The 144,179-nt window shown below is 39.5% G+C and overlaps 1 long non-coding RNA gene across 4 annotated transcripts; it reads left to right on the plus strand.

Moving 5' to 3' along the window:
- The first annotated feature begins 23,805 nt into the window (after positions 1 to 23,805).
- Positions 23,806 to 98,490, plus strand: LOC126512901 (uncharacterized). 4 transcript variants are annotated; one of them, XR_007595181.1, is made up of 8 exons: positions 23,806 to 24,012; positions 26,131 to 26,229; positions 42,070 to 42,147; positions 44,028 to 44,117; positions 46,494 to 46,590; positions 65,238 to 65,309; positions 77,114 to 77,277; positions 97,881 to 98,490. It is a non-coding gene; the product is annotated as an uncharacterized lncRNA (long non-coding RNA). The 4 variants fall into 4 exon arrangements; XR_007595178.1 differs by lacking the exon at positions 42,070 to 42,147 and having other exon boundaries at positions 23,808 to 24,012; XR_007595180.1 differs by lacking the exon at positions 42,070 to 42,147 and having other exon boundaries at positions 23,808 to 24,012; positions 44,031 to 44,117.
- Positions 98,491 to 144,179: the final 45,689 nt, after the last annotated feature.

Here is a 144,179-nt window from a genome sequence, read left to right on the forward strand (position 1 = left end):
ACCCTCTCAAACATTTTGTAATGGTGAAAGGTGACATTTATTAAGACTTTAGGATGTATACTTTATGTGTGTCTCATTTAATCCCCATAAATTCCCACTAAGAAGGTAATATTGATGCTCTCATTTTACAGATGAGAAAACAGAGGCACAAAGGAGTTAAATAGTTTACTTAAAGGCATGTAACTAAAGAGAAGGAGTCTGAATCTAAATTTTGGGTGTTTCACTGTGCTTATGAATACAATGAATGCCATAGTACCTAAATCTAGGTCAGTTGCCCTTCTGAAAGGAAATTTGTCTTTGCCTTGTACTGTCTTGCTTGTGATATTAGCTGGTTGACATAGCTACATAGTCATTGACTCTTATGATGTGTTTTCATTTTGGGGAATATGGTCCATGGCAGATAATAGAATTCCAACCTCCTAAGTATAAAATTGGGAGAAACTTGCAGAACAAAGATTTGATTTAAAAATTTTTAAATGTGCAAAGTCTTACAAAGGTAGAATGAATAAATCACATTTGTTGGTTAGCATTCTAGTTATCTATTGCTGTGAAGTGTATTAGTCAAACCTAAAAAACGGATATTTTATTATGTTAATGATTGTGTGGATTGCTAACTCAGGCAGGAGACAACAGAAGTATCTTATCTTGTGGGAGCACAAAGTCTGCCATCTCAGTGGTACATTCTTATGGCTGGGCGTGGCTAAGAATTAGAAGTACATATATTTTAAAAGGTTCTAAAATTGCATGTTTGATATATAGTCTGAAAAAAACTTGGAAGTGGAAATGAACTGGAAATGATAATTGGAACATCTATCCATTGACCGTGTCATATGACTTGGGCCTTCTCAGAACAAGTTATCTCATAATACTTTCACATCTTACATGATGGCTCAGAACACTAAGAGGTAAAGTTCCAGCAAACAGAGTGGAAGCTTTATCATTCTTTTGGATATATCCTTGAAAGCCACACAGAATCACTCCTGATGGATTCTAACAGTTCAGTTACAAGCTTGCAAGATCACAATATATGAAGGAAAGTGACATAGACATCTGCAATGGAGTGTCAAAAAGTATTTATTCTTAAAACTACCAGAGTTAGGGTTTAGAGAGATGGCTCAGAAGTTCCAAGGGACTCAAGTTTCATTGCCAGGACACAAATTGGGCATTTTTCAATTTCTTGTGACTCCAGCTCCAGAAGATATGACACCATTTTCTAGCTTCTGTGGGTACTGCACTCATGTACAGACCCCCACCACAACACACACACACACACACACACACACACACACACACACAATTTTTAAAAATTACCAGAGTTACTTTCATTGAGTTGCCGAACTATTTTCTTTCATATTAATTGAACATTGTGGGTACCCAGAAAATTCACTCAGATTAAGCACCTCCATTAATACAGCTATGTTGCCTTTTCTTTATTCTTTATCAAAGTGAGAGACTGCTTAGTTGCCAACTCCCTTGACCCTGTTTCCTCACCTCTTCCTAGGCAGCACCATAACTTGGAGAGTTTTACATGCTTTTTCCTTGTCAAAGCTGAAGGGGAGAATTTTCTGTGCCAGAAGTAAATAGATAAATAAGTAAGTAAATAAATGAATAAATTTTTATTGGCCAGGAAGCAATGATCTAACTGAGGGGATAAATGAGGAAACATTTCTTTTCTTTTCTTTTCTTTTTAATTTATTTTTTAAAAACAATTTTTTCTTATTTTACCTACCTATCTTAATTCCCACTTCCTCCTGATCCCCCCACTTTTCTCCCACCCTCAGAGAGGGTAAAGCTTCCCATGGTGAGTCAACAAAGCCTGACACATCCTTTTGAGGCAGGAACAAAGGCCCTTCCTGCTATATCTAGGCTGAACAAGGTATCCCTCCAAAAAGAAAGGGCTCCAAAAATCCAATTCAAGCACTAGGGATAAATCATGGTCCAACTGCTAGTGGCCCCATAGACTGCCCCAGGCATGCAATTGTCAAACATATTCAGAGTGTCTAGTTTGGTCTTATACAGGTTCCCTGCTGTCACTCTGGAGTCAGCGAGCTCTCACTAGCTCAGGTCAACTGTTTCTGCGGGTATCCTCATCATGATCTTAACCACTTTACTCTTATTATTGCCCCTCCCATCTTCTACTGGTCTCTGGAAGCTCAGTCCAGTGCTTAGCTGTGGATCTCTGCATCTGCTTCCATCATTACTGTAGCTTTATAGTAGAGCTTGAAGTCAGGGATGGTGATGTTGAGGAGACAGTTCTTAGAGAAGAGTAAATCAGTATGAAATATCACAACCTAGGTTGATAAGCTTGTGGTCAGTGTGACTTTGGTACCCAGTAGAAAGTTGCACAGAGTATTTGCATTTGCTATGTAGCAGATTCATCATTTTGTAAACATCTCACTTTTCTTTTCTTTTCTTTTTCTTTTTCTTTCTTTTTTTTTTTTTTTTTTTTTTTTTTTTTTTTTTTTTTTGAGACAGGCTCTGACTAAGTAGCTCATGCTGGCCTCAAAGTCAGGATTCTACTGCCTCCTTTTCTCAAATACTCAGATTATGGTTCTGTGCCACCAAAGAGCCCTTTATCAATATTTCTGTATGTGTAGTTTTACTAATTGCTAATAGTAGTACTCAAAAGGTCAAAAAGTCCTTGACATTCATATCTTGGTGGTATTCACATGTTTTACATATGAAGACACTGAAGTCAGAGAGATCACTAGAAAGGTTTCTTTCATGTCAAGTGGCTAAGGGATGGGGTGCAGAACAAAATCAAGATCTCCAGCATCTTTATTATACCACCAGCATGATACCCACACATTTTCAGACCAACACTGTGTCCACAAAAGCCCTGTATACAGTGGCACCTTAGAACAGAATAGCTGAGAAATTCTTTTCCTTTTGTTTCCTTTATTTTCCTTTTCTTCATTAGATTGAGGTACAACTTGTTAGGTAAGAAGAAAGAATGACTTATAAGAACTGGAAGGACCTTTGGTCTTAGGTGGTACTTGTCTGGGTTTTTAGCAGAGTGCATTAAGACATTTTGTGTGGAAATATATTTAAAATAATGGATACCTTCTGCTTAGAAAGTATCTCATTCGAAGGAACTAAGAAGTACCACAGCAATGTTCAGAAGGCAGGAAGAAGGGTGCCCACTGCTTTGGGTTTACTTAAGACTCTTAGATAAAAATATGGTAGCCTTCTATATTCCCAATTTTCCCAAAGCTATTTGAATTTTATTATTTGAAGTACTTCATGAGTTATACATCCTCTGATGGGTCATCTAAGAAAACTATGAATATCAGAATCCTTTGAAAACCAACCAAGAACATGTCTGAAAAGTCTATGCCCAAGATCATACATAACTGTGAAATGCTGAATCTCAAGAACAGAACAACTGAAAGATAGTTGCTTTCATCATCTGTATTCAGAATTGAAATACTCTTAAGTTGACCATGGTAGTACACACACAGAATTGATCCAAAGCAACTTGGTTGTAGATAGAGGAGGATTTCTGCAAGTTCAAGAGCAGCCTGGGCTATATAGTGAAATGTAAGAATATACACACACACCCTACTCCGTGCTTCAGATTGTACTTTTTTTTTTGGTCATTAGAATTTTTATTTATTTATTTATTAAAATTTTCCACCTCCTCCCATCCTCCCATTTCCCTTCCCCTCCTCCTAATCCCCCTCCCCTTCTCTCTGCAGTCCTAAGAGCAGTCAGGGTTCCCTGCCCTGTGGGAAGTCCAAGGTCCTCCCCCCTCCATCCAGGTCTAGGAAGGTGAGCATCCAAACTGGCTAGGCTCCCACAAAGCCAGTACATGCAGTAGGATCGAAACCCAGTGCCATTGTTCTTGAGTTCTCAGTCAGCCCTCATTGTCTGCCACGTTCAGAGAGTCCAGTTTGATCACCTGCTCATTCAGTCCCAGTCCAGCTGGCCTTGGTGAGCTCCCATTAGATCATTCCCACCGTCTCTGTGGGTGGACGCAGCCCTCGCGGTCCTGACTTCCTGTACTTTTGCTATTTAACAAATGTCTTCACTTAGCCACCCAATTCATATATTTTTATACAAAGAAAAATGAAAGATTTCACTTTATTAAGTGTTAAACAGCTACATCTTACTATTTAAATGATTATCTTAAAGTTCTGTATTTTTGCTTCTGGGGAGATAGAATTTATTAAGTTCCCAAACAGCAAAATCATGGGGCATTATAAATAGTGATGTCTAATGATTCTGGGGAATAAGAAACTCAAGTAAAACTAAAGAGCAGATAAAATTGTATTAAAAATTAAGTTCTATATCCAAATAAGTATGGAAATAACTGAAATACTGTATCAGAGAGTCAAGCTCTAAGTGGGAGAGCTGTAGAAAACTAAAACTGTCACTGTTTTCCTGGAGGATGATAGTACAAATCAGGGAAGGAAAGAGAGTACTTATCTAGGTCCAGAGAATGTAACTCTTATGTGCCTAAAGTGCACATTGCAGCACTTAAAAAGAAAGGAATTGTCTTCTAAGTTTTGTGTAGACACACCAAAGAGCTAAACCCAGTTTAGGTCCATTTGAGATCATTCTTTAAAAAACCTGATCATACCAGAATGTAGTGACACAGGCACAAATTGAATTCATCAATCAAACCATTTTGAGTTCACATATCCTTGATTCACTAAAAATGTATTTTTTCCTGTTTGCTTAGTTTCCTCTTTCTGTTTCTCTCTCTCTCAGTATGTGTGTGTGCGTGTGTGTGTGTGTGTTTATGGTATGTATGTTTGTGTGTGCATCTACATTCGCTTGTTGTTTTCATTGCTATTGTTTTCTGAAACATTTTAGATGATATCATCTGAATGATGAGAACACTCGGAAATAATAATTTATCAACTCATCATTGCTAGAGCTAACCCTGAATGCTAAATTCAGAATTACTGAGTGGAAAGTATTCCTCTCTTTTTGGAATAACAAATGAAGGACATCATGCTCAAAATCTTGTCACAGCAAAACATGGGGTAAAAGGAAGGAGTGTATCCAAAGCCAGTGAGAATATGGGTCCAAATAATGGTACAATGTCTTAAAAGATGGAAATGTCTCATAATGTGTGTGTGTGTGTGTGTGTGTGTGTGTGCATGAGCATGCACCTTGGAGGTCAGATCCCCTGGACTGGAGTTATAAGTGGTTATGAGATTGCAAGACACCTGAAACAGGTATGAAAACCAAACTCTGGTTCTCTGCAAGAGCACCAGGCAGTCTAAATCACTGAGTCATGTCTCCAGCTCCTATGACTCTTATTAAAAGTTGCATGCTATTACCATCCCATGATTATCAGTTTAATTTTGGTTTTAGTATAGCATAGTTTAAATTCAAATTACCAGGCTTGTGAGAGATCCCTGATCTGAATTCTTAATTCTTCATAACAATTTTCTAGGACAATTATATTTTATAGCTCAGCTCCTGTCACAGAGCAAAATTTCAAATAATGTGTGTTAAATGAGTGAAATCTCTGTATGACTACTGAAAACATTGGGTATGAATCTACTTTTGATCGGGTGATGCCTTTATGCTGAAAATAGCAATCCAAGCCATGTTTTCTTAAGAGAGTGTTTCCTTTCTGTGCACATTCATTCAACTAGTGTAATTATTGCATGGTGTTTGTTAATGCTGAAAAATAAAGAAAAGTGATTTCTGGACAACTGGGGGTGACCAGCCACTGACCTTCCATTGAAGTAACATCATTTACACTTGTGTGTCACAAATGGTAAAACTTGATGCATATAAAAGGACTTTCTCAAATAGTGTGTTTATTGTTTGACAAAATGAAATATAATAAGATGAAGCAAGAACTATTTTACTATGTTGGGACATAGCAACCCAGCAGGAGGAAAAGAGTACCAAGAGCATGAGCAAGAGTCAGAGACCCACTTGTTCTCAGTCAGGAGTTCCATAAAGACACTAAGCTAATAGCTATAATATATATGTAGAGGACCTGATATAGACTCATGTATGCCCTGCTTTAGTCTCTGTGAGCTCAGATACACCTTGCTTAGTTGATTCAGAGGATCTTGTTCTCCTGGTGTTTTCTGTAAGTCCCCATCTCTGGCCTCCATCTTTGGAGGCCCGCTCCTGTGCCCGCCAAACCTTGACCCCTCCTCCTCCGAGGGACAAGGCAGTCTGCCAAACCTTGACACCACCCTCCCCCAGTCTATTTAAACTGCTCCCCGAAGAGTCCATCCGTGGTCTCCCCCCCAACCCCCACCCCGTGATCCTGCTGGCAGTTTCCTGGTTCCCCTCGGGGCCACCAGACCATTAAAACCTGGATATCCTATAAATTTGGCTTGTGATTTGGCTTGATTGGAATTTTTGCATCGGCAGAGAGCTCGCGTTAGGAAATATTCCTAACATTCTCCATCTCCCCCGGCTCTTAAACTCTTTCTGCCTTCTCTTCCTCTGTATTCCCTGAGCTCTAAGGGGAGAGATTTGATGGAGACCTCTCTTGAGATATGGCAGAGGAGAGGGAATGATGCAATTGGTCTCCTATTGCAGTGCTAGGGATGAGACTGGAAGACTGGGTTTCGGGAAACAGGGAGAAGAGAAGGTCTTTGGGCAGCCTACCTGGTTTTCTGACAGGCATGATCTGTGGTTTAGTGGACGGTGCCTGCTGGAGTTGGAGGATGAAATACAGACAAGAGTTGGGGGAGGGAGTTTAGGAGTGGATAATCTGTGGGATCCACAGGAGATGTGTGCAGAGGGGAGGGAAGGCCGTACCTGGTGTTCTGTTGCCGTGCTGGGGACTAGACTGGGGAATCGGGTTTGGGGGAACACAGAAAATGGAGAGGGTCTGCAGGCAGTCAACCTGCTTCTCTGCCAGACGTGAGTTCATTTTTTTTTAAGGACTGTAAATATCTCAGTTTGTCATGGAATGGTCCTGACATGACTTTCACTAGTACCTCACTGAAATCCTTGACCAGGACTGGCTAGAGTCATTGCCTCTATTCTGATGTTTGTCTGTCTTTACCTTTTTCCCAGTGACTGATCATAGTAGCCAGTTCCTGTGTCAACCTATGCTGAGCCAAGTTTCATGATTCCATTCCCTTTTTCATATGACATCTGTTAAGTGTCCTGCAGAGAATTTCTGTTTTCTATTTGCCAGTATACAAAGTTAACAATCCACTTCTCAATGCCACACAATGGAAGGTTCTTAGGTATTCTACATCCTAAGGGATACTTGCAAAAATATGGAAATTTGAGCGTTCACATTATTTTGCCCATTCCTTCCCGTGGGTCTTCTAGTTATGTTTGGCTAAGGCAAGTCATCAGGAAGTGATCTGAGAGCAGGAAAAGAGAGAAACATCTTAGTATTTATTTGTCTGAACTTCCACTGTATTGGTAGTGATTTTATTCTATAGGAGTCTTATGCTCTTGTCTAGTGGAACTTTCTAGGTTCTGAGTTCCCATGGGTTCTCTTTTCTTCTTTTCCACTCAGATCTAAGAATAATGTCAGCTTCTCACAAGTAAGAGTTCCAAACTGCTTATCTTCATTGTTGGTCCTCATTTCACCACCTCCATCTTGATAACTAGTCACTTGTTAAATAAACTTTCTTCAGAATTCCCTTCACCTGTGTCATCTTCTTCCTCTTCTTAAAACCCCAAATAATAGTCAGTGAGCAGAATATTTTCTAGAGTTGTGAAAATTCTAAACATTTCTCAGGTGTTATTGCATAGTATGTAAACTGTGTTCTGTGCTATAAGTCATCTTATTGTGTAAGGCTTGTGATTCAGAAAAAAATATTTTGTACCTGCCTTTAGTGGCTTATAATCTGCCAAGATGGCAATAGCTACTGAGCACACAACACTCTATTAAGACCACTGTTTTAGCCAATGTTCTATTGCTGTGAAGAGACACCATGACCACAGTAAGTCTCATAAAAGAATACATTTAACTGGAGTTGGCTTACAGTTTCAGAGGCTTAGTCCGTTATTGTTGTGGTGGCAAGCATGGTGGCAAGCAGGCAGACATGGTGCTGGAGAGGTAGCTGAGAGTTCTACATCTGGATTGACAGGTAGCAGGAGAGACCTGGGCCTGACTTGAGCATTTGATACCCTAAAGCCCATCCCTAATGACATATTTCTTCAACCCCTGTCAAGTAGCACCACTCCCTAATGACCAAACATTCAAATTTATGAGCCTATGGGGGCCATTCTTTTTCAAAGCACTACAACCATGAAGGAATTGCCCTAGTGCTGGTTTGCTTGGGTACATCAATCTTCAGTACTAGCAACATGAAGAGGGAATCACTGCTGGATCTATTATCATTCTCTAACTTTGGAAAACTGGGCATATTGTTTTTCTAAGACTCACTTTACTTATCAGTGTTGGTTGTACCATCATCATATAAGTCTTTCCTGAATCCAGCCTGCTTAGGTCAGGTTCTTCAGAGCATAGGCTAAGAAGAAGACTAAGTTGGGTACAAGCTAAGTGGGAAGGCGTGCTTGCAGAAGAATCCAGTAAGGTATTGCAGGGAGCAGAGCAAAGAAAGGGGAAGAATCCAAAGGTGGTGAGTTCAGGTGATTTCCCAATCCTTAGTTCATTCCCTGGGTGCACTGGCTTCCTAGTTTGTCCTGGCCAGCAGGACATGAATGGGACCCCAGTAAACCTGGAGGAGGAAGAGGAATGGAGAAGCAAGAGACAGGAGAAACGACAGCAAGTCTGGCTTTCTGATCAAACTGCCACTTTATTATTCCTCAGGAGCTATTATATAGCAAACAGGCAGGGGGGAAGGGAGGGTGTCAGGTCTGCTGGAATTCAGGTCTGGGGACCTCTCTGGCTGAGAGAAAGAGATAATAACTAACAAATGAAATGCTAATTGCTTCTGAATCCTGGGGCCTGCAGGTCTTGCAGGGAGACAAGATACTAAGTTAATTTCCTAGGTCTGGAACTTGCCCTGCAAAGGTGAATATCCTACTTAACTTGTGAACTTAAGATGGCTATAAAAAAATACAGGTCTGAAAATATAGGTCTTTGCTTCGGGCACTAGTTGCTGTGATGAGATATCTGACAGGAATAATTCATGGAAGGAATGGTTTACTCTGACATATTTTCAAAAGGACTTTGGTCTGTCATAGTAAGAAATTTAGGCAGAACAGGGCATGACAGTGGGTGCCTGAGGCTCCTCACATTGTGCTTTACTAGAAAACAAAGACTTCAAGAACTGGTCATCCCCTAGTGGCTTACTACTTACATTTACCTCCTAAAGGTGCCAAAACTCCCCCAAATTGTCCCATCGTCTAGGGAAGAAGCATTCACACACAAGCATGTAGGCAACATTTCAAAGTGAAACCATAGCATACAATTAGATTAGAAGTGTTAATTGTACCTAAGTTTGTTTCTCTGGTTAAGGCTTGGGAGTCTTCATAATTCTGTACCAGCTAGTCATTTCTTAAGAGCTTCCCAGTGTGGGAAGGGGTATGGGTGTGAATATACACCCATCCAGCTTTTCCCAGGGCCAGTGAAGGGAAATAGTACAGTAGCCTAACAGCAGTTTTCCAAAGACAGCTGCAGGTATGAGGTGTTAGGAGCAAAGTACAGAACACATGAAAGAGAGCCTAGAGCAGTGGTTCTCAACCTGTGGGTCACAACCCCTTTCGGGGAGTCGAATGACCTTTTTATAGGGGACATAGATCAGATATCCTGCATATCAGTTATTTACATTATGATTCATAATAGTAACAAAATTATAGCTATGAAGTGGCAATGAAGATAATTTTATGGTTGGGGGTTCCACACATGAAGAACTGTATTAAAGGGTTGCAGCATTAAGAAGTTGAGAACCACTGAGCTAGGTGATCTGACAAGAGCACCAGCAGCATCCTCCACACAGCCCTTACTAGAAATACACTAAAATTCCAGGGAAAAAGAAACCTGTAATACTTTCTATAAGTACCTGACTTCAGGTTCTGGGTGTGACTGTAGTGATAGCCAGTATCAAAGATGAGGGATGATTCCAAGATAATGGATTTTCAGGACGGCTTGGTTACTTCACTTCTATCTGAAGGACTACTCCATAAACAACTGATCAGATCATCTCGTGGAAAATCAAGGTCAGGCAGAACCCACCAGTTGTGAATATAGATGTGTAGCAAACTAGAAGTAGCACCTACTGGTGTCCAGAACTAAACCTGGGAACATGAATCCTTCTTTGGGAAGAAAATGAGTCTCCACCAGGAGAAAAAGAAGAAGTGAAGGGAAGGGATCTTTAGTTATCCTTTAAGTAGAGCCATGGCCATTATAACTCAGGGTAGTAGGGATAGGGACTATCTCTTCAAGATCCATTCCGAGGAAGATCTTAGGATAGGAGAGGGTATACAGATTCTCTAGAGATACTCAGTAGTAAGACTGCTTTGGGGAGTTGGACCTATCTTGAGGTTGAAATTGTCAGAACAGTAGACTTGCTTCTTTTTCTATACTGCTGAAGGGAGGAAGAGGCTGATTGACAGTAGTTTAATTTTTTCAGGTATCATCATGAATTCTATTGATGTGATAATAAATCTCCACTTAGCAATAATCCTGTTTAGCTTTATTTAAAGTTTCATGTGAATGATGAGTGATTAACACTTCAAATTATATCAATTTTCTATATGAGAAAACATGCCATGTCATGACATTTAAAAAAAAGGAATAAAAAGGTGATTCATGACAATACTTTATAACTTATGTGTGGATCGAAAGATTTTCTAGAGAATGTTGTCATGATGATTTCACCCTGGGGAGGCTAGAAATGCTTCAGAGTGAGGGTTTTAAGTTATTGCATTAGTGGTAAGTTTGGATGCAGGTGTCAATTGCAATTTTAAAAATCTTTTGTATTTTATTTTTTATCTGTGCTAAAGTCAAAGTTTTTAAGCCTAACTTCATACAGAAAAGTATTTAGTGAATTAAACTTAATCATATACAAGCTCAATAAAAACTGAATTTTGGGAGCACACGGGGCTGGTTTCATGGGCCAGAGGTCTGTGCAGTTGCACAGGGATCCAATTAGAAGGGGCCACACACTTGATTTAATACTCTGGTGTTATGAAAGTCTTAGTGATTTTGTTTAAGCAAACAACCCTGCTTTTCCATTTTGCACTGGTCATTGGAAGTTATGTAGGAAACCCTGGGTCTGTGTATTAAGGATTTTATTGATTTGTTTTGCTATGTTTTATGTTTAATTTTGTTTTGTTTGAGTCGGGATTGTTTTCTTTACTTCCTTTCTCCCTCCTTTCATCCCCTTCTCCCCCCCCCCTTCATTCTTTCTCTCTGAAATAAGCTGGCCTTTTCGCCCAGGGATAACCTTGAACTCCAGGACCTCCTGTATCCACCTCCCAAGTGCTGGGTTTGCAAATGTGAACTCCCAGGACTTTTTGTAGGTCTAGCCCTTCATTCTAGGCTTGCCTAAAACTATGTAGCCTCAAACCTTCAGCGGTCCTCTTTTTTTGACCCTCCTAAGTGTGTTTGCTCCTTAAAGCATCTCAGGTGATTTTTGAATAAGAAGCACAATTGAAGTACTAATATTGAAGACTTGGATGATGCTACCAGTGAATAGTAGACGATGTCTGTGCATGAGGGAACCTGGACTTTCTGAAATCTAGCAGATTCTTATTTTCAGTGATGTTGGAGTCCACTTTCCTAGTGGATCCTCTTACCTGGCATACCTGCCATCTCAAAAGAGACTTGCCTAGGGCCCAAGTAGTGAGAGCCTTAATGAAGAAGGTGCCTACCATGACATCTGCAACATAGATCCCAGGTTAGAGATGGAAGTGTGCAGTGCTTTTTTCTTCCCTGGTGTTCTGCAGTAAGTAGGCCAAGGGGACAGGTCATGCTGGTCACTTATAGCGGTGAGGGAGTTTTCCTAGTTTATTGCCCAGTGTTTAGATCTTTTTCTTTGTTTTTCCTCTCTTCTAGGGCATGTCACCTGACTCCTCTGTTCTTCTAGTCAAAGACTCCCTTCCCCATCTCTGTCTTTGAATCACCTGAGTTACTGCACAGAAATGGGAGAAGAGCCCAGATTGTGCAAAAAGAAGGTCTTATCATTCAGGCATTATCAGGTAGATCCACATTAACATATTCACAAATAAGAGCTGGGTGTGCTTCCAAATTGCCTGTAATCCAGGTATGAAGAGATAGAAGCAGAAGGATCAGAAGTCTATCAGCAATATAGTGAGCTTCAAGCCAGTCTAGGCTACATGAGACTCTCTGTCTGTCCCTCCCTTTCTCTCTCGCCTCTCTATCTATATGCATATATAAGTGAAGAAGAAATGTACATGTGAAGAGAATGAGCACAAAGTATTCATCATGAACTTTTACTCTTGATTATTATCAAGTCTTTGCTTCAATAAGATAAAATTAGTCAGAACATTAATTGGCTTTCCTATTAATAAGTGAGTGAAATCTGAACATTCTTTGATCCTGTTCAGTGTAACATATGAACTTACTGTATTTTTATTGGGTTTGGTGAACTAGGTCAGTGAGTAAAAGTTGTTGCCACCAACCCTGACAGTCTAGATTTCATTGCTAAAACCCATACTGTAGATGGCGAGAACTGACTCCCACAAATTCCCACTTAACTGCACATGTATACACTCACATATATACATGCACAAAATAAATAAATGTAATAAAAATTAATTTTGTACCAACCAGTCTTTCAACAAATATTTATAAATCATCTAGAATATACAAGACACAATTCTAGGTGCCAGGTCATAATTGTAAACAAAATAAACAAAAATTTCTCTTCTCAGCAAATGATTAGTTTGCTGGGGAAAGATGGATGCTAGAAAACATAAGATAAAGGGTATTTGATGGAGACCTATGCTACTAAGAAATGCTTCCCTGCTATGATAGAATCTTATCCCTCTTGAATAGTAAACCTAAATAAATTCTTCTTTAAGTTGCCTTGGCCATGGTGTTTTATCACAACAATAGAAAAGTAACTGATAGGGTAGGCTTTGCGGATCCAGATCAACAATATATAAATAATTGCTGTGCTTGAGTGATGGAGAATTTTTGTCTGATATTGGCTATCACTACCCTAAGGTTAAGGAAGACTGGGACCCAATTGCTGGACAACATTTTCACAGATGGAGTCAGCTTCCCTACTAATATTCTGATTGGTTGGTTTAATGGTTGGTGGAATTCATATGCATGGTAAAGAAGGACTCTTAAGATACCACATCAAAACACTCAGCACATCTAGACCTGTGCTTGTAACTTAGCCCTTGGGAGATGGAAGCAGGAAAATTAGAGATTCAAGGTCATCCTTAGCTACAAAGTTTGAGGCCAGCTGCACTACAAACAACCCCAAGCAAAACAACCTATAACACCATGACCAGACAACCAAGTTTTGAATTTTTAACATTTTTCCCCCACAGGGATGATTCTGAGAAAAACAAGCTAATATCAAATTCATTTTCATTTTACTGTAACACTTTGATTTAGTTTGTGGGCGATAGCTGAAATACTTTTATACATTTTTGTGAGAGTAAATTTGATCAAGTTCCAAATGGCTTATGACTGAAAGATTTCGAAAGTTTTTAAGGGTTTTAGGTATTAAGACTGAACAATAGGCATATAGAGAATTATTTCCAGCTTCTCTTTCTTCAGAGAATTGACACTCTCTAATTCTCTTGGCACTTCTGTCTGAAAAGTCACACTATTCATCTTCAAGTAGTGCAGACTCCTTGTAAAAGCATTCAGTTCTCTTTTCTGGGTAATATACAAAGGGTTGGGTTTCAGCTATTGCTTTATGGGTTATATTAGGGTCTATCCCAGGCATACATTTCAAAATGAGTTCTCGCTAGCAATGGCATTTTTCTATTAAAGAAGGGCATAGGACATAGGCGCTGTATGTGATTGGAGTTAAGAGGTGAGAGCCAGCACTAAAAAGTGTGCTTCAAGTAGTTCTAGCATACCCACACTATTATCTAACTTAGATATTTTAGGAGGATGGCTGAAGAGGGGTCCAGAGTTGGTGGAGATTCTAAGAGGGAGTGAAAGACCCTTTGCTGACCTATCATGTCCACAAAGACTAACTAGGCTGGGAGGAGTGAAAAGAATGAGGCTCCTAAGAGAGAGATCTCTTGCTCCCATGTTACAGTCCCAAGTTTCCACCAAAATTGGGTAGAACGTCACCTTTCTGGGGCTTCTTTTAAATTAGCTCGAGGACAAGTCTGTCTTAGATTTTTCTTTTCTTTCATTGCTTTGTCTGCCTTCCATGCATCCTCCATGGTGAAAATGATGCTGTTGTCTCCAAAATTCCCATTGATCCCTAACCCCCAAAGCAATAGTATTAAGAGAGAAGGACGTTAAGGGATGATTAAGCCAGAAGAGCTCTGCTCTCATGGATTGGAACAGTGTGCTGTAAAAGGGTTGGTTTTGTTGCTCAGTTGATAGAGTAACTAGTAAGTGTGATGCCTGATTTCCAGCACCACAGAAAAGCAGAAGTGGCATGCACATTTGCAATCCCAGCACTTGGGAGGTGTAGCCATCGGGATCAGAAGTTCAAAGTTATCCTCTGCTTGTAGGGAGTTTAAGGCCAGCCTGAGCTAGAGGCCCTGTCTCAAAGGGAAATAAAAAAGGAAAGGGGGTTGGGAGAGCTTGTTAGGTTTTTTCCCCCTTCTTCCTTCCATCATAGAAAGCCACACAAGGTTTTGTATGAGGAATAGGCCCTCGTTAGAAACCTAATTTCTCAGTACTTTGATTTTGAGCTTCTTAGTTTCTTGAACTAAGAATAATAAATTCAGTTTCTTATAACTGACCCAGTCTCAGTTATTTTGTTGTTGCAGCATAAACAGACTAAGGAATTGCTTACCGCATCCTTCAGTCTACTTCTTGTTAGTTTTGTCTTCTCAGCTAATCTGGTACATATTAATGGAGGAAACACTATGTGCTGAGTGTCTTTTCTTAAGTATTGAGAAGCTTTTGGTCTTCGCTATTTCCAAATTAAAATATAAATGGATCTGGAAGGCTTCCCAGACTGAACTAACATCAATTCCCAACTTGAACAGTTCTCAGTTCATCATTATATCTTTCGTTTCCTAGGAAAGACTCTGTCACAACCCAGTAGCTAGAGATGGAGTCAAATCAGTGGGGTGTCTTAGGGTTTCTGTTGCTGTTTTTGAAGAGACATCATGACCATGAAACCTCTAATAAAGGAAAAATATTTAATTGGGGTGGCTTACATTTTCAGAGGTTTAGTCCATTATCATCATGGTGCAACATGGTGGCCTGCAGGCAGATGTGGTACTGGAAAAGGAGCTGAGAGTCCTGCATCTTGACCTGAAGGCCAAAGGAAATGGCTTGAGAAGTCAAAGCCCACTCCACAGTGACATACTTCCTCCAATACCTACTCAAGCAAAGCCACACCCTATGAGCTTATGGAGGCCAATTACAATCAAACTATCAAAGTGAGACATACTTTTGGTGTTGTACAATCTGGGGAGATAACCCCATCCTATGTTTTTTTAGAGTCATAACTCCTGCCATGTGTTTCTAAAAAAAAAGAAAAATCTCTAAAATCCTTTAAACCTGCTAAGAGTCTGTGATTCTAAATTTCTAACAGAGTTCTATTTTGGAGGAGTCATTAGATTAGATAAATCCTTAAGATTTTTTTCAAGTTCTAGATGATTTTACCTGCTGTTGTTTTTTGTGAACTAAATTGACTCTGCCTCTCATTGTTTATGTATGTATGTGGTGTATACATATGCTCAGTGTGTGTACATGTATGTGTTTGCACGTGAAGGCCAAGGTCACTATCAACTATCTTCCTCTAATGCTCTCTACTTTTGTTTTAAAATATCCATCCATTCATTCATTTGTTCAATCATTTATAGGTTTATTTGTCTATCTAGGTATATGTGTACACATGCATGCAAATCTGTGTGTTTATGATCAGGTAGGTGTCCTCCTCTGTCACTCTTTGTTGATTATTATTTATGCAGGGTTTTCCCCTGAACCTGGGGCTCTCATTTTGACTAGGCTAGAAGCCAGCAAGCCTCCTTGGAGCTAAAGTCAGAGGATTTGCAGGGATTTCAGGCTTATTACATGAGTGTTGGGATGCTCATAACCACTGAACCATCTCTTTAACTCCTTTTTTGGGGAAAGGGTTTTTCAGTGAACCTAGAGCTTACCAACTCAGAGAGACTGGCTAGCCAATAAGTCCCAAGAATCCTTGTAACTGCTTCTCCAGTCCTGAAATTCTAGGTGCAGATATGCCACATCATTTCTTATGTTGGTGCTGTGGGTTCACAGTCATGTCCAGAAGTAGGTAACTAACTGAGCTGTTCTCCCAGGAGTTTGCCAGTCATTCTTAAGCATGCTACCCTTGAACATTTACTGAAAGCTGGATATAGAAGATGATGGACAGGTATCACCAAAAGTTGGCGATGAGTCCCTGATGTTCTGGTTCCTAAGTGCTACAAAGAATCTCAAGTTGAGTGGCTAAAACTAGCAGAAATCTATTGTTTTATAGTTCTAGAGACTGGAAGTCCCAAATCAAGGTGTTATCTGAGTTGTGTCACCGTAAAGGCCCTAGGAGAGGAGAGTCAATTCTTATTTCTGATTTCTAATTATCTTGACTTGTGGCAATGTAACCCCAATCTCTAGCGTCCTTCTGATTGGACATGGAAAACTTCACTCTGTCATCTCTTCTTGTGAGAAACACCAGTAAAATTGAATAAAGGGCAATTTTATACCTTTGTGACCTCATTTTAACTTATGTCATAATTACATCTTCAAAGGCCCTCTTTCTGAATATGGCCACACTCTAAGGTACCATAGAACACAATTTCATCTTATCTTTGTAAGGGATACAATCCCATACACAACACCTATGGACCAACAATACATTTATCAATCATGAAAAAAAAAAGCAAAACTGTCCACAATGGAAAAAATTGTGATCTCACTAAACTGATAGGCTTCCCAGCTGTACTAAAGAGCCATACATATAACTAACCTTTTACAGTATTGCATGACTTTCCTGAGTATACATGAATAAACATGAATAAATGTGTATTTGCTTCAGAGAGGTCACTCTCTAGTCTCTCCCAACAGACCAAAAACATGGTTATACCCAAGTCTAGCTTGTTGAACTAATGAATTTATTGATGTTACCCATAGTAGAATGTTAGAGGGCATAATAGAGTGTGAGAGGACTTAATTATAGGAGCATGGATGACTCCAAGACTGCTGCTGTATCTCCTAAAAGGGCACCCCAGCACCAAAAGTACTCAAAAAAAGATGCATCCCTGGGTAGCAGAGTCTTGCAGGTGTCCCTCACCCTGAGTTGTTTCCCACTAATATAACTTTGGGGAGATGCATCTCATTCTTGTTACTTTCTGAGCTTCTAAATCATGTGTATTTCCATAACTCCTGAGCTTTTGGACCCTCCTATCTCCTTCCAGGAGGTGATGTTTTAAATTGTAGCAAATTGCTATACAATGTACACTAGTTCTTATTGGCCTCTTTATTTTTCATTTGTTCCCTTTTTCTTTCTTTCTTTCTTTCTTTCTTTCTTTCTTTCTTTCTTTCTTTCCATATTTATATTATTTTATTTTTTATTCATTTTATATACCAACTACAGTCCCCCTTTCCGTCCCTCTTCTTACTCCCTTCCCCCAACTCCCATCTACCTCCCATCCACTCCTCTGAGAAGGTAAGGCCTCCCATGGGGAGTCCTGGCATATCATCAAGATGGGGGCAGGACCAAACCCTCTGCATCAAGGCTGAGCAAGGTATCCCACCATAGGGAGTGAGCTCCAAAAAGTCAGTTCATGCACCAGTGATAAATCCTGATCCCACTGCCAGGGGTCCCACAAATAGCCCAAGCCTCAGAACTGTCACCCACTTTCAGAGGGCCTAGCTCAGTCCCATACAGGTTTCCCAGCTGTCAGTCCAGAGTCCATGAGCTCCCACTAGCTGGGGTCAGCTGTCTCTGAGGGTTTCCCTATCATGATCTTGAACTCCTTTGTTCATATAATTTAAATTATTTTCACCATCATATCCTCTCTGCCTCTACAACTCCTCTTATACCTCCACCTGCCTTTCAAGTTTATTACCTCAAATAATAATTACTATTATTATTAAAGATAGCATACATCTTTAATTTCGGCACAAGGGAGGCAGAGGCAGGAGGATCACTCTGAGTTTGAGGCCTCTCTGTTCTACAAATTGAGTTCCAGGTGGGCCAATACTGTGTGTAATAACGAGACCCTTCAAAAATAAACCTACAAAAATGAAAGCAAAATTCATGACCTCTTCTTCTTTAAATCACACACACAGGGAGAGAGAGGAAGAGAGAGAGAGAGAGAGAGAGAGAGAGAGAGAGAGAGAGAGAGAGAGAGAGAGAGAGAGAGAGAGGAGAAAAGGAGGGGGCAATTTTCTGTAGCTGTTGATCTAGGTCTGGGATCTTGGGAGATGTACTTCATCCATCCATTTTTGGATGTCAACTGGATACCATTGTTCTGCAGGTTTTGCTCAGGAGACTATGCTGTTGAGATTGCACGGGTGCAGCTTCCGTGTAACATATAGAAAATACTATCTGGCAGCAGAGTTCCCAGTCCTTTGGTTACAGTCTTTCTGCCCTTCACCTTCCAAGAGCCTTAGATTTAGGGATTGTGGGGTAGATATATCAGTTGAAGATGGGAACCTCCATGGTCAGTATTCTCCACATTTTGACCTGTTGTAGATCTCTGTATAGTAGTCTCCTGCTAAAAGAAGCTTCTTTGCTGAGGAGCTAGGGCCATGTGGATATATATTTAGAATTCACTTAGAAATTGTACTGATTTAGGAAATGGCAATAGTTGGTTCTCTTCTAGGGTCCATGACCTCGCCAGCCATTAGTAATTGGTCTGTTTTACAGTGACAGGCATAAATTCCTTCCCACTTAATCAGGAGCAGAAGGAGAGAGAGCACAAGCAAGGAACTCAGGACCACGAGGGGTGCACCCACACACTGAGACAATGGGGATGTTCTATCGGGAACTCACCAAGGCCAGTTGGACTGGGTCTGAAAAAGCATGGGATAAAACTGGTCTCGCTGAACATAGTGGACAATGAGGACTACTGAGACCTCAAGAACAATGGCAATGGGTTTTTGATCCTACTGTGCCTATTGGTTTCATGGGAGACTAGGCAGTTTCGTGGATGCTCACCTTACTAGACCTGGAAGGAAGTGGGAGGTCTTGGACTCCCCACAGGGCAGGGAACCCTGACTGCTCTTTGGGCTGATGAGAGAGGGGGAGTCAATTGGGGGAGGGGGAGGGAAATGGGAGGCGATGGTGGGGGAGGAGACAGAAATCTTTAATAAATAAATAATAAAAAAAAGCTTTAAATCCAACTGTTGGCTTTTGGCTATTTTGTAGTTCCTTGAAAGCAGTAACATTTCAATTTGAGAGATAGATGGGTGATACTGTCTCTAACCTCATTGTCTTGTGTGGTAACTGCTGACTTATTTCCCTAACACGAGGAGACCAATTAAAGTAACTGACATTCTGCAAATTTAAATCAATGATGTTGCCCACTTATCCTAATCATCCAAAGTAAAGAAATTTAGTGCTTTTCTCAGAGCCAGAGTGGCAAATGTCAAAAAGCTTTTCCATCACGGTCTTGTAAATCAATTCTCAATGACAAGGAAAAAGGAGAGAATACTTTATTATGTTCAGGTTTACGGCTTAAGTGGTAAATGGACAAAATTTACTAAAACAATTATCAAGTGACATCTTCTCAAGTGGGAACGCTAACACACTTAGTAGCTTTCTGCTGGTGTGAGAACTGGGACGAGAAGACATCAATGGGATTAAACTGTCAGAACAACAGTTTATGCCCCATTTTCATCCATTGTTTTGAACATGAACTGCAAGTTAGAACTCTCTTTCCAGGGCTCTGAGGATGCTCATGTCTGTTCTCACCTATGTTGCAGGCATGCCAAGAAAACTTCTAAAACCAAATAGAGGGTCCATTGGATTTTTTGAGGACAGTGAAAGCATCTAGTACACATTCTTATTTAAAAGTCAACGAAATTTTTTCAACTGCACAGGAACTAAATAAGAAATTTAATGGTCCTTGGTTGGTGGGACAAAGGGTTGGTCCCAGTGAAAGAAAACACAGGGAAAATTATTTGAAGTGTACCCTTTACGTATCATGAGATCTTGCCTTAATTTTGGCCAGAACAAAATTGATCTGTTGGTTTATTATCATTTTTATTTGCTTCCTTTTATTCAGATGTGTCACACCCTCCTGATTTTGAGAAAGTCAACTATTATCTCTTAGAACAAAGCCTGAACCCCTGATGCTATGTGGCTCAGGTGAGCTAAAGACACCCATGGAGGCAGCCTAGGTCCTCACGATTCAGCTTGCCTGAGGCATTTACATGCCTGGGGTCAGGTGCCAATATAATGAGCAAGTATTTTATAGATGGTGGTGAAAAGAGAGGCAGAATGGTTTGTGTACTGTGGTAAGAGGCAGTTCTGAAGAAGCAGGAGCTGTGAGGAATGGGGGTGGCATCCAGGCTTGGGCTGCTCCCTACAGCCATATATGTGTCTTTGACAGCCAGGGTCAATGTTGACATCCATGACTCACGCTGCAACAAAGCCACAGGGAGGGTCAGGGATGTGGAGCACCACGTGTGGCCATTTTGGTGTCCAAGGGCTGTGCCCCCACTGGAACCATGATGATCTGAGTGGCTTGTGCTGCCACCAGGGGACATGTTCCCCTGGGAACAAGGCCATTTCTGGGTCAGTGCCCCAACAGCAGTCAGAGTCTGGGCTTATGTCTACGACTCCTGTTACCACAGGGCATCATAGGAACCATGTATTGAAATCTGAGGGCCATAGCTGGCTCTGTCCCTCGCTGGACACCGCAGCATGGGAGAGTTGACCCCAGCACTCACTCAGGAAAGATGGCCGCAACGGTATGGGCCTTGGACCGCTGGCTCTGCCCCTTGCTTGTGCGGGTAGTCCCAATGTCCAGGGCCAGCTATCACTCAGACCTACATCTTGGGCCTTGGGTGTGGCCCTCCCTAACAGTGGTCTCATCTATGACCTGATGGAGTGCGCGAAGGGACTGATCCTGCATAATGATAACCACGAGATCTTCGTGACTTAACAAGAGCAGGATATCTGAGAAGAGCTTTTGGTGAGGGTCTAGTGGCAATGATGCATCAGAAACTGGAGTCTTCGAACCGGACCTTGAACATTTTGCAGGTGGAGCTGATTGGACAAAAGGGATATATACTGCGCGACACACCACAGCTCCTGATGCCACTAGGATGGATAAAGAGGTGTTGGAAGGATGGAGGAACGAAGGTGGGTTTTTTGATTGTTTGTTCGTTTTGTTATTTTTTAAATTAATTTTGAGGGCATACTGCAGGGGCAAGAGGTAGATATGGAGGGACTGGGAGGTCAGTAGGATTGGGTTGCATGGTATGAAATTACCAAAGCATCAATAAAGAATTGTTTTGTTTTAAAAAGAGAACTTTGGGGGCTGGAGAGATGGCTCAGTGTTAAGAGCGCCGTCTGCTCTTCCAAAGGTCCCAAGTTCAATTCCCAGCAACCACATGGTGGCTCCAAACCATCTATAATGAGATCTGGCGCCCTCCTCTGGCGTTTGGGTATACATGGAGGCAGAAAGTTGTATACATAATAAATAAATATATCTTAAAAAAAAGAGAACTTTGCCTGAAGTACTCTTTCCAAATTTAGATGTTTAATCACACCGATTTTTTTTTAAACCAAGAACTCAAGGGAGATTCAACCTAAAGGACAGCTGCTAAGTGAGATGTATAGATCGGGGGTTGAGTCTTGAAAGTTCAATGGACATAGTTTAGACAAAGATAGATTCAATAAGGTAGACAGAAAGAAACGAAATGCATTTCCAGGGGATAGACAAGGCCACACCAGAACTCATTATAGATGTAGCCAATGAGCAGCTGAGAATGAATATCTGACGTATAACTTAATATGCAGAAGTCACTTAGTAATAACTTCAGCATCACACATCCAACCAAAGAATCTGGCTTGCAATTGCTACTAGTTTTTACCTTAACTGTTTTAAATTCTTCCAAGTGTTTCTTTGGAAGCAGAAATAAATGTTAGAATAAAATTGAATTTATTGGAGGCATTTACTTGGATTAATTAGGTAATAAAATCATTTTAAAATTGCTAATTTACTAGGCAATGTCACCAGAATGCTGAATTTCTTTATTTTTATTATTATGATCAAAATAGATAAATGCAGGCCTAACCACAACCCGAAGAGAGAAGAGGCAGCAGTCACTCTTTGCATAATTACTGATGTTTGTCATGCTTTCTACAGAATGGGTATCTTCAGTTTTGCTAAAGACTGTTTTCTTTACTTCAGAGTGTCTGCTTTAGGACTGTTTATCATCCATGTTGTCTTACTTTATGCAGAAACATATATAGTACTTTTATTAGTCAATTTAATAAATTTAATTTTGGTTCACAGTGTTAATTAAAAAGTGTGCACTTATAGAAACAAACCATTTCTTTGTTCTCTCAGGAGTAGGAGAACCCAGAGTTCAAAGCCAGACTGAGCTTTATAGCGAAATTCTGTCTCAGAACAATTATGACAGAAAAACCTTCATTCCCAAGTATCAGGTTAAATGAATGATTAAAAGCAGGGTTGAAAATTTAGTATTATGAGCTTCACATGAATTTTGATAATAAATGATCAGGAATTTTCCTATTCCTTTTAAGAAGATAAATGCTCAAAAAGGCTCAGTTATGTTTGAGGGGCATTTTGGAAGGACAATGCAAAAAAGAAAAGGAGTTTGCCTGAAGGAGAAAGAAAGAAAAAGCTATCATCAGATCATCCCTAATGAGTGGGAATCTTATTTTTTCCTGAATTTGTTCTTTGCCAGATCTAAACGTACCGTTAACCTAGAAGAAAAAGGATTTATTTTTTTGTTATTTAGTAATCTTCATGAAACTGACATCTTAGATAGAAACAAAGACAAAAATCAAATGAAATCACTGGGATTCCTGATCCCAAAATTATGAGCCTGTTTTAATGAAATACTTAAAATCTACCTTATAAAGAGCCAATTAATATAATTACAGTAGATTGAAATAATACATATGCACTGAATCTGTTTCTGCAGACCGTAACTATTGCTATTTTTTTGTTTTTAAATGAGAAAGGTGGCTTATACAACATATATAAGAAATGCAACTTTTTTAAAAACGAGGGAGCCTATGGTCTGCCATCATCTTCCACCCGCCCCCCCAAACGCCAACAGCCCAATACCAATTAGCATAAAAATCTTTAGACTGATGCCTCTGAACATTACTGCGGTTTTAACAAGGACAGCAGCATATCCAGGTAGTTAATGTAACAGAAACCACAGGCAGCAACTTGCATCCATCTCCTGCCAGTTGACATGGTTATTTCTTTGCCTCCTCTCACTGGTTCATTCTACTCCTCTTTACTTGATTCCCCACCTCAGCACTTCTACCCCGCTTCCCACAAAGCTTGAGGCAGTCACCCGCCGGGCGGTGGAAGTTGCCAGGCAGGGAGTGAAGAGACAGCGGAAGAACAGGGCAGAGCGTGCAGTGCCCACAGCCTTAGCGGCCAGTTGAGCGCGGGAAGGTTAGGAGGGTCGGGATCGGGGCGGATCCCAGGGCCGCCCCCAGTCCTCCAGGGTGCTTGGGACCCGGGAGCTGCAACACGAGGCTCAGCGAGGCAGCCCAGGGCTGCCCCCCTTCCTCCCGCCCCCCCGCAGCAAGGGGAGGGCGGTCAGGGGGCGGAGCACAGCACTGCGCGGGTGGCGGGAAAGGGGCGGAGATGAAGGCTCGGCTCGGGCTGGTCGCTGGACCCAGTAGCAGAACCTGCAAGCCAGGTGGACGAACAGAGCTCTTGGCTCTAAGGTAGCTCCGTCTGCTTCTCCGAGTGAGCGAGGCTGCCTGGGGGGTCCCGCGGTCTCCCGGCCGTCGCCTTCCCACTGCTGGAGACAGCGCAACGGCGGGCGCACCCTGCATTCAGGTGGGTCCCCCGAGTAACAGTGGCGCCTTGCCCGTTTCTGGGGTCGCCGTGGCCTGGGAAGCAGAGTTTCTGTGGCCATCGTGGGCAAGGGCCGGCCAGGTCCCAATTGCCAGAGGAGGGTGCTCGGCCCCGTAGGTTGCGCGCTTGAACGCGCGCTTGAGCTAGGTGGGGAGAGGTACGGGAGAATTATCGCCTGTGGGATTTCGCTCCTTCAGGTCTTCTGGGAGCGGTCCTCACCTCGACTCCTTGGAGGAGCTGAGCTTCCATGTTGCATCTGGCGACCACGACGCCCTTTACCCACTCGCGATCTGGGTGGTAGTAGCCTGTCGCTCCAACACTCCCGATCCCCACCCAATAGCCATCAGGACGCCCCCTGTTCCCAGCCCGCGGGGACTGAAGGGACTGGGTGAGGGGAGACTGGTGGCAGAACTGAGGGGGGTTGGGGGGGGGAGGCTGGAGTTACTAGAGTATTGTGTACCAGCGCATCGCCACACCCGGGGTCTCCCTCCTGCTGTCCTAGCTGGGGTGGGGGCTGGGGTGATAAGTGTGCGGGACTTCCCTCCCCGAGGGTTGGCCGCGCACACAATCCTCAGGAGCTCGAGCTCGTTTGCATTGCACGAGAAGGCACATGGGAGCGGTATTGGTCCTTAGAGGGTACTCAAAGACCTTCTTTGGGATGGCCCAGCGTACGATCGGGCTTGGAAAGGGAGAAGATTTTTGGTATCTTTTTTTCTTTTTCTTTTTTTTCTTTTTCTTTTTAATGAACATCCTCGGAAGGAGGAGGCGAGGGTCTCAGGGAGACTTGGTTTTCCGGGATTTGCGCAGTTCCGTAAAACAAAACAAGCTTTCGAGCTTTAAAGTAAACGATGGGTAAGTGGGATGCGTCTGTGGTGTGGGCAAAGAAGCCCGGGCTTGGCCGGGTAGCAAGCCAGGCAGATTTGGTGGGGGTCTAATGCTGTCTCAGCAGGGGGTGGGCGCGGGAAGTGCTTCTTGTGTCTTTGGTTTAACATATTGGAGCCCCGGAGGAGGCGGCCACTTGTCCTGGGAAGACGGGCACTCCGAAGGGCTGCTCCTCTGCGGCGCAGCTGCCCGGGCAAGGCGCTTCCTCATTTTCAATTAACTACAGAATTTAAAGGTTTGTCTTTATCTTTCCCTGCGATGCAAACCCTTCTTTTTATCTTATGGCTGCTTGGATTCTCTGGTAATTGCTTATGCATATTTTATTCCTCTGTTTTTTCCGTGACTTTTTTTTTTTAAGGAAAAAAGGATCCATCTGTATTTTAATCAATAGAAGGTAGGGAAAGATCTTTTAGGATTTATTTATGTTCAAATCAGGCCCAGGGTACTATGATGAAAACACCCCACCGAAAATCTGTTTAGATTGAACTAAGCTCTGTTCAGATTCAGACTGGAATTTTTATTTTTAAGTAGATACCTTATGACCTTGGAATAAAGTAACGTTAGCGTGCGTCCCTCATCTCTTTTTATCAGGTTAAGTTATGAAATTCTTTATTCTCAGATTATACAGGGCCAGTTGACTCCTAATTTTAAATGGTAGGTCTCGAAATGGCTGTAAATTATGCTGGCACGTGCTTTCTCTTCCCCCTCCCCCACCTCTCCCCTTCCTTGCTCCCTCCTTCCCTCCCTCCCTCTTTTTCTCTCCTCTCTTTCTCGCGCTCTCTCTCTCTTACACACACACACACACACACACACACACACACACACACACACACACGTCTCCCCCCCACCCCACCTTTCCTCCCTAGCCTAGCCTGTAACCCTGTAGGTATCCCGGATGGTCTCAAATGCGAATTCATTTTCCTTCTCTATATACCCAAGCGTTGGTGAGCAGAACTCCCATATCTTTTAATGAACTATTCAGCAGGTGATTTGGTCGATGACCTGGGACTTAGTATGTTTCAGTTTCTTATCAACTACTTTATTGAACCATTGTGGAAGGAGATGCCTTAGGTAAGTTACATTGGGAGAGAAAACACTTTGTTGGTCTTTCGGAGCAAATATTTTGCCACTTTTCCTCCCGTTTTTCTCTGTTAGATGCCTAGGAAAGATGTAATGCTGATGAATAAAACATGCTTTATTTCTCTTTTATGTCTACAGGTGGCAGTATCGAAGCCAAAAGCTTCCAGAAGTGGTTTCTGAACAATAAGACTTGAATGTACATGAGTAAGCAAACACAGGAATCCGGAAAATCCACAGGTATGTACGACAATTAATCCACCTATCCAGCTTTATGATTATTGCATTCCAGTAGTACAAACCCAGTTGTTCTTATGTTAAATATTTTTACATTTCTTTCTATTGACTTTTATGAAGTGAAATACATTTTGATGTTCTCTCAGAAAAAGCAAAACTAATCTATTTTAGTTAGTACATTTAAATAAAAAAATGCAGTATACCAGATTACCCCAGTTTTTTTCACTGTATCCACATGGTGCATTTTAAGGAGTGGCCTGATCCTTGTTAACCTTTTTCCTGAAACTGAATCCGCCGGCTGCTCAAACGATTTTTTGTAAGTGCATTTCTGACTTGTCTTGTTGAGCCAATGTAAAAACTGTTGCCGTTAATTCCATATCACATTGATCAGGCTTCTTTGTGCTTCTGATCTACCTGCTTCTCTGTCTCCAATGGACGTGTGCAGCCACTACTAGTTTATCCTGGGGCTTTTGTGTATGATAGGCAAGCATTCTACCAGTTAAGACAGCCTGGTAAGTTTCTTTTACATTGGCCTTTCTGTATTTAATACCTTCTCATCACTTCACAGTTATTACCTTCCCACTAATTTGTTTATTTGACTAAGCTAAGGGCATGTTAGAGGCAATCAAGTTGTAAAATTGTGACAGCGAAAGGATTTGATTCTTATTACTACATTGTAAGATTTTGCATATTAAGGTCTTTAATATTCACATTATTACTAATGGCGGGAGCCAGGGGAGGTGGGAAAAGCCAATACCCTTTATTTTTCTTTTTTGAACAGCTCATGTTACCTGTGCTAATTGACTGTTTAGGGACAGTCAATAAAATGTCCCTTTATAAAAAGAATGAAGGTTTCTCTTCTTAGAGTGGGTAGATGGTATTTGGAGAGGATAGGTATTGGAGGGATGCCACACGTTTATCAAATACTGAAGTATGATAATATTGTAACCTGCCTGGCAGCAATGAAAATGTTCTAAAAAGACATATGTCTATCAGATTATCAGACTTTTGAAACAGTAGACACCGAAGAAATGGGAATTTCCCAGGGAATTTCATGCTTAGAGAAGGAAAAGCCATCAGTCAGTGTGGGTGAGGGTGGGGCAGCGGGACGCACAATGACTTATCTCTGGGAAAGAGATTTCATGGTTATAGCAACTCGTCAGAGCACCTTACAGCCATCTAATGATGCTTAAATATGCATATCCTTTGGCGTGGATTTAAACTTTGATCTCACTTCAGGACCCTGACTGACTTCAAGGATCTCTTTGTCTCTTTTCCTAATGTGTCCAGTTTGAATAAATTCCCCTTTTCTGCTTTCCATGTTTATCTTGGCTTTTTTTAATTGACTTCTTGAGGGTGAATGGCAGGACTGACTTGGCATAGGTGTGACCTCCCCCATGTTTGATAACACCTTATGATGTGTGTATGTATATACATATATATATCATATAAATATATGCACACAATTTTGGGTGGGAGGCGGGAGATGCTGCTGGGAATGCAAGTCAGGGCCTTGGGGGGCATGAGCTATATTTTAAATATATTATAGTTATATATAAATATATATTTCAAATATATATTAAAATAAAATGATATTTTGAAAATTTGAATGGACACAGCTATCATGGTGAGCCATGATTTTAATCCTTGCCCTTGGGAAGGAGTAGCAGGTGGAATCTGCTACATAGTGAACTCTGTCTTAAACAAAACAGAAGAAAAACACCCTGCAGGGCAGGTTGTAGTTACTCACACCTTTAGTTCCAGCACCTGGGAGGCAGGGCCAGGTAGATCTTTGAGTTCAAGGCCAGCCTGGTCTACAGAGTGAGTTCCGGAACAGCCAGGTCTACACAGAGTAACCCTGTCTCGAAAAATTAAAACCCAAAAAATGAATAATGTCAAGTTGGTCATTTGACCGATAGAAAGCAAGCAGGAGGTGTAGATTCCAAGTACAGACTAAATAAAAGCAGGTTAATATAAAACCCAGTGTATACAGGATGGTTTTAGGAAAAGGAACACTGAAAGACAGAAGAGCCGTAAATTTGCTCTGAGGGAGGCTTCAGATTCATCAGGTAACTTGGGAGACTGGTAAGTTTGGGTACAATAGGATCTAAACGTCTAAATCAGAAAAAGAAAAAGCAAGGTTGCAATTTGTTAACTTTTGAATCAGATTCCCAACTGAAAGACCTGACGTGCTTTACGAATAATTTACCTTTGAGATATAACAAACATACATCAAAAAGTATAAAGTGTATTAATAGAAGGTATGATTGACGCTCACTTAACATTTTCGGTGACTATGCAGCCCCTGACAGATCAAGCCTAATATATTTCCAGCACTAGAGTTCTTGCCCAATCTATTCAGTAGTTATCTCAACTACATCATGAAGGTAAACTAAATTGCCATTAAAACAACAAAATCTAATCAACTGCTTTAATCTGATTTTACAATCCATATAAATAATATCATACAATAGGAACTCTGGTGTATATGTTCGTTCACAGGTTGTGTAATAAGTAGTTTCTTTGAATAGATTGAATGATAATTTACTTGTTTTCTGTTACATCGTTGCATAGTGTCCAGGATTTGGCTAAAATGAATAAAGCATATTTGAACATTATTGCTTGTGTTCTTTGGTTCACATTTTCATTCCCCAGTTCTGCAAACATAAAGTAAAGAGAGTATGGTACTTATACTTAGATTGGAGCATTGAGATTCAGTAGATTAGTTTTCCAAAATGGTTGTACCAATATAAATTCTACCAGTGGGGCATAAGAGTTCTGATTCCTTTGTACATTTTAAGCAATGCCCTTTCTCTCTCTCTCTCTCTCTCTCTCTCTCTCTCTCTCTCTCTCTCTCTCCCCCTCCCCCAGGCATGCTCTCATTGTATTCGTTCTTGCTGAGGAACCTGGGGTATAATGCCTGAGCTGAAGTGATCCTCAGCTTCTGGAGCAGGAGACTATAGTCACACATCATTTTTTTATATTGAATTTTGCCTATTTTTGAGGAGGGAATTGAGGTATTTTTGAAGGCTTAAAAATACATACTTTAAAACTGTGATAAAATATATACATGCAATTAAGCTGTTTTTTTCTAGTATATAGGTAATGACATTAGGTACAACACATTATTAAATAACTATCCATACTATGCATTACAAGAATTATTGTAAAAGCAAAACTCTGATAAACTGTAATGACTTATTCCCTCATGCTGTCATGGCAACCAACATTCTAGTTTCTGCTAAGAATTTGACACTGTAGGTGCTTTATGAGTAGAATCTATTCAGAATCTATTCGCTTGTCCAGAGATTCTTGAGTGGTGCCACCTTCTGGCTGCTGAGAGTAGCGCTGCTGTACACGTGAGGATACAGATACTTCCTGAAGGCTCTGCACTCTGCACAAAGTAGAGTGACTGGAAGAATTGTATTTTTTATTTTTTAATGAACTGCTTTACTGTTCATAGTGTTTAGACCATTTTACATTCCTAACAATAATGTGAAGGTTCTGATTTCTCCACAGCTTTACCAAAGCTTGTTATTTTCTGTTTTTTTTTTTTCCTCCAGTAGTACTGATTCTAATTAGTATGAGGTGATCCTTGTGGGTTTAAAAACCATTTTTTTTTATTGAGTAGTGATGCTGAATGCTGTAGATGCCATTGATACTTTTATATCCTTTGTAAGTGCCTGTTAAAATCTTTCCTTTTTTTTTTTTTTTTTTTTAGGCGGTGGCTCAGGCTTGCTTTGTAGTTGGTATGTAGCTCATGCTGGCCTCTGACTTGTCATTCTCTTACCACAGGCTCCCAAGTGCTGGGATTTAAGGCATGAAGTACCATGCCCAACTTTTTACTCACTTTGAATCCCCCTTATTTTATTATAAGAAATAATCATATTCTGCTTTTGACTCCTTTGTCGGATGTATATATATGTGTGTGTGTGTGTGTGTGTGTGTGTGTATTTATGGATTTGGTGATACACACGCACAATCCTATCACTTAGGAGCTGGGGGTAAGAAGATTGTTAGAGGACAGCCTGGGCCACTAGTGAGACCTGCTTCAGAAAAAACAAACAAACAAGAACCCTTCTTTCTCCAAATCTGGTTTGTCTTTTTGCTTTTTTTTTTTTTTGAGATGCCTTTTTATTCTTAACATGTCTTTTGGTATTTTTAAGAAAGTGTCCTCACTTTTTCCATTTGTGACTGCTGCCTTTTGTTCAAGCTAGGAAATCTTTCCCTGCTTCAGAGGTTTTTTTTTTTTATTTTTAAATTTTATTTTTGAAACAGGGACTAACAGTCCTGCTTGGGCTGCTTCTAACTTGAGCAGATCCTTCTGCCCTAGCTTCCTGAATGCTAGCTTTACGGCCCTGCACTACCCTGATGGCCTTCTACTGCTTTTAAGGCAGCTCATTAGTCCAGCCACCTGTGGTAGGAGGAGCTGGTTGCCGGCTGCCTGGGTCAGCTGGCAGACCATCAGGAAGAAATCTCTGTTTAATGTTGAGGTCGCTCTACATAGATGGCATTGAGGAGAGAGCGTTCTTTGATGAAGAGTTGACAACCTTGTAAAGAGCCAAGCTTGTCCCAGCACAGTGTGTTCCCATTATCAGCCCCTGCCACACAGGCTGCACCCCCTACGCCTGTGTTTTTTACTGGTATAACCGGGATCTGCTTTTGGAAAGGCTCTTTTTTTTTTTTTTTTTAATTGCCGAGAGTACATGAAGATAATATATTTGGTAGCTGTCATCTTAAGCTAGCTACAAAATTGTTTAGACCTTTATCTAAAATACTTGAGTCCATAATTGCTTTAGGGGCTTGAGACTATTTGTCTACCTAATGAGATCTGAGCTTAAGCATGACTCATATTTATGTAACTTATTCATACTGCTTAATGGTAACCCTATCTCTCTCTCTTTCTCTCTCTCTCTCTCTCTATCTCTATCTATCTCTATCTATCTATATCTCACTGTGACTATGTCATGAGAGGTCAGGCATGACGGTTTTCAGATTTTGCAACTTTTCTGAGTACGGATTTACATTGATCAACTTATAAGCACATTTCAAATATGTGCCCCAAGAACCAAAGCTGGTGTCCATTGCTGTAGTAGGTGGGATAAAAGGGATTTAAAAAGTTGTAAGTGCCTCCCTCCTTTCTTGGTTCACTGACTATATTTTTAATCCCAGTACTCATGAGGCAGAAACAGGAGGATTAGCTCAATTTTTATACCAGCCTGGTAAATGTATGAGGCCCTATCAAAAATCAAAATAAAACAATTTAAAGTGATTAGTTCTTTGAAAAAGTGACAGATTCTGTCACTCATGTAGTCTTAATTACTGTCATTGATTCTTTGTTTAAGTACCAGTTACAGTTGGAGGAATCCACGGGGAAGACTGATAACTCCAGGAGAAAATGGGTAAAGTGTATGCCTCAAGGCTTCCCTCTGTCTTCAATCACTGTTACTGATACTTCCCTCAGGATTTTGTCATCCATTAGCTTTTTGTTTTCTGCACCTTTATCTTTTTCCTGAATGTTTTGCATTCACACCTTTGCTTTCATCTTTTGAACTTTCTCTTTTCCCAATATTTAAGATAGCTCTCAATCTCAACACTAAAGGGAGGCAGATCAGATACTGGAGGCCAGCCTAGTCTGTTATGAGACCCTATTTTTTTGTTTTTGTTATTGTTTTTTTTTCCAGATGGTTTCTTTTGTTTGTTTATTTTGTTTTGCCTATCCTGGAACTCATTCTGTAAGCCAGGCTGGCCTTGAACTCAGTTCTACCTGCCTCCCAAATGCTGGGAATAAAGGTATGAATCAACCAATGTCTGATTTTGACCCTATCTTTAAAACAAAACAAAATAATAAAATTTACTCAAACAACATAATAAGATACTGTAGGTCTTTATTTTCTACTATCTATTTCTCTACTCAGGGTCTGGATGTGGACCATTTATTAGTGGCCTCTTGTTTGTCTTTCTGAGAAAGTGCCACAAGTGCCTTTGTAGGGAACATGGGCATTCCTTTCTAGTCTACTCTTCTGTTCTTTTTCTTTTAAATCATTTATCTATCTATCTATCTATCTATCTATCTATCTATCTATCTATTTATTATGTACACAGTGTTCAGCCTCCATGTTTGCCTGCAGGCCAGAAGAGGGCACCAGATCTCATTACAGATGGTTGTTAGTCACCATGTGGTTGCTGGGAATTGAACTCAGGACCTCCGGCAGAGCAATCAGTGCTCTTAACCTCTGAGCCATCTCTCCAGCCCCTCTTCTGTTTTTTAATTAATCTATTTACCATGCTTCTGGGGTTCCAAAGGAATAGAGCCTTGGTATGATTCCCTGTTCATACCATCACAGTCTATATTTAGTTGATTGTCAATTCTCCTGAACAAGTAAGTCTCTTGTCTCTGAAAGTCTCTTCTCTCCCGCATACTCACTGCCCCTTGAGAATGTAGTAATTGCTTTCCAAATGATCTCCCTGAATTGGACTCTGGGTCTAATCTGTCTTGCACTTACAGCTTTCTTATAACAGATCTAATTATTCCATTTATTCCATATGGACAATTTGTAGCACCCAGTCTTACAAGAGGGATTCAAATTCCACAGCAAGATACAGACTATGAAACCCTTCTGTCCTAAATTATTTGCCATTCCTAGAACATTCCTTGTTCTTTCTTGTATCTCTGTTTTTGCTCTGTCCTCTCCTTTGTTTTCCTTTTCTTCTACTGGGGAAAGACCTCAGACTGTATGCTAGATAAGTGTTCTACCACTGAGCTACTTACTTCCAAGGTCCATTCTCCTTGTCAAAATGTGTTTGGCTTATTAAAATCAGCTCAAATGTACCCTTTTTTTAAAGTCAAGGTCTCACCTGGAACTAGCTAAGTAGTTCATCCTGGTCTTGAACACATCATCTTTCTGACATAATTATAGATGTGTAATACTATGACCATTCTAGTGTGGCCTTTTTGTACCATTTGGCCGTCCTAAGTAGATCTTGTTACTGCTGCCTCTGTGTGTATAGGGGAAATGACTTGCAGGCACTGTTCTTTGCTAATCTTTATATTCCAAGTAACTACCTTCTCTGACCTTGAAATATTGAAGATTTAATTAATGTTTATAAAGTGAAGTGATGAAGAATACATTATTATCTAAGCTAGGTTTTACTGCTTAACAAACTATCAAACTACCAAGTTTAATTGGTGATTTTTTAAATTAATTAATTTATTTATTTATTAAAGATTTCTGTCACTTCCCCACCGCCGCCTCCCATTTCCCTCCCCCTCTCCCAACCAAGTCCCCCTCCCTCATCAGCCCAAAGAGCAATCAGGGTTCCCTGCCCTGTGGGAAGTCCAAGGACCACCCACCTCCATCCAGGTCTAGTAAGGTGAGCATTCAAACTGCCTAGGCTCCCAAAAGCCAATATGTGCAGTAGGATCAAAGAACCCATTGCCATTGATCCTAGAGAAGCTAAATAAGGAGAACCCAAAGAAAAACATATAGGCATCCTCCGGAATATTAACCTTCATCAGGCGATGAAAGGAGACAGAGACCCACATTGGAGCACTGGACTGAAACCTCAAGGTCCAAATCAGGAGAAGAAGAAGAGAGAGCACGAGCAAGGAACTCAGGACCGCGAGGGGTGCACCCACACACTGAGACAATAGGGATGTTCTATCGGGAACTCACCAAGGCCAGCTGGCCTGGATCTGAAAAAGCATGGGATAAAACCGGACTCGCTGAACATAGCGAACAATGAGGTGATTTTTTTTTTTAAACCACCCTTAGATCCTGATTTTAGCAGTACAAAATTTGGGTAGGCCAGGATTATTTGGAACTAAGTATATTTTCTGATGTTCACTTGTGACTTGAGTGGTTTGGAGGATGGCTTTTCTTCTGGCCTTAACGACTTATAAGCTTTTTAGTTTGTGACCATGTAGCTCATGCTTGTTTACACTTTGTGGGGTGAGCAGGTTGTAATGCGGTTTAGCCTCTGCATTAGTCTTTGTAATCAATGGCTTTTTTTTCCTGAGGGGAAGGAATGTTCACCACAGCAAGGGCACCCATAGAACCTGTTTTGCGTGGCTGAAAGAAAGCAGCTAGATCATAGGTAACCACTCAGCAAACCTTGTTAGTGTCCTTTCACCTCAGTTAATCTTCTAGCCCGTGTGCATTCTTAAATCCCCCAAGGTCAGATCCAGCTGAGGGTGGGCAGGAGGGATTATTTAATGGAGTCTTACTTGAGGGTCAGGTTATTCCTTTTGTCGTTACCATAGATCTGACTATCACTGTAACCTGCCTGTTTCATTGCCTTGAGTTTGAGACAAAGCTCTTTTGTAGGTCACCACAACAGTCTCTTCCTACATGATGGCAGTTGTCATGTCATGCCTTGAAGATTGCTATACCACAGCAGTGGTCTCAACATTCTAGCTATAGCTGTAAGAAAATGCAGAGCTATTTGTTGATATACACATAGAGAACCAGGACTGAATTTTGTCAGGTTACCAGTTTAGTTGTATCATTCATGGTCTCTTATTTATCAAAGCCTTCCCTGAAGTTAAATGTAAGAGACAACTAGTGAGTTTACTGAATGTAGGTGGTAGTTTCAGAAGGCACCTTTCCTAATAATGTATAGTTAACAGTCCTACTGTTGATTGCTACATAGTTTTAAGAATGCACATTTAAGATGGATTCGATGCTAATGGCTCTTCTATAATTTGAACAGTACATTAGATGACACAGATGCCGATTTGCATGTTTGTTATCCCTATTCCGGATTAATGATCTACATTAACTTTCATCCCCACCATCAGTGCTGTGGCATTGTCAGTGTGGTGGGTTTCTAGGCACAGGTTTATCCGAGCCTGGCATCTGTGGCTCCTTATTGCTTGCCTACCCAGCAGCCCAGTTGTGTGTGCAGTAGCAGCAAACCCCAAAACTGGCAGGTATTTGACCAGGAAAGTGATAGTGAAGGAAAACAATGAAGTCTTTATAAATTTGCTTTAGAGGAAGGGTTTGCTGGTTTCAGCCAATGTCAAAGCTTCAGGTTTGTTTAGGATAGAAAGGATAGATAATATCCCTTGGAACAGCTGTATAAAGTCAACTGCTGTGTGCACTGAGGGGCCAGCTTGTGCCTTAGTGACATGATACATGTATAATGTGGTCATTGACTGTTCTTTCCTCTAGAATGGTAGAAATAATTTGACCAATGGAGCTCAAATGACAGTCCCAGACCCCACCTTTGTTTTTTGACATAGGTTTCTTTGCTGTGAAAACCAGGTGTAGCCTTATATTTATGTGTATTTTATAGCTATTTCTAATGAATGAAAACATCATACACACACCCCCAGGAGAAAGAAGGCTCACAGGTATTAAAAGTGACACTGGTGACTTAGCACATTGGGCCTTGGCATTGCCATTTCTCACACAGGCCTTAGATTCTAATCTCCAAAGTCTCTTCTAATTCTGACAAATGTCAGTTTTAGTGCCGTGTTTTTTGTTTCCTGCCAGTCCTTTCAGTAATATGTCAGCATAAAACTTACTGTGATTCAAAACATGGTTATAGGGTCTGGGGAGATAAACTTTGGGCAGTACAGCACTTTACTGACTAAATTGTTTCCCTAATTCCATCACCTTAGCCTCTGTGTATACCATAAGGCTTCACACATTCTCTTCCTTACTATGAGATCTCCCTTTTCTTAGCAGACAGCAGTGTGAGCCTGACGTTCCCATAAGCCCCAAAGGAAGGAAATGGGATTGTCTGGTCACCTCAAAAGGGCTTCATTTTTTTCTTTTGTCTTTTGTGTCTTTGAATCCCTCAATAGTTGCATGTCAGTCAACCTCATGAGATTTTCCTGCGTAAACTGTCAAATGGGACATGCAGTTTCCTAATATGTATCATTTACATGTTCTTATCTATCCTTGAAGTCTTCGGTTTAAACATTAAAAAGTTTGCAACTTTGTGATAAAATGTAAGTTTGGTGGTAAGCACCTGCTGGCTCATTACTATATTTCCAGAGGAGGAAAATGGGGATAGACAGTATGGTTTTCTTCAAAATATTTTCTTTAATATTTTTAGTTTTCTAGTTTTAATTTGTCTAGAATGGTGTTTGTAGGTAGAAGATTGGTAATGGAGGCACTTTCAGCTGATGGATTCTTTCTTTGTATACACTTATTTCTCTTTGTGCTAAAATGAGGCATGAATCATTACAAGCCTTCCCATTTGTCAGGGGAATTTGCTCCAGAAAATTTTAGTGCCATTAGCAGGCAGTGTACATGGTGTGCATGTGTGTAAAGCCAAGCACAAAACCCCCCACATTACTTACATTTGAACCACTTCATTGAGACAGGGTCCTGCTGTGCAGCACTGGATGGCCTCAAAATGGGTCTCCATTTTGAGACTGGGCATTTAGCCAGGTAAGTGTTCAGTGTTGGCGAGGGCTTTGTTTTCCAGTTTTTGGCTCTGCTTCCCATCAGCCTGTTTTCCCTGAAAGAGGATGCTGCTGCTTCAAGTATACACACTCATACATTTATTGCTTTCTGAAGTAAATTCTACAAAATGTTATTAGGTGACTTGAGTCAATTTGTTAAACATCCTAAGTTATCTTACATAAAGCAAGGTGATCTAGCCAAGATACTTTTAGACTGGCAGCCAGTGGTTTGTTTAGCACCACATTGCCACACATGGGAGTAATAATGCATTGTGTTAAACTGAGGACTGGAAGGACTTCTTGGCTTCCATTTTGACACACACTTCCTTGTAGGACAAGTGACTGGTAATTTCTAATCCTGTTCTCGGCCTTCAGATTTCATTGAACCATTTATAACTTGGAAATTAAGGTTCTTAGATTTCAATGAAATATATTGTCAGTATCAAGTCAGAATGTTAGTATGCAAATTTTTAAAATTCATTTCAATTTTCTGTGACACCAATGGGAAACATGGCAGGGTATGTTAGTGTCTTGAGAAACAGAATGAGCCTAAACCAAAAGAAATAGTAATTATGAATTCAAACATTTGGATTCCAGTCCTAGGCTTGTTTTACTATAGGATTTTGGGCAAATCCTCTCACTTTTTTACTTGATTGGGTGTTTTGCCAGCATATGTGTCTGTGCACCACATGTGTGTCTGGTGCCTGCAGAGGCTAGAAGAGGGAGTCAGATTCTTTGGAAGTGGAATTAAAGACTCTTGTGAGCTGCCATGTGGGTGTTTGGGAATCAGACCTGGAAGAGCAACAAGTGCTCTTAACTGCTTGCTGCCCTAACTCAGCCCCTATCCTCCACTTTTAAAAACCTTAGTTTGTTTCAGTTGAACAAAGGATAGACTAGTTATAGTAGTCTTTTCTTTCAGTCTGCTTTGGGGATCAAGTAGAACCTCTTCATGTGTGAAGTCTCTTTCTAAACAGAGCTGTAAAAATCATAATTATCATTAGGATTAATGACACAGCCCTTGTCAGCACAGCCATCTGCTTGTTGTGGCTGTCACTGTCAAAAGCAAGATGTGAAAATGGCCCAAGGGTATTTCAATTATATACACCTTCACTTTCATTCACACCTCAAGTTTTTTGTTTTTGTTTTGATGGTCTAGCTGACATGATTCAAATGACAAGCTGTCTTCTGGAAACCATTGAAGTAGAGGGCCAGAATGGATAGTGGGATCATATTAGCCAGTTTACTCTTCAAAGATGCAAGTTTAGGAAGTCTGACTTACAGAGGTAGTAGCAACGACTGCTTCAAGGCAAGGCAACCTCTAAGGCACTTGTAGTTGAAACCCTGATTTTTGTAGTTAATTGTTTTTGTTTTGTTTAAAACATCTCTATAGCTCAGGCTTGACTTAAACTCATGGTCCTCTCACCTCAGCATCTCAAGAGTTAGGATTTATCTGCATTCACAGGACTTGGTTTTGGTCATATCCCCCCCCCCCCAATTCTTTGAAATGTTAAGTTTCTCTTTTCTACTTCATAGCTCTTTCCCCATTCTGATAATAGTACATCTCTCTCCTCAGAGATTGTCCTCCTCTTTTAAAAGACAATATCTTAGATATCATAAGTGGGCCCAGTATAATCATGAGGGTCTTTAAAAGTGGTTTGTCCTTTCACAGTCCTCCTGTCTTGTATAAGAATTGCTGAGAATCTTGAATTACCTTGATTATTAGCTCTAGTTAATGCTTCATTGATGTCCTTTCTCTAAGAGATATGATTACTTCTCTTTTCTGTGATATTAGCTACAATGAAAGAAAGCTATGAGTCAAGTGCTCTCTATAGTGCCTTGTTTAATGTGCTAAATGGGTCAAGAAGCAGACAGTAAATCTTTTTATGGATGAGGAAACAATGCAGAGTAGTTAGCTTCCACAAGGTCATGCTGCTAGTAACCAATGACCCTGAGGCTTTATTGCACAATAAAGAGGAAACTTCTAAGGTATGTTTTTTGCACTTTTGCCAATTTATAAGGTCTAAAACTATTTTACCAAGTGTCCCACATTGCATTTTGAAAGTTGAAGACAACCGTGTATATAATTGAAACAGTGTGATTCTAACACACTTATAAGAAAGGACAAAATGAGATAATTCCAGCAAAATCTTAATTTGTAATCTCTTGTCTACATGTATATGTTATAGTTTCCCATTGCTGTAATCGCAGTGATCTGCTCTTTTAATTTTAATTGTGTTTTCTTGCTTTATGTGGTGTCTTTCTCATCATTATCATGTAGCTCATAGGTTGCTTCTGAGTTTTATATTGTCAAGATAATGCTAAATAAACAGCTTTTGTCTGGGATAAACAATTTAGCAAAGGAAAAAGGGTATCAGAAAGGTCCAACTCAATTCAGGAAACTCAGTAGTTAACCTAATAATCTGCTACCTGGAGGGGATAAAATAATCTGAGACATTACTGAGTGATAACCTAGAGCATGGTGGCATGTGTCTGTAATATCAGCACTTAGAATGATAAAGCAGGAGGATGGCAAATTTGACCCAGGCTGAACTATGTAGAAAACTCGTCTCAAAATAATGACGATTAGGGTCCAGTAAGATGACTTAGCATTAAAGGTGCTGACCATGCAAGCCTGGAGACTTCAGTTTGATACTCAGAACCCATGTAGAGGTAAAAGGAGAGAACCAATTCTACAAGGTTATCCCTCTGACCTGTACATACATGTACACAACATGTGCTCACACACATAAAATAATAAGATGGGGTCTGGCAAATGACTCATCAATAAGATGATTGCTATACAAACATGAAGACCTGATTGCAATCTCCAGTGTCCACATACAAGAGGGGTGTAGTGACACATACCTATGATCCTGGTACTGGAAAGGCAGACTAAAGATTGATCCCTGGAGTTTGCTAGCCAACCAGGCTAGCAGAATCTTCAAGCTTCTAAGTTCAGTGAAAGTCTCTGCCTGTAAAGATAAGATGGAAAGGGACTGAGGAAAGCACTGAACATTAACCTCTGGCCTCTATATGCATGCTTGGTTGTACAAACACACACACCTAATAATAGGTACATATACACAAAGTAACAAACACAAATCAGCTGTCCAGTTGGTTTGTGTTTTGAGGCAAGGTCTCTGTGTTACCCCAGGCTGGCTTCAAGTTCCTGGGCATAGGCATTGTTTCTACCTCAGTGGTTTGCTCAGTAACATGGAGTACAGCACACCTGGTTTGGGCTACCAGCCGGTTGGTTTTGAATCCAGATTCTGATCTTGAAATGGGACTCTGTCCACAGGTACTTGCTGCCTCTGAAATGGAGGAGACACTCTGTGGGAAGTGTGCACTTTGCCTGACACATTGTGATAGACAGACAGCTAGCAAATGTGAGTTCCCACCAGAGAAGTAACTTTGACCTGGAATTGAGTGTGCTATTTTGGTGCTGCTATTTGGATGAAACTTGACTTTTTTTTTTTTTAGGTTTTTACCTCAAATATACACAGTGCTGTGGATTTTCTACTCATGAAAGAAAAGACAGGTTGAATTTGATTATATTCATAAAACTCATTTTTTGCTGTGTTTTTGGAGATGATCTATCGTCATACTGCTAATCAAGCCCTCAGTCACTGAACTACACCTTCAGCATAAACCCTTCTACAAACTATGCATTTATTTGGGAACTGATCTAAAATCTCTGGCACCAAGTTCCAAGGACTGCTATCAAAATCCTAAATGCTGGGATGATGAAGACAGGCACATCCCTGCAACTGAATGGCCACACAGCCTAGCTGACTCCAGGTTCAGGGAGAGACCCTGTTTAAAAATATAGTGGAAAAGAACTGAGTAGGATACTTGGAGTTGAGCTTTGTTCCACATGCACACACACAGACATGTATACATACTTACACAAAAAAGAAAATATTGGGAATTTGTAAATAATAAGAAAATGACAAGTCTAAAATCAGGGTACTGATGGATTCTCTGCTGAGGCATGCTCTCTTTCTTGCTCCTTAGTTGGCGCCCTGTCTCTTCATCACCACACTGCTAAAGACCAAAAGTGTCAACAGATGTCAGGAATAATGACAGCATTCATGATGGTGGTCCTAAACATCAGAAGGGCCCGCTTTTCAATTATATTTTCATTTGAGTCAAAGTTTGGAGAGACACAGCTTTGAAATGATGTCAGGTGATTGTTACATAGTCTCTGTTATTTAAAGTGTTTTTAATCTGCTTTTTTGTTACATTATTTTTTTTTGTATGAGGCCCATTTCAGAATGCATTTTTCTGCATTTTAACATCCTTAAGAGCATCATGCATAGTAAGTCTGGATAGCATGCTTATAGGTGGTTCTTAGGAAACAATATTTTTTTTTTGGTTTAGAAATTCAAACCTAGGCCCTGGATACACTCCCACAACATTTTCGTTTTGGATTATTAAATAATTGCCTTTTTATAAACCTGTCTTGCTGTCAAGCCTTAGCTGGCTTGGAACTTGCTGTGTAGCCTAAGAAGATCTCAAAGTCATCCTCCTGCCTTAGCCACTCAGGTGTGGGAATTTCAGATGTGTCATTGCCAGTCTCTTTTAATGTGACCATAATAAATACTAGTAGTTAACATCATAAAAACTTGCTATGGGCAACCTTTAGAATTAGGCATAGTTGTAACAGTAAAAATTTAGAAGCAGTTTTTAAAAAAGCTTTTAAAAAGTGATACCTAGGAGGCTTAATTTGGAATTCATGCTGGTGTTTGGCATTGCTTATTTTACTGGAACACTTAAAAGAAAACAAAGTAGCTTAACACATGATACTTGAGTCTTTGAAACAGATCTGTTCAGTGTTGAACTGCAAAATAAGGTTTTTCTTGTATTTGTTCTTTGTCTTTGATAGTAATCTTGTTATTGTTTTCTCTGCGTTGATCATTGGTCAAGAGACTTGGCTCACTGACAGGACAGTGTGGACACTGAATAAGTAAAACTTAAATTCTTTACAAATTTCCAGATACGCAGCCATCCTAAGGTTTCCGCTTGGTTTTAAGACAAACTATGCTATACGGAGTCAAATGGGTATGTACTTGGAAGCAGCTATTCATGGTATTCTGTGCTGCAGGGTAGAGCTTCCCAGATACCAATAGTATAGATAGGAAGTGTTTGTAGGTTCATGTATGGTTGGGAAAAGAACTTTATACATTTTGATTTTTTTTCTTTAGAACAGAGGCCACTTAATATTTTGCCAAATTATGTGTTTGTATAAAAGCCCTGACCATTGGTTAAATGACCTTTGCTGCTTTGTGCATCTGTTTCTTCCAACTAATGGATCCTTCTTAAAGTCCTCAAGGTGATGTTCTTACCAGATACTGGCTTTATTGTACAAAGGTGTAATTTTATTAGTTAAATGTGTGTTGCTTTATTTTTTTTCTGAGTCTCACTAGGAATTGAAACTGAAGTTCATGTACATGTGAATACATAACTTCTTCCCGGTGTCATCCTAAAGACACTCTCAAAATCATGTAAGGATTATACTGTTTCTGTTTGTAACTGTTTTCGGGGAATTAATGGAGTTAGCTTCAATCTGGAGGACGGATGAGCTCATTTAGCAAGTTAACTGCTGGAGCCTTCTGTAGTTTTAGGATAGAGATGCCTTAAGAATTGACGTATCTGGGATACATATAGCCCAGATAGTACTTCAGAGACGTTCAGAACTGGCATTCAGCTAACCGTCCCATAGTTTGAAGATATATTCATCTCTAGATGTTGCCAAGGATCCTAATGTTGTGAGCAGCTTGGAACAGATTTGTGTGCTTGCTATGTGCAGAAACTCCTAGAACAAATGAGTGGGAAATGATACCAGGGTAGGAAAATATTGCTATAGTAACAACCTATTTTCTATATTGAAAAATAAAGCAAGAAGCAGTGACACTTAAAAAGAAATGATTTTTGCACAGAAAATGGAAAATAAGGGAAACAAAAGTCTTGTCTGACTCCTCCCTCCCTCCCTTTCTGAGACAGTGTCATAGCTCAGGCTAGCTTCAAAGTCACTAGCTGAGGATGCCTTTGAATTCTTTAAGTTTCCCTTTCTCCACTTCCAGAGTGATGGGATTATTTATGTATATGCACCACCATGACTGCTGTATGTGGTGCCATGGATGGAATCCAGGGTTCGTGGCACTCTACCTACCAACTAAGTTTCAAGCCTCAGGCCCCGAGACTGCTTTTTGTTAAGTGTGATTTAAAATGTTGTCTTGAGTGATTTTTGCATTATTGGGTTTGAATAAAATCACTAGAGAAGTTGAAAAAAGCAATGACATTCCATTTCTCTTCATAATATGTCAGTTCCACAGTATGTTCTTCAGATGAAATTCAGCATTAATTGTATTGCTTTCATTCTCTATATAGGTGATGAGATTTGAGCCTAGAGCTTCACACATGCAAGGCATGTACCACTAAGCTATAACCTCAGCCCTCAAGTAGCCCTTGGTCATGAGTTTGTTTAAAACAAACAAGAAGCAGGTTGTCTTTCACCTGAGTTTTATTTCTTTTTTTTTTTTTTGTTAGGTTGGGGAGCCACATAATCCCTTTTGATTTTGAACTACATAAAATTATGCTTTTTGTTCGTGTGTGTCACTAAGGATTGGACTCTGGTCTTCATACAGTGCAAGGGCATTACCACTGGAGCTATGTAACTACCCCCTTCCTTTTCAATGCCATCCACTCCTAATGTTCTAATCTCATGACTGCAATTAGGCCCATCTAAGATTTTGTAGCCTGCTAAAAATACACTGCTCCTTGAATTTCTGATGATTTTTACCACCAAGGTGGGTATGGGCCCTGTGTGCTTTTAAGTGCACTTTTAAATTGCCTGAGTCTTTATAGTGCACAGTCAGGATTAAAGTTCCTTCTGTACTCTTGCTGCTTAACGTCTACAGTCTTTGCACGTTCCTAAGAGGCATATTCCACATGTTGTGTTGAGGGTGTGTACACAGACATGTGGAGGCCGGAAGTTGATGTTGTGTCTTCCTCGATTGTGCTCCATCTTATCTTTTGAGACACTATTTCTCACTGAACCTGGACCTGGCTTATGGGAACCACCATGTCTGCCTCCCCAGTGCTGGGATTGCATTTTCCTGGTGCCATGTTCATCTTTTTATGTGGGTTATGACTTAGGTGAGAAGCTATTAACTGAATCATCTTCCTGCTCTGCTTGGTTTTCTTAGGGTCTATCATGAGCCTGCAGTCTTAGCATCTGGGGCTTATCTATAAGACTGGTGCCATTGGTATAGATTGCTGAAAGAAAGGCTGATCTCAGTGAAGGGAACAGGATATCCCAGTCTCAAAATCTCCCCCTTCCCCAAAAACCCACTAATTGTGCCTTCGTATGTGATCTTTTCAGCAGAGTTCTTCAAAGGCTTGCAGAAAAATGGAAGCTGCCGGCCTTTTTAAAATTGAATAAATAAAGCACAGTTGAAAATGTATTATTCATGTAAGTAAGTGTGTGTGTGTTTAAGAGTTATCAGGATAGAATGGCAAGCACTTCTACCTGCTGAGCCATTTTCACCCCTACCAACCTTTCTTAAGAGTAAACCTATGACTAGCAGGGTACTTTTGCTCTAATCATTTAAAGTTAGCAAAAGCATTTAATAGGGGATTACAGAAGGACACAAATACAAGGATCCCTGGACTATTGTGGCTGGCTTTGGAGCTAAGCTTCTTTCCCCTTTTCTCTGAACTTTTGCTTAATTTCTCTGTTTCCTTCTCATTCATTCTAAATACGTTTTTTTCTAGACTAATCCGCTACTTTCTTCATCCATTGGGTTCCTGAGGGTTTTTTTTTCCCCATTATTATTTTTGGTTAAGAAGTCTGTAGTGATGCACCTGGCTAAGGAAAGTTAGCTGCCAAGCTGAGAGCGAGAGGCATTGGAGCTGTGAGGAGAGAGAAGTTGGGCCAGTAAAACCTACTGTTGTCTGGTCAATATGTAGTAGCTCACTTGGGGATGGTGGTCATAGCTACAGTCATTGAGATGGCCATGCTGGTCTCTCACTGTCCAGAGTGCTTACTTGGTATTAAATAACTTTAAAAATGAGGTCAGTTTGACACTGAGAACTGTACGGGGAGGTCCTACTGTATCACATGGTGGGTGCTTTAAAGTTTCAAAGCACTTTTGTGTGCAGAAGAACCTGAGGAAAGATTTGATACAAGATAGATTAACTCTCGTTCAACATAAAAAGCAAGGTTTCTTGTATACATCCCTGTTCATTCCTGTCCTCATTCAGTCCATGTCATGGTGACCTCCTCTTCTTTTCCTTTTATTTCTTCCCCTCATGTACTTCCATTGAAGTTATTTGTTCCTGCCATCAGTGGGTGACTGTGAACTCTTGTTCATTCTTGGTAATTGCTTTTCTTCTTTTTTATTATGGTGAGGTGACCTCTTTCCAGCAGGCAAGAAGGGACGAGAAGAGGAGTTTGTTTAATTATCACATCCAGAAGTTACCTTGAGATTTAGAGCTGTAAATTCTAAATCACCCAGCATGAAAAATAGTCCTCACTGAAGTAGAATGTACCGGTGGCTGCCTGGGTGCTTAATGGGTTGTAGTGATGACCAGAGTCATGTGGCTAGATGGGAAGAGCAAGGCAATGGAGTCTATTGTAGATGGGGTGCTGTAATGCAAAACTCAAAGAGCATGGATGTTAATTAGTGTTCTCACCACAAAAGTGCTACTAGCTGTATAAAGAAAGGCATTTGGCAACTAACTATAGTTAACCATTACACAGGATGTGTACTTTAGAACATGATGCTGTGTAGGATAGATAACAGTTTTATCAGACAACTAAAAAATTAAGAAATAAGACATACACATCATCCCCCTGATGAAGCTGTGCATGCTCTAACCATTAAGTGAGGAAGCCTGAGATTTCTTTTGCTATTGATAGGAAGATGGAGAATTATTATTGTCGCCGACTCCTTACTCCTTAGTTTTGGCTTTTTTTGAGACATTTTTGGATGTAATTATGGCCCAGGCTGGCCTTGAATTCTATAGTGTTTCTACCTCTGCCTCCTCAGTGGAGATGACACCAGAGTGGACTTTGCTCTTTTACTCAAGGCTCTTACTCAAGCACTGGAGTGCTGTATATAAGCAGCAGAAATTGTCCCGAATTATTCTTGTCAGTAATTTAAACAGTATCTCTAGGGACACAACCTCCTTCCTCTTTGCAGCTTTGGGGTACACATGTTGCTCCTAATTTTTGAACTGTTTATCATGTACTACTGTACTTTGGTGCTGGAGAGAACCCCAGGGCCTTGTGCATGTCATCCAAGTGCCTGCCCAGTCACCCACATCCTCAGCCTGAATCTGGGGACTATAGGAGGCTTGCTCATTTCATCTTGCATCCTTAAGTCTTGTTCTCCATGTCTCTGTCTTTATTCATCAGACTCCTGGTAGTGTGATACACAATAGGCACCTCCTGCAGCTTTTTCTTGTGCTAGTATCTCCACTGAAGGCTTTCCAGGGTAATACCATTATAGGCTTTTGTTTTTTTCTCTTGTACCTCTGGGGCCGAGCTCCATATTGAGAGTGGCAGTGGGTATTTCTTCATTGAGACAGCTGAAGTAGGAAAAATCATGGCATGCCCATATATACATATCAGAAAGCAATTTTACTTCTGTGTTTTGTCTTACAACATAATAAGGGGTGTACATATCACAAACTAAGCAAATACCCTTCCTGTCTTGTTCATGGCTTCACATAGTTAAATAAGTAATCTGGGTAAATGTTCTGGGGAGTGTGTTTGTGAATCATAGAACCCCAATGCCAGGGATTCCCAGTCTACTGGGAAACTGACTTATTTTGTGATTTCCAGGCTATAGAAATGTGTACAACATTGCTGTGACAGGAGCAACAGCATTGAGCATGCCAAGATCTAGTAAGCAATTTGAAGTCTCAAGAGGAAGGCTTAGGTAAGTTTGCTCTGCTTTTTTGCTCCATTAGCCCTTGATTATTGTTCATAACAAGAGTGATTTGTGTAATTTAGAGAAATGCATGATGGATCAGTGTTCAGTGAAGAGGTGTGGTAGAGGGGGAACCCAGGCTTGAAGCAATGAAACAGTGGGATTGTGGCTAATAATGTTTGACTAGCCCTCCCTCTCTCTGTCCACAAATGAATGATTTACTTTGCTGCCTTTGCTATAATAGCCACAGTGTTTACTTTCCAAGACTGTCTTGTGATGTATCCTTTTTCTAAAAGCCACATTTGATTGAGAATCCAAATCAGCATACCATGTATACCATTTGAGAAAAATGTCAGGCTTCCTGCTGTAAAAATGTCATGTGTGCTTAAAATGACAAAGTTTGTCCCAAGCAGTAGTTTTATATGTTTTATAATGATTTGTTTTGAATCTTCAAAGCAACTTAATTTTCACTGTTTCATTTTCAAGAAGACATCAGCCAAATATCTTTGTCTTTTTATTTTTTAAATATCAAAATGTTGAACTGCAGGTTTAGCAAATATACAATGGAGAACAAAGGTGGTACTTTTTTTGTTTTTCTTTTACCATGACAGATAAATGTAAGGTCAATTTGTCATCTGAATTCACATTATAATGTTTCATGTTCACCTGGATGGGCCATGGATCTCAAAATGTTTTCACCCTGGCAAATCAAGCATGCACTTTAAACAAAGCCCTTTCCCCCAATCTCCTAGCAACCACATTCTACTTTATTTTTAAATGAGTGTCTACTTTAGATTTCTCATTATAAGTGGAATCATGCATATTTGTCTGCTTCTGTCTTGCTTGTTTTAATTGGCATGATGTCTTCCAGGTTCATCTGTTAATTAAAAATGATGAAATTTCTGCCTTTTTAAGACTGAGTGCAACCCCCCTTCCCACACTGTGTATGTGTATGTGATGTGTTCATGGGCGTGTACCCCCAACCGCATTTTCTTCATTCATTTGTGAAGTTACTGCTGCTTTTTCTCAAATGTTCTTTTGAAAACCTTTCTTGGAAAATTAACATATAGAGAACATAGAAAAATCAAATCGAGTCACACATGATAAATGGAATTTCCATGTGTGATTTTTAATATAGGATATTCCTGCTTGGATAATATGGAAGCCACTCATCTGAAATTCTAGTGTAAGTGGTTTAGATTCACATTCCTCCCATACCCATCTCCCCACATGCCTTTTGGGCTCTTCTTAGAATTACATTTTCCCAGACTGTACGCTAGAGGGGCAGATGAAAGCAGTTCAGTTGCTACCTGGCGAGCATGATAAATGGTGATATTTTCTCCTGCAGTTGTCTGGGCCTCACTAGAATGTATTGCAGGCAATAGGAGGCAAAGGGACAGGGCAAGAATAGGGGCTCTTGCAGCCAGGAAAGGATAGATGACTTATGAGTTCATTGGGGCTTGTACTGGGTTTTCCCACTGGGTGCTGTGGGGTTTTTTTCACAAGTCTTCTGTATGGATTTTATCTCCAACTCAGAGAAGAGATAGGCCTGCCTCCAAAGAAAACATGTTGATAATAGGCTCTGTGATCTGATTTTAAGTCTGAGAAGTGTTGTTACAGAATCAAAAACTTCAAGGAACATACCCACTGGGGAAGAATTGAAATGCTGTCCCTTTCTCTATTTCTTCACTTTTTTTTTTTGCATTTTATAAGCAAATGGACTAGGCATGCTCTTATAGCATCTGGGGTGGTCCCTGTTCTCCCAGGCACTTTAGTGCCTGGCAAATAGAATCTGTGAGAAAAATCTGCCTTTGTCCTCTCTGTCTCTTATTGGGGAAGCACATGCGGTTCTAGAGTGCTGGAGGGCCACTTTTTCCTTGTGCTGCTTAATGGGATGGCTCTAAATTAAAGTGAGGTTGTGCTAGTGCTAGAGAATGCTTTCTTACTGTTTGGACTGTGTGCCTTTCTTTGTCGATGTCCTCCTAGGATAATAGCAAGGCAGGGCCTCCCCCAAATCATTGAGGGAGTAGGAAAGTTGCAAAAGGTTCCCAGGGTCACAGTAGGAGCAAGTCTGTGGCAGTGACACCTGCTTTGTTCCTGTTGACAATGAGAAGGAGAAAATGCTTTCCTAAAGCCCTGCCAGCTGATAGGCTAGTCAGCTGATTCTTATTCTTCCAGTCAGGTGAGGATCATGACCAATCATCCTCCAAAGTGAGGGTGATAGGTAGGAGCCATGGGCCCCATTGACGGACGTATTCCAGAAGAAACTTTCCTTTGAGACACTGTCTCACTGTAATCCAGGCTGGCTGCGAATTCCGAGCAATCATCCTGCTTCGGTTTCCAAGTGCTGAGATTACAGGCATGAGCCCATGCTAGGCCCAGAAGAAATAATTCGAAGAGTTATTAATTTTTGAGGCAGGGTCTTACTATGTAGCCTAGACTGTCCTCAGACTTGATTTGTACGTCAGTCTCCTGAGTGTATGCCATCTCTTCTGGATTAGAGAGATATTTACTAAGTCTGTTCCATTTTGTGTATGTGTCTTTTTATTTTTTGGTTTTCAAACCTGGGTTTTTCTGTGTAGCTTGGCTGTCCTGGAACTTGCTCTGTAAACCAGGCTGATCAGACTCTGCTTCTGGAGTGCTGGGATTAAAGGCATGTACCATGGCTGACTATGTGTATGTATCTTTAAAAAAATACATGATCAATCTTTGAAGAATTTTATGAGTGTGAATGTGCCCCACCATCTTGCTGTCATATATAGACTTGTTTTAACAAATGCCTGTGCATCTCACCATAGATTTCTACCCTCTTGCCTTATTTTACAGCTTACACTTATTTTAGCCCTTATTTCAGGAGAGAGACGAGTAATTAATTGAATATTTTGCTAGAGTTCATGTGAAGGGGCTTCTTGCTTTTTGCTATTTGCAGGTTTTATGTATGCTAAGACATGTAAGGAGAAACTGTCCTGTCATAGTGTTGTAACATGTGAAAATCCTCCCTTGGTTCATTATAGCATTTTCCTAAAGCACAATTTACAATTCCATGCAGTTCTTGATGGCATTTGTCCATGTAGAACTAAGTGATGTCCTTGCAATAACAGATTGCCTTAGTATTGTAAACATTAGGAAAACTGGGAGTTCTCGATAGTGCTTTTATTACTGCTGCTTTCACTGGAGAACATTGCGTCGTCATTTGTTTTCACTGTCACACCTTTGCTGTGCCAGGCTGCTTGGGTGGTAGAAAAGGAACCACGAGTGTGGGTAGGTGAAGAACCTGCTCCCAGTCTTCTTAAAGGGCAGGTGGGAGGTCAAGATTTGGCTTTGCAGATACTTAGTGTGTATATTTGAATGCTAGGTTCTGAGAGTACAATAGCTAACCTTAGGATGGGGTCTCCCTTGGGGAGAGAAGAGGGTGTAGGATGGTTTAGGAAGGATAACGATTCCAGAGACTAGAGAAACTGATAGGTAACTTCTGTGGTTCTGGGAGTTTTTCTTCCGTTTCTGTTTCTGGTGGAGCATCTGCTTTGAGGCAGATATACTCCACAAGGTCTCTAGGGATTATTCATCGTGGGGCCCTTTTCTTTCACTCTAGTATGCTGGATATGGTGATGACAGGGTTGGGGAAGGCTTTGTAGATGAAAAGTTAAATTGGAGCAGGTTTCGTTGAACCTTACTTGACCAAAAATTTTAAAAACCAGAAGGAACCCTGTCTTGGATCATTTCCCATTCCTTGAGTAGAGCATTTTTTTCCCCCTTTGAAAAAATGGGACTCAAATACTTACTACGTGAAAAAAGTGATAAATCATATGAATATGCAAGCTGTTGCTAATAAAACACACGGAAGAAAGTCTGAATCTGAAGGTTAGTCCCTAAAACCCAGGTGTCCTCCTTTTCATGGAGAAGCATGTGACCAAGAAGAGTTGCATTCCTTTTACTAATTGGGCTCAGGTTGCAGTTTAGACCACAGACGGACAAGAAAAGCCCAGCAGGGTTTCTTGGGTATAGTTACTCATCCTCTCAAATGTTGTTAAATACCAAAGGGAAAGGAAAAACAGAAAGGAGAGGGGATGGTTGGTGGTTTAAAAACTGGTGACTAACCAACTTGTGCTGACTAATGCTGGTGAACTCGTAATGAGTAACAGTAATGAATTTAGAAGGGCTGTAAGCAGAAGGGAGCTATTTAAAGGTTGCTTTTATATAAAAGGTAGCCAAATTGTTGGTCACAAGAAAGGATTCTCTTTGGGGAACTTGAGTAATTCTCTGTTCCATAGCCAGGTTCAGCTTTATTAAAAAATTTTTAAGGCTAGATATTGTGATTCTCCTGCCGCAGTCTATGCCTTGTACTAATGTACCCAAATTCCAGTTCTTTTTTTTTTCATTTTTTTTTCAAGATAGGATTATTCTGTGTAATAGCCAAGGCTGTCCTGCAACTCACTTTGTAGACCAGGCTTGCCTTGAACTCACAGAGATCCTCCTGCCTCTGTCCCGAGTGCTGTGATTGAAGGTCTGCACCACCACTACCTTGCTCCAGTTCATTTATAAAAAATTATTTTGTGTATAGTTGTTTTGCTTATGTGCATATCTGTGCACCATGTGCATGCCTGGTGCTCTCGGAGGCCAGGAAAAGATTTTAGATCTTCTAGAACTGGACTTACAGATGTTTGTGAGCCACCATGTGGGTGTTTAGAATTAAAAAATCTGGGTCCTCTGGAAGAGCTGATTCATGTCTTCAATCTCCAGTTCATTTTTAAGTACTTTAGTGGCTTAATCTGTAAAATTAAGAGATTGGACACTTTTCCATTTCATTCAAGTTTAGGCCTTTGGAAGTAAGTAGGTGAATAGCATGAATGTTTTTGTTTTTATTAGGATACCCTGAAATGGTTGAATTATAATTTTTGATCTCTACTGATCATTTTTTTGGCCAGGAGAGGTGTCTTACATCGCGAGAGACTTGGAAGCAAGCGGAAAGAGGCTGGCTACTTGCTACTTTACAGGGATTATTTCCTGTCTGAATGGGGAAGGGTTTGGAAGTCTGTAGGAGACAGAAAGTTCTTATGTTGATAAACATTAAAAGGAATGTTTCTTCAGACTGTACAAAGGATGGCAGCACAAAGGAATGGCTTACTGTGTTGAGTGACTAGAATGGTAAACCTCATACTAGTGTTCTGACATGATAATGAAGGTTGAATCTTGAAAGAAGACGTTTCTCGGGAATAAAGCAGAAACTTATTTTGTATAGTCAGTGAGCTCATAGAATATTATATAAAGAACTGCACCTATTTAATGTGCTAAGAATAAGCTAGAGGAAAAAATATTCTATTGGGATGGATAAGGCCTTTGGGCGCTGAAGAAAATAGAGTGCCATCTAGTGAAGCCATTTCACTCATGTGCACTGTTGCAAGTTCTCAGAAGATTTAGGTGCTTCATTTTGTTCTGTTTTGAGACAGAGTCTCACTGTGTAGCCTGTGCCTGGAATTCCTTATGTAGCCTAGGCTGGACTTGAACCTGCAGTGGCCTTCTGACTCTGCCTTAGAAAATGAAGTTTAAGACGTGATTATCACACCTCCACATGATTTAGGTTCTAAGTTTTTATTTTTATTTTATGTGCTTTGGTGTTTTCCCTGCATGTATGTCTGTGTGAAGGTGTCAGATCCCCTGGAACTGGAGTTGCATACAGCTGTGAGCCGCCATGTGGGTGCTGGGAATTCAACCTAGGTCCTCTGGAAGAGCAGCCAGTGGTCTTAACATGCTCAGCCATCTCTCCAGTGCTCTTAGGTTCTTAAGATAACATTAAATAATGATTTTGTTCTCTGATATGTTTCAATTTTAAATATTGTTTATTTTAACTGATTTTACATTTGTAGAAGAGTTAAAGAAATAGTGGAGAGTTTCTAGCTTCCTTAGTAAGCCATGGTATACACACTTAGCACAACCAGGAAATTTAACATGGTACAAAAATTCCAACCTCCAGACTCAATTGAGACTCATGAATTTTCCACTTCAGTCCTTCTTCTGTTCCAGGATCTCATCCAGGATCTCACAGTGCTTTTACTCACGTCTACTTAGGCTCCAAAATCTGAACACTTCTTTATCAGTTCAAAGACTGCTTATTACTAAAAACACTTCTTGGGGTTATGACTGTTGTAAAATATACTTGAAGATAGCCAAAACTTTGAAAACTGCAAAGGTATAGTAATGAGGCAAGACTTTTGACCTTGTTTGTACACATCTCTCCTAAATAGCTTTTTCTATGTTTGCAATGGGTTCTCTAAGTTGTGCTTGTCTTGAAAAGTTAAGTCACTCATATTTCACAATTTTATCATTGTTTCTTAAAAAGGAAGTTGAGCCTTTTGAACTTTACATTTTGCCTTTTGATCTTTGGTCTCGTGTACAACAGCAGGTAAAAGGGAAGACATTACAAAACCATTGCAAAGTAAACCTCAGGTGGCCAGTAGTTTTTGTTCTGGTGGTAATCAAAATTGGAAAATAAAAGAGAAATCTTCTAAAATGGCACAGCTTAATGCATCAAATAGTTTTTTTTTTTAATTAGGTTTATTTTTTATATGTGTGAGTGTTTTACCTGCACGTATGTGTACTACATGCATACCTGGTGCCTACGGATGTCAGAAGAGGGTATCAGATCCCCTGGGACTGGAGCTACAGATAGTCATAAGCATTGTGTGGGCCCTGGGAATTGACCCTAGGTCCTCTGGAAGAGCAGCCAGTGCTTTTAACAGCTGAGCCATCTTTCCAGCCCCAAAGTATTTTCTTTAAAATACCAAGGTGTTTCAGATATTTAAAATAATTGTAACATTTCAATATACACATTGGTCTGGTTATTAAATAATTTTTACCACATATTCTAATTGTTCTAAACTTTACTAATGCATTATTAAAACATTTTCATTATAATCTTTGATTGAACGTTAGAGATTACTTTGGTCTTTACCTGGTTTTGGTGTCTCCAAGCTGTATTTCAGAAATTAAAATAGCAAATCAGGTAAAAATACCATTTTGTGGTCATTTTAGTAGTTTGTGGCTTCATTCTTCACAATCCCATATTTTATAAGTCTCCACTGAAGATATTGACCATAGTGAACTCTCATATATCTGAAACCTATGAAAAGGCCTGATGTTTCCTGAGGGTATACTGATTTCCTTTATTAAATCCAAAATCCTTTCCATTAAAGGTGGTGGTACTGTATGAAATGAAACTGCCTCCCAGATAAAGAGTGAGTCAGGAAAGGCCTGGGCCAGAGGACAAAACTTTGGAAAGCTTGCCATCAGTTAATGACTGAAAAGGGTGCATCTTCCCTAGTCCAAGATGCCAACAGGCCTGGAGCTACGGGCAGCCTAGGAAACAGGCAAACTGTGGAGGCAGAGTGCCTTTGCCAGTTCTTGTTCTCATGCCTGCTTTCTCCAATTATTTTTTTTTGGACTTGGAAAATGCAAATGTGTTGTCCTTTCAGACCCGTTTTTAATTTGTCCTAACCTATACATGTACGTAAGGACAGAAAACAGGAGGGATGAACAGTTGGTCCTCTAGAAAAGTTCTCACACACGGGCCAGGATGTATGTCTCCTAAGTGATTGTAAGTCCAGCCAAGTCAAAATTGAAGATGATCGCAGCCACCAAACATTAGGACTCTCAACCCTATCTTTTCTCTCTGTCTGTCTCTGTCTCTCTTATTTCTTTGTTACCCAAGCAACCCAGCTAGGTTGTTTCTTGTCACCTGCTCTATGTATGTTGGTATTTATGACTGTTAATGATTATCCCTGTCAGCTAAGATAGAAGCTTACTGAAGATAGAAAGACTGAAGGCCAAGGTCTTTCTGTAGGCTTTTGCACAAGTAGTTCTTTTCTGTTGTTCCTCATACTAGACTTGACCCTGACAGTGCCTCTAATCAGAGAAAATAAATTTTACAAAAACTACAAATTATAAAATTTGCCTCTGGGAACACAAGAAGCAAGCATCTTTCAGGATTATGTATGAAAGGCTGCCTTCCAAATTTTACACAATGCAGTAGGTCGTATTACATCTTCTGAGCCATAAGAACCTTCTGGGGAAATGAGTAAAATAAAGAATCTTCCAGTTGTGCTTCATCCTGGTTGAACTTTAAAATGTTTGTTTGAGTTAACACTAATGCTCCTTAGGGGTGTGATTGTATTTCACAAACCTCCATTTTATTTTGGCACTTTGCATTTATCATTAAGCACCTCAGTAACATTTTGGCTCTCCTTAGATATTTCTTCTCTTCCAGTAAGTTGAAATTTTTATTAGTTCTTCTCGTGGTTGTCTATAATAAAAAATGACTTCATGTTTTTCTAGGACAACCTTTTTGAAATGGTGTTAGGTTAGACATTTTAGGGACAGTGCTGAGGGCCAAAGACACTAGTTAGATTAAAAAACTGAGTTTGTCTTTCTCCTAGAAATTTAAAGGTGAAGGTTGGTGTTTTAATGTAATGTCTCCTAATTAAGTTTCTTTTGTTGATTTTCAATGGGGGTGTTTTGTTAACCTTTTGGTTATAATAATTTCTCATTTCACCGCAAAGCAAGAGCTTCATAGAACACAGCTGTCCGGTGGAGGAAACTGATTTCTAGAGTGCTTATTTTAATGTGCTTTTTGGGCATTTTGTTCTATAAGACAGTAGGTCACTTAACTGCTGTTATTAATTTATAATCTATGGCTAAACTGATTTCCCTAAACATCTAATAATAATAATATGTATGTGATAAATTCATGTATTTAACAAATCCTAATGTTTTCTCTAAATTGCTGCTGATTGATCTAATTAAAAGTAATCAATTTTTGCAAAAGTACTATAAATCTGTGTTTTCTTATACACTCTAAAGTACCTCTACTTTTAAAATAGACTGGTTTTGGCTACACTTGATTTTCATGACCATTTTGCATTGTTTGAAAAAGTTCTCGAACAGGATGTTTGGTTTGGTGGCTTGGTTGTAATGCATATATCAAACTGAATTGCTCATCGATACAAAATGGTCTGTAAATCGTCAGACTCCTTTTGTCTGTTTTATATTCCTTAGAATGTAAAGGAGCTGAGCAAGGCTGGGTTCCTTTTCTGTCATCTGTAGTGTGAAGCCATCACGTTGATGGTATACTCATTTTAAGTGATTATTACAACCACATACTCAGTAAGCGAGTTCCAGCATGTAGCTAAACTCATTCGAAGAAACACTTGGCTAATAGTAGGAAAGATTTAATGCACTAGAGAAATGGAATTAGTAGACATTCTGTTAAAAGGAAAGGCGGTTATTGTAATGGACTTTCCTGTTAAGGTTGCAGAAAGCATCTAGAAAAAGCCCATTTTGGACTTGAATTATTGTATGTAATTTTAAAACCCACTTTTTTTCTCAGGAGCTACGTATTTGAAGAAAACCATATTTACCAATAAAATACATGGTTTATAGGAGGTACCAGTCATTCCCAGCTAGCTATATCTATCCCTCTTTGCTTCTTGATAAACAGATGGAGAAACTGAGTCCTGAAAGGTTTCAGCATGTTTGAAGTTACCCAGGAAATTAAGTAACACTAAGCAGCCTAAGAAAAGGTCAAATGATACTTCTACTTGATTGACACCTTCTCAAAGGTTCAGTGCTGCTCAGTTTTATGAGTATCAAGCTTTTGATTATATATCACTCAGGATCTAAAACCAAAAAATAAAACCATGTTAAACTTGCTTTGAAAATATACATGTGTTATGCTTATAAAATGGAAGGACTTCAGCAGCACTTGTCTATCCATATGTTATGGATCAGAGCAAACTTTCAGATTTCCTTTTTGACATCTCAGATACCGATGTATTCAAACTTCCTGTCTAATGATGGTTCACAATCTCTAAGCTGCTTTTCATTAATTTGCCGAATGATGCCTCTTTTTGGTGGAGCAGAGCTCGTGTTCTTTTGAGTTCTGGGGTGACCCTGCTTTGCTGGTGTTCCCCAAATACCTGAGCTTCTGGATGGTTTGGGTGATTGGGGCCAGGTGAAACATTTTCTTGGGTGTAGTGATAGGAGCAGCGAGGCTGCGTCCCCGGCACCTGGCTGCCTGCATGGCTAGCTTATGCCCGAAATAATTACACGGAAACTGTATTCTTTTAAACACTGCCTGACCCATTAGTTCCAGCCTCTTATTGGCTAGCTCTTACATATTGTTCTAACCCATTTCTAATATTCTATGTAGTCCAAGAGGTGGCTTACCAGAGAGGATCTTAACCTGCATCTGTCTGGAGTGGGAAAATCATGGCGACTCCTGACTCAGCTTCTTTCTCCCAGCATCCTCTTCTGTTTACTCCACCCACCTAAGGGTGGGCCTATCAAATGGGCTAAGGCAATTTATTAATAAGAAATCACTCCCACATCACTTGGGTAGCTTCATCTTCCGTCTGACTTTCCCCTCGAGGGTCACAGCATAAGGCACCTGGCTAGAAAGCCCCCTCTTGGCTGTAGTCACAGTCAAATCCAAATTTCTTGCTGTAGTAACAGGCAAAAAACTTCGAGTTCAGAAAGCAGGATAGATGATGACAAGAGATGTTTCTTCCAACTCCAGACACAGTTTCATGGCATTTCACTGGTTAGTATTTAATTGATGGACTTTGAAAAGTAGAAAAGTTCTTACTACATTTTATTCCTTCCTTGACATTGGGAGGAAAAGATGCTAGACCTTGTTTAGAAATAAGGCTATAGCTACACACAAGAGACATTGGAGGCATGTCTGAAGTCCACATCAATAGCAAACAAAAGGAGACATGTGTTTCATCCATCTAACTTCACCAACCCTTATTAAGAAAAAAACATCTGAGCAAGGGCATTGTGTTTGATATCTTTGTTTTGTGTGTATCAGTATACTTTATTCATTTTTTTTAAAAGACAGGTATCACTAAAACTAGAATGGCCTCAAACTTCTAGACTCTAGGATTCCCCAGTAGCTGAGATTATAGGTGTGAGTCCCTGTACTTGACAAAGCTGATTCTTAGTGTTACTGAATTTTTGTGTAATAGTATGATTGCATATATATTAAAAATATATTGACCCTGTTACAGAACTTGGGGATGCAGTGGTGATCATGCACAAAAATTTGTCTTTTTTTTACCAGATTATGAGATTAAAAACTGAAGAACATTATATATATGCATTTCATTTTTCACTATTAAGGCTTTAAAATAGGGACTATGATTAATCATTGTCATTTATTGTTTTCTCTGAAAAACTGAAATATATTGGATACTTTAGAATTTTCTTAGACAGTTTATGAGAGTCTAAGAGAGAATGACAGCCTAACCCAATTTATGATTAATAATTTTCAAATGGGAGGTATTCCATTAAGTCATTGTGGTAGTTGCTCCTTTAGGAACCTTACTGCCTGTAGTGATGATAAATTATTTTTGTCCCAGCAGTGCTAACTGGAGCAAATGCAGTTTTAAAACTGATGTGTGGAAAAGGAAAGCACTTACTCATTTTTGTAGTGCTGGGGGCGGGACCAAGGGCATTGTATATTCTGGGCTCCTGCTGAATACAATCCCAGATCTTATTGCCCCCACCAAACCAGATTTTAAATCTTCCATTTTATGTTTTAATAAAATAAATAAACTGTATTAGAAGTTAAGGAAGGATGAACAAATAAATTGCCCAGGTGAGTGGTCATAAACCTTTAGCGCTAGTATGGTCTGAATCCAGTACCAAACTGGTTATCTGATTTAACAATTTGCTTGTTTATTTTCCTTTTCAAACTGATAGAAGTCAGTTTGCCCCAGTTTTCAATATGCTTTAGACACTTCCAGGAATTTCTTGTTGAGTGCCTCAGCCATCTGTGGGTAACTTGATTAGTTATTTTTTCAGAAATTTCTACTTTTCATAAGGGATTAGGTACCAAGTTTTGTTTATCTGTTAATAGCTGTGGATATCAAAGCTGGATATTTTGGTTTTTGTTTTGAGGCAGGGTCTCATGTAGCTCAGGTTAGCCTCATTTTCTCTGTTGCAGAAACTATTCCTAATCTCCATCTCCAGAGTGCCTGAGCTACCACATCTTTTTTTTATTAGCTTTGTAGCGCCAGTTGTAGAAGGAGCAGTATGCTGCGTTCCTGCATGGCTCCCTCACGGTTAGCTTTACACCCGAAATAACAACACACAAATTGTATTCATTTAAACACTGCTTGGCCCATTAGCTCTATCCTCTTACTGGCTAACTTTCACATCTTGATTAATTAATTAATTATTAATGTGTGTAGCACCACGAAGTGGTGACTTACTGGGAAGATTCTAATCTGCATCCATTTCAGAGAGGAGAGCTATGTTGGCTGCCTCACTGTCTTCTTCCTCCCAGCATTCTGTTCTGTCTTCCTCGCCTACATATGTTCTGACCTATCAGGCCAAACAGTTTTCTTTATTAATTAACCAATAAGAACCACCTACATCATAGCTTGTTGCACTAGAATTACTTTATGTACTGCAGACTGGAGACTTGTTTTCTTAAAGTCTTCCATGTCATAATTTACCATATATAAATATTAATGGCAGCCACTTGCCCCTCAAGTTTCAGATATTTCTTGAAGGTGTAGCAGAACATTAGAGAGTCAGAATGTTTTTCACTGAGAGCCCCCTAGAGAAATAACTTGTTGAACCTGGCTAGAAATTTTCTATTAGAAGTGTTAGTTGTATTAGGGTTTAGTTAAAAAAGCGGTGCTTTTTCTTTGCAAATTTCATCATTTCCTCTCTTTGCTCTTCCTGTTTAAGGAGAGAACTATTAAGAGTCCCTTTTGTTCGGACTGTTGTCATTCTGGTTGCAGGGCCCTGTTCTTAGGACTTCTTAACTCCAGCAATGTCTGGATCAAAGTTGGTCGTGGTCTCAAAACTTTGTGCTTAGAATCATTACTTCTCTGCATGGTCACTGTTTTTTATCTGACTCCTTATTTTACCACTTCCAGGTTCTCTTTTCAGATTGTGACAGAATGATTTTCTACTTGTCCCTTAAAGTGACTTCTCGGTTTGGATCACTATGCCTGTTTTGGTGGTGGTCAGCTAAATCTTTTGAAGATTTATTTGTTTTGGTAATTTATTTGCACTCTACATTCCTCCTTAATCTAACATTCATTTCCTTCTTCAATTTTTTTGTGTAATAGTTTGATGGATGTATTCACTACAGTTTAAATTCTGTGATAGCAGCATCCCCTCTCCCCAGCATATTGCCTCATTTAATAGCTATTCAATCACTGCTTACTTCTATTTGTAGTGTAAATGATACTGTGATGAGACCCTGGGACTTGGTCTCAGTTTCAGTTTTTCCATAGCAAGATATGCAGTCACTTCCTATAGCTAGATCACAGTCTCCTCATCTGTGAAGTAAGGGTATGGCTATGGAGATTTATGAGGTTGCTTTCAACTTTATGAGGCACTATTTGGGTCTGACTAAGACAGTAGCCAGTCAGTTGGATACCATGATTTTCTTTCTCAACCTCAGTTGACTCTACAAGTTCCTGCCTTGGGTTGGGAATGGCTGGCCCATAGCTTTGCTGCGGAAGCTATGCCAGAATCCCGAGTCATCTCCTTTGGGACATCTAAGAGCAGTGGTTTTCAAACTTCTTCTGGAACAGTCGAATTACCTTCAAAGGAAGAAAGAATTTAATAAATTCCTTGTTATGTATAGAGAAAAGCTATGTTTAATGGCTAGAGAGCTGGAGAGTCTCAGAAAGTAGTTTTTATAATTTGAGAAGGTATAGAAAGAATTCCTTGGCCTTCTTGACCTGCTTTATTCTTAGACCTTGTTCCTCTTGTAGCATCACCTACTCTTGTTCTTGCCTCCAGCCACACAGATACTAGTTCACTTCATAGACCATTTCAAATTCTCTGTAAGGATTTGAATGGCTATCTATGGTCATAATCATAGTAGTATATAGTGTTAGTCCCTGTTACCTTCTTCACCCCCTCCCCACACCATCTGATTGCTATTAAAAGACTGGAGATTTTTCTGTGATAATTAAGATACCAGGTGGAGAGGTGTCTTTTTTTTTTAATTCATTTGGGTTTTGTGATTCTTTCTTGTTGTTTCTTCTGATGAAATAGCATTACAATTAGTTTTATCATCTCTGTGACTGATTACCTGACAAACAACTTTAGGGTTCATTTGACCCATTATTTCAGTATTAGCAGAGCAGAGCAGTTTTTGACACAGCATCCAGGAAGCAGAGTGGACGAATAACATGAAGGGGCCAGGGCAAGATACTGCCTACAGGATACAAGGCGAGTGTTAGACGTCCCCTAACCAAGTCCCACCTTACCCTATTCTACCACCTCCCAATAGTCTTTTGAGATTTGAAATTTGTTAATGGGTTCAATCACCGAGGCCTCTATATAGATGTCCTCAAAGAGCTCCCCAGAGCTGTGCTTTTTTTTAATCTCATGAATGTCAATCAGTCAAGTTGATTGATTAAGCAAAATTAACCATTGCAAATAGCACGAATAATTGTAGTTCATGGTTAAAAATCTTTCAAAGGGGATCTCAAGATCTTGATGCTTAGATTTACTAGTGAAAACATTTAAGGAAACAACACCTATTTTAAAACACACTGAAGACCAATATCTTTCATGAACATAAAAACAGTCTTAGCCAAATATATGCTCATAGCATTTCATTTTTACTATCTAGAGATCTGTAATGATGCTCCTGCTTTTTGTTCTTGGGATTAATAGGTGGAGGGGTTTTTTCTTTATTTTTTTTAGTGTGTGTATTTGCATGTGAGCATGTGCATGTATGTGTGTATTTTTAAAATCATTTTTGTCAGGTGTTTTAACTGCTGTGTGTAAAAGAATTGGTTTTTGGTTTCAATACTTTCCTCCCATATTTTCTGCTTTCCATTTCATTGTTCTCAGCTCTTAGTTATTACTATTTGATTATTCCCTTCTTCCCTTCTAGCTTTAACTATATTTTGCTCCTTTCTAGTTTCCTTAAGTAGAAGCTTGGATCATTGCTTATGGGGGTCTTCCTTTGTTTCACATAGAAAGAATTAATGCTATAAATTTCCCTCTATGCACAAGTTTAGCTGTATCACATTTTGATGTGCTATATTTTTATTTTGTTCAATTCAAAATTGTTTTTTTACCCATATGTTAGAAGTATGTTTAATTTCCAAGTAATTGGACATTGTCCTTTTGCCTTTCTGTTGTTTTTGTTTAAGTTCATCATGAGCAGAAGCCATACTTTGTATTAGTTTAATTATCTTGAATTTATAAGGCTTTTTCAAAGCATAGTCTATCTTGTTAAGGGTTTTGTTTTCCTTTTAAAGAATGCATATTCTGTTTTTGTTGGTTTGAGTGTTTTATAAGTAATAGGTTCAGTTTATTGGTAGTTTCCTATTTCTGTATAACTGAGGGTAGAATATTGATTTGTTCAAATAGAGTTGTGCAATAGAAAACTCAATTGTTAGCCTCATCTAGTTTTCAACTTGATTTTCTTTGGGATTATTATAGATTAATTTAATTCCATTTTTGTGATTATCCTATATAAGGTAATAATAATCTATTTTGAAATCGTGGGTTTATATAGCTTTGAAACATTTTCAGTCAATATTGTCAGTTTTTTTTTCTCAACTGAACTGCACAGTATCCTTTCTCTACACCTCTCTCCTGTGTAAAGTGGCAGACCTTCTGACATTTGAGCCTTTATTTTGCTTTGTTTTAGATAGTTTATCTCTTTACTGTTCAGATGAGCTAACGTTTAGATCTGTCTCCAGGTTTTGTTTATTTGGTTGTTAGGTTCTCAAATTTTCAACAGTTCTTCCTTATATCTTTTTACTTTTCTGATTGGCATGTGTTATCTTTTTGTGTTGAATAATACTAATTTCATCTGGGATATTTTGAGTATTATGTTATGAGACTAGATCTTACGGAGGATCGTGTTTTCATCTTAGCCCACAGTTGACAGTTGACAGGGTTATTAGTCCCCAGGAGCAATGGCTATTTTACCTTCAGTAAGCTGTGGCCAGTACCATTTGTGTGTCTGCTGTAGATGGCCAACCTGGAGTCTCAGCAATTCACTGCCAATTCTTTGGTAGGTTATTTCTGATGAGAACTACATGTCCAAGCCTGAGAGCTAGGCCTTTGGGTTTATAAACAATTAGGAGGGAGGTTAGTTTCCTAAGCTCCTCCTTCTTGATGATTTTTTGAGATCCCTCTAGCTCTACCATCTTTTTTAATTTTAATTTTTATTTATTTATATTTTTGGCATTTGACCAGAAACTTTGGACTTTAGTTGCTGTCTTCTGGCATGAACTGCACAACAGTGTCTACGTTTCTGTAGCCAAATGACTGGACAACAAACCATAATGGGATTCAGCCCCACTTTCTTGGAACCATGGCTCTGCTGAACCCAGAGGAAGGTTTTGTTTTAGCCTTGCAGACTTCTCTTGGTGCTGGCTGTCATCTACACCACTGGAATACTTGGGGATAGAAGCCTGAGACAGCAGGGGGAAGGAGAGCAATGGATGCTACAAATATTGTTGTAATAGGAGCGACGGGCTACGTTCCTGGCACCCGGCCACCCACACCGCTAGCTTTATACCTGAAATAATTACACGGAAACTGTATTCTTTGAAACACTGTCTGGCCCATTAGTTCCAGCCTCTTATAGGCTTGCTCTTACATATTGATCTAACCCATTTCTAATATTCTATGTAGCGCCATGAGCTGGCTTACCAGGAAAGATCTTAACGTGCGTCTGTCTGGAGCAGGAGAATCTTGGTGACTCTCTGATTCAGCTTCTTTCTCCCAGCATTCTTTTCTGTCTATTCTGCCTACCTAATTTTTTGTCCTATCAGAGGCCAAGCAGTTTCTTTGTTATTTAACCAATGAAACAACAGATAGAAAGATGACCCTCCTCCATCATTTCCCTTTTTCTGTTTAAACAAAAAAGAAAGGCTTTAACTTTAACATAGTAAAATTACATATAGCAAAACAGTTATCAAGCAAGAATTTCAGTTACAATATTTATATCTATTTTATCTTTTATCATAACTAAAAAAACTATATCTAACCATTCTTTAACTCCATCAAAGACTCCAGAAGGATATAATATTATCTAAGCAAACAAGAAGTCCAAAACTCTAGAAATGACAGAGACATCTCGCTGCCTGGACAGTCACCCAAAGTTCCTCTGTACTGTTGGGGCATCCGTCTTCAGCCTTCAAGCCCATAGTTTCCAGCAGACATTTTCATCAAGCAGGAAATTTCAAAGGCAGTTCAGTCACTATCTTCTGTGTCCTGCAGAATGTCTTGCAGACTCTTTCATGAATCAGGAACCCCGAAAGACCATCTCACCTTTAGGCAAGTTCAGTGCCACTCTGTTGTAATAGGAGCGGCAGGCTACGTTCCTGGCACCCAGCCGCCCACACGGCTAGCTTTATTCCCGAAATAATTACATGGAAACTATATTCTTTTAAACACTGCCTGGCCCATTAGTTCCAGCTTCTTATAGGCTAGCTCTTACATATTGATCTAACCCATTTCTAATATTCTATGTAGCGCCATGAGCTGGCTTACCAGGAAAGATCTTAACCTGCGTCTTTCTGGAGTGGGAGAATCATGGCGACTCTGATTCAGCTTCTTTCTCCCAGCATTCTGTTCTGTCTACTCTGCCTACCTAATTTTTTGTCCTATCAGAGGCCAAGCAGTTTCTTTATTATTTAACCAATAAAACAACAGATAAAAAGATGACCCTCCTCCATCAAAATATCAGCAATTCTCTTTCATGGCTAGAGCCAGAGAACTTTGGGCAGCTCATCTTTTTTCCCTTTGCCAGCAGCCAGTGTCTAGCAACAGTGTGTTAAGCCTGGACTTGGGCACACATATCTTTGTTGGTATTTCAAGTTCTGGTTGTCTTTCCTAGGGCTGCCTGCTACTATTGACTTTGCAGAGTCCTCATGTAACTGCTCCAGGTTTTGTAATTGTAAATCCTGGTTAAGACAGGGGACAGAGCGTGGTGACTCCATTTGTGTCTGATTGGGAAATTGACAATTATGTGAGACTAAACTATGGAGGGCATGAACTACTCCTTGACTCTAACTCTCCCAAGCTTTACATCTTTGCTTGAAAAGCATTTCTACAATCTACATTAAAAAAAATGGATAAAGGTGTGGGTACTGCTATCCCCAAACATCCTAGTCCATCAGCCCATGAAACAAAACCTTAAAAACCTCACTGGAATGGAGAAGTTTGTTATTTTTTTAAATGTCTCTTACCTGTTCATTTAAGCAAAGAGACCAGGAGTGTAGCTTAGTGGTAGAATTCTTGCAAAAGAGCAAACATGCCAAAAAGCCCTTTATTTCATCCAGAGCAAACACACACACACACACACACACACACACACACACACACACTCACTCACTCACTCAGACACATGGTGGGAGAGACGTTTTCAAAGTGAAAAATTATACGGAGATTTTTTTTCTCTCTTCCTCCTTCTGTTCTAATGCCTCACTGAAGATTGAACTACCTTTTTTTTTTTTTTTAGACTCGATCCTCCTTGCTCTAGCCTAGGCAGCCTTTGAACTTAGAATCTTTGTGCCCAACCTTTCAAGTAGCTGGGACTGTAGGCATGCACCAATCAAGCCCAGGCAAAGTTAAGAATTTCTGAAATCTTTTCATTCCAGCCTGGAAGAAGGACCATGGAGATGATGCTCTGTGAATTCAATCCAGCAGATTCACTCTCTGGCAATGAACAGGTACCTCTTTCACTAGAAGAGCTTGGTTGTACATAAATTATATGTTTGGGATTTGGAGTTTTAAATATGCTTATAATTTCTTTAGATGTGATTGTCGTGACCATAACTAAAATAGTTTAGTGGGTATCTGGGAATAAGCTTCTCTCAAAGTTTCAAGTAAGATGGAAATCCCACCCTTAGCAGTGAATGGGGAAATGGTTTTAGGTGTTCCCAGGGTGGTGAGGGATAGTCAAAGACCTGTTGTTCCTGGGTTGGGGGCAGGAAGCCCTGTTGTGGAAGTGAGAATGGAATCTTTTAGGGAGTGAGGATTTGCATTTCCAGGAGCAGGGCGGGCTGTACAGTGGGATAGTCTGGCTCCAACTTGAGCCCACTCACAGGATGTTAGGGGAAGTGTGTCTAAGGTCATGGCCATGCCACGTGGCAGACCAGCTGGATTCAAAGCAGGAGCCTCCGGCCACATATCCTGAGTTTCCATGGTCTAATGTAGAAGGATTGAAAGAGGGTGGATGCAGGATGCTGGCATGGGCTGTACAGTGCATAGGCAGTAATTAAGTGGCAGTGGGTGGAGATCACAGCATTTCATCTCCTTTCCTTTGACACCTTTTAAAGATACAACCTACAGTATCCAGAGTCTTATGCCAGTGTCTGCTTACAGGGCTCTTACAGACATCTTTGATCTTTTGTGTTCTTAGGAGCAAAAGGGAAATTTTTATTTCGGAACCATTTACAACAAGTGTGGAGATGTAAGTTTAGATTGAGAATTTGTCCTCTTCGCTATTTATCAGTTTTATTGGGGATGATTTAAAAACCCTTGTGTAATTTTCAGATGTGGATGGCTGTACAGGATACAGTAGATTTTTTTTTAACTTTTCCTTAGAGAAGGGCTGTTCAGAATGTTTAGTGGGTTGAGTTTCAGAATTTCAGCAGCTTTATGGTGTCATGCAGTTTGACAGACTGAACTTGCACTTAGAGGAATGGAATGTATTTTTAATCATGGGAATTTATTGTGCCTAAGGAACATAGGAGAGAATGTCAGATTTCAACTGTAATTAATATTTCACTGGTGACTTCAACTCTACAGCAGCTAAACTTTACATTTAGGAAGCACAAAAAATGGCTCAAGTCAAAGCCGAGTGTAAAATGTGAAGGGTCTTAGAAAAATCAGCTTAGAGTTCTTACACTTCCTTTATGCATTTAGTATCTCAGAGAGATCTCTGGCCTACATAAATTCTTAATTTTGAGAGAAAAATATATTATGAAAAACTATAAATGTTCAGTCTTTTATGGCTCCCCAATAAATTATACAGTATGCTGGGAGGAATGAGGGAGAGGAGTGAGAATCACCATAGAAACTAGGGTAGGCGTTTCTAAGTACTGGGGGGGGGTATATGAGCTGCTATTATTAGGCATCCTTATTGAAGGTGCTGTATTTTTATGACTGCCTGGTAGTGTTCATTGAAGTGATAAAGACACTTGAAGCATTTATTTACTTCAGGTTCTTTCTAAAACTTAAGAATTCCATTCCTCCTATTGAGAAAAATGCTAGAAGGTAGCAGTATGGTTTTTAGTTGTAATATTTTGGACGTAATGCCATATTTGGAATTTATGAGTGTGCCTTGGAAATCAGGTGCCTGGAACACAAATCTCAAGGAATAGAAACTGAAGTTTACTATCATTAAGGATTTAGGCATGAGCTGCCTTTAAAAAATTTTTTTTGTCTATGATGAACTTTTTCTCAAGCTGTTTTCCAGTCATCTGTTGGGTTTCTTCCACTTTGCCTAGAGCTCTTTGTCATGAGGTGATAATTAGCTGGTGACCAAGTCTGCATTCAGTATAATTTGCATGAGGTATGTAAAGGCCATTATTAAATTGCCTCCAAACCTTGGATAACACAAAGCTCTAAAGAGATTGTTAGTGAGCATAAAAGCCAGTGGGATGGCAAAGACAGAACTATATCATACTATAAGGACACTGCTTTGTGAACATCACATGCCTTTACTATAGGCCAGTTGTTAAAAAGATTTCCTTTAAAATGATTTATTTATCCATTTTTATGTGTGTATGCTCTTGTGAGTTTATGGCACCGTGTGTGTGTGTGTACAATAGACACCAGTCATCTTGGCAGTCATTGCTACTCATTAGAGTGCTGCTCATCCTAGAACACACTCTTGAATATTATGAAGGCTGAGTGCTGTGGGAGTTTGAGACTAGGCAGGCAGTAGGGAACACAGCTGCTGACAGACACTCTTCTAGCTCCTGGCAGAAGGTTTGTCTTGGTCGATGTTACTGTGTTGGGCTCTTCCCCACCAATCATTTAAAGAAAGGATGAAAAAGCTGACGGCGTTCTTTCTGTTCCTTTGATGTCCACATGCTTCCTTAGATGATTTATAGTCTTTAGATTTGTCTGTTTGCTGTGGTGTTGGGGATAGAGCCTAGGGCTTCTGTCAATACTGTACCACTGTGCATAATGCACTCAAGTTATATGCCCTGTCTGATCGTTTCTCACTTTTGTGCCAGGTCTCTGATCACATCTTGCTTTCTGAAGGATTGGGTCTTCATCATGTGTATTTCTCCTGTCTCAGATCCTAGCCATGAGATTGCACATTTTAAGGTTGAAAGGAATTTTTTTTTTTGTCAAGAGCAAACCAATATTGATGTGGTCTTAAGAGTGCCTAGTGTATAGGTGATACATACAGATCTACAGTTTCATATGCTGAGACATCCTTTCCTTTTGTTTGGATACATCTGTTCCTTGTCCAATATTTGCATTTTGAAAATGGAAACCAACTCATGCCATCTTATTTTACTGAGTTCCTAACACCTATTTCCTTCCATTTGGGGTTAAAATTATAGAACATGTGGGGACAAGCCTTGCTGAAGTATCACTGGGAGTTCTTAGTTATCTGAGATTAGGAAGGCAGCGAGGGCTGGTGTATGGATGAGATTTTGGGTAGAGACTACACTCAGACGTCACAGCTTATAGGGCTAAGGATGTAGTTCAGTGGTCAGACACTTGCCTAGAGTACACTATCCTCAGCAACACTATAGACACTTGCCTCAAAACCCACACAAGCAAAACAAAGAACCAAATGGAAGAAAAAGAAAGAAAAGATACTATACCTACACAGTAACACAACTTCATTGAATAGCTGTGTGTAATTTCAAGAGGCTCCAAAATCCCACGACAAGGTGCAGAGATGGCAAAATTGAGAGTTGATAGCCTTGCTTGATTCACTTTCTAAACCCACTCCTTGTTCTTGCTAAGCTTGCTTCAGTCTGTCTCTTCTCATAGTGGAGAATCCTCATAGGGCCATTTTCTTTCCTGCAGGTTAGCATGTCTTCTGTGATCCAGTAGACAGTGTTTTATGCCATTGCCCCTCTGGAGTTCCAGAAGATAACCTCAGAGGTGATGGGGACGAAAAGGGCTTGAGGCAAGCATATAATCTATTTCCAGTTTCTGCCTTCTCCTAAAATGTGATTCTGATTCTAATCTTCATGATAGCTATGTTGGCAGCACCTTAGCTTTTCTTGTCCTCAAATTTTATAGTACAGTTGGTATTCTAAGGATATGTAACATTCCTCTGCTCTGTTTTTATGATTTTCCTGAAAAGTTTTTATTCTAATTCTGGAAAATTCCAAGGTTACACATCCTATAATGTAGTAGGGTTGAGTAGAGCTGGCATTTGGCCTGAGCATTCTGTGTTCTGAACCCCATTTGACTGTCCTTATCTGGGGTTAACTAATTCAGGTACCCCATCTTTGTATGTGTGTCCTTGATATTAACCTAATAATTTGGAGGCTGCTTTTCATAGCCAATACCTGGAATATAGCATTCTATATTAACAAAAATGTTAATTTCATGTGCAGTACATTCTTTCTGGACCTCAAGATGCTTGGTTTGGAAGGATTTGATGTCCTCAGCTACCAAAACCTCTGCTCAGACTTTGTTGTATAGGTACAGATGGATCCTACCTGGTGCTTGCCAACTCTCTGGGAGGTACCCCGGAGTGCTATTCCTGCTTATTGGAGTCCTCAAGGTCATTCGTGGAGACATGTTCAATCTCTAGTTCATGATACAGATTTGAATAAGTCATATACCTAGGTGTCTTCAAGTAATGTATGCTGCTTTGGTTGTTGTGTCTCTGAAGTAGTATTCAGTTTCAGTTATCAATGTGGTTTTGCTCAGAATTTGTCTCTTTTAGTAAAGCTAAGCACCATTCATTGACTGCTCACAGCTCTGCTGACCACTTGCAGTTTAAGGTTTGCTAGATACTTCAGTCTATAGCCACAACCTATTAGATTATTCTGGGTTATATTACCAACAAAGCTTTTTGTTGCATTGCCTTATAAAACGTGCATTGAGGTTGTCGACTCCCTTTGGCCAGTGTGGCAGCCGTAACAATAAGCAGCCATACAGGAGATGAAATTACCTAAGTCTGAAGAGAGGGTCTTAAACAGACTTGTGATATAGAAGGTAGATGAGCTTGGAAGGAAACCAAACATGTACCAATATACCTCCATGGGTGCTCTGACTTAACTTCTCATTTTGCCTTATCAGAGACGTAAAGAGTAGGCTCCTGCAATTGACCTGTCTGTGTTCACTCATCTGTTCTACCACCCACTTCTTCCTGAAGCCTCTGTTCCAAAGTTATCCCTTAGGGCAACCTGGAATGCCTCTCTGTCGTGTGCTCTGTAGGCCTCCCTCCTGCACATCTGCTGTCCTTGAGCAGAGTCCTGCTTTCCAGGATGTCTTTGCAACTACATTTTTTCTTGTCTCTCTTATTCCGTACTTAATGACTGATTATAAACACTTAAAATCTGTGGTGCCTCTGAAACTTGTGATTCCCACAACTTGTCAAATGCTCGGCAGCCCCTGTACCACACTTGCTCCCACTCCAAATGTTTAGTTTAGGGAACAGAAAGTACCTAAACAGAGTGCTCAATGAATGGCTCTTCTGTTTAGGGTACTTTTACCCCTTGAGTTAATATTTAGAACATCTGCATGGTGCGTTTATGTGTGTGCAGGTACGTGTGCATGTGCCAGAGGATGGCCTTGTCACTTCTCCAGCACCATCCACCCTTTTGATGCAGGGACTCTTACTGGCATGTAGCTGTCTTAAGTAGACTAGGCTAGACCATGCTCATCAGTGAGTCCTAGAGAGCCAGGTGTTCTGGCTTGCCCAGCACTGTGATTACCTATTTGTGCAACAATGCTTGACTTTCTTTACATGGGCTCTGAATGAATGTAGGTCCTGTGCTTGCACCTTTGAACTGAACCATCTACTCAGCTACAGAACCTTTTGTTTCCTTTGAGAGAGAAAGAGAGAGAATTAAATATGAATTGGAAATTTCTTTTAGGTTTTACAGTAGGCACAGAACAGGATGTGGCAAAATTGAGCTGGAGAATATTGTTTTTGTTACATAGGAAATTTGAGATTATGAGTTTGGAGAATGCTGATTGAAAAATAAGTCCTAGTAACTTGGAAGAGTCATTGAATTGAAGGCTGAGGATGTGAATAGCTAAGTCATCCAGTCTGAGAACAGATGTGGTTTATTTTATATAAACCCAGCATTAATAGATAGTTTATCTTGGTTAAGATTTATCACTATTATTCAGGCAGATTTGCTGATAGGTAAACTCGGGTATACAAATAAATTGTCATCCACAAAGAACTCATTACTAATTAAAATTTCCAAATTGAGTAGTACAAAGAACCCATGAAGCTTAAAAGCCTTGGCATATTCAAAGCTGTTTTGAAATAATTTATTAGAGACCCCATTAATGGTACTAGTACAAAATTGCTATCCTATAAATAGAAATGAACTTTGGAAAAGCTAGCAATATGATAAAAGCACTGTTCTTTTTTTCTTTTTTATTATTATTATTACAAATTTTCACCTCCTCCCCTCCCCCATCCCCCCTCCCCTTCCCTCTCCATGGAAGGCGGAGGACCTTGGACTTCCCACAGGGCAGGGAACCCTGACTGCTCTTTGAAAGCGCTGTCCTTTTTGAGCTCTCTAGATCATTCTGTAAGGGACTGGATTTGTAGAAAACACTGTCTTGTTAGGTCTTGTGAGCTCCGTGCTTTAGCAAAAACAAGAGCAAGCAGCTAGATGATAGAGCTCTTGCCTAGCATGCCTGAATACCTGGGTTCCAGACTCAACATTGCTAAGAGGGAAAATGCCCTTTTTACTTTTTAATAACTCCATTTTACCCAAGAGTAGAAAATATTAATGTGTTTGTTTGAAAACTTTTATTTAATCTGTCCACTTTTCTGTTAACAAAGAAAAGCGTGTATGTATGTGCTGACCTTGAACTCAGGAGTCCTCCTGTCTTTGTGTCCTGGTGCTGAGATTATAGGTTTGCCCAAGAGAGCTGATCCCCCTTCCATGTGATAGTCTTGCATACATTTTTAATGCTTGATTTTTATTTGGCTTCAGTCCATCTTTATCTAATTATTCCTAGTAAATTCATTCATTCCTGGGGATTCCTGTATTTCGGTCTAAGGTTCCTAGGGTAACTTTCTTCTTACTACAGAGATGCCTGCTTTCTTCTGGGCCTTTGCCCTACAAGTGCACTCATTAGTTCCAGTGGATGCTTTTCAGAGGCTATAATCATTTTCTGAGTGATTGTTCTTATAAATTCTGAATTTGGTCTTGACTACATAGTGTGTAACCTGGCCTCTACCCAGTATTGCCCTTGTGTTTTTCTCACTAACTTCCAAGGGCCAAAGATTATCTTACAGTGGGCTCTGAAATAAAGTTTTTTTTTCTGAAATATATGTGTAAATGGAAAGTTTTTCAGAGAAGAGGGTTGTCAACGAGTTCAAACTTGTGGAATTTTTGTCAAATTGCATTGATTAACCAATGCTCTTGCATCTTCCGGACAGGTTGTGAGAAAACAGTGATTGTAGTTAATTTTTAGTGAGTGTCACGTAGTTGATAATTGCTCTGATTCATAATATTATTATATTCTCTTTCCTTCACTCATAGCAAAACAAGCTTAATTTGATTTATATCCTTAGGAAGAAGAAAAATAACCCTAAGATTACTCACATGGCTGTGATTCAGCTTTTGGCTCCTTCCTCTTTCCTTCTCCTCTTCTCCTGCCCTTCTCCTCCTACCCTGCCCACTCCTGTATTCACTCCCACCCACGATGTTGTTGTCATCAAAGAAATGAGTCAGATCGTTCTTAAACGGGTGGGGCAGGAGATAAGTAATAAAAAATTTTCTGAGTGAAGTATGCGGCTTCTGTATAAAATCATTTCAAGAAGACAGGCAGTTCCTTATATGACATGAAAAGCTGAGTCCAGTCCTCATCAAGACATGATCCCAGTGTCTTATATGAATCTGTGTAGTTTGTGTGCATGTTTGTAGAGTTGTTCCCATAGCATAGCCATGGAGGCAAGTTCCTCTGAGATAATTCTGATAGTGGAAATTTTATATAAACTATATACGAAGCTAATGTGCTCTCAAAGCAGAGTACTTTGCTAAACAGTGAGTTTTCTTTTGTTTTGCTTTGGAGACAGGATCTCATTCTGTAGCTCAGGGTACTATTGAACTTTGTGTGCCTCCTGCCTTTGCTTCCCAGGGCAGGGAGTTATAGGCATGTGTCATCATACCTGGCATTATTTGCCTTCAAGTGAACAGTATCACTCAGAAGCTTGAGGCTGTTCTTCCTACCCTTGGAGTGGAAAACAACTATTGGGGGTGGCCGCTTACCCATGGTGATGTGGTGAGCATTATGGATGCAGCGATTTCTATTTCTTTCTTGTATTTTCTTGCTTATGTCCGTTCTCCAGGTGATGAAAAACAGAAAGGAAGTAAATCTCACATTCCTTCAGGCATTGCTCTCCCAGTGCCAGTATTGGATCTCTGACTGTCTGTGTTCATCTTGAACTATAGTTGAGGTTTCTGGAACTGACAAAGTCAGATTATTTGGTAATTTGAGTTGCTGACAGAGAGGCAACTCTGTGCTGCTTCTCCAGATCAACTTTTAGTGCAGAGCTTAACAAGATCTGTGCCTCTGACCCAAGCTGCCATGCAAAGGTGTGAGTCTGAGCCTTCTCCCACTATTCATTTGTAATTCAAACCACCCTCTCTTCCTTATGCTCTTTCTCCCCCATCATGTTAAAGAGAAGTTGGAGCAGTTGCCTGACCTTCAACAGAGCAGGGTAGTTGAGGATCTGCCTACTTGTACAGTATGCTCACACCTCAGATGCTTGCTGTCCTTGTTAGCATTCTTTACGTCACACGCTGACTGGAAACTGTTAGCTTTCGTTACCTGAGGCCTCGTGCAGTGGTTAAACTGCTACACATAGCATTTTCTTGCTACACAAGAAGCATTCAGCTTCTTGTACAATTTTCTAATTATCTAACAGAGAATGTATACTGAGGCTTTCCACCCAACTGCCCGAGTTTCCTTTAGGGTAAATGCAGTGGGGTTTTGTGTTGTGGTCTTATGAATAAAAAACATAAAGCAAAGGAGAAGACATGAGTACTTTTTCCTGGGTCTGTGCTCTTCTTTATCCTTATTGGGTGCTGTTTGGAGGTAATAGACAGTGCTCTGCTCTGCCCTGAGCCGGGCTATTAATGTCCTGCCAATTCCTTGACTCAGTTATCTTTTCCTGGCTGGTAACAGTGCTAATATCTTGACCCATCTGGGCCAACTAGAATGTGAGTTCTGTATTTTGTTTGTTTGTTTTGTTTTAATTTTGAGGCAGGGTTTCGTGTAGGCTGGCCTTGAACTAACTCCTTATCCTCCTGCCAGAGTCCCACAACCTTCCCGCTTCCTGCAATCGCTGAGATGGCAGGCCTTTTGCCACCATGCTTGGTTGTGAAGGGAGCTTTTGAATGACCTTTCTCTGACTGGTTCCATCTGGTTCCTAGCTCCCTTCTGCAGTGACTTTAGGAGATCCCAGAAAATGTGGTGGGAAAAGTCCAAACAGATACTGAAATTCTCTGCTGAAGTGAAGGCTTGGTCAGGTGTTCATCATCAATATTAAGTAGTTTTATGTGTTTTTTTTTTATGACAGAATAACTCTGCTGGGTGTGTCTCAAACACTGTTTCCAAGGCTTTTCAGTTCAGGAGCACAGGATGAGGGAATCAGGACTGAAACACTAGCTGTTCTCCAGACTTTTAAAAGATGTTAAAGGTCTCTTCAGATACCAGAGTTTTGGTTGTATGATTTTATTAAAGTTCTGTATTTCCATGGAAAGCTTTGTAATTATAGATCTGATGCTGTCTGTGTACCATAGGGAGGTAACTGTTTTTCAGTGGCTAGATTAATATATCCCTGCTGAAATACGAACAAGTTTTAAAAACTAGTTGAGGAATGTTCTTGTAGTTAAAATAGACTTGAAATGTATAAATTGGAAATACACTTCCAAATAGTCTGTTTAGATTTAATTTCTAAATACCGATTCTATATGAAAATTTAGAGTGGTGTTTATTCTAGTGAAGTCTTTCAGGGGAATTTTTAATAACTGAGTGATCAACCTTAGAATTAGCTTTTTTAAAAATATTATTTAAGTGTGTGGTATGTATTGTGTGTCTTCATCTATGAGTTGGAAAATTGCTATCTGAATATTGTGTTATGTTGTAAAAATAGAATGTATGTCCTACCTAACATAACTAGTTATCCATCAAGATTTAATCAACAGTAAATGCTAAGCCTCTGTCAAAGCAGTTGTCGACTTTGGTCAAGGTTAAAGGAAGTATGCTGAGAAGAGATAACTGTAGTTCAGCTGCTTGCATGAGCCTTGCAGATTTTGTGTGTAGGGAATTGCACTCATTATTCCACTTCTTCCTGTCTACGTGATACCTGGTAACAATTGACTCCATGGAATGCCACTCCCATCATGCTAGTTACTGAACCTTTTACTGAAAAGTTGATTTTTAAGCAGTTTATTTGGGATTTTCCCCAGAGACCATTTGGTGACTTTCAAGTTTTTGCCTTTGGCTTTTAAATAAGTTGATACTAAAAGACTGAGATGTTGGGGCGGGGCGGGGTCATTGTCACATTTGTGTTTCTATGTGAGTGACTCAAGTTAGTACGAAGTGCAGTACATACAAAAGCGAAAGCCTCTTACACGTCTCTCACATCCCTGACCACTTCCTGAAGAAGCTACCACATGGGCCCCAACACGAGAGTTAAACCGGGTTCCTCCACTGGTGAAGACGTGAGGCAGACTGCACATTTCCCCACTGTGTAAACGAAAATTTCCAGCACATGGTTCTGTAACATTACATATTAGGGAGTGGGGCCAGAGCTTCACTGAGGCTTCAGAAATAATCTTGGAGCTTTCTTGTTTACATGACTTTGAAATCTTTTAGAACGTGCATTGTGATCTTTAAATGTACAAATTAGAAAAGAAAAAAAAAGTGATCTTGTCAGATCAACTGCCACTGCCAGTCTAATAAAACTGACTCATATCCAAATGGCTGTGCTTACACTCCCCTCCCATTCTGGGGAAAATGTGGCCGGGGGAGGCAGAGTGAGTCATCACCTGGTTTGTTTGACATATGTTTCCTTCCATAAATTGGGAATGGCAAGCAGCACAGTGCTCTGGGCTTGCCTCGGAGAAATGACTGTTGCAGCTTTGCTGGAGCAAAATGGGGTGTCTGGTTTGGACAGATGAAGCTAAGCCCGTTTTTTGACTTTAAATGCCAGTGGAGGGGGAGAAGAAATGGACAGATCCGAACAAGGAACGCTTGTAAGTACCATTTTCAGAGAATGGAGAAATGGAAGGGTGTTTGTGGTTGAATTTCTTCCCGAGGTGGTATTTACGAGAAATTGGAGGTATTAAGAATGAATTGGCAGCTACTTCACGAAGTGGGCTTGTTTATTTAATAAGAGTGTGCTTTGTATGGACAGAAGAAAATGGACAGGGAAGGGGGATATGATTTGTAGCTAGCATAAGGATTTGTCCTGATGATGCTTAAACTTGCTTACGGTTTACAACTGTTTTAATAAAACATGTTTGCCTTAGGATTTTTTCTTGGGCCCTTTAAGGGAAGGAAAGAGAGGCTTATGCCCCTTTCCCATTTCCCTACAGTGGTTCTCCGAGGCTCTGTAGAACTGTACAGAAGGAAGTTTGGAACGTAAACTTTTCAGCGAGTCTGGTAGAGGCAGGATGAGCCGTACATTTGCAGCTGAAGTGCGTTTTTAAACTCAGCCTCTGCTTTAGGATTATTTTTTAATACATGCCAGACATTCTTCTGATTTCTAGCCTGCCTGGATCTCGGCTTCTCTGTCTGCGTGAGGCTAGGGTGTTACTTGTTTTAAAGCTTGAATTGTTGCAGCCAGGGCGTTTTCTGTTTCATCTTGCCCCCCCCCCCCCTTCCTGAATGAGTGTCCTTTGTATAACCCCAGTAATTCAGAAATCCTACAGTCATAGGGACTGCCCTGTCATGTGACTTAGGTACTAGGTGTTAGTTGTGATTGGTCAGCAGCTAATTGGTGGGTCCGTATAAGAAGTCCCGGGTCAGGCGATTTTGTCCACTGTCTACTCAGCCCCAGACTGCTGCTCAAGATGGGTAGGGTGCAGGTGGGATCTGTCTACTGATTCCTCCTGTGATAGATGATGAAGTAATTGCTGCCCCGGGGTCTGCACACCAGTGGAAGACACTCAGATTACTTGTGGCTGATTTGATCAAACTGGCTTCCTGAACTGGTAACTGTCACTTTAATGTAGCTTACTGATTAAACTGAGAAAAATGTAACTGAAAATGTGTGCCAAGAACTTGTGTGGACTTATTCCCTGTCTCCTCTTTCCCCTTTGTCTGATTCATTTTGTCACAGGAATGAAACGCAGATAAGTCGTTAGAAAACTTTTCGAGGCAAAGCGCCTTGTGTGACCAGAACAAAGCCGTTTTATAATCAGATTTACCAAGCTGAGAGCGAGTTTCGGGCAAACGGAAGCTGCAGTGTTCTGTCACCAGGAAACACTGCATTTTCTAGAATCGGTAAGTGAAAAGTGGCATTGTCCCTAATAAATATCATATGGTGTGTGGGAGAACTGCAAAATTGTTCACAGACCTTTAACAATTGTGTAAAACAGAAAATATAACATGAAAGGTAGGAATTTTAAAAGCAGGCAGCCCTACAGTATAGCATAAAGGCTGAGAAGGAACCAGGTAATTAAAAAAATGAGCTGAGTGTCACAAGTGCAGCCAAATACGTACTGTAACTAGGTCTTAATTTTTGAACCTGGGCTCCTTTTCAGTGGAGGAATGTATAAAATCAAAATGAGTTGCTGCATGAACTTTCCATGGATAAAAATTTGCATTCATTCTGACTAGCAAGTTGAAATTTGAAGAGATACTTTCAGAATTAGTCGGCTCCTTTCCCTCTCTATTGTGCCGAGTGCTTTGTCTAGATCTTTACAAAATGAAAGTTGAAGCATGCACCCAAAACATCTGATTGTGAGATGTAGATTCTGATGGTCATGGATTTTGCTTTGCATTTATATACCAATTTTGAAATTCTTCTATTTGATTAAATTAATAAAGCGAAAGGGTACCTTTTTCCATAAAGTCCATAACATTTGAAGTTGGTAATGAGCAACTTCATTCATGTAGTGCCTTTGTGTCTGGCTTCCTTTCCCTGAAACCTGAAATTTTTTCAGATTTTGAGTCTGAGCTGTTCCTATGCTTAAGGTTTCCAGAAAAAGACAATAGCCTTTGAATACCTATATTCCTAAAAACAGTAAGATGGCACAGTTTTATATTAAATGTGAATGTTTGATTGCTTGGTTCTGCTGAATAAAGATTGTAAGAAAGGTTAAGCACAACAAGCAAAGATTAGATAGTGGGTGGCTGCTTGATTTTTACCAGTTTCTTATTGGTCAGTTGAAGTAATCATGTGATATATACTTATATAGAATTAGAGAGAAAATATTTTAAGTGTCAGTAATTATATAGGTATTCTGGGCAATCTTCATTTATGAATATAAACATGTAATTATGTCCTATGAACAGAATTGTGCTTTGAATTTTAGAGAGTGTAATATTGTTTATTTTGTGTTAAGTATCTCCAGCTAAATTAAAAGTCGGGCAAACATGTTTGACTTCTGGTTCTCATTCTGCTGCTTTTGAAATTATAAAATTTCCAACTTTAAAAAAGCAAGTTATAACAGGATAGCAAAACTACAGGCTCGCTGTTAGTTGAGTGGGGTACGGATGGGGAGGAGGAAAATGAGTACAGTAGATTCTGCAAATCCCCCCCCACACACTTTACATACTTTGAGGGTTTGAAGATCATTTGTCTTCAGCTCATAAGTAGCTCCCAAGACGTTCATTTAAATTGGAAGACAAGCATGACTGTGAGGTGTAGACCCAGCCACAAATCAGTACATTGGCATCACAAATTTGTGTGAGTGTCACAAGCCATTTGACTTAGTATGCCCTCCTGACACACATGAATTTATAGGTTTGAGAGAAAGACAAATGGTGACAAAGCATGACAATATTTTTAGATAATTTATATTCTACTGCTAGTGTGTATGCAGGGAGTAATACTTATTTTCATCTCTGGATTTCATGTAAATACTTGGATAAGACATGATGATTTAATATTAAGCTAAATACATGCTGGATAGGAAAAAGACTATAAAACCTTTAAATGTTCTTTAGGCATTCAAAAGCCATTGTCGTGAGTGATAAAAATGGGATATAATGTAAATTGGGATAGTAAATGTTACAAAGTATGTCCCAGAAGAATTACCAAAAGCTTCATTTTAAATTTACTTTGTCATTCTTTGTTCTCAATGTATTATATTTAAATATACATCTAAAAGCATTACTCTGAGTTCTTTCCTGGAGTTACAGAAAGTATTGGTATTTTGGTATATTTGGTAAAATATATTAATGACATGTATCTGTGGGTTTGCAAAACAACGTGAAAGACATTTGAGAGACTTATGAATAAATTTTATTGAGGTAATCACAGTCTCTCTGTCTCTCTCTGTGTAAGCTTTATTTGAACGGGGCTTTAATCACTAGTGAAATGAATGGCTGTTTATTAGAACTCAGATAAGCCTTGCAATGTTCCTATGACAACTGAGTAGCTGGGTGTTGATCTTTAGCTTTAAGATCTCAGTTCATAAATGTCATTCAAACCTTCTGTTGCAGTCTCTTTGAGTAGGAGGAGAAGGAGAAAGCATGAAGTGTCATAAGTAGGAAACACTGTATTCCTTTCATGTCTCCTTGACTTGCCTTTGTGTATGGGATCACCATGGAACATAGGTATTGAGGATAGCAATACTTAAATACAAAATCTTATGAGAAAAGTTGGGAGAGATAAGTACCAACATGGAATAATAAGTCAGCATACATGAAGTTGTGCACATCTTTGTCGAGCACTGAGCAGCAGTGAGAACATCTTGAACCAGTAATTGTAGGCTCTACAAGAGCTGCTAATATTCAAATGCAATGTGAAGAAAATTCTTTGGTAGGTGGCTTACCACTTTGGCATAGTATTCCTCTTCCCTAGGCTGACTACAGAAGATTCTGTGTTCTTGCAACATGCTTTTCAACCAACTGTGCATCTGCCATTTACTAGCTTATGTCTTTTTCCTATGAAATAGACAGGATTGCATTTTAGTCATAAACGTGAAGAAATTTCTTACATTAAAAAATTACTTTAAAAAGAGTTTTTGAGACCTGTTTATGGAAGTGAATTGGCAGACTGAGAATCTAGGAAACACTGAATCAGCAAGAGACTGTTTAGACTAATAATGTCCCTAGATTGATTATTCACTTGTGCATATTCCTTGCCTGAAGGCATTTTCTGTTCCCATTTTCTATTACTCAGTGTTTTTGGCAATTTATTTTATCAATAGTATCTTAAGAATTAGTGAGGGAAAGATTTCAGTAAGGTTTATCCCTTACTTAATAAATATAATTCTCCTATTTTTTTTCTCAATCCAAATGGTTCTAACTAGTGAGGGAAAATGTTTTTGTCACAAACTGATAGCAAGTCCTGACCTGAGCTTACAGGAGGCCACTTGTAGTCTTTATTTAGCTCAGTGGGTCCTTATGTTTTATCACAGAAATATTTGCATACTTGCTTTTAGAATAGAATGCCAGACCTCCCCTGTAGTTACATACATATGTGTATATATTAAGTAATCACCCTCTTTGTAAGATTTATAATAATCGGAGTGCCTCCTGCCAGATAAGGGTTTCTGACTCTTGAATTAACATTTATTGGACTCATGCTATGTGTTAGGTACTTTTCTAAATATATCCCTGGCATCTAGTACAGTGCTTGCCAGTTCCTGATAGTTACCCAGGAGATATATTTTAGTATCAAATATTTTACATGTATTAACTGAAAAGCCAGTAGATTTTTACTCCATTTTATGCAGAGAAAACTGCATAGAGAGGTGAAGCAAATTGCCCGAAATGACATAGAAGAGAATAATAGAGCAAGGCTTTACAAACACGGAAACCTGGCTGTGTCCGAGGGGTGTATCACCTGCTTTCTTCATTCTTGGTTATCCTATACCTAGTGGCATCAGAAGGTGATAATATCACCACTGTGGTTATTACTATGGTCCTGTGGGAAATTTTTTTTAAACTGGTCTGAGGTGGGATTATGGGAGTTTAAGGGATCTAACCTCTATCAGTGAATCAACCTGACTTCTTTAGTTGGTAAAAACTAAGAGAAAAAAATATTTTTTTAATCCCAAGGGAATTTACTTATACAGTTAGAAACAAAATTCTTCCATAGCTATTTTCTGGGACTTTTTTTTTTATTTTAACCCAGAAGGAAGTCTAGAATGTAAAGGGAGAAATGGTCACCTCAGGGAGTTATGCTGGGCACAGTAAGTGGCTCCAGGAAATTGAACTGCATTACTGAATCCTGAAAAGGAGTGCTTCTTAAAAATATGTCTAAGGTGGTTCTCTTGTACCTATGTGTTTCTAGTGATTAAAAAATTCTTCTCAGCCCTCCCCTGTTTTACTTCCTTGTCCTTCCATCCCCACTTAGGTTTTCTTTATAGCTCTTACTTCCTTTTGGCATATGGTGCATTTTATGTCCTTGCTTGACATTTTAGCCAACCACTCCTGGTATTGTTTGCTTTGAACAGACGGAAAGATTTTTAGATATGTATTTTGATCTCTGCTTTTAACTTCCCTTATGCTCATTTCAAACTACTGTAGATGAGGGGGGGGAATGTTTTGCTGACTCTTATTTTCCTTTCTTCCTTCCTCCATCCCTATCTCCCTCCTTCGCTCCCTCCCTCTCTTCCTTTCTTCCTTGTCTTTTGACACACAGGATTTCTCTGTGTATCTCTTGGCTGGCTGTCCTGGAACTTGCTCTGTAGACCAGGCTGGCCTTAAAGTTACAGAGATCTGCCTGTCTCTGCCTTCTGAGTGCCATGTTTAGTCTGACACCAACTTTTTTTTTTTGCTATTACTTACCATTTTATATTAATAGTTCTGAAAACTTATTTCTTCTAAAAAAACCATGTAGATTTCATGGTCAAGGTTTGGAGAACAGATGTTTTTATTTAGAAGGGGAAACTGAACCAGTTTCAAATGGACTTACTAGGTATATATTTTTTAAATTTAGAAATGAGATGATTGGCCATTTATTTTCTTGCTATCAAGGAGAGTAAATATTAAGGAGAATATGCACAGTAAAATCATTTTATGAACTACTTTTGACTTATAAAGATGGGCAGCAAAATTAGAACATGTATTTCAGGTAAAATATCAACACTTACCTACTAAACTGCCCTTGTTTCTTTGGAAAATAGTCAAAATAAAACAATTGCTATAATACTATATATTAAAAATGGAAGTGACTTAATATTAACATCTTCTAGTTCAAATCCTTAGGATTCCATGCTATAACTTAATCTCTCACTACTCCATTTATTCTAATTTATACATTCTAAAGTGTGTAGACTAATGTAAGACATAAGGCATACCATATATGCTATTAGCTGTAAATTATGTTTTTATGTAAATACATCATTATAGCTCCTTTCCTTTAATTTTTCTAAAGGAACAGATTTGATGCATATAGAAGTTGGATTTGATGCTTTTGTAAGTCAGTATAGCAACCGAAACATTTGCTTTTCTTAGCTATAGTAAATAACATCTATTTTGTTTGAAATCACTTTTAAACTATTAATCTCAAATCAAAATAAGAAAAAAAGTAACTACAAAGAAAAATATATATATTGAACCTTTCAGAGACTGGATGGTGGTACATGCCTCTAATCCCAGCACAAGTCTGAGTTTGAGACTGGCCTGGTCTACAGAGTGAGTTCCTGAGCTTTTACAGAGGAACCTTGTCTTGAACTCCCCCCACACCCCCAGAAAAGAAATGTAAATTTTCTAAGCTACAGGGTGTCCAGACTAAGATTTCATTTTAAAGCACGTCTCTGTCTCCTTCTTGCCATGAAAAAGAATTCTTACCTGAAGCACCTGGCTGTTCTGCTTGGGGACCTTATTATTGGTGTTATTGTAGCTTTTCTGCCTTTGTTCTTTTTAATGGATAACATATTGTTTAAAAGAGACTCTTTTGATATCCTCCTCCCATACACATATAAAGACCTTAGCTTAGTTTTTAACAAAGAAAACTTGATTGAATTTATGTAGGCAGAGCAATACTTTGCTGAGAGCTTTCACAGTCCTGGTTACCTGCATGCAAAAATGATCTCCAAATCTGAACTGTTTATTCTGTAAGAGGCCCAAGCTTGGGGATCAAATGTGCTTGTGCTTTAAGTGTACTTTGCCCCTCGTTACCTGAGTGATGCCATTGGTTTCTGTAAACCACAGAGCCTGAGGAGAGTTTTGGTGTTTCCACCTGGTCATACATAGTGTACATGTTAGGGAACATGGAGTAATGGTGCCCCACGCACTTGTCTTTCTCAAATCCTTTCAGGTTAAGCCAAGGCCTATGGGTTTATGCTAACATATTTGACTTTGGGCACAGCAGATTAACTAAAATAGCAACAAGTTTCTGATTGCCATTTGTTGTGCACTTAGTATGTTTTGAGTAGTTGCTCCTGTGCGTACTCCAGTGGCAGTACCCCATTTGATGCTCATAGCTAGCTGTTGGTGCCACCGTCTCCTCTACTTTATGAGTGACGAGTCTAAAGCACAGAGAAACAAAGGAACTTCCTCTGGGCCACTTTGTCTGTTGTAGAAACAGAATCTGAATCCAAATAGACTGTTGATAGCTTAGATGGGAAGTCCTTTGGGTTCAAAGGCAGAGTTAAAGTTGACTGAAGCTGAAAGCAGTGATCTTCTCAATTCTGTCTAAAAAGCATCACATCTTTCCAGCCTGGGTCTCTTAATATTGAAATCCACAGTTGACTTTTGCTACTTCTTATATCACAAATCAGTAGGAACGGTCTTAGTCATGGGTGTTTTATGAGTTTTAATTAGGCCACTGAAATCCAGGAGGGGAATTCCTTGTTTTCAGTTGATCTAAATCACTAATACGTTTACTCATCTAACTTCCCCTGTTTTTCCCTTTCAAGTTTTCTTTTGAAGGTGGGGGTGGAGGGGAGAATTGTGTGAGTACTGTTATCCTAGGGTGGACTTTTGGTAGGAAGGTAAAGTGAATGAGAATGTGTATTCATGAATGTCTTTTAATTTTATCTCCACTTAGTTCTGAAGACTTTCTCTATAGAACAGAACTTGGAAGCAGCCACTGATGCCCATTAAAAGAAAATTTCATGTTCGCACCAGGAGTTAATTTTCAGATTGAAAATTAATAGTTTCTTCTTACCGCACTTGCTGAAATTTGATTTAGAAGGTGTGTGAGGGCAACCCAACCAAGTCCATAAGTACTTGGAATTATCTAAAACTTCTCATTGGTCTTGAACTGGGCCTAACCCCAGGAGGCTATGAAATGGTGCTTGCCTTCATTCCATCATTTTTGTGCTCATTCATTTATCTTTATTTTTCCTCTTTCATCCTCTTCCTGAAGACAAAAGGAAAGAAAGGACAGAATAAGAGTCCTTGGAATGGGGTTGGAGAGAGAAGTAGAAACTGGAAACTTCCTTTGTCCTTTTTCCCCCAGTAAAGGTCTTTTGTTTGATACTTGTCATTGGGGGAAGTATACCTCTCCCAGACTGATACCAAGTCTTTAAGCATCTTCTGTCAACTAGTTTCCTTGCTTAAATGGAAGAAAAAGCTTGGGAGCTGCGTGGGTTGATTGACTTCTTTTCTTTTTGGCCAAATGTGATTTCAGAACACCTAAACTTTCAAACCATTTCTATAAAGGTTAGTAAATCTTAACAAGAGCCTCCCCAAAGATATCTTAGAAAGTAGTTTAAAATAGACTTGAACTCTGATTCTGACCTCAATTAAATTCAAGATTTTTTTGTTGTTGTGGTGGTGGTTATTTGTTTTTTAATATCTAGTAAAGTTGTGACAAGTAAGGAGTGATATTTTTTTCTTTGTGGAGAGAGGAAGATATAAGACTGCTAACACTCCAGAGAAAGTCTTACTTGTCACCACTCTGCCATTGATAATACTTCATTTGAAGACAATTTACTTTTCCTTGTAATTAAGTAGTAAATTTAACATGAATTTTCCTACCCACAGATCTTTTAAAAATAGCTATTCAAATTCTTCTCAAGGAAACAGAATGACCTGTGTTTTTTTTAGCCACAAAGACATTGACGAGACTATGTAGTTCAGTGTGACTTTTGAAGTCTGCATTCCTAGTAAGCACATGGTCCAATGGGATAAAAAGGTAATGTAGATCAAAGTTAAGCAAACAAATTGGTCAACACAGGGTTTCTTACTTTCCCACATTCTGTTTGGCATCCATACCCTAAAACTCCCTCTTATGTTTCTACTCCTGAGTGGTGGGGAGGTTATAGAGCAGCTATTCTATCTTCTATGCACAATTTCTCTAAACGGATCATTCCTTTGACCCTGTACTCCTGACCGTTAAAGTTTGGATTTTTTGGTAACGTGTTAATAAAAGTTGTTTCAGGTGCCAACTGGACTTGGTAATATGGAGGAGAATTAATAGGCAGAGATACCACAAAGAGAAAGGTTCATTTTATTGTTCACAGTCTAAGAGCGCAGCAGTGAATGAAGTCCTTGCTTACATGGTAGGTAGGAAGAAATAAATATGTGGCAGGTGTTAGTAAATGTTATGTCAGAAAATACAACCAACTCCGACAGATAGGGAGTGCTGCGGAGTTAGAGCTGATTGAAAAGCCTCTGATGTAGTGACATTTTTGCAGAGAAGCCCATAGAAAAATCTGACACAGCCACAGTGGTAGCTGGAGGAAGAGAAGTTTAAGAATCAAAAAAGGAGAATCGCAATGGACACATCAAGATGAACCATTTGGGAATCTGTTCTCCATAATAAGATAGCACTGAAAGGTATGAGGTAGAAACTAACTAGAGGAGGGGTAGGTAGTATTGTCAATAGGGAACTTGGAGAGCCAAACATCTTTGCACCTTATAAAATCAAAGTGGGTGCAAATTGTACAGGACTTTCTTTTGATAAAATGCTTCTTTTGTGATTTTAATTGTGATGTGTCTTATAAAGCTAGTAAAGAAAAATGAAGGAGCTCAATGTGGGTATCCCATGTATTCAGAGAGAGAGAGATGTGAGGGGCCTGACTATTGAATAGTGGTGTGTTTTGAGTCACTTATGTTTCCTGTAACTCTCTTTCCATAGGGCATGGTTTTTTACATTTTGTTTGCAACTTGAAGCAACTTAGGCTTTTTTTACTAGTTCTATTTTATATTCAGTCAATTAGTAAAATCCCTCTAATTTATTAGAAAATTTTGTTTGACCCAGGTTAGAAAATTATACAATCCTACTGATTTTACAACTGGAGACAAAAAGGGAACTTAGGAAAATGAAAGCAGTTGGTCAGTTGGGAAGGGTAAGAATTTATAACTTTTCTTACAGTTATATTGAAAACATATACTTGCAATTCATTAAAGGTAGAGCAGTAACTGCCATAAATACTCCCTATTGTCTATTTTATAATCTAAAACCAAAAGTCTTGATTTGTGCATTAAGGAATGGCAGTTAGTGACACTTGCGAGTTTGCATGGCACGCATGAAACCAGACATAAAGCATATAAATACCATTGTGTCCATTGTGTGGACACCAGACTTAGAATAAATGGGGCTTGATAGCCACTCATAGATTTTACTTAAGGGGATATTATTTCCTGATACCTGATACCTGATCCCTTATCAAAACTTCTTATCATCTGGCCTGACTAGCTAGTGATGTGTTCCTGTTAACTTAGCAAGGCGCTCACCTGCATAAAAGAATTGCTGGTTTTGTTGTTTAAAATTTGGTTCAATTGGGCCATATATCATCGTTGCTTCTGGCTGAAAGTGACTGATCTGTTTCACTTGAGCGGAAGGAGAAATGAGTACTTTGGGAATAGTGTGGTGTCCAGGAGAAGGGCTCCATTTGCTGCCTTTCTTCCTTCCCTGCGGTGACTCAGGAACTCAGTGTGAATACTGAGAGGCTTGGAGCTTTATGCGCACACCCATCTTCTTGATTGTGTTGCATACAGAGCCAAGAACATGGAGAAATGGACAGGGGAGGAGGTAGGGGAGTCCCAGGGGCTTAGTGTCAGCCCTTCATTCTTCCTGGTGTCCTGGGCATGCTATGCTGTCCATTACTGCTTATCGCCTATGAAGCAAGCTAGTACTCGTGACTGAGCATCACTTTGCTTGAGGAAATGAAAAGAGTGAGGAATTCAAGAATGGCTTTAAAGGCACCATTTTGTATGAAATCGCCCTGTGTACATCTTCCACTGAATCTACTTTCTAGAAATATATTACACATTTTGTCTATGAGGATTTTGTTGCTCAGACTTTCCTCCAAGACCTAATCTTAATCTCCTGGACTCAATCCTTGTTCGCTTTGCCCTGGGATTTCCCCCTCCTCCCATGAAAATCCAGACAGATTTCTGCCTATGTTCTGAAACTTTGGTGTTTCTGCCTTCGACTTGAGCCTCTTTGAAACGATTGTGTGGTGGCTGGGCACTGCAAAAATGAGTCAGTTCCTGCAGTTTGGTTACAAGTTCTCAAAAAGTATTTCAGAATGTGGATGTGGTCAGCAGAGTCATTTTCCAGGCATCTAAAAGGAAACCCACATCAACTGTAACAATTGAGCGACAACCTGGTGGTGCCACACAACAGAACCAGGACTGTTTTCTCTCAGCAATGCCTAGAACTGCCCTCCCATTTAGCTGTTGTTAACGAATCTCCACTGGGAATTCATGTTCTTGTTTGCATGTCACATGCTCATCTGCCACCATTTGCACAAACAATGTAACTTGGTTTTAACCTTATTTACTTTTGAATATGGGCCTGAGTTTGAATAGAAGAAATTATTTTGTAAAATAGAATCATTAGGATTCGTGTACATAGTTCAAAGATTTGAATGAAATGTGACTTATGGATGAAAACTGGCAATTTTCTAAGGAGTAACAAAGAGGTTTTGGGGGCTACCATGTAGTATATAGGGTTACTTCATTCACTAATTAAGCTCTGATCATTATAGCAGTAGTCATGTAAATAGTTAAGTCATATAAATAGTTAGGTCATGTAAATAGTTAAGTTCTTTTCAAGCCGTGAAAGAGTTTCAGGTTTATCATAAATAGAACATGGGCTTTAGAAAATATCATGGGAATTTTTATTTACTTGTGGACTATAAGTTCTGTAAAATCTGAGTTTGCTTCAACCACTTGTGAAACCTGATAACCTTTTCAATAATAAGAAGCCAACAAAATTAAAACATGGACAAAGGATCTCAACAGACATCTCTCTAAAGAAGATGCCTATATTGCATAGATAAGTGCACAAGGGTGTTTAGCATCATTAGTAATTAGGAAAAATGTAAATGAAAACTACATACTATTTGAACAGCTGGTCAAGACTCTCAGCTCATTTTCAATTCTTCCTACAAGGACACTAAATAATAAATAATTGGTTTCAAGTGATCCACAAAACCATAGGTAAAGGCAGGTGCTATTGAAGTTTTTTTTCCCTGGAAGATTGGGCCATGCCTGGTATCTTTTTGCATCTGGGTTATGTTGATAGCATATTTATTTTCCAGGTACCTGTCACTTTAAATGCCCTTCATTGTCTCATACATTTTCCCACTTGTGGTTTTGAGGAAATTGCCTCCAGAATACTCCTTACATAATTTGCCATCCACACTTGTCACCAGCATATGTGATAAGCTCTAAGGAATAAGCTTTCTGGGAGATGGTACTTAAGCAAACATTTTTTGAGGAGACATGAGGAGAGTTCTGTGGGCAAGTAAGTTTAAGAAACTGAGAGAAACAGCATCAAGTAGGGTGCTTGCCTTCTAGGTTTCTCAGTGCCTTTATATTTGTAGAAAAATGGTGTGCAATTCTTATTTGTAATAGAGTCAAAGAACGGTGGAGTTGTTTTTTCTTTTTTTTGTTGTTGTTGTTATTGTTGTTTATGTGGCTTGTGTCCTGGTTGAGGGCTCTAGTAGACACATTGTTTTGTAACTTGTTTGACATATTGATAAAATGACAGTTTTCCTAAGGGCTTTCTGTTGATTTCCCATTCACCTGTTGGAAACAAAACACAACTTACTTTCTTACTGCATCTTGAGACTTCTTGTTTCTGGAGTGTTGTGTTCATGGTTGGAGAACTCATTTAGCTGAATTTTGGCTTTAAATGCATTAGGGGCTACAGTAATAAAGGTGAACAAAGAATGTTAGGTTCTGTCTAGATATGAAACTCAGTCAAGGAGAAGTCTATTGCTTTGTTTCATTTTGGTCAAGTCTGCTACAGCTCTTTTATCACTAATGATTCTGGTCCCTGCCAGTTTCTTAGGGACAGCTCTGGAAGAAATGTGGTGACGGGCATGACAGGTCTCTCCAGTTTATCTGGGATTTCCCTGTATGCACTACCACTGTTAGGATGGGAAAGTAAAAGAATGACCATGTTTGGAGTTTTTCCTCCTACTTCGTTCCCCAAATTACAGCATTTTATCATCAGAGTAGGGCTTACAAAAGAGATCATGTCAGAAAGCAAATTGTAATTTCCCATGAGAATCTGAAACAGTCTTGATAGGATATGAGGTTATATAGGCTTGGAGCCAGGGGCTCAGGAGAATGCAGAGCCTTTTCAGGAAGAGGGAGCACCTGGGCCTACAAGTCAGGGCCTCACACATGATAGGTGGACACTGCTGCAGAGTTACATCCCAGCCCTCTTACCCTTCTTTTTTACCTGATAGTTGTGTTCCTAGGGCACTTTAACAGTCGCATCCAGCTTTACTTTTAGCTAATCCTTTCAAGGCATACCTCTCCTGACCTCTTTTTCCCCCCATAGAAAGAGGAACCAGATTTCCCCTGTGTTACTTACCATCAATATAAACAGCAATTTTATTCGTGTTATTTCCCCTTTCAACCTAGTAATGAAGTCGGCTACTGTTCCTCTGCACAGGAAGAAAGACTTCCTTCCTTTATCTCTTGTCTTCCCCTAGGCTTAGAAATAATCTTCCTTTTTTTGTGGTCTCCAGACTCTAAAATTTTTCATTAAACTGATCAAAGTCACTCCTCTTTCCAGCCATTCAGGAAGCGGATGACCCCACTGAGGAGTGTCAGGAGACCTGGCTTCCCTTAGCCGTGTTTCTGGTTTTACTGCGCTGTCATCCCTTCTCCTTGCACTTTGTCACTAGTAGTGATCCTTTTTAGTGTCTGCCTTACTTGTTATCTTGCATATTGTGTAACATAAAAATAGGTGATTTTCAACTGAAAACAGATTTCTCTCTTCCTCCCTCCCTTCGTCCTTGCTTCCTCTAATGTTTCATCTCATATGGTGCACAGGCCAAAGGTCAGCCACCAGTGTTGTCCTTGAATGCTATCCGTCTTGTTTTAAGGCAGCTTCTTTTGTTGGACCTCATCAAGCAGAGGAGGCTGACTAGTCAGCAAGCCCAAGGAGTCCACCTGTCTTTGTCTCTCTCCATTGCTATGATTACAGCTGAACCCCAGCATATGCTTTTTCCTTGCTGCTGTTGGCTTGTTTTTCAAACTTTGGTGCTATGAACAAAATCCAAGTCCTCATTCTTTTATGGTAAGGTACTTTCCAGACTTAACTATCTTACCAGCCCTACTTTTCTTAGTCTTAATTTGGACTTTTTTGCTTTTCTTAATCTTAATTTTGACTTTTGAGTTTTAACTGGCTTGGTGGTTTTCTCTAAGTGCTTGTTTGTGTTCTATAGAACTGGCCATATGCTATGAAAACCCTTCCCCTATCAGCAGGGGCACAATCCCGCTTCTACAACTAAATTGAGGGCAGAAGAAGAATGCTGTTGCAAGATGTGGCAAGGTCCTTGGTTTGTACTGAGCTGCTTCCAACAAAATACTTGCTCTTCTGACCAGTTGAAGAAATGGATTCATTTTCACTGTGTAACAACCAGCCTCAACCAGTTTGGCAGCAAATACTTGATCGTAAGTTCGGAGTATGTACTCCTGTCTGTCTCACATTCCCTACAGTTTATAAACGACTACTCCTTGAAGTCTCACTTACCTTTTTTATTTTCTCCTTGTTACACTAGAATTCACATTTTCTTCCCTTTTCCTCTTCGCTGAGCATTGCATGTTGTAGCTGACAGCTTATCAAATAGGGTCTGCGTGTATGGTGATGCAAATTTAGCTTTTTACCCTTTTCAGATTATCTGACTTGGTGCTTCCAAATCTTCACATTCCATCAGGTAGCTCATTTTTCCTTCTTTTCCTTTATGGTAGGAGCCATTTGTATAGACTTAGATTTTAAAAAAACCACAGAACCCTAGTTGTTGGTGCATATAGTGTGGCTTGACTTTTGGTAGGCTTCCATGGTTGTGCTAAGGGCTGTAGTGAAGGTTAAGAGGCTTTCTAATAGCTCTCCCTGCCTGACCCTAGGACCCTTCAGTGCTCTTAAGTGTACAAAGACATACATAGGTGCTATCCCGAATGGAGATGTTCATCCATGGGGTTTCAGGGTTTTCTGTGTGTGGTTTCTTTGAAGTGTGCTATTATTATAGACATTTTATAGTTGACTGGCCTGATTGACTTTGGTGAAAAATGTTTACAAAATGCTTCTGGCATCTAGGGGCTTGGAAAAGAGTGAGACTTGATTACTACCTAAAAGCACCTGTGTTCTCAAAGGGAGCCACATTTCTAAACAACTAGTGTCAGAGCAGTGTGACTTTGTTTCTGAGCAGCACAGACCTATCAGTGAGCAAGCCCTAAAGAAGCATCCTTCTTCCCATTTATGAGGAGGCCTAGTGCTGGGCAGGTGGAGCTGGACAACCAGCACACAGAGGGCCTACCACTTGCTTCTCTTTTAGCTCGTAGAACTGAGTAGAACTTGTTACAAGAAGCACTAAAAATTCAGCACCATGGGAAATACTGGATGATGTAAAAGTTGAACAATGGCAAAAACAGGCTTGATGGTTAATATAAATGAGGCCCACAGCCTATGATGTTAGATATTTTCATAAATTAAACAAAGTACAAGGTATTTATTTTTTGAGGAACTGACTGGTTTGCTTGTTTATTCTTTCTATTTAAAGGTTCAGAAAGCGGTTATTTCATGTCTTTATTTTCTTATCATTAATGGGATGCAAATAATTTTATTTCCCCTTTTAAGGACAGGAATCCTACACTGCCTTACACATTGCTAACATTGTTTCTAGAAAATGCCATAGATGTTTTCTCCAGATTGGAGAGAGTGAAGAAAATGGATTTAAGACAATTAATTTCTGGAATTTATCCACACACAAAAAACTGTGTCACTTAAGTAACAGCTATGATTTTTTTCTTTCAGTGTATTTAGTGAGAAAAACCCACCTATGTTTTCATCCTGTAATTGTTTAAAAACTTGATTTTTTTCTACTCATAAGGATTAAAGGCATGTATCTAATTGCTAAGAATTATTTTTAAGAACTAGTCTGAGTCTGTCTTTATTAGCTGGAAGAGGTTTCACCCTTAGAATCGTGTTTCGGATCTTGTGCCAACCCAGCCCTTCCCAGGCCTGTTCAGGCTAGAATTATTTGGCAGAGATTGTCTTTTTTAAAGTGTCTTGAGCAGGAATGTCCCAGAAAATGTTTACCTCAAACTTGTAGAACAGTTTACTAAATAGAGAGATGTGAGGATCAAGTGACCATCAGCTGGTATAAATGTTTTTGGTCAATGTAGTCACAGGACCTCAGGTATGCCGTAGTGAGACGGGCTTCCACCACGTGCCTGCTTATGGTGATAGCCTCAGTCAAGGGCTCTATCGTAATGCAGAAAGAATCTAAGTTCACAGGAATGTACTTTAATTAGACACCTGTATTTAAAAGGTTGATTTCTCCTCCAGAATAATTTAGCCCTGTGGCACACTGTGTGTATGTGAATGCATTGCTATACTAGTCTATACTCAGGGTTAAATAGACTTTTTGTTCTTTACCATTGGAGAGGCACGTGGGTTTTCTTAAACAGCTTTATTAAAGTATGACAGAGTAGCACATTCCATGTGGGCAGTTGATGAGTGTGAATATATGTAAACATATGGAATGTCATAATTCTAATCACCCATAATCAAGTTTGTTTCTCTCCCTCTCTGTCCCTTTGTCTGTCCCCCTTCACCTTGTATATGTCTATTTTTTAAAGAACATTTAATATAAAGCCCATCTAGTGAGAGACATTTTTATTCACTTTTAAATTAACGACTGGACTGACTTCTCTTTCAGGGCCATCAATGTGTTCAGGACAGAAATTGACTGCATTCTTTAGTTAATGGAAGGCTGGAAGCACATATGCTACATGTGACATGCCACTAAGGTGGCTTCTGGACACAGATATGTGGGACAAACCTACTAGGATTAGAAAAATCACAGAACTAAAAAGTGTTTAGAAGCTCTTTTTTAAGTTTTAAAAAGTCCTTTGAACACTTTCAAAGTCTCATTCTGCCAGTGCTGTGCTAGTAGCTGGTCCTTCTGCACTTATTTTCCATATAGTCTTCAGGATCAAAATTTCTTCCCAGAGCTGTCATTTCTAAAGTTGGAGACACTTTTTGAAGGCAAAATAGAATTGCCTGAGGAAAGAAACTTTCAAAAGAGGTTGAGTGATTCTATTCTCGTTTTAGTTGAATGACCCTCCAAGCAGTATTTGTTTCATTTCTAGGGAAACTTTGGAAGTGTAGTTAGTGTTCTATCTGGCAACTTCGCCTTTAGTTCAGCTTGTAGGTTGCTCCTGTTTAATTGTGGAGTGTAGGCTTTTCAAATGCTAGGGTAACTGCAAGTAATAGGGTTCCAAACAGGCTTTCTGTGAGTCTTTGTCTCCATTTAAATTCTCTTTTCCCACCACAAACTAATGGTCTTCAGCCAGAATGGAGACTTTTGTGTATTAATTGTTTGTGTTTTGTCTCTTTGTGGTGTGAGTTGGATTCAGGCGGTGGATCCCTTGATTACAGTTTTTTCTCATACGGGGTTTAATTATTAGGTAATAATGTTATGTAACTTGACTTTGTAGTTTAATAATGTTTATTCTCTTTGAATTTTATGAACTTTTAAAATGTACTGTTACATAAAATTCTACACTCTGTTCACTTTTACATTTGTTAGTGGTTAGTTACTCATGAAATAAACTTGAGTAGTTTTATTTATAGTTTATCGTGCATTGCCTGTATGAATTTAAAGGAAAAAAAATTTACCATCCTTTGTTTGAAATTTTAAGCACAATAGGACTAATTACATTTTGAATAATTTTATTGTTAGATAGTAATAGATACACCTCCATGCTCTCCCCTCCAATTTTTTCCTTTAATTGAAAACAGATTATTTTTTCATACAATATATTCTAATTAGTTATCTATCCATCTGTCTCCCAGTTCCTCCCCACATCCCCTTTCATTCAGACTCACTCTTTCTGTCTCCCATTAGAAAAAAAAAAAAACAGGCTTCTAAAAGATAATGACCAAGCTTGACAAAATAAATAAAACAAAAACCATCACATCAAAGTTGGACAAGGCAAACCAACAGAATAAAAAGAGCCCCAAAGGAAAGCAAATGAATCAGAAACCCACTCATTCACACATTCAAGAGTCCCTTAAAAATACTAAACTGAAAGATATAATATATATGCAGAGGACCTACCTAGTACTGAGCCCTGTGCTTACTGTAATCTTTGCTCAGTTGATTTAAAGGGCCTTGTTTTCCTGGTGTCCTCCATCCTCTCTGGCCCTTACACTCTTCCTGCCTCCTCTCCCATGAGGTTCCCTGAGCTCTGAGGGGAGGGAGGAATTTATTGGAGACAACCCATTAGAGCTGTATGTTCTGAGGTCTCTCCCTGTCTGGCTGTTGGTCTCTGTATTAGTTTCTGTCTGCTGTAGGAGAAAACTTCTGTCATGGCTGAATACCTGAATATAGCAGATTATCACTGAGTCATTTTATCAGTACTTTAAAACAGACTAGTAATATTTTGTTTTACCCTAAGTCTGGCTTATCTAGTCTCTGGTTCTCGATCACTCAAGCAGTATTAGGCACAGGTTCCATCTCCTAGAATGGATCTTAAGTCAAATCAGGCGTTGATGTTCATTTCCACAAGCTTTGTAGCAGCATTGCCCTAACATGTATTTTACACACAGGACAGATTGTAGATCAAAGGTTTTGTGGCTGCGTTAGTGTTTGGATTTCTCTTTTGATAGCCTGCAGAATATCTTTCTGTGTCGTATACACCAGAGTATTGGAGTTCTATGTAGGCAACAGCTCGATCCTCTCCATCTTCAATGAGTTGTATGAGTTTTGTGTTCAGCAATGGACCTTTCTATCTGTTTGTGGTGAACAACCTATATTCTTTGCAACGGGTTGGATTTTTTGGAGTTTTCCATGGGACCCCTTTGGCCAACACCTCAATTGGATGTAACCCAGTCCAATAGTGGAATCTTCATTTGGTGATATAGCCAGTTGGGACTCTCCCCCATTATTCATTAGAAACTTTCCACTGCACTAGGTTTCTAGACCACCCAAATTCCCTCCCTCAACCCTTCCTCCCCTCAACCACCTGATCCTCCCATTGCACCCATAAAATCTATTGTTTCCCCCTCCCAGGGAGATCCATATAACTCCCTCCCCATCCCCCCCATCCCATCCTTTCCTCCATATCTAACCTCTCTGGGTCTACAGATTGTAGCTAAGATGGACTAAGATGTGTAAATAAACATCTGCTTAACCTTGGCATTGGAACTAACCAAACTAAGCTCTGGAAGCTTTTTCTATAAAAGGTGATTTAGGAACGCTTGTAGAGTGTTATGAGATGTGTGTTTGTGTCTCTATAAATGCTTTATATTATAGTAAGGGTAAGAGCCTGCCAAAAACTGAGCAAGTGCTCATTTTTCCCCTATCTCATGCGTGCTCCTTTGTAGAATACAAGAGTATTAAAATACAACTAATAGATAAAGTTAGTTTATAATTATTAAAAGGGGAAAAAGCAATCAAACAAAAGCCTACTTCCCTTGTCAATCCTAGCTGTCCTCCCAAAAAGAGCCAAGTACACTGTGGGTTCCAGAAAGCTGCTTGTGTTTCCTTACTATTAACAGTATTGTAGTAAGCCACTGTTTTGGGTTGTCCATGTATTTGACTATCATTCTGTAGTCCAGCTGCATGTCCATTGAACTTGCATTATTTGAAAGTTGTAAGCCTTTGAGAGCTTTCTTCCTGATGAGAACCCTCCTACATCTTTCTAAATGAATGCTGCAGATTATTAAAATAAAAAAAGAGGCAGGACTCTAGGGTGCATGTGCTTATATTTACATTTGATAATGACCTTAAATGTAGAAAACAGTGATTGCCTGTGATCAAAAGCAGAGATAGAGTGCCTTACTTCAAATCATTGGATCGTTTCCTGCCCTGATGCCTTAGACACTTGCCTCTTTCTTTCTTTCTCTTTCTCTCTGTCTCTGTCTCTCTGTCTCTGTTTCTGTCTCTGTCTCTGTCTCTCTCTCTCTCTCACACACACACACACACACACACACACACACACTGCCCCAGGGCCCTTTCTCTATATGTATGTATGCCTCTCTTCCAGTCAGTCACTGCTCAGCTACCTTAGAAACAGTACCACTGATTTCAACTATTTATTATTCTATGAACTAGCTGCATTTGTGCTGGATTCTTTTCTTGTTTTTCTCTACCCTTATTGTTTTAATTCTCAGTTCTAAGAGTCAGCGATCTGTTTTTCAATATTGTATCTTCGGGTCCTGGACTAAAATACAGAAAAGGGTCCTAATAAGTATTTTTTAGAAAGATAAATGAATGGCTGGATCAATAAGAAACTAGCTAGTAATTTAGACCTGTATTCTCTTGTAGGAGAACAGCTTGGAAATGACAAACAGATGAGGTGCTACTTTGAATATTATTGCAATGGTTACATTTTAATAATTTTATGTTTTAGACATTTAGTAAGTGAATCTAAAGGTAGTTAAGAGCTACATATTTTTACAACCCAAGAAAAATATTCAACTGAAAACTCTTGGTATTGATTTATTAATTTCTGTAACTGACATCTTTTCTTCCACAGATTTTCTTCTAAGAAGGCCACAAACTGTCCAGCTCTCAAAAGGGTGCTCTCTGTGGCTCAGTAACCAGTGTAGATCCTGTCTTTGGTAATCAGCAGCTACATCTGGCTACTGGGTCTCTGGTGGCATCATTTAGCGTCAGTTATGATACCCAGAACAAGGTTAATGAAATGATAGCTTTATCTGAAAAATTCATTTATCTGAAAATTCATTGTATTTCAAGAGTTTTATGACTGGTGAGGCCTCTGTGTTTTCCTCCTTATCCTCCATGAAGATACACTTTTCTATTCAGCTATCTGTGTATCATATACCTAACATTATATCCTTCTATCTCCCTGCCTGTACTTCCATATATCTTTTGACCTTTAAAGGGCATGTTAAAGATTACATAATGAATGACAGCCAATAGCATTATTTGAAGAAATTTCACCTATAAGTAAATCACAGTAAATTTTACTTCTGTTTTATTTTATTTGTGGTAAATAAGACAGATATCAATGTTAACATCTTGGTTAAAACAGTCATTTACATTGAAATAATCTGAATGATTTGCAGGTTGAACATCCAGGTCTGGGGCATGAACCTGGCATACAATGTAGATTTCTGTGTTTATAAGGGAACAGCTACATTGTCTGCTGGGTTTCAGGCTACCTGGAAGCGATTCTCCATTATCAACATTTTATCTCTAATATTTCTGAGTCACTTTTCTAGGAGCCATAAATGAGTGTGTGACTTATCTCATTGAAAAGAATAGACGAAAGGACCTCCATGAAGTTGATCACCTTAGCAATTAATGGTTTCATTGTGATTTCATCCAAAATAGTCTCATCAACCTTGTCAGCTGAAGTGATCAAAGATAAGATGTGATGTCATCCTTCCTCTTCTTGCCTCAACTTTTAAAGACTGACTGTGTTATCATAAATGTTTTCTATTTGTTATTGCTGACAGAGAGTAAAACACCTTAGCGCACTGCTCCCCTACCTCACCATTTCTCCTCATTTTTTTTTTCCTATCTACACAGGAGCCTGGTTTACTTCTGTTCTTCCTACATCATTGTCCCAAAACTTTTATGAAGGACTTTCCAGTTTCAATAGAATTTGAACATTTTATGTGTTTCAACATCTCACTCCGTCATTAGTTCCCTGAAAGCTCGGCCTAGAATTTACTGGACTGTCCACTACTGCTGATCATCCCTTCTGAAAGCAGAAGAGCAACTGTGTTGGAATGAGAAGGAGCTTAGTTGAGGAGCTCAAGCATGACTTTCCATGGTGAGAGGAAGAAGAGAATGGAACTTGCTTCGAAGAAAAACAAGTTTTATAATATGGGTTATTTGGCTACTCTTTTGGTAAATAAATTTACACTTATGAATATTTTTAGAAAGTAGAAATTGAAGCTAAAATTCTCACTAGAGGAATAGTTTTAAAGGGGTATTTATTAATTGTTATATAAACTAGAGATTTTTAGTAAGAAATCATGTATTTTACATTAATATGCTTAAAAATGGAAAAGGAGTAAAAGTGATTTAAAGATAAATGTCTATGTAATTAACTAATTGCCAATGATGGTAATATAATGTGTTTTTGTCATCTTGTGCTAAATTTAATAAAAATGAAGCTAATGACTTAGAATTTATAAAAGATTGTGTTGTCTGTTCTTTGGGATGTTATATTTCATACATCCCAGTTCATTCCATCCCCTATTGTGTTCCCAAGCCTCTGGTCTTCTAAGGGGGGGCTTTATTCAGGTATTTGACAACATTTTAAGTGTGATAAATGGCTTCTACCGCATGAATTTATTTAATTAAAATCATAATTATAAAACTATCTTGATAGTTATCAAAAGGAGAGTGTTTTGAAATTCTGTGAAGTTGTTTGCCTATCCCTAAACAAAGTGTTGGCTGCAGAGACAGATGTGAAAGAGTTTCATACACTAGGTTTCATTTCCTTCTCCCAAGTGACAGAGCAATTCTGAATGGATGCTCTAAGTATGGCCAAATATGGTGATATAACAAGAAATACATATTCAGACATATGTACAGTGTCTGAAGCCCTTGTATTCTACTGAATAATAGGGATGCTAGGAGCATCTTTTATTGTAGTTGGCTATCCTCACACAAGACTACCCAAGGTCACTAGAGTCTAGAGCACTAAGTCAGTCTTTTATATGCTAATTGATAAGTGGTGGTGGAGTGGGGTGCCCTGGTTAGCTTAGAAAGTGGCTAGATGCCAAATCATCATGATATAGGGGGTTGGAGCTTCATGCCCCCTGTTCTTCTGACTGAATAAGTGATGCTTTTTTTTCTATATTTGTAGTATTAGGTGTGCATCCTAACCATGCCTCCAAAGTACATTGAGCCATTACTACAATCTCCTCCCAGCTCAGTTATCACTTAGTCCATTCATGTGGCTATAACAAAACACCTGAGACTTGACTATTTTTTTTAACAACTCCAGGGAATAAGTCCAAGACATCAACATTTGTTGTCTGATAGCCACCTTCTTGGTGTTTATTCATGTGGTAAAAATACAAGAGAGTTGAACACAATTTTCACATAAAGAAAACCATCTATAATGTCCATAAGCATGCAGTGCTTGTGACATAGTCAACCTTCTGAATACCCTACTTACCGACCTACCTCAGTATTTCACACTGAGTCTCAACAGGAATTTTTTAAGGGGACATATTTTGACCATGGTACTCTTCTAACTCCATCCCCTGTTCATGTTTTTTTCACTTGTTAACACACTTATTTTACCCCAGTATCCCCTGAAATCTTAAAGTCTTACTACTTTTACACTTCTGACCTCAAGTTTCAACACGAATTGGGGGTGGGGATGACATTCATTATTGCCTGATTAATGAATTTAATGGGACATCCTCCAACTCTGAAGCTCAAAAAGCCTCTGGTGGATGTGCTACTGAGCACATGTCCTTGGGAAGGAATGGAAGCCAGGTATCTTCCAACACATGTTACCACATACATGACTTTGGTTGGGCTGTTTCTTACTTGGTTCCCTTAGGATAAATGAGAAATGTTAAGTCAACTTCCCTGACTTCTGCGAGCTATACCACAATTTCCCCAGCATGAGGTGTTCTGGGAACTATTGATATATTAGAACTATTGATATATAGATAGGTGAACAGACAAATGTAAATGCCAACAAGCAATTGGCATTTGAAGTAGTACTGTGAGATTGAGCTTGTACTGTCTACAATATGATGCCAGCTCCAAGGAGAAGGTAGCAAAGTAGAGTTAAATGTAGACACTCGGCCGCTGTCATGAAAGCCCAAGACACTTGGCACATTTATCAGAATGGTATGAGTAAACACAGGGTTAAAGGGTGCAAATGATCAGACTCACTTTTTCACCAACTTCTCCCCCCCCCTTGTCTCTGTGAGATCCCTGGAAAAAATAGACCAAATGTTTTGTGGCTTTGTCTAGAAGTGAGAAGCACAACTGTAGAGAGATACACACATGTATAAGTAAAATATATTGCAAAATATAAACATTAAAAAATGCTAGTGAAAACTTAAAATGGTACAACTGCAAAAATGGTGATTCTTAACAAAAACCAGTTGCCACTCCTAGGTATATGCCTAAAAGAATTGAAAGCAAAGTCAAATACTAGTATGCATATTAACAGTGTGTTAACATTTACAATATAGCCAAGTGATAGAAATAACCCCAATGCCCATCAACTGAAATAAACTTTAGCCCTAAAAGAAAGTATAAACTGGGTCTGGTAGGAGATGAAGATAAGAGGATCAGGAGATGAAGGCCAGACTGGCGACATGAGTCCCCCATCTTAGAAAACAAAATGCATAAAACTAGGCATGGCAGCCCACTCTTGTAATCTCAGCACTAAGGTTATTGAGACAGGCAGATCAGAAATTGAAGGTCTGATGTTTTGCAGGCTGCTGAGGTAGAAGAAAGAGTAAATATTACTCAACTATGAGACCTGAAAGCTGCAATAACAACAGATAAGATGTAGATCCTAGTACAACAGTGGTGAATCTATAACCTTGTTTAAGAACTCAAGGCTTGGGACATCATTGTCCCTAGGTTGGAATATAATACTGTTGTTTCTGGCTAAAGTGCAGAAAATAAATGATGCTGGAGTGTTCAGCCTCAAGTGAGACAACTGTAGCTCCCCAGCAATGCTCAGGGACATATCAGAAGAGGGGTTGGGAGAAAGTAAGAGCCAAAGGATTGAGGAAATGTCCAGCAAAAAGATGTCTTCTATTGAGGGCCTTGAGTGTCAGCCCCGGCACCCCATCAAGGTCCAGCTAAGATTTGCTATGGCAAGTGAAAACCTGGCTAATTGGATCTGAGGGTAAACAGAATAAATCAACTCATGTACATTACCTCTACATGTTCTTTATTCCTTTGGGTAAAGAAGCAAAGAGAAGAAGAAAAGGGGGTGATCTTCACCAAGCTTTTAGTTTTTACAGATATGGTTAAAAAATTCCATAGGCAAAGACAATGATGATATGCATTTCAGAATCAAAATGGGCAGGTAAAACCAGATAAAGCAGCACTCCAGGAAGGGGGTGACACTACCCAGGAGGGGCCAGCATCCAAGGGGAAATACCTGACATTCCAAACCACTAGATAAAGTTATTAAAAGTCCCTGAAACCCAGATGCTGTCTTCCTATTTTTTTGAAATTCCTACATGATTTGTTGGCAAAGATAATTGTGAGGGATTGAGTTTATGTGGATTTGACTGCTGAAACAAAGAGTGAATGTTATCACTCTAAGGCCTCATGGAAGGCCATTCTTTTGCCTGGACAGAAGTGATACTGCTGGGATATTTTGGGAATGAATCCCATTTTGAAGGGAAGAATTATGACTTCACAGGGTTTTAACAAATTTAACAGTAACTTTCCCAAAAGATAAGTCCCCACAGCTCTGCTGAACAGGTTTCTCTGTGTGGACATGTACGTATATACTTCGCGTGGATTAGTCTAATAGATCTGCCAGCCATTTACTGTATACTCACCACAGTCTTCTAGACATGGCATAGATATTAGATTCATAAACTCATTGTAGCTGTTGTGAACCCTTCAAAATTTCACCATGCATGGGAAAGGGCCCAAAATGTTCCATCCCTCCCTGAGAGACTACTTATGGTTGTTCATGGAGGGGTATCATTTTGTTTAGTGATGTAGCTAGAGATTAGTTGGCCATGCTCTAGTAAATAACCTCAGGCAAACAACTCTAGCTAAAGTCACACAAAAAGAAGATATGTAAGTCGGAGGGGGACTTGTTGAGAAGAAAAGTTTTAGTGAGAGAGATAGGGATAAAGGGAGAATTGAGGGATATAAACAATTAAAATTCATCATATATATGTATATGTCAATAAAAATGAGAAGAAAAAAATTGATGATCATTCTTGATTATTAATAATCAGACTGAACTTTATGAGACTGTTACAAATAAATAAATACAGGAAAAGAGAGAGGGGTGGAAAAAAGATAAAGAAGTGTTGTGAAGGTAAATCAGTGGTAAAACATGTGCCTACCATACTCAATGCCCTGAGTTTAATTACTAACTGCTATAAAAAAGTTTTCATTTAAAAGTATCTGTGAGGTTTATTCATATTGTTTGTAGGTATTGTAATGGTCTGTCCTGTTCCTTTAAAAGACAAGTCCGACCTGTTTGGTTTAATCGTAAGAAAAGCCACTCTGCCAACAATGAACTCCAATCAAACCAGATTAGTCTGAATTAAAATGCCCGTATTTAATAAATGCGGCACTCTTGGGTGTACTGAGACAGCATGGTGGGGAGAGGAGCCTACCCAAACCTGAAATCACATGTTCCTTTTTCTGGTGCAAGTCTAAATGCCCCGTGGGAGTGGTCCTGACCCTTCTCAAGGAAGGGTCAGTGCTTGTCAGGCTGGGAGTTGGAGTCCAAACACTTGGCAGGCTGGGAATTGGAGTCTAACTCAATATTACATTCCAGACTCTAGGGGTCTTAGAGGGCTGGGATCTCACTTTTGACTAAATACCACCCACTCCCCTCTTCCACCGAGGCAAGCAGATCTTCCTTCATCTTCTAGCCTATGAGCTCTCTGTATGCCCCCCCCTTCAGAAGAGGTAGCTGAGGCCTCTTCTCCTCTCCTCCCCATTTCTCTTTCTTTCTTTCTTTTTTTGTTTCTTTGTTTCTTTGTTTGTTTCTTTCTTTCTTTCTTTTTCTTTCTTTCTTTCTCTCTCTCTATCTCTCTCTCTCCCTTCCTCTCTTTCTCTCCTTCTTTTTCCCTCCCTCTCTCCTTCTCTCCCTCTTCCCCCTTTCTCTCCCTCTCCCCCCTTCCCTTTAGTTTCATAACCCACTAAATACTCACTCTGCATGGCATGCCTATCCATCTCTGTCTCTCACCAGCTGCCCTGTCAATATGTTGAGGTCTCTCACCCACCGCTTCCCACCTGCCCAGGACCCACAGAGGCTTTGGGCAGTGTGACCCATCTGTCCCTCATGGCCTGCTGCTGCCGCCCCTTGGAGGAACCACAGTGTTTATCTAAACCATAACATTTTATTATAAGAAAGAGATGGGAATGTTATGAACTGCTACAGACTTGTCCTGTGTCTTTAAGAGACAAGCCCTGCTCACTACCCCTTCTGCCAAGGCAAATGGATCTTCTTTCCTCTTCCAGCCTATAAGCTTTCTCTCTCTGCCCTGTCCTTCTTTGCAAGAGGTGGCTGTAGCCTCCTCCCCGCTCCTCTCTCACAGTCATTCTGATATAAATATACTGCTGTTTAAAACTTATGTTTTCACAAACCCAAAACATTCTTGTGAGTTCCAGGGAGCTGAATTGAAGGATCCACCTTAAACAGGCCTAAAAGACACTGGACATTTCCATACCACAAACCCTGGACAGGTGTAAAGAGACCAGCTACCCCAGGATGTGACCAGCACCCAGCTTTCTCAGGATTCCACCCCCCAAGATGATGCTCACAAATAAGCAGGAATCAGTCTTGAGAATCAGCCATCACAATTCCTTTAACCTGTGGTGCCTAACCTCCTGCCATTTTATTATAAACAAAGAGATAGAAATGTAATGGTCTGTCCTGTCCCTTTAAGAGACAAGCCCACCCACTCCCCGCTTTTGCCCAGGCAAGCAAATGTTCCTTCCTCTTCCAGCCTGTGAGCTCTCTCTCTGCCAGTCTCTTTCTCTCTCTCTCTCTCTCTCTCTCTCTCTCTCTCTCTCTCTCTCTCTCTCTCTCTTTCTCTCTTGAAGAGGTGGCTGCTGCCTCGTCTCCTCTCCCTCCTCCTCTCACCCCCGTCTGTCTCTCTTCTTCCCATCCTCCTTCCCCCTTCCTTTCCTTCCATAACCCATTGAATAAACTGTACCCAAACCTGTAACAATGAGGGGCCTGCTTGTTGGGGTTTCCATCCCACCCGGTACCCCATAGCAGGCAAGCCACAAAGAAAATCACACAGAGAGTCTGCATTAATTATAAACTGATTGGCCCATTAGCTCAGTCTTCTTATTAGCTCTTGTAGCTTATATTAACCCATTGTTCTTATCTATGTTAGCTACATGGCTCAGTACCTTTCTCAGTTGAACAGGTTACATCTTGCCTTTCGGTGGTCTGGGCTGGGATGGGAGGAATAGGCTTCCTCCTTTCCAGCATTCTCCTGTTCTCATGCCCCACCTCTACTTCCTGTCTGGTTGACCCACCTATACTTCCTGCCTGGCCAATCAGTGTTTTATTAAAATACATGATTGACAGAATACAGATAATTCTCCTGCACCACAAACCCTCTCTCTGCATGGCATGCCTATCCATCTTCCACCTGCTGTGGCTCCTCATGGAACCTGCTACCCCACCAACTGGCCAAGGTCTCTCACCCACTGCCTCCTACCCTCCTTGGACCCACAGAGGCCTTGGGCGGTAGGACCTGGCCACCCCTCATGGTCTGCCGCTATCCCTCAGTGAACTGCATCATTTTATCTAAACCATTATAGGTATAGCTTCCTCATTTTCATGCCTCCATTTTAATCCATAAGTTAACTTCTGTTTACCTTTTGGCAGTGCAGTAGATAGAATACTGGTCCTCACATACTCTCTACCAATGAGTTACATCTACAACCCCATGTTAGTAAGCTCCTGTTTTCAGTTGTGTGCTTTATTTTGAGTAACCTTGATAAAAATATTTCAATCAAAACTTGATGGTACATATGCACTCTTTGTGTTAGATTATATGTGGAGACAGAATTGTTAGGTGGTGGGCTATGGCAAAGTCAACCTTAGTAGATAATTCCAAACAGTTTTGCATGGTGATCATTATACTTCACACTCCTACAGACTGTGGGTGGGAGTGCCTATTGTTCCACATTCTCATCAACACTTAAAAATATTTTTAATATTTAACATTTTAGTAGTAGCACTTTACTAAATGTGGTGGTATATATAATTTGAGTACTTTTAATATGTGTATTTGTCATTTAAATATCCACTTTGGTGATTTATTTGTTCAACTCTTGATCACTTTTTACATTGGGTAGAATTGTTACACAGGAATTTTTTTTATAAATTCTTTGGATACAAGTCTTCTGTTATTTGTGATAATTTAAACATAATTATCCTCATAATCTCATAGGGAGTGGCATTATTAGGAGGTGTGTCCATGTTGAAATAGGTGTAGCCTTGTTGGAGGAAGTGTGTGTCACTGTGGGGATGGGCTTTGAGGTCTCCTATGCTCAAGATACTACCCAATGTGACAGACAACATCCCATTGCCTGCAAGATGTAGAAGTCTCAGCTACTTCTTCAGCACCATATCTCCCTGAACACTGCTTTGTCCTACCATGATGGTAATGGACTGAATGTTTGAACTGTAAGTGAACCACTACAATTAAATATTTTCACTTTTAATGTAGATTAATCAGCCCTTTAATACTAAATGCTAATTTTGTTTGCCCTTCCTAAAATCTTTCTCTACTTCAAAAGCTTTATATTTTTTTGAATCTTTGATATTCCTGAGACTGATTTTTTTAAATTGGGTGTTAGTCATTATATTTAATGTAGAAATTTAATCCAACACTCTTTTCCAATATCATTGAAAAGATGTTTCCCACTGCTGTGCAAAACACCTTTCATAATTAATCTAATGTTTTTGACTGTTTATTTGTATTTCTGCAATAGATATTCTGTCTTCCTGTTTTATTTTCCTATTCTTGTGACAATACCATATTGTATTTATCATCAGAACTATAGTTTTGATGGCTACTTTAGTCAATGTTCTCTGATATTGCTTTGAATATTCTAGGCTTTTTGCATTTCTTACAAATTTTGGACTCCATTTTTAATTTTGATGAGAAAGTTATGATTGTAATTGGAATCTCAGTGATATGTTTGAGAAAAGTGGTATTCAGATTTTACTGCATTCCCTGATGTGCTACAACTGGGATCTTTCTATTGGTGTAGTATTTAACTTTCTCTCTCTTGCTCTCTCCCTCTCTTTAAGTTTTCTGTGTAGAGTTACTACATCTCATCCTTTAGATTAGAGTTTAGATATTTGATGTTTTGTGATGATGTTGTACATTGCATTTACTGAAAAATTCACTCTGTAATGGATTTCCCTGGTATATAAAAATACAGGAGGAGTTAAATTTGTATTAATGTTGATAAACTTACTTTTTAAAAATGAACTAGAGGTTTTCTACAGGCACAGATTTGTAAGTTCTAGTTTTTCTATTTTAATCATATTTATTTTATTTCCTAATGACACTGGCTTGGATATCTACTACAATGCTAAATGGACTAGTAAGTGGAAAACATCTACATCCATTTCCAAGGGACAGCTTTCAGCATCTCTCCAGTGTCATGTTTACTCTAGGGTCTTTGTAAAACAGGATTTCCAGTGCAGTTTACTGTTCTTCTGAGGCTGATAATTTTTTACTATGAGTCTATAGTTAATTTTAATTAATGCTTTTCTGCATTACTGATATAATCATCTGGTTTGGGGCTCCTTTGTTTTGTTAATGTGGTGAGTTACATTGATTTTAAGAGAATCAACTTCATTGATGTATACTTTGCATATATTAAAGTAGAGCAATTTAAAGCATATGATTTGAAGGAATTTGATAGATTGATGTCACAATCTAGATATGAAGCACTTTATCATCCTAGACATCTCCCTTGTGCTTTTTTAGGTTCATTTCCACTACTCCCTTCCCCAAGTGCATACATACACATGTACAGGACACACTGGTCTATGTTTTATATAGATGTGCATTTGCAATCTGTAGGTTTTTAAATTGAACTGCATTGATTTGACATAGTATTTTGAGATTCAGTCACGTAATATTTGTCTGCCATTTGTTCATTTGTCTTGTTGACTAGAAGTGTGCGTATGGGTCTAGCAAACTGGTTCATTTCTTCCCATTCCAGGAGACATTTTGGTTATTTTCAGATTTTAGCAATGACACAGCTTTTATGAGCACTCATTCTCTTTAGACACATATTTCTTTTTCTTCTAGGAAAGTGCCTGCAAATCATAAACAGGTAGCTCTTCTTGAATTTTGTATAAGAAACTACTAAATGGTTCTCCAGAACGACAGTACCACTATCTGTTCTCATCTACACTTAGCAGCTCATTTGGTTTACATTCATACTGATCTTGGGTATTGGGAAACATTTTTGGTTTTTGTTACAATAGTGGTCATAAGTAGTTTTTCACAATTACATTTTGTTGTTGTTTTTTTGAAGCAGGGATTTTCTTTGTAGCTTTGGAGCCTGTCCTGGCACTAGCTCTTGTAAACCAGGCTGGCCTTAAACTCACAGAGATCTGCCTACCTCTGCCTGCCGAGTGCTGGGATTAAAAGTGTGTGCCACCACTCCCCAGCTGATTACTTTTTTTGTGTGTGTGTTCAACTTTTTTATTTTTTTTAATTTATTTATTTTAGAAGCTCTCTTTTTCATTTTACATACCAATCCCAGTTCCCACTCCCTTCCCTCCTCCCACTCCCACTTCCTTTCCAGCCCCATCCACTCCTCAGAGAGGAGTATGGCTTCCCATGGGGAGTCATCAAAGTCTAACACATTGCTTTGAGGCAGGACCAAGACCCTCCTCACTATATCTAGGCTGAGCAAGGTACCTCTCCAAAGGGTATAGGATCCAGAATGTCAATATAAGCAGTAGGGTTAAATCCTGGTCTCATTACCAGTGTTCCCACAGTCTGCCTCAGCCATACAACTGTCACCTACATTTAGAGGGCCTAGTTTGGTCCTATGCTGGTTCTATCACTGTCAGACTGGAGTTGTTGAGCTCCCATTAGCTCAGGCAAGCTGTTTCAGTGAGTATCCTCATAGTGGTCTTGACACTTTTGCTTGTATTCTCATTCCTCCCTCTCTGACTGAATTTTGGGAGTTCAGTCCAGTACTCCACTATAACAATGAAGGGGCCTGCTTTTTTGTTTGGGGCTTGCCAGTTGTGGGGAACTGGGCAGGACAGAAACCCCAACTAGCAGGACACCTCATGTTACAAATGGTGCCCATGTGGATAACTGCATCCACAGAAAGCCTGAGAAAGCTAGGTAAAGCCTAGAGTAAAGCATTTCAGTTTTCAGCCATAGAAGGAAAAAAGCTGCTCAGTTTTCAAATGCTGGCTTTCTGGGCCTTCCTGCCAGGGAAAACTCTGACTCTTTCAAGCAGGCGGTCCTGACTATGGAGCCATGGACACACTGTTGCAGCTTGCTTCCTGGCAAGGACCTTGAAATGCCATAGGAGATGTTGAGTGTTGTTTATGGACACACTGTTGCAGCTTGCTTGCTAGCAAGGACCTTAAAATGCCATAGAGTTGTGGCAAAAAAAAACTTCTCCATATTCCTTAACAAATTAAAGACCCATGTGGTCAGAAAAAGAGAGATATACAATAAAGAGAGGAGATTCAAAGAGGAAGAAAACCTCTAAATGGTTTACAGTGTGATAAAAATATATACAGGCTAAAGGTTAAAGTTCTCTGAGAGAGAGAGAGAGAGAGAGAGAGAGAGAGAGAGAGAGAGAGAGGACAGTTATGGTGGCACACACCAGTAGGATTTGCCTGGGAGGCAGAGACAGACAGATCTCTGAATTCAAGGATAGCCTGTTTACAGAGTGAGTTCCAGGACAAAGATACACAGAGAACCTGTCTCAAAAAGCCAAAAGTTAAAAGTAAAAATAAAAGAAATAGAGGTTAAAATAAAGTCACGTAAAGAGGAAAAATGCACAGAGAATCTTGATACTGTATGCTATTATGCTCTCTTTAAATTGTTTGAATGCTGAGGAAGGAGCAACAGCTACAAAAAGATATTTGCTTATAAATGCTGTAGAATTAATCTAAGATAGGTATTTTGAAAATTCCTTGACTTCAAAATTGAAGTCAAAAGGTATGTTAATTTGGAGAAGAGATTTTGCTTTTGTTTCCACAGAAAATGAGAGGCTGTGGATTTATGCTGGGGAGATGGCTCAGTGGTTAAGAGCATTGCCTGCTCTTCCAAAGGTCCTGAGTTCAATTCCCAGCAACCACATGGTGGCTCACAGCCATCTGCAATAAGGTCTGGTGCCCTCTTCTGGCCTTCGGCATACACATAGATAGACTATTGTATACATAATAAATAAATATTTTAAAAAAAAGAAAAATCAGCTTTGATCCAGGAAGACTACCTTAGAAATCTCCAGCAGGAATAGATGGCCCAGATGTCTGAGTTCTTCATCCAGAACAGGTTCAATACTGCTGCCTGAGATGATCAAGACTCACAGGATACTTCAGTCAGGACTTGATCATAACTCTAAATTTTCTTTGGGTCCCCATAAGATTATCAGTTCCCCCAAACAGCTGGAAGTAGCCTGGAATACTATGCCCACATTCCCCAAAAATGGACTAAGAATATTTTTCTTTTCTTTTTTTTTTTTTAAAGAGGGGGAAGTGGTGCGGGGGAATTGTCTGTAATCTGTGAATCATGTTTTAAATAGAATGCTGATTGGCCAGGCATGAAGTATAGGTGGGAAAACCAGACAGGAAGTAGAAATGATGCAATGAGAACAGGAGAATTCTGGAAAGGAGGAAGTTGATTCCCCCCAGTCCTACGCAGATTACTGAGGAAGCAGGATGTGACCTGCCAGCTGAAAAAGGTAACGAGCCATATGGCTAAAATAGATCAGAATAATGGGTTAATATAAGCTACAAGAGCTAATAAGTAGCCTGAGCTAATGGGCCAATCAGCTTTATAACTTATAGAGATCTCTGTGTGATTTTCTTTGGGGCTTGCCAGCTGTGGGGAACCAGGCAGGACAGAAAACCCCAACAAACAAGCAGGCCCTTTGATTGTTACACTATGCTATGGTTCTCTGCATCTGATTTGATTGCTTGCTCGATGAAATTTCTATGGTGATATTTAAGATAGTCATCAATCTGACTACAGGGTGAGGCCAGTTCAGGCACCCTCTCCACTATTGCTTAGGGTCTTAGCTGAGGTCATCCTTGTGGATTCCTTGGAATTTCTCTAGTTCCAGGGTTTTTTTTTTTTTTTTTTGCTATCCCCATAATGGCTCCCTCAATCAAGATACCTTTTCCTCTCTCTCTCTCTCTCTCTCTCTCTCTCTCTCTCTCTCTCTCTCTCTCTCTCTGTTATTTCCCCATCTCAACCATCCTGTTCCCTCAAGTTCTCCCCTCTCCCCTTCTCTCCTTGTCCCCTTGGGCCTTCCCTTCTACACCCATTCCACCCTCCCAATCAGGAAAGATCTTATCTATTTCTCCTTCCCAGGGGAAACTATGTATGTTTCTCGTAGGGTTCTCCTTGTCATCTAGCTTCTCTGGGGTTGTGGACTATAGGCTCATTATCCTTTGCTTTATGTCTAATATCCTCTTATTAGTAAGTACATACCGTGCTCTTCTTTCTGAGTCTAGGTTACCTCACTCAGGATAGTGATTCCTAGTTCTATCCATTTGCATGCAAATTTCAAGATGTCATTTTTTTTTACCAGAACAATCTTTTTACATTTTACATATCAATTCCAGTTCCCTCTCCCTCCCCTCCTTCCACTTTCCCTGCTTCCCCCATCCATTCCTCAGAGAAGGTAAGGCCTTCCATGAGGGGTCACCAAAGTCTGTCACATCACTTGAGGCAGGACCAAGGCCTTTCTCCCTTTATCTAGGCTGAGCAAGGTATCTCTCCATAGGGATCTGGCTTCAAAAAGGCAGCTCATGCACTAGGGATAAATAATGGTTCCACAGTCAGTGGCCCCACAATCTGCCCAAGCCACATAACTGTCACCTACATTCAGAGGGCCTAGTTCGGTCTTATACAGCTTCCCCAGCTGTCAGCCCAGAGTCAGTGAGCTCCCACTAGCTCAGGTCAGCTGTTTCTGTGAGTTTCCCCATCATGGTCTTGACCCCATTGCTCATATTATCACTCCTCCCTCTCTAAGACTGGACTCCAAGAGCGCAGCCCAGTGTTTAGCCATGGATTTCTGCATCTGCTTCCATCAGTTACTGGATGAGGGTACTATAATGACAATTGCTGGTAGTCATTAATTGGCTTATAGGGGAAGGGTAGTTATGGCATCCTTTCACTTTAAAAGATTATTGTTTTTATTTTATGTGTGGGTGTTTGCTTACATATATGTCTATGTGCAATGTTTGTTCCCTGGCAACTGAGACCAGAGAAGACATTGGATTCTCTGAAATTGGAGTAACATACGGTCATTGACTATCATGTGGGTTCTTGGACATGGACTTCGGTCCTCTGTAAGAGCAACAAGCAGTCTTAATAGCTGAACCTTCTTTTCAGCCATTTGCTGTGATTTTAAGATATATTTCTCTAGTGAGTAAAGTTACCAATTTTCTATTATTTATTTATTTCTCATTATTGTGTATTTTAAAGTGAATATCTCTAAATCTTTTTCTCATTTATAATTAAATTATCCTTCTCATTGTGTTCTTTAGGAACTGGAGATACAGCATGAATAGAGCCTTGGGCTTCATTCTTAGTCCCACAAAACTGTGCCATGCCTATGATTCTATTACTTAGGGAACTTAGGCAGAAAGACTGAGTGCTCAAGACCATCCTGAGCTACATAGCAATACTCTACTTCAAAACAAAATCTTCAAACCCAATAGCCAGGAATTCATCTCAGGAAGCACCAGTGTGACATGAACAAAGCTTTGAGTTTAGTTGCTAATACTGCAGAATAGAAGAAAAAGAATATATCTTTATATGTTCTGAATAAAAATAATTCAATTTAGATGTATGCTTTCCTTAGTTGCATCTCATTTATCTTTTCTTTTCCTTCCTTCTCAAAGACAAATTAAACCTGAGAACAGATCAGAATTTCAAAAGTGCTAATATTGAAAAGTTGGATGGAAGAATATTTAATAAGAGCAATTCACTGGGCGGGGTGGTGCACACGCTTAATCCCAGCACTCAGGAGGCAGAGGCAGGTGGATTTCTGTGAGTTCGAGGCCAGCCTCGTCTACAGAGCTAGTTTCAGGATACCCAAGGCTGTTACACAGAGAAATCCTGTCTTGAAAAACAAAAACAAAAAAAAAACAAAAGAAAAATAAAGAAAAAAGAAAACCATTCAAACTAAAAGTGTCTGAGAAAGAGGTCAGAATATTGTTTTTCTTTTACAGCTGCTTTTCTGAATCTTGTTTCTGTACTTTCTGTCCCACTCAGTTGTATAGATTGGTGAGGCAAAACAAAAGCAAGTGCTTAAAAAAAAACGAAATCTCCCTAACAAAACCCACAGGAAGAGTTCTTACAATTGATATTACTGATATGGGGGTAGGCCAGAAGCTAGATATGGGGCAACTGAGAAAAACTCCAGTTATGTCTTGGTGGCTGTGTCTCCTGATGATCAGGATAAGCTTTTGTGGTTAAGAATCCCTGAAGCTGCAGTTAGGTTGTTCTCACTCCAGAAAGGCAACAAAACGTTCTTTCACACATGTGCACTAATGTAGGATATGCATTCTCAAAAGACCTGGTGTCATTATATATCACTGGCATTGCAGTTTTGACCCCTGGGTTTGGAAAGATCATTCGAAAACTACCATAGAAGAGAGATCTGGCCCATCATGATTTGGAAGGGAAAATTAATTTCCTTACTTAGTTTACAATTGTGTACCAGCCTCATAAATATTCATAGACACCTTTATCAAAATAGAGCTCGGTGGGTTCTACTCTGAGGAAGTCCACTCTATACTCTTTGGAGTGTTTGATTAGCTTAACTTTGCTAAATAAACTGCTTAAACTGTATGCTTCATGACTAAATTCTTGCCTTCAAAACAAGAACTGGATGACCTCCTTAACATCCCATCAATACAGAACTGGTCCCAAGTAAATACAGCTGAGTGACAGACTATATCTCCATTGCCTGCTCCCTTCCTACTTCCTGGAAGAAATTCATTAGCAGGAGGCATGGGTTGTAGAAATGGCATTGCAAAGCAAAGACAGAAACAAAAAAGAAGTTTGCAAGCTCTATATTCCTAGATGACAAGACATTAGTTTTGAGAACTGAGGTCACCTCTAGCGGCGCAACCAAAGCCAGGTGTTCAGCAGCCAGAAGGCTACAGTAACTGAGTACATGACCATTTCCCTTTTGGTGCGTTCCTTGTTCTCCTCCTCTAAATGTTGCAAACGTCTGTTCAGCTTGATTATTTGTCGTCTCAACGAAGCTGCATCCATGGCAGTCATCTCCTCCGAACTTGCTTCCATTGCTGTGTCGAAAGTGGAATTGCTGTGTCTTACATTGTCATGTTGAGGATAAGACGTGGCACCCATTGAAGGTCTGCAATTTCCATCTAACACACCCATGATCCGGTTGTAAGCCCTGTGAGTGGAAGACTGGATAAGTGACAAAAAGCCTCGAGTAGAGGAAAAAGTGTCTCTGTCGTCAGGTAACATCTGGAGAAGATGGACAGAGCTGGGCTGTGGAGATACTTCTCAAGTGATAGGCGTGCTGATTAACTATTCATTTCATGAAATGAGGTCTCTTTAGCTTGGCAGATGCATGATTTCTTCATTTTAAGATGTCTGAGATCTTCTAAATTTAGAAATCTTGTAAGGTTTCACCTAACACAAGGGCACGGAGTAGCTGTAGTGCCAAGGTTTGGATGTAGTTGACTGAGACTGCCGGTCTTGAAACGGAATGGCTTGGCACTTCTTGCCATGACAACCTTCTCTGGAACCTGTGTCATCACATTTGCACTTGGAACTCCTTGGAATTCTTTTTCCAGGTCCCCTTTATTCTTCTGAGAATCTCTTTGATTGACTAATGGCATTATTGTATTCTGCTTCATCTTCAGTTTGGTTAGTTTTTGATGTCTCAGCAGAAACATAAGAAGGAAATGCTATCCCTCTCCCCAGATATGGACCAGCTCCTGCTTGGTGATTGATATTGTCTGCTTTGATACTTCATCTTGAATTCTGTGAGTTGTTTCAGTGTAAACACTGTTTAGAAGCGCCTTTGTTCTGCTGGGTCTGTGGAGGGTTCCCTGGCTAGAATGGAGATGGATGTTCTCAGAGGCTACAGGTTGAGCACAGGAAAGTACTTTGACAAAAACAACAACAAACTAACATCTGCTGGGTTGATTGCAGCAGGATAGGAGAAGCTTATTTGGTTATTTTATTATCATTATTTTTATATGTATGCATTTGTGCATGTTTATGTGTATGTATGTATGTGTGCAAGCAAATGAGTATGGATGCCAGAGGACAACCTTTACTGTGGTTTCCCAGGTCCCAACCTCTGCTTTTGAGACAGGATCGTTCATTGACTTGTTCGCTGACCAGTGAGCCCCAGGGATCTGCCTATCTCTGCTGTTCCAGAGCTGGAATTATAAGTATGTACCAGCATGTCAGGCTTCCCGCACTCCCCACACTCTACACTCATGGATTCTGGAGTCTCAACTTGTGCTTATGTAAGGCAAACATTTTAGTGACTGAGGTATTGCCACAGACTTTATTTGGTTACTTTAGATCCTTTACTGTTTTGTGTTTGTTTAGAATCACAGTTTCCATTCCTATAAGACAATCAGGTGAGATTTTGATCGAGATTAAATAAATTAGGGAGCCACCCTTTTTTCTCCTCTGCTCACTTGATCTTTTTTTTCATTGTTGGGAATAAACATATTTCTTTTTTTTATTTCACTTTTGTTTTCTGTGCCTAAAAATGCTTCACCCTCAGTCTCCTTTCCATCCCTCAAACTTTGGCCTTCTTCCTGACTATCCTATTACCTTGAGTCTTCTTTTTGTTTGGTTTACTATTTAATGTGAACACAGAATCCAGTAATTTCCAGAGAAAGGACACAAAAAGCAAAGATTTTTTTTAAAGCAAAGATTTTAGGACTGTTAGCAGCTTTACTTTGTTCTCATATTTAATACAGTTTCATTGTATGTAAGATCTAGGTTGGAAATCAATTTTTGAAAAGATGATGTGTATATATCTGCCTGTCCACATGTGTTCAGCTTCTCACAGAGTCCTGAGAGTATCAGAGCCCCCGGAGCCTGAGTCATAGGCAGTTGTGAGTCCCTTACTATCCAAATTAAGAGATATTGATATTGAAATTTTGGGACAGATATCCAAATCTTGGTTCTCTGCAAGAACACCCGACACTCTTAACCACTGGGGCATCTCTTTAGCCTCCTCTCTCAAGTCTTGCTGATATCAAGTACTGTTTTGGAAATATTAGTGAGAAAAATTAGAATATCACAATGATCTGTAATTCTTTGTGTAAGAGCTATTTGTTCATTGTGATGCTTTTGCAGGTCTTTTTCTAGGAAAAACTTTTCTTTGTGCCATGTGGTTGAAAAGCGCCTTGATGTGGATCTGTTTTCTTCCTTTGTGATAAGATTTTGCAAACAGGAGCCTCCAGTTGTCCATTTGGGAAAGAGTTTTGGAATTGTTCTATTGTAGTGTTGTTTACAATGTCTTACCCTTTTCTTTTCCTGATTTTGTGTTTAGAGGATGCAGAAGCAGGATAGAGGGACAACGGTTACTCTTCTGCTAAGTCTTCTTGTTTCTTTTTTTTTTTATTTTTTTTAAATGTATTTATTTATTATATGTACCCTTTCCAGGATACAGTGCCAGATCTCATTACAGATGGTTGCGAGCCATCACGTGGTTGTGGGAATTGAACTCAGGACCTCTGGAAGAGCAGCCAGTGCTCTTAACCTCTGAGCCATCTCTCCAGCCCCTCTGCTAAGTCTTAATAACTTTTTTAATTTTTAAACTGTTTACCCCTATAATGTTAAGTAACCAAACTATAAATAAAAATACAGCTGTTTTTCAAAGTAAGATCAAGTGATTTAAGATATTTTAGTTTCCTTAGACAAATTAACAGAGTTGTTCAAATATCTTCCTCCTCTCTATCTTTATAATCCTTAATGATTTTTGCTCTATTTTGTATTTTCTCAACAAAGTTTTATTTTTGCTTCCATTCTTTTTTGAAGATTTATTTATTACGTATACATTTATGTATTTATTATATATAGTATTTATACAGACTTATGTATTTATTATGTATACAGTATTCTCAGTATTCTGTCTACATGTGTACCTGCAGGCCAGAAGAGGGCACCAGATCTCATTACAGATGGTTGCGAGCCACCATGTGGTTGCTGGGAATTGAACTCAAGACCTTTGGAAGAGCAGGCAATGCTCTTAACCACTGAGCCATCTCTCCAGCCCTGCTTCCATCCTTTTGCATCCTTTTGTATGGATGGTGGTGGTAGTGGTGTGTATATGTGTGTGTGTGTGTGTGTCTTGTGTGCATGCATGAGCGTTTCTGCATGTGTGTGAGTGCATGTTCACATATGCATGTCTGCAAGTTTACATGTGTAGGCAAGAGTTGATGTCAAGACTCATCCTCAATTACTCTTTCTCTATTCACAGAGGCAGGGTTTTCCATCAAATTCAGAGCTTGCCCATATAGGTAGCCTTGCTAGCTTGCTTCCTCCGGGAATTCTCTGTCTCCACTCGGATGGAATTGTGGCTGAGTTGCCACATTTGCTCAGTATTTATATGGGTTATAGGGTGATGTGGTTTGTCCCTCTGTATGCTGTGATTACCATTGATAAATAAAATAACTGCTTTGGGCCTATAGCAGAGCTATAGGGGAGCAGAGCTAGGCATGGAAAACTAAATTGAATCCTGGGAGAAAGGAGGCAGAGCAAAGAGAGAAGCGATGTAGCCTTGCCAGAGATGAACGGAACTTTACCTGGTAATCCACTGCCACATAGCAATACACAGATTAATGGAGATGGGTTAAATTAATATATAAAAGTTATCCAATAAGAAGCTAAAGCTAATAGGCCAAGCAGTGATTTAATTAATACACAGTATTTCGGGGCTAAGCAGCTGGGAACCAATAAGCGGCCTTCCTATTACAACAATCTTAACTCCTGTCCTCATGCCTACTTATATATTTAGATATTTAATTAAATAACTTCTTAGTGTATTCCAAATCTTCTTACTGTCATTTTGTTCTTGTTTTGTGAATATGACACTTTATTTCTGAAGACATGGATAAACCTTTGTTTGAAAGTATTCTTTGTTTTGATTAGTCTTTTTCCTGAATTTCTTTTTTGCTTGTTTTGTTCACTTTCTTTCATACTTCTCATATTGGATGATCTCTCACTTGACTACAATATGTACAACTTACAATTTCCTTCTCCTGTTCTCTATACATCTCTGCCATCAGCTGTTCTTGACCCCCAGTTTAGAGGCTCATTGCCTTCTTCACAACACTCAATAAACCTTCAGGCTTTGATGTAGTCTCTTGACCATTTTGAATGATGGTATTTTGAACCCAACTTTTTTCAAAGATTTTCAGTGAAACCATCTGCATTTAGCCTTACTTGTTGTGGGACTCCCACATCAACTGAGAATAAGTGACTCTTGCAAAATCAACCATAAATAGCACATTTACATCAACCACGCAAGCCTCAGAGAAAATCACTGAAGAGGGGACAACCAGAATATAAAAGCAAAAGGATGGGAATGAATGCTGTGAAATACTAGCTTCTGGACAAGACATGGCTATTGTACTCATGAACTCAGAACAACTATGTTTACCTACACAATGGTTGCACAAGATCAAGCCAATCAACATTCTATCATGTTGGAGTGGAAAGGGAGATTTGTGTTGAATGTGATTAAGATACATTATATGCATAATGAAATTGCCTAAGAATAATCAATCAATAAATAATATAATGTGGAATTAGATTTACAGTGTCCCAAATATGTGACTTCAATGTAGAATAAGAAAAAGTTGTTCAAATGAGTGTTCAGAGCCATTTTCTTTGAGTCACATCTTTTACTCCTATACAATTATTGATCCATGTAAGTGGTACAGAAACAAGCAGTTGATATCTTATCCTTTGAATTCACAAACTGACAAATGGATTTTGTTCAAGGAGTATTTTTTGGTTTTACATAACATTGTACAGTGGGGGTATGTTTAGCATGGATTTTTTTACTTATAGAAACTTCCAAAAATATTACAAGGTACCCAAAACTTTCATGTAGTCTTAAGGAGGGTGTGCTACATGTATCATAATGTTTGCTTTTGCAACCATAATGATTGGTGTTGCATCGACGATGATTGCTGCATTCTATTCTCAGCGATTTTTACTTTTTTATTATTTATTTATTTTCAGACAGGATCTCTCTACATAACCATTACTGTCATGGAGCTCATCACGTAGACCAGGCTGGCCTCAAACTCACAGAGCTCCATCTGTTCTTCCTTCCAAAAGTCTTGAGACACCATACCTGGCTTATCAAAGATCTTTTAGCATCAACATGAGTTTGAAAAAGAGCAAGATGAAAGTGTGTTGTCAACATATAAATATCATTAATTCACATTCATTTGTAAAATAATAGAGTATAGTAAGTCTAATCAAGAGGATTAGATTGAATAATCTTCAGGTTTTAAAAATAACTTGAATTACAATTTAGATAACTCCCCTTTTAGGATTTTCTTATTTTTGGTGAGCTCCCATTAGCTCAGGTAGACTATTTCAGTGGGTGTCCCCATCATGGTCTTCACCTCTTTGCTCACATTCTCATTCCTCCCACTCTTCAACTGGACTTTAGGAGCTGAGTCTAGTGCTCCGATGTGGGTCTCTGCCTCTGTTTCCATCAGTTGCTAGATGAAGGTTCTATGGAGATATTTAAGATAGTCATCAGTCTGACTACAGGGCAAGTAAAGATCTTGCCCTAGTTACATTTCTTGTATAGCTCAGGGTTACCTGCCAAGGGATAGTACCGCCCACTGTACGTTGGGCTTTCCTCTATCAGTTACTGATTAATACAATACCCCACAGACATTTTCACAGGCTAACCTGATCTATGCAATTTCTCAATTAGAAAGCTAACAATTAAAGCGAACTAAGATGGTAAGTCAGGGCACATTATACAGTAGCGAGCTAAGTTTATACAGCCTCATAAAGAACGAACAGTTAGCAGTCCTTTCTAGCTCCAAATTCAGTGACATTTCAAACTTTGGTAGTCTGAAATAAGCTACAGTATTGGACTATTTATACCATGGAAGGCAGCAAATACTAAAAGTTAAAGCTTTGTTCAGAGACATAGAGATCCCCATACAAATATTGACCTGAACGTAGCTCTTTATAAGATGCTATTGCAAACAACCCCAGAGCCTCAGTGCCTTGATAGATTAAATTCTGATTTCTGTCACGAGCCATTTCCCCCCTAAAAATCATTACAGGAACCATCACCCTGGGGAGTCTGCAGGGAACCTCACACCCATAATTATGTTCTATTGACAGAATCTTCCCCCCACCCAATTAACTGTTAATCTGTTAGCAGAACACACCTCACATTCCAGCTATCCAGGGAACCAGGTGTGGCAACTTGTGACTTCTTGGCCTACCTGTCTGAATGTAACCTCTTGGCCTACGGGACGAACCTGAACCATGTGATCTGGAACACGAGGCAAGAATCCAGTTTCCCTGCCCCCCAAAGTCCTCATCCAGGGCCTATATAAACAGCAACCATGATCCTAATAAACAGAGGTTTTGACAAATCTGCTTGGCCTCCTTCTTCTGTCCTAGCTCATTCCCTTCCAGGTAGTGCCCCTCCGAGACCCTGGAATAACTAGCTGCAGGGTGGGTTACAACCCCTAGACTAGTGACCCACCCAAGGCGGCAACAGATTTCCCTCTGATAGAACAGTGTGTGATGGTTGGAAAGAAAATGGCCCCCAAAGGAAGTGGTACTATCAAGAGGTGCAGCCTTGTTGGAGTAGGTGTGGTCTTGTTAGAAGTCTGTCTCTGTGGAGGTGGGCTTTGAAGTCTCAAATATACTCAAGCCACACTCAGTTTCTCAGACTACTTCTTCCCTGTGAGTCAAGATGTCAAAACTCTCAGTTCCTTCTTTAGCACCATGTCTGCCTGCATGCTGTCTTGTTTCCTGCCATGATATAATGGACTAAACCTCTGAGCTGTAATTGAGGCACAGCAATTAAATGTTTTTCTTTTATAAGAGTTGCTATGGTCATAGTGTCTTTTCACAGCAATAGAAACTCTAACTAAGACAGAAGTTGGTAGGAGGAACTGGGGTATTCCTGTGATAGGCCTGACCATGCTTTTGTTGAAGGAATATGGATGGACCCTGGGACTGTGTATAGAAAAGCAGTTGAATGCTTTAAGGGCCGCTTAATGGATCATACTGGTAGGAACGTGAAAGACAGTGGTGTTGAGTGTGATTTGAGGAACTGTGGGAACCTGGATGACAATGTTCCAGAGGAGAAAAATATTAATATATGTCCTAGAAATTGGTCTTTGATATTTTGGTGAAGAATGTGGCTTCCTTTTGCCATTGTTCAAAGAGTCTACATGAGGCAAAAGTGAAGAGTTTTGGATTAATTCCATTGATAGAGGAAATCTCAAAACAGTCTAGTATAGACTGTGACTTGGCTATTAGTGGTAACTCTAATGAAGATTTATAATGAGAAGAAGCCAGCTTAGCAGGGTAAATTATAGAATATAAAATTTGAGGAGAAAAGAAGTACCAGGAAGTGAAATGTAGCTAAGTCCTGTGTTCAAGGAGATAAACAGAATAAAAATGGAATAAAGGGGGTGGTGACTTCAGGACCAGATCCCACCCAGCTAAATTTCCAATTTGTGAAAAGGAATTAAAGAAAAGATTAGAGCCCGGTATGGTGCTGGACTTTAATCCCAGCACTCAGAAGGCAGAAGCTGGCAGATCTCTGAGTTTGAGGCCAGCCTGGGCTACAGAGCAAGCTCCAGAACAGCCAAGCTTAGGCAGTGAAGGAAACCATATATAACAGAAAGCTGGTGAAGGTGTAATTTAAACAAGGGGCCCATTTCTAGCACTAGTAAGTATCAGAAAGCTGCAGCTTTGCCACATGGTTCTAACTTTAGAGTCAAGGGTAGAACTAAAGATAGAACTAACTCTAGAGTCAAGGACTGAACTAAATCTCCAATTAAGGAAAGTCACTGAGGCCAGCATGTGTCAGGGGTGTCCCTGAATGGAGGCTTAGAGAGGTCATTGTGTGAAGCTGTGGAGTTAAAGCCTAGATTACCTTAGCCCAAGATGTTGGAGATCCAGAGCCATGGGATACCTGGCAAGGAAAGCTGCTAACAGGGAGTGAAACCAGCCCAAGAGAAAGAAATGTGCTGCAGTCAACAAAACTGAAAGGATCTGGAGATCCAAAGAGCATTTCGACATCAGACGTGGAGATGCAGAGTTTAAAGTTTGCCCATCTGTCTTTTAGTCTTGCCTTGGTCCAGTGTTTCCTCCCTATGGTCCCGTTCCTCCATTTTGGGAGGGTAATATATATCCTGTGCTATTATATGCTGGAAATATGTGATCTGCTTTGATTTTGGTTTTAAAGAAGATTATAGAAGAGATTGCATGAATCTCAGAAAAGCCTTTGAACTTTAGACTTCTCAATAAGTTTGATACTCTTATAGACAACAGGGACTTTTGAAGTTGAACTGAGTGTAGTTTTACCTTATGATATGGCTACAAGCCTTTGGGAGCCAGGAAGTGGAATATAGTGCGAAAGAAAATGTCTCCCTATGGACGTGGAACTATCAAGTGGTGTGGCCTTGTTGAAGTAGGGTGGTCTTGTTGGAGAAAGGGTGTCCCTGTGGAGGGAGGCTTTGAGGTCTCATATATGTTCAAGCCACAGCAAGTGTCTCATTCTGTTGCCTGTCAGTTAAGATGTAAGGACTCCGAGTTCTAGCACCTTGACTAGCATGCTGCCTTACTTCCTGTCATGATAATAATGGAGTACACCACAGAACTGTAAGTGAGTCACCTCAATGAAACGTTTTACTTTTTAAGAGTTGCTGTGGTCATGGTATCTCTTTACAGCACTAGAAAGCTGAACCAAGACATAGTGTAATGCCATGTTGATGGAGATACTCAGCTCAAGTTTCTTTCACTGTGAACCTCCGTTATCTTCACATGACTTCATAGTCATCTTGAGATACCTACTCACATACAGGATGCATGCCAGAACATGGGGAATGCCTATACCTTTTATTTGTTTAAATTCTAGAATGAAACATCATTTCTATATGCTTCCAGAAATGTGGCTAATGACAAGGCCCCACATGAATGTGACAGAGAAAAAATGTTTGGCTGCGAAGGGTAAGGAAGGAAGGAAGTAACTAACAAACAACTTAAAAGTATAGAAAGTCCAAGCAACTTTACTCTGTTTTCTTGTAATGCGAGGAGTTGGCACCTGGGATCTTGAAGAGGTTTGCTAAGAAGTTTAGCACTGAGCAGTACCTCTAGCCATTGAAGAAATCTTTCCCTGTACTCAGAAAACCTACTTTCAGGAAATACTCGGTATGTTGAACAAACTCCATTGGTGCAATAGAAAGTTGATCATTATAGTAATCAAAATAAGTCCCCAAATCATCCCATGTTCAAGAAAACGGGCAAGAGAGTCTACCTGTGAATTCAAGAAGCAGAAGAAGCATCTTGCAAAGGAATGTGGACACAGGGATGCACACTCCACAGAAGAATTTCTTTAATAATCTACTACAACATCCTACTAACAAGATCCCAGCAGCCTTGCCTGCCTGTTATTCCTCTATGTACACCTCTCCTTGTATTCATATATATATACATTGGGTATATGCAATGGTGGCCTTGGAACTCAATATAAATATGGGCTCCAAGACTCGAATAGAATGTAGAATTCTTTCCCAACTTAAAACTTACCTAATTGTAGTTCTCTGAGTTTTTTCTTATTACCCTTATAGCGCTGGGATTACATGGCCTAACTTACTTTTTATATGGATGCTGAGGGTTTGAATGTAGGTCTCCACCTTGCACAGTAAGTGTTGAGACATCTCACCTATCTTCATGCTATAATGTTTTCGAAAAAAATGAAATATCAATATTTTTAAATGAGCAAATATAATACAAGAACAATGAAAAAGAAGCAAAGGATTTGCTCAGCGCTACCAAATCCCACACATTCCCCTGCCTCACTTGGGAGTGAAGTGACTGTGAAAGATATTGATTCAGGAAAATGCAGCTGCTCCTGTTCTGTTCTGCTTGTTCCAGTGTTGCTTTATGCCTCTCTTAGCTGAAAAAAAAAATTAAAGCAACATGTGTAAAAGCGTTCACTGCTAATTCAGATGCAGGCTTTGTGTCAGGTGTGCTCATTGGCCCCTTCACTCTACTCAATACCATGTGCTGATTCCAAGGTAAGGCCGTTTGAGATGAGACCAAATGCACCAACCAGCCTGTTCCATTGGATGTTCTTGCTATGTTGATTTCTCCTTTCTCTCAGTCCTATACATAATTTGGGGAATTAGTAGTTTGTTTGTCTCCTTGTCTGTAAAATTGTCCTAACCATTTTAGATGAAAGAGAAAAATCTGTGGAAAAACACCGAGATTTGTTTTCAGAGATGAACCAGGTAGAGTCAGATTTGGGGGTCATTTATATTCCCACAGACTTAGAGGAGCTTGCAGAAGGAGAGTGTCTTTCACCCCAGGCTTTTTCTCTGGCACAGAAACAGCCCACCATCCATCTTCCTTCTAGATTATTCTTATCTAATTACTTGAAATAGATTTACTATTTACTTCTTAAGAAAAATCTCTGTGTGGAAATTCTAACACATAAGGGAATAATGGTTGGGCACGGAACTTTTGGAAGTATATAAACCATGTTTAGGATCGAGGCACTAGAGAGCCAACTAACCCATTTCACCTGGTAAAGACATAGCAATGGGTGAAGAAGGGGATCCTTATCACAGAGAAAATTGGCCACTGCCTATAGGTTTTCCAGAGAAAGAAATCACAGCTATATATAAGCATCTAGGTCCTGAATAGAGTGAGACCTTGCCCATGGTTTATTTTGTAATTTTTAATAAATATTTTGTTTACAGTTTGGTATTTTAAAATATTTTAGTCCTTTGCATTTGGATCAAATACTTCTACAATCAATGAATGGATGTTTGTCTATGAGAACTATTTATCATAAACTATTAATTCCAAGTAGAACAAGAAGAATTCTCTATAGAAATTATACTACTAACGTGTAACCACTATATTTTAATAGTTTATTTATATGCATCTGATAAAATATGTTGTATATAAGTATGTGCAATCTGTTTTTATATATTTATATACCCATGAAACTAGCTCATTACTTTCTAAACGTTCTCCTGCCCTTCTAAAAACTAATTTGTGAATTTGTTGAGCCAGTATTTCTTTATGTAGCCTAGCTTCGCCTTGAATTTGTAATCCACATAACCCTGCTTCTTCAGTGCTGGGATTCATTGCCTTTGAACCTTTTAGGTGGTTTTCTTCCCAACCTATGCATTTTCCTTATGCATGTGTTTATCAGTGCTCTGCTGAACACTCATGGAGAGGGGGCTTGCAGAGACCCAGAATATTCCTTCTTTTCTCTGATCTGTGAACTCTAGCTGCCTTGTTTTCTGCAGATTCTTAGCTCTATTTTTTCATCATGAGGGATCATTTGGATCTCCTGATTTCTCCTTCCCTGCACTGCAGTCATGACATTCTTTGTACTGGTTGGTTTCTGCCAGCTTGAAACAAACCTAGCCATACCTTTGAAGAGGGGATCTTAATTGGTAAAATGCCTTCAAAAGCTTAGCCTGTCCCTAAGTCTATAGAACATTTTCTTAATTCATGCTGGATATGGGCAGTGGTACCTGGGTGAATAAGAAACAAAACTGAACCAGCTCGGAGGAGCACAACAATAAGCAGCACTCCTTCATGGCTTCTGCTCCAGTTCCCACTTCAGGTTCCTGCCCTGATTTCTCTGACTGATGGACTACAAACTGTAAGATGAAATAAATCCTTTCCTTCCCACATTTTTTATGGTCATGCTGTTTATCACAACAATAAATACCCTAAGTAAGACAGTCATGCAAGATTTTCTTCCAGCAGTTGAGAGGCTGAGGAAAAGGGGATAAGAGAAATAGAGAGAGATAGGGGGATATTGAGATTCTAATTTAAAACTTAAATATTTGTTTTATTTTTAAATTGTATGTATAGATGTATGCCTCTGTATGAGTATGTGCACATGAGTATGGGTGCCCATAGAGGCCAAAGGTGTCAAATGCGTTGGAACTGAATTACAGATGGTTCAAAGCCACCATGTAGGTGCTGGAAATTAAACCTCTTCCCTCTGCAAAAACAGTAAGTGCTCTTAACTTTGGAGCTATCTTTTTAACTCCAACTTGGGATTCTTATAGGCTAAATAATTTAGTGGAAAATTTTGTACTTTAGATTATCTCTCAGGCAACTATTCATGTAGGCTATTTTCTAAATATCCCAGTGCTAGAGATAAATTCTCTTAAAACATTCCTGTGGTGAGCAAAGAGATTTAAGATATTTTATCAGCTCTGATGAATTCTAGAATTCTATCCAGCATAATAATATTCCTTGGTGGAAATGAAAATAAGAAAAAGAAACAGAAAGAGATACATGTTTTAATAGACCTTCTAAGCAGTGACCACTGGAATAGCAAAGAAAGTCAGGAGTCAGTGTGGAGGCTTTTAAAAACAGTTGCTATTTTAAGCTCAGTTATGATTTAAATATTCCTGGTTCTGAATAAGCAGAGAACTCGGGGAAAGCCTGAGTCACCCTTACACCCTTAACTTGACTGGCTTCATAAACAAAGACATATTCTAGCTTGGTCATTTTATGTGACTATGAAACTCAAATCTATTTGAAGAAGAGGTGATTTGAGTTGACCTTCAAGCAATGGAAAGGAAAACACTTAAGACTTCTGAGAACTTTCTCCTAGGAAGCCCTGCCTCAGAGAGATGACCTCCACTGGCATCTTTTTCATGAAATGTCTAAAATATTGGCTATAACGCTTGTTTTCATGATGATTATGTGTTTGGGTGCCATTGGTGAACACATTTGTTTATTGTCAGCCAGTCCAAAGCTCTTACCAAGTTCTTTCCTTCTTTCCCATAGGTGGTTTGTCTACAATGACCAGAAGGTTCAGTGAAATGTGAGGAGGCACCTTGAAGCACTCTTCTTCCAGGCCATAAGATGTGGACAAAAAAAAATGAGTTCTGTTTTCTTGAATGCACTCTAGTTCCTCAGTCACACAACCTATAGAACGGTCATCTAGTTTTTAGACAGAGACAAGATTTGGTAGGTTTTGTATCTTTCGGAGAAGTAAAAATCAAGAAGTTTCTTGCTGTAATGTTGCCTGGGATAAAACATTGTGTTAACAATAATCTTTTATTTTTGCTTCACTTGAGACAGGGTTTCACTGTTTATCACAGGCTGGCTTTGAATTTAGTATGTAGTCTAGGCTAGCTATGAACTCACAACAATCCTTCTGCCTCAGCCTCCTGAGTGCTGTGACATGAGCCACCATGTTAGGCTGAATGATTCCCAAATACATCATAAATTACACAAAACACTCGAGATTTGCAATTACACCCTTTCAAAAACTTCTTCATGTTATTGGAAGTTGTCAGTGGAAATAAATTATGCAATTTTAACTCTGCCCAGGAACCTCTGAGCTTGCAAACATAACCCTGGGAGGAAATAAGGTCATTATTCATCCCAGAATATTTGTAAGATTTTGATTAGATAGAAGCTGATCTTTTTTATTGAAAAAAAAAATTTCCGCCTCCTCCCAGCCTCCCAATTCCCTCCCCCTCTTCCTGCCCCTTTCCCCTCCCCCCACTCCTCTCCCCATCCCTCTCCAGTCCGAAGAGCAGTCAGGGTTTCCTGCCCTGTGGAAAGTCCAAGGTCCTCCCCCCTCCATCCAGGTCTAGGAAGGTGAACATCCAAACTGGCTAGGCTATAACATGAAGTAGGATCAAAACCCTGTGCTATTGTCCTTGGCTTCTCATCAGCCCTCATTGTCCGCCATGTTCAGAGAGTCCGGTTTTATTCCATGCTTGATCTTTTTTTGCAAGGGGAATGTGTCTACGAAATGATGATTTTCTGATTTATGGGAGGCATGCTTGAAAACAATGGTGGATGGGAAACTCCATGTTCCATATATACAGATATACAGTGTAAGGCTTCCATACTGATGCTTTTTGACCAAAGTGAACACAGTGATCAATGAAATAAAATACTCAAGACCTTAGAATCCAAAATTAATTATGGAACAATAAGTCATCTTCAGTATGTGATACAAAGAGTTTGGGAGAATGAGCTCACAATCAGATCTCATCCTACACTTCTACTAATTCCAGAGTTTCTATCACAAGCTAGGACTACTTCCTTCTCTCTGAGACTTAAGCAAAACAGAGGTGCTGCCACTAGCATGTAAGCTAATTGATTAGGCTATATTCTTAGTAGATTTGGGAACTAAGAAATGAGGAGCACCAAATACAGATACATTTATTTTTTCTTTTGAGTTAGGATCTATCTTTGTAGCCTTTATTGGCCTAGAACTCAATACACAGCCAAGGCTGGTCTCAAACTCATAATTTATCTGCCCTGGCCTTTCAAGTACTGGTATTACAGATATATACCACTATGTCCTGTTTAAATCTACTTTCTCTTTTTTCTTTATAATTTTTTAGACAAGGTTTCATATAGTCCAATCTGATCTTGAACTCAACTTATAGCTGTGGATGACCTTGAACTTCTGATTCTGATCCTCCTGTCTCTACTGCTTGAGTATTGTGATTATTGGTTTTGTCATCATACCCACTTTGTGCTAGGCTGAGGATTGAGCCCAGATCTTTGTGGATGCTAGACAAACATTCTATCAAATGAGTTACATCCACACCCCTGAAATCTACTCTCTTTACAGTTTTACTTATTCAAAGGCTTTCTTTGGAGAGCCCTGATGAGATATCACCCTAGGGTTGAGAATGTCTTACAGTATATTAGTTGTTATGGCCATTTTACTGCAGACATAGTATATTTTTACCATATGCCTTATGATCACTATCCTTACAGGGATTCTGAGTGGTGAGTAATATGCCTGTTTTATAAATAAGGAAACTAAGAGTCCCGAATGAAACTTGATAAAATCACTAAGACTCAAATCTATACTTGTAGAATTCCTCTGTTATATTTTGCCTGGAATTTTTCTTTATATTTAATTAGTTGACTTAACTATAACAAAATGTCACAGATTAAGCAGTTTACACAGAAAACATTTTTCTGAAGAGGGTGATCTTTTTGGTTTGCAGATGGCTAGCTTCCTACTGTATCTTCGTGTTAGTGAGAGGGGACTGAGGGAAGGAGGGAATAATAGAGAAAAAAGTATGGAGCGAAAGAGAGAGAGTGAGAGCGAGCACACAAGAGAGAGAGACAGAGACAGAGAGAGAGAGAGAGAGAGAGAGAGAGAGAGAGAGAGAAATTTTTCCTTTTATGTTTCTTCTCACAAGGGCACTAATCCCATTCATGAGAACTCTGCTCCCATGTAACCACCTGTTAAAGGCATTGGCACCAAATGAGGCTACTTCAATAATGAGGTCTCTAACATAGAAATTGTTGGAGCACATTCAGAATATAACACAAGTCACAATATTTTTTCCTGTGTTTACAAATAAAACTATGGCTTTTCCTCAAATAACTCAAGAATAGTGTGCCATAAGTGTTTATGGCTTTGAACTGTGCTCTCATCCATTCTCTGTTGAACTCATTCTCCCTAGGAATCAACCCTACCCCATCCCATTTTCCATACCTCTTCAGTGAAACAAAACCATTTCATGTTCACACACATCCTATAGTCACAAATATATATATATATATATATATATATATATATATATATGATTTTCGAAAAGAAGAAAGATGGAATGTTGTGTAAAAAATGGCTGCATGGTGCCTAACTTTTGCTCATTGTTAGGTGATGGAGGAAGGTCATTGGTTAATTATAATAAAGAAACTGCTTGGTCCTCATAGGTTAGAACATAGGTGGGTGGAATAAACAGAACAGAATGCTGGGAGGAAGAGGAAGTGAGCTCAGACTTAACAGCTCTGCTCTCTGGAGCAAGGACACCAGGCTCCACTCTCCCAGGCAGCTCCAACCCAGGATGGATGTAGGCTAGAATCTTCCCAGTAAGCGCACCTAGTGGTGCTACACAGATGATTAGAAATGGGCTAAATTAATATGTGAGAATTAGCCTAGAAGAAGCTAGATAGAAATGGGCCAAGCAGTGTTTAAAAGAATACAGTTTACGTGTTGTTATTTCGGGGCATAAGCTAGCCAGGCAGCCGGGGTGCTGGGGATGCAGCCCCACCGCTCCTATTACAACAGTTAGGCCAGGTGGAAAGTAAACACAGCCTTTGAAAAATGACTATGTTAGACTCGGGAAACAGAACAGAGCTCATGTCTTTAACAGTAATACTGGTATAATCCTGAAGGGATTTTTCCATAAAATTAGTAAAGCTTAAATCCCAGGGGTCAGAAGGTACTACAACGTAACTATGGCCTTCACTATAGCAGCTTTGGGGATGCTGGAGATAGCATTGTTTGGGTATATCCTAGAAAGTGTGGCAGTTTGGCAGGGTGGATATGATTGTTGTATTTTGCATTTTCTGGATAAAGACCAGAGAGAAAGAATAAGGAGTGATGATAATATTTGAGTACATATGAAATATCCCATGAGGCCTTAGGAATAAATGGAATAGCTGGGGAAGAGGATACTTTTGGCAACTGAGGCAAATGTTATTCAGGACTGTTATTCCCGTAGTGTGACTACATTCTCATTTTAAATAACCAGCTGGTGGAGTTGGACAAGACTGAGTTATAGCTCATAATTTGAGAAGTGAAACATCTATCATGTACTGAACATGTGCCAGAAATTTCAAGTCTCTCGGGAGCCAAAGACAAGTCCTACTTCCTGCCTTCCGAGGACTTACATATGGCCACTTCTCATCTGTACAAGAGGTTTTGACCTGCCTATTTATTCAACTTTTGTCCCAAGGCTGCTAGCAATGGCCATACAGTTTTATCCAGAGGTTACTAAATGGTTGGCAAAACCTACAATTGTTCATGACACAACCTGGGACTTGCCTGTTCACCTAAAATGTTTTCTGCTTCAACTCTACTTTTCAACACCTTCCACACACAGCAATGCTCTAATCACCTCTTTGCTATTTTTCTTTGCTTAGCTACAACCCCCAAGATGTTCTTTCTTCTGCCCTCCTTTGGTATACTCTGTCTAAAAATCAAACAGGGGGTGCCTAGGCCTTCTCTTCTTCAGTGTTTTCTCTTACTATTTGTTTATCTCAGCATTCTCTTATGTCTCTGCATGCTTTTCAGTGGTAAGAGAAGGAGCTGTGTTGGTGTCATCTTTGTGTCTCCCCAGAGGGTTGTTTACATAATTAGAACCCAGTAGGACAAAAGAAAGTGCTGTTTAAAACAAGAGACCTTTTAAAGAGTGAGAGATGCCAGTTGAAATGGAGTGTCTGTGACAAAAATTTTCAGTCAATGCATTTTTCAAATTCTTTTAGTTGTTGAGTCTCAAATATTTATGCTAATGACAACTAGGAAAAGTACAGATATTGGAAATGTACCAAACTCAAGACTACTTCTAGCCAACTAATTCTTTTCATCAAAACTTCTGCAAGAGTGTCTGGCAAAAGAGGAGTAAGTCCAGTTGATTCCTTGCAATTCTCCCTTGAGGAGTCAAGTTCATTCAATTTCAGGATTGGGTCATTCTACAAAAGGTCCCAAATACAGTGGTGCAAGGTAAGGAGGAACCAGGGAAGACAGAGAAGGAAAGGGAAAGAGCAAAAGCATCTGAAAATGAATGAAAACATACAAGCTGTTACTGACATAAAGCATATGTTGAGAAACTTTAGGTCAGCCAAACTGATATCCAAATAACTAATTGATAAATTCTTATAAACAACAGCAAGTTTTTTTAACAAAATGAAAGAACAGAAGGAGAAAAGAAAGAGGAAAGAGAAGTAAGATGGAGGAGAGAAAACAAAGAAAGCAAGAAAGAGAAGTGAGGAGGGGGAGGAGAGGAGGAGGAGGGCAAGGGGATTCTCTAAACAAATCATTATTTGACTTTTTGGTATTTAACTGAAGTTCAAAATGCTTTAATTGGCACAGGAATCTGGAAAGCACTGAAACTCTGACTAAGGGGATGGCTTCCCTAGGTAATTTAAACTTTTTTTCTTATTCAAAATCCCAACCACAAGGTTAAATTAGGACCCTGTTCTTTTTTAACTTCATGAGTAAAAAGTTTATTAAAAACCATTTCTGTAGCTAGAATAAGTGCTATTTCCTCCACATCTCCTTTATGATAAATTATACACCCTAAACCAGGTAGTTGACTAAATCCTTAGTCACAGAAACACAAGTTTTTCATCTGAAGTCAGTCTTTTGTTCTCTGAGTTGGTCAGGCTACACCATCTGCTTTGGGAAGCAGCAACCTCTTGAGTAAATTAGAAACCCAGCATCAGGAATGAGCTACTCAGAGAAAATCCTCAGCATCCTGTGAAGTCTGACTGCAGCCTCACACAAGGACCTTTAGGAGAGAAAATGCAAATTATTTGGCATAGACTAAGAACTGCCAGACTCTGTGGTCTGCTACTCGGTTGTCTGGGAAGGCCTTAATGTTACCTACCCTTGGTTCTGGCTGTGCACGGAATGCTTCCTCATCAGCTCCCATCCATGTGTACAGCTGCCATCATACTCACCCACCACAATGGGTGGAGTTGCCTCCATTGCATTCATTTCTCATGATGTTGGACTGAAATCTCCCTGAAGCTGTGATCCAAACTAAGCACCCTCTCCTGTATAAGTTCCTTTTGCCAGATATTTTGGTCACAGTGAAATAAAATCACCTAAAACAGACTCTAAATGAGAAGAATTGGAAATTTGAAAAAGCAGTTTCATTTCTATGAGTGTCATTTCCACATGATCCTTAGTTCCTACAGTGGCATTTCTTTTTTCTTTTAATAAATAAAGGTTGCCTGAAGATCAGAGAGTAAAACAGCTTCACTGGTCAGCCTTACAGACCAGGCAGTGGTGACACACATTTTTAATCCCAGTAGCCACACTAGTTGCCATAGAAACCGGGTGATGTATGCCTTTAATCCCAGTGGTGCACACCTTTAATCCCAGTGCTAGAGAGGATTATAAAACAGGAGACAGCTCTCAGCCACAGTCTCATTCTGAGATTCCTGGAGGCAGGATCGCCATTTTGGACTGAGGTAGAGGAAAGAGCCAGTGGCTTGCCACTTTGATTTCAAATCTTCAGGATGAACCCTAATTTCTCTCCCAAAGATCTTATTAAGCATCCATCAATTTCCCCATATTTTTTCCTGTCTTCCATTTTCTTCTTTTCCTTTCCATTTTTGCCTACTGCATAGTATGGCTTTGTTCTAAGCAGTTAGAACATAATTGTAGATGAAAGAGATAAATTTTTCATGTCATGTAGCTTATATTCTAGTAGAGAAAGTACAACAAGTAAATAAGTATGTGTCATAAACAATTTTTACTCTGCACTGTTCTGATACACATGAATTTTCATGATCACAGTTTTATTTGCTCCAGGCCACCTAACACCATAGTTCAAATGTTAGTAACCACCATATAATAACTGTAAGTAATTTCTTGAAGTACAAAGTTCTACCACTGGCTCTTCAATCCAGAGATCGCCATGTAAGTGAGAAGTGCATGGTAACTGAGCAGTCATACCATATCCTTCAGAGTCAGTCACTGATTGGCTACTGTACATATTTTATGGTTCACACAGGTTTAGCAAAGTTTGTGCTTTTTATCTCACATAGAAGAGAGATTCTATAGGCAAAATAATTTAACATTTCAATCACTGCTTTTAATATTTCATGCCACTCTGATTGTCCTAACTGGAAATGTGAAATTTCTTATTTACCACTAATACTTTATTCAGCTGCACAGTGGATCATGAATTTGTTCCACTGTTAAAGACAATTAGGTGGACATTCAGGACATGCTATCAACTGGGGATCAGATTATTTCTTTAGTTGGATTTTGAAATAGTACATGAGACAAGTCATTCGACATATCCAGGTTACATGACAGGAATCAACAGCAAGTAGTTTGTGTATAGTGTGGCAGAGACTCTTAAGTCTGGTATGTGGGTGACTCTAGGCTTCTTCAATTTTCACACTTTTGCTTTTTGGAATCTTTCTGTCTCTGCCACATAAATGTTGAGATTATAGCTATACAACATGACACTTCACACTTTGCATGATTCTAGCTGAAGGCAAATGGAATTGTAAAAGAAATGACTCTCCATGGGCGTATGGACTTGCTGATTTAGTGAAAGTGGTTCTTGATATGCAGCCAGGAGAACTGAGCTAAGACAAACTGAGAGGCACAAGTTCAAGAAAGGAACTCTGGTGGAAAAGATGAGGCTGTATCAATGTACTAGACGTGGGACCAAGTTTCACATTAATGGAACTCTCAGATAGTTCATGATACTGAAAATGCGAAGAAAAAAGTGTAGATTGCTAATCCAAACTTATAATGGAGGGTCATTATTTTTCAAAAAAATGAAAAAGAATGTTCTATTCTATCCCCTGCAAGTTCCTTTCCCACATTCACATCTTTTTGTTATGTGTTATGTGATCAATTGAGTTTCACAAGGGTCATCTGTGTGACTGTGGGTTTGAAGTTGTCCATTGGAGCTTGGTGGTATTATATGTATGTAGCTATACCTCTAAAGAAAATAGCTGCCCCCTTCTCCAGAATCCATCAGTATCCAGCAGTTTTGTAGAAAGAGGTAGGGAGAACACTATGATCCCCTTCCTAGTCCATGATTTATTGTTAATAACCAAATCTTGTGCAGGCCCATTTTTGGCAGCCAAAGCTACTGTGTAATCATGTGATCTTGTACTGGTTCTTTCATGCCTCGGAGATGGCAATGCACAACCCTTTTCCTTATCTTCATTCTTCAACCTTTTTTTCTGTCTTCTTTTCTATGATGTTCCCTGAGTCTTACAGGGTTCCTTTAAGGCTGATCACACAAGTGTCACTTATTCTCAGGACCCTAAAAAAGCCATTTATCTCTTCATTCGCTGCTTTCACTACAAAGAGAAGCTTTACTAATTAGAGTTGAGAGTAGCATTTGTCTATGGATATAATTACAAATATTTAGAAGGCAGCTTGGTACGATGTCAATTTAGCTAATTAACATTATTAAGCTTCTCCCTTTGACCAAAGACCACTTCAGTCATGGGTTTTTGACTAGATTGACATTACCAGGCATGAATTCACTCTTGTGGAAAATGCCTTAAATCCAACCAGACAACAGTTGGTTATCCCCATAACAGTCATGCCACTACTGTGCTAGTGAATCTCAGCATCATTTTAATATGTTAAGAAAGCTGCAGAGATGGTTTAGTGGTTAAGAGGGGTTCCAATGGACTACAGTTTAGTTCCCACTACCCATGTTGATGTCTTAAAACCACCTTTTACTCCAGCTCTAGGGAAACTAATATCCTCTCCTGACTTCTATGGGCACTGCACACATGTGCCACACACTCACATAGACACACACGCACATCAAATAAATGAAGAAGTATTTTTAAAAGATTAGGAGACAGGGAAACACTGCTCAACCTACATTTTTTCTGAGATGGGGGAGTCTACATATGTAGTTGAGGATGATTTCAAATTCGTGATGTTCCTGCCTGAGTGCAGATGTGTGCTGCCACACATAGCTCAAACAACTTTTGATAAGCTCTTTCTTTTATTTTGGAGGAAATGCACATGAATAAAATGGATTAATTTGATCAAGTTTAAGGATACAATTCACCATCTCTAAATACATTCACATTGTTGTGTGACCATCACTACCATTTACCTCTAAAAGTTTTTCATCATCCAAAATAAAAACTCTGTATTCTTTAAATACTAATTCCATTTTCCTGGTAGACTCTGTTCAACTTTCTGTGTCTGACTTTACTTCTTCTGATATGACTATAATCATATAGTATTTTACCTTTTATGTCTTCTTTATTTCACTTAGTATACTATCTTTAAGATACATCCATGTCATAGCACCTATCAGAATTTTATTTCTTTTAAAGACAAGACAATTTTCTACTGAATGTGAATATTTCAGTGTTTAGAATCTTTTGATTTGCCCATTTTTATTACTTTTATTAGAATGAGTATACAAACAAATGATGGCACTTCCTTTTTTTCTTTCTTCCTTCCTTTATCTTTTGATACTGTTTTTTTTTTTCCGTTTAACAGCCACTTTGTAGAACTAACTTTGTAGACCAGGCTGGCCTTGAACTCACAGAGATCTGCCTGCTTCTGTCTCCCTAATGCTGGGATTAAAGATGTGTGCCTTCACCTTGACTTTTTTGGAGGTATTTTCATGTACATTTTGTTCTTCCTGATCCTCCTCTCCTCATTGTCTACAACCCAGTTCACTAGTCTGCTTTCATCCCTAGCCCAGCACATTCTGCTTTCATGTCTCACATATAAATATGTCATTCTGCTTATTAATTTGCCTTCTCTTCATATTTTAATCCATTTTGATAAGCAAAAGAAGAAACAATTGGACAATGAAAATTAACTTCACTTACTTCATAATTTGTCTAACGCATCAACTTGAGCAGAAGATGATACACTTCCAGTTGATAAGATGTTCTCTTAACTTTCTCAAGTAACTGATGTTTATCACTGAGGCCTTTTGCTGTCTACAATCTCACTAAGCCTCCTGGAATTTTCCTAAGACGTTTTCAAGATAGGACACGTGTGACCAAGGACAAGAATGGTCAAGAGTTCTTTCTATGTTAGTAGACCTATTATCTTATGTGGTAGCTTCGAAACTCACCAAGAAGCAGTGACCATATTTCCCCACCACTCACACAGGTTCCCACAACCACAAGCCTGAAAAAGGCTTTCCCAAGAAGTCTGTTGAGATACTAAGATTCTTCTTCTGCCTAAAGGGGGTAGTTTCTAAAGTCCAGCCAGATTTCACTAATGAGAGTGAAACTGAGAGGTGTATATCTTTAAGATACGCAGGAAATCCAAAATACATCCCTGATGTTTTAGTAGAAGCAAGCAATGTAACATATGTAGCACATAATGCAGGCTACATACAGTTGTGTCTTTGACCAGTTAATTCTGTGGTTATTGTAATTTTGCATTTTAAAGGAATTTTCTCTCTCAAATACCCTTAAGAGGACTTCATTCAAAAAGTCAGCACTGATTGTTCCCCCCCCCCCCAGCACCCACAGGTCTTCAAGAGGGGAATTATTTTAATTTAATTGAAAATTGGAGTGTCTTGGCACGTTTCAATGACCTTTTAGTTTCAGATTTAATGCACGTTGACCCCTTTGAAAGCCAGCCTTTCAAAAAACTCCTGAATTTAGTGGGAAGGTCCACATTATCGGGCTTTTAGGTCCCAAAAAATTTCTCTTAACACCCTATAAACTCTTAAGGCTATGGTTGGTATGCTCATTGATATACAGCATAAGAAAATGTCGATTTCAAGATGCTAATTCACTAAGAAAAAGAAAGTATGCTTGCTACATTCCAATTTTGGAAATCAATGAGAAAAAAAGCAAACACAGAGTCCTTTGATTAAAGGTTAAGTGTAGTTTCTTTGTGTTGAACTTTCCAGAAGGAGCTATTGAAATATTTGTAATATGCAGAAATCACATGCATGCTGAATTTTTGCCCTTCTAAAATAGCTCCATATTTGCCTCAACATTTTAGTTTCTCTTTCCTGCTTCAAGTTTGTTTCAAAGAAAAGAGAAGCTTACACAGGATTTTGTAATCTGAGGTTTTATTATAATAAGGGAAAATTATATCCCTCTTTTAAGGTTGTTTTTTGTTGATACTTTATTTGTTTTTTTTTTAATATTCCAATTAAAGTTTCTCCTCCCTCCTCTCCTCCAAGTTCCTCCTTCTGCTCACCCACTCCTCTTCCACTGTTTCTCTTCAGATACAAGCTGTCCTCCCATGGAAAGCAGCTAGCTGTGGTATATCAAGTTGCAGTGAGACTAGTCACCTCCTCTTCTATTAAGGCTGGGCAAGGCAACCCAGTATGAGGAAAGTATTCCCAAAGCAGGCAACAGATTCAGAGATAGCCCATGCTCTCACTGTTATTAGTCTCATAAAAAGGCCAAGTTACAAAATTGTAACATATGTAGAGTGCCTAGATCAGTCTCATTCAGGCTCCTTGGTTGTCGGTTCAGTTCCTGTAAGCTCCTATGAACCCAGGTTAGTTGGTTCTGTGGGTTTTGTTGTGGTGTCCTTGACCCCTCTGGCTCCTATAATTCTTCGTCCCCCTCTTCTGAAGGATTTCCTGAGCTCCACCTAATGTTTGGCTGTTTTCATCATTTGCTAGGTAAAGCTTTTCTAACGCAGTTAGGCTAGGCAACAATCTATGATTAGGAATCATTTCATTGACTATTTGTTGTCATTTGTGTTTGGTTCTATCTTAGGTCTCTGTAGTATCCAGCCTCTGGGTTCTGGCCCTCAGGGCAGAGCTCCCTTTCAGGTTATGGGTCTCTAGATATTCCAACCATTGGTTGATCATCCCACAATTTCTGTGTCATTTTTACCCCAGCACATCTTGTAGGCAGAATAAATTGTAGGTTGAAGAGTATCTGGATTTATGTTGATATCTTTGATCCTCTTGGACTTGAGTTTGTGCATGGTGGTAGATATAGATCTATTTGCATTCTTCTACATGCTGACATTCAGAGCAGCACCATTTGTTGAAGATACTTTATTTATTCCATTATATCATTTTGGCTTCTTTGTCAAAAATCAAATGTCCACAGGTGTGTACATTTACTTCTGGGTCTTTGATTCAATTACATTATCAACCCATCTGTTTTATGCCAATACCAAGCTGGCTTTTCATTTATTATCATTACCATAGCTCTGTCATAGCTTGAAATCAGGAATTGTGATACCTCTGGAAGTTTTTTATTGTAAAGGATTGTTTTGGCTATCCTGTTATTTCAAGGTCTGTGTTGGGATTTTAATGTGGGGATTGCTTTGAGTCTGTTAGTTGCTTTTGGTAAGAGGGCTGTTTTTATATGTTAATCCTACCTATCCAAGAGCATGGGAAATTTTTCCATCTTCCAATATCTTCTTCAATTTCTTTCTTCAAAGATGATGTTCTTTTCATACAGCTCTTTCACTTGCTTGTTAGAGTTACACCAAGATATCTTATGTTATTTGTGGCTATTGTGAAGGGTGCTATTTCTCTGATTTCTTTTTTTTTTTTTTGCCAGTTTATCATTTGTGTATAGGAGGGCTACTGTTTTTTAAATCTATTTAATTTATATCCAGTGACTTTGCTGAAGGTATTCATCAGCTGTAGGAGTTCCCTGGTAGAATTTTTTTATGGCTGCTTGTGTATACTACCATATTATCTGCAGATAATGATATTTTACCTTAGTCCTTTCCAATTTATATCCCCTTGATCTCCTTCAGTTGTCTTATTGTTATAGCTAAAACATCTATTATCATATTGAATAGACATGGAGAGAGTGAACTGTGTTTTCTTGTTCCTGATTTTAGTGTAATTGCTTTGAATTTCTCTCCTTTTAATTTGATGTTGGCTGTCAGCTTGCTGTATATTGCTTTTATTATGTTTATGTATATCCATTGTATCCCTGATCTCTCCAAGACTTCTATCATAAAGAGGTGCTGGGTTTTTTCAAAGGCTTTTTTTTTTAGCATCTAGTAATGTACCATGTGATTATTTTTCTTTCATTTTACTTACACAGTGGATTACATTGATATAATTTATCTATTAAACCATTCCTGCATCTTTGGGATGAAGCCTACTTGATCATGGTAGATGATTTTGCTGTGTTTTTTGATTCAGTCTGCAAGTATTTTGTTGAGTGTTTTTGTATCTATGTTCATGAGGGAAATTGGGCTGCAATTCCCTTTCTTTGTTGAGTCATTGTATGGCTTGGGTCTCAGGGTGAGTGTAGCCTCATTAAACGAATTTGGCAATATTTCTTCTGTTTCTATTTTGTGGAATAATTTGAGTAGTATAGGTGTTAACTCTTTTTTTGAAGGTCTGGTAGAATTCTGCACTAAAATCATCTGGCCCTGGGCTTTTTTTTTTTTTTATTTTTGGTTAGGAGACTCTTAATACCTGCTTCTATTTCCTTAGGGATTATAGATAATTAAATTGTTTATCTTATCTTGATTTATCTTTGAAAGTAGTATTTATTGAGAAAGCTGTCCATTTCTTTTAGATTTTTCAATTTTGTGGAATATAGTATTTTGAAGTATGACCTAATGATTCTTTGGATTTTCTCAGTGTCTGTTGATATGTCCCTCATTTTGTTTCTGATTTTGTTAATTGGATATTCTCTTTATGCCCTTTAGTTATTTTGGATAAAGGTTTGTCTATCTTGTTGATTTCAGTCCTCGGTTTGATTATGTCCTGTCCTCTGCTCCTCTTGGGTGAGTCTGTTTCTTTTTGCTCTAGAGCTTTCAGGTGTGCTGTTAAATCACTGGTGTGAGATTTCTCCATTTTCTTTATGTAAGCACTTAGTGCTATAAACTTTCTTCTTTAAACTGCTTTCATAGTTTCCCATAAGTTTGGGTATGTTGTGCATTAATTTTCATTGAAATTTAAGAAGTCTTTAATTTCTTTATTTCTTCTTAGACCCAGGGGTGATTTTATTGAGCATTGTTCAATTTCCATGAGTTTGTAGGCTTTCTACAGTTAGTGTTGTTGTTGAATTCTAACTTTAAGTCATGGTGATCTAATAAGATACAGGGGTTAGCACCGGCTCACTGGGCTACCAGGTATCCCTGTTTAGGTGCTGAGGAGTTCCATCTGGACGGGTGAGTGTGTGCTATCCAGGGGCGGAGTGTCTCGGAAGAGAGCACAAACCCACCTCCCCCAGCTCCTGCTGCAGGGCTGTCTTTCTTACACACGAACCAGCCCCCCAGCCTCACTCTCCCCCCCCCCCCACCAAGCCTGCCCTGCTGTCTGCTAGGGCCCTTGCTCAAGAACAGTTCTCCGCTCCTACACTAAGACTACCCACCCAGAGTGGTGAGTGCCTGCATAACGGGCAGGCCTCAAGGTCCCCTGCAAGGGAGCCAGGGCATCTGCAGCTTGTGCTGCAGGGTCTCCTGTGCTCCACTGGACCCCGCCCTGCCTGCCACGTTCTTCCTTTTGTCCCCGGCTCATTGGGCTACCAGGCATCCCTGTTTAGGTGCTGAGGAGTTCCATCTGGATGGTTGAGTGTGTGCTATCCAGGGGCTGATTGTCCCTGAAGAGAGCACAAACTCCCCTCTCCCAGCTCCTTCTGCAGGGCTGTCTTTCTTACACACGAACCTGTCCCCAAGCCTGCGCTGTTTGCAAGGTCCTTTGCTCTGGAACAGTTTCTTGCTCCTACACTAAGGCTACCCACCCAGAGCAGTGAGTGCCTGCCTACCGGGAAGGCCTCAAGGACCCATGCAAGGGAGCCCGGGCACCTTCAGTTTGTGCTGCAGGGTATCCTGTGCTCTACTAGGCCCCACCCTGCCCCCCAAGTTCGCCCTTTTGTCTGCGGGTCATTGGACTACCAAACGTCCATGTTTCGGTGCTGAGGAGTTCCATCTGCATGGGAACGGTTCCTACTTCTACACTGAGGAGATACACCCAGAGAGTCAGTCACAGCAATGACTGGACCAAGACACCAGGCCTCTCCTGGATCCATTTGAAGGAGGAGATGGGAAGGCGCCAATGCAAGAATTCCTCTAACAACCTGAAAGGCAACATGACTTCACCAGAATCAAGGGATCCCGAAATAAGAAGAATTGTACACCCTACTCCAGAAGTATTAGAAGAAATTGACTCAAAAGTGAATTATATGAAATTAAACAGGAGGTGAAAAATTGCCATAAACAATTAGAGATTACAAACAAAAAGGTAGAGGAAATGAATAAATAGCACAAAGACACCAAAGAAAACCAAGAGAAACAAGAAAAAGCAATCAAACAGGTAAGGGAAGCAGTTCAAGACTTGAAGAATGAAATGGAAGTAATGAATAAAACACAAACCGAGGGAAAGACGGAGATGGAAAATCTGGGTAAACGAACAGGAACTACAGAGAAAAGTACTACCAACAGATTACAAGAGCTAGAAGAAAGAATGTCAGACACTGAAGATACCATAGAGAAAATAAACAAACTGATCAAAGAAAACAGCAAAACCAACAAATTCTCATCACAAAACATTGACGAAATCTGGGACACAATAAAAAGACCAAACCTAAGAAAAATAGGGGTAGAAGAAGGAGAAGTACAGCTTAATGGTCCAGAAAATATATTTAATAAAATTATAGAAGAAAACTTTCCCAACCTAAAGAAAGATATTCCTATGAAGGTTCAAGAAGCATACAGAACACAGAATAGACTGGATCAAAAAAAAATCACCTAGCCATATAATAATCAAAACACAAAACATACAGAATAAAGAAAGAATATTAAGAGCTGCAAAGGAAAAAGGCCAAGTTACTTAAAAAGGTAAACCTATCAGACTTACACCTGACTTCTCTATGGAAACCATGAAAGCCAGAAGGTCCTGGATAGATGTACTGCAGAAACTAAGAGACCATGGATGCAAGCCCAGACTACTATACCCAGCCAAGCTTTCGTTCACTATAAATGGAGAAACAAAATTTTCCAAAATAAAAATAAATTTAAACAATACGTAGCCACAAATCTAGCCTTACAGAAAGTAATAGAAGAAAATCACAACCCAAGGAGTCCAACAATGACCACAATAACTCAGACATCTAATGACCCTTCACCAGCACAACTTGAAGAAGGGAAACACACAAACTCTAATACCAAAAAAAAGTAAAAATGACTGGAGTTAACAACCACTGGTCATTAATATCACTTAATATCAATGGAATCAACTCACCTATAAAGAGGCACAGGCTAAGAGATTGGATACGAAAACAGGATCCAACATTCTCCTGTTTACAAGAAACACACCTCAAACACAAAGACAGACATCTACTCAGAGTAAAGGGCTGGGAAAAGGTTTATCAAGCAAATAGACCTAAGAAACAAGCAGGTGTGGCCATACTAATTTCTAACAAAGTTGACTTCAAACTACAATCAATCAGAAGAGATGGAGACGGACACTTTTTACACATAACAGGAACAATTCATCAGGACAAAGTCTCAATCCTGGATATCTATGCCCCTAATATAAAAGCACCCACTTACATAAAAGAAACATTACTAAAACTCAAGGCAGTCATCAAACCACACACACTAGTAGTAGGAGATTTCAACAATCCTCTCTCACCAATAGACAGGTCAATCAGACAGAAACCTAACAGAGAAATAAGAGGATTAAGGGAGGTAATGAATCAAATGGACTTAACAGACATCTATAGATCATTCCACCCAAATAGAAAAGAATATACCTTCTTCTCTGCAGCTCATGGAACCGTCTCGAAAATTGACCACATACTCGGTAACAAAGCAAAATTAAACAGTTACAAAAAATATTAGGAACCACTTGTGTCTTATCAGATCACCATGGATTAAAGTTAGAATTCAACAACAATGCTACCCCCAGAAAGCCTACAAACTCATGGAAACTGAACAGTCAACTACTGAACCACACCTGGATCAATGAAGAAAGAAAGAAAGAATAAAGTCTTCCTTGAATCTAATGAAAATAAAGAGACAACATACTCAGTCCTATGGGACACGATGAAAGCAGTGCTAAGAGGAAAGTTCATAGCACTAAGTGCCCACTTAAAGAAAACAGAGAAAGCACAAATTGGAGACCTAACAGCCCACCTGAAAGCTCTAGAAAAAAAGCAGACTCACCTAGGAGGAGTAGAAGACTGGAAATAATCAAACTAAGGGCTGAAATCAACAAAATAGAAACACAGAAAACAATCCCAAGAATCAATGAAACAAAAAGGTGGTTCTTGGAGAAAATAAACAAGATTGATAAACCCCTATTCAAACTAATCCAATGGCAGAGAGAGAATACACAAATTAACAAGATCAGAAATGAAAAGGGAGACATAACCACAGACACAGAGGAAATTCAGAAAATCATTAGATCTTACTACAAAAGCCTTTATGCCACAAAATTGGAAAATGTTAAAGAAATGGACACTTTTTTATATAAATACCATATACCAAAGTTAGACCAGGACCAGGTGAACAATCTAAATAGACCAGTTAGTCGCGAAGAATTAGAAGTTGTTATAAAAAACCTCCCTACCAAAAAAAGCCCAGGTCCAGACAGTTTCAATGCAGAATTCTTCCAGAACTTCCAAGAAGACCTAATACCTATACTCCTTAATGTATTTCACAATATAGAAACAGAAAAGTCATTTCCAAATTCCTTTTATGAAGCTACAGTCACTCTGATACCAAAACCACACAAAGACTCAACCAAGAAAGAGAATTATAGGCCAATCTCACTCATGAACATCGACTCAAAAATCCTCAATAAAATACTGGCAAACTGAATCCAAGAACACATTAGAAAAATTATCCATTATGATCAAGTAGGCTTCATCCCAGAGATGCAGGGCTGGTTCAACATACGAAAATCTATCAATGTAATCCATCATATAAATAAACTGAAAGAAAAAAACCATATGATCGTTTCATTAGATGCTGAAAAAACATTTGACAAAATTCAACATCCCTTTATGATAAAGGTCTTAGATTAGGGATACAAGGGTCATACCTAACTATAATATAAGCTATTTATAGCAAGCCGGCAGCTAACATCAAATTAAATGGAGAGAAACTCAAAGCCATCCCACTAAAATCAGGAACACGACAAGGATGTCCACTCTCTCCATACCTCTTCAATATAGTGCTTGAAGTTCTAGCAATAGCAATAAGACAACATAAGGGGATCAAAGGGATTTG

This window comes from Alexandromys fortis, unplaced genomic scaffold, assembly GCF_014885135.2.
Source record: "Alexandromys fortis isolate MF-2015 unplaced genomic scaffold, M_Fortis_MF-2015_v1.1 scaffold_83, whole genome shotgun sequence".
Lineage (NCBI taxonomy): Eukaryota > Metazoa > Chordata > Mammalia > Rodentia > Cricetidae > Alexandromys > Alexandromys fortis.